Source organism: Pieris napi, chromosome 5 (assembly GCF_905475465.1).
Source record: "Pieris napi chromosome 5, ilPieNapi1.2, whole genome shotgun sequence".
Taxonomy (NCBI): Eukaryota; Metazoa; Arthropoda; class Insecta; order Lepidoptera; family Pieridae; genus Pieris; species Pieris napi.
In genome coordinates, this window is record NC_062238.1 from 3,524,965 (window position 1) to 3,669,143 (window position 144,179).

Below are 144,179 nucleotides of genomic sequence, written 5' to 3' on the forward strand. Positions count from 1 at the left end.
TTCCCTTGAATAGTGTACTACTATGTAATATAACAAAACCTTAGCCACAGCAACGCTTGGCCGAGTCTGCTAGTATAGATATATAATAAGCATTTTTTGTACCAAAGAATACGATTATATAAGATATGCAAAGTTTTTCAAGTACTAGTGTAAGTAAAAGTAGAAAAGTTACATTTAAATTATGCACGACACTGTAATTATAATTCATAGCCATGTTAAACAACCATTAAAGAAAATTATCGCTGACCAAGCTTCTTTCGTTTATAAAAACTAATTATTTTCTAAGAAACAAGTACTAAGCTTAACTATGAATTAATCGTAAATAATTTTTACATTTAGTGCAAATAAAAACGCAAATTTTACGTGCAATTAACAGGTCATAAATGAAAAAATGAGTAATTTTCTCGTATTAAATAAATAACACATTAGGAATGTTAAAATATAATAAACGCACCGGTTACTTCATTAAAATTAATTTAATTGCCCTATTTTAAAAGCTGTTACGAGTTTTATATCATTTCTTTATCGTTTCAAGTTTGGCGCTCGCGCAGATTTATCGCTTTTAAGTTTGAATGGTACTATTATAGTTGAAGTTTATTAATTTGAAATTTTTACATAGAAGTATCTTATTTTTATAAATCAATCTGTTGATAGTAGGTTTTGTTATTGATTGGATCTGTTGTGGGTTATACACCCGCGTGGTTATAATGCCATATTAAACTCGGTTTTACTTATAAACATAGAAAACAACGTAAAATGTTTATGTTTTTTTAAGGTTCTTGTGAATATTGTCATGTATGTAATTTCAACAAATAACATTATTATTTTAATTACCTGTTTAAGTAAAGCTTATCCACACAACGAAAAAGCTTTAACTAAATATAATGCTTTGTAAAATACATAATATTCAAGAAATGTTACCACGGTACCTATTTCAAACCGGCCGTAAATGTCGTCAGAATAATATTTTACGAGTCAGAAGAGGCGGGGATCCCAAGTCTTATCTCACATGTGGAATGACATCCAAATTTATCGTCTTAAAAATACCACAATTAAAAAGAAACCATATTGGATCCGGCTGATAAAAGAACTAGATAAAATATCGAACTTACGTGTTTTGGGATTGGAAATAAACCAGTATAATGTTGCGTTCACTTAAACTGTATGCAAGTTACAATATTTTTATATTACGTTTACTTTATATCTATTATTGAATTCTTCTGAAATCTTATTATTAATGAAATTTCACTTCAATGGCGTTGCAATGAGGTCATAGGTATGACTCTAGGTTGGCGTGTTAGACTCGTGAGTATGTAGGTCAAAAACACGTTTAATTTCACCTACGAGAATTTGGAGTCAAGACAAAGCGCTAAGTTTACCTCGAGAAGTAGATAATAACTGGCTTTGTAGTAGATAAGTAGTAAGCATCACATGGAAGGTGAAGGGTTTTCAAAGCCCCTCTGAAGCTGAAAAGTTCGTATGCTAACATAGAAAAAAATATATTTTTATATAATTTTATTTTATAATCCAATACAGTGAAATAGCGATAGAACGATTATAACGGTCATACAATTTTTTGAAACTATTAGTACGATTTCTCTTTAGCCTGAAAATAGGCTTCTGTTCGGCGATTACCTTTTTTATGGGTGCAAAATATCTGTCCAGCGAGCATTCTCTTGAGGTCTAAGAACTGTTATATGTATTATTGAATTTAATTATATGACTGTTTAATGTTTTTATGCAACCAAAAGCTAAATAAATCAAGCTCCTAGCTTTTTACCTATTATTATTTTTTGAATCGAAAGTCACCGTTTCTATCTTATACGTTTGAGAGCAGATTCCAAAGGGGCTTAATTTATTTAATTTCAGTTTTAATTTTATTTTTTAAACGTACCTACGCCCTTGAAAACGCCCTACGGAAAAATGTTCGACAAAAATATCCTATAGATGTTAATATGTAGTTTTAAAATGGATGGTAGGGTTTTTTCTATATCTTCTACTATTAAAAGTTAATACTAGAAAACTCAAAAAGCTTTATGAAGAAGCCAAACCGATACGGCGATGAAATTTATATATAAGGCCGCCCGTTACAAGTAATATATTTTGTTAATTTTAAACAATTTTCCTGTTGTGGAATGAAGTGTGAACAAAAAAATAAAAAAACGTTTACGTAATATAATAATAATAATTTTATAATTTGAATCTTTAAAATTATGTTACTCCAATTAAATCCCTCTAGACATTCGGACTCAAAGCCAATGGCGATATTTAGATTATATTAGCACTATGAAACCTATATGAAAATTAAGAAAACGCCTGAAATAGATCAATTGAAATATAAAGTTACAAACTGCTACAAAGTTGAGTCTGTATTATAGGACATGCCAATGCACTTACGGCAATGTTATGACAAGATTTTCTTGAGTGCTAACAGATGTATGGGAGTTCGTCCGTTTCCAAGCTTTAACAAATATCTACAAGACATACTGTATACTTTTCGAGTTGCAGTGTTAAGAACAGACTATGTAGCGACTATTGTTATATGATATCCACACTAATGCTATGAAGAGGTAAGGTTTAATTGTTTGCATTAAATAGGCTTCAAAACTACTGATTCTTTGACTATTAGAACCCTACGTTATCGCTGATGCACCTACACTTTAGAATATTTTTAAATAAAGTTAGGGTCCTGTAATAATGAAAGTAAAAGTATCAAAACTAGCAACAAAGATTCCTTAATCGCGTACGCCGTGGAAACTATTGAGATCAAACAAAGTGATCTATACAGTTTTATATAAGACATCAATATCAATAGTCAAGGAGTTAAGAAGAGCGTTTAAACTAATGACAAACAGATTTCCTGGGATGTTTAATTCTTAAATTAAAGTATTACTACCACAAAAAGCTATTGATTGTATCACTGTTATGATTCTTGCAAACAAATAATCATGAGTAAAACTTTTATATGAATTACTCTTTGTTTCAAATTCAAACTCAAAATATCTTTATTCATGTAGTTTACATTAGGTAATCTTTAATACGACAGCGGTGGGCATATTTAAATGAAGTTATAATTGAATATGAAAATTAAAAATTCTTTTAAACACAAAATTACTTGGTTCTCTTTCTTTGCTATAAACGATAAAACAATGTGAAGCTTAAGCGGATCAGTTGCAATAATTGAAGAGCCAATTATCTCCACAATATTAATTAATTGCCTTTTCTATGAATGATAAATTTAGAAACTAGATTGATTGCAGTAACATTGTTTGCTGTTCTTAATTATAAATTACACATGGAGTAGTGACATCATTTATAGTGACCTAACTAGTGATTAAATATACCAAAGTCTAGTTCTAGTAAGAAGTAAGATCAAGATAGGCAACTTTCAACCAACAAATTCGACTTGAAAAAAACCAATTCCTTAAAGGACAGCAACGCACTTGCAATACCTCTAGCATTGAGTGTGCATGGGCACCTGTATCACTCAACTTCCAATAGGAAACCTCCAACCAAACAATTCGACTTAAGGTCCTTAAGAAAGGTGCGTACACATTCTTTAAACGCTGGCAACGTTTTGGAAGTATTCATAAGCGGAGGGGAGGTATCACTTCACATCAGGTGAGCCTCCTGCCTGTTTGCCATCTGTTCTATAAAATACTTAGGCTACCCTATAACATATGAGTAAGCGAGTAAAAGGTAAAATATATATTTCACTTGTTAAAGTATGTTTATAACAGTTCAGACTCAGAAGAACTATCGAAGAAACCTACTAGGCCAGTGCTATCGAATTTAGGAGTTACATTTAACAAAATAGTAGTAATGTTTGGTTCTACTGTCAAAACGGTGAGAAGTTCTGAACTGGCGTACATAGGTATTAAGTAATTCTGTCTTAGTTCAGCCCATAACAGAAGAGTTGGAAATTTTTTCTTACGTATGTGTGCATTTAGAGATATACAAAGTTAAGTAAGTACTGAGGTAAACGTGCTCAAACCTGCCATGATCCTTTTCACTATAAACAAACTAAATTTAAATAAAACATCTACACTCCGTTGTGTTTCAAATTGGACTAACAGAGCCAGCCTGTGGGTTTCGACCAGTTATATGGGTGCAATAAACCAAACCGCATCTATTCTTACAGCTGACGATGACGTCAAATTGAAATACCATTTATGGCCCTAATTTGGGCCGTCGACCGAATTCATGCCATAAAAGCGTTAAAATTTAATTGAGGATGTTATTGGACTTTGAATTAAACAAACATAGGAATGTTGGAATCTATGGGTTCGCTTAAGAACAATGAACACAAGTCATGGGATAACCGATACAACTGAGACAAGGTCAAACGAAGGCTTTGTTTTTAGGTTTATTGACTGACTAGACTCTAAGCAGCTTATAACAATTAAGGACGACTCATTTGATTGCTTAGTTAATAGTTTATTTCCTAAGTCAACGCCGTAATAGCAATAGTGTATGGACAAAAGCAGCGTGTCCTAGTCATCAGTAGAACGAACGAACAGCCCGTAAATTTGGAGTGCGATGATATCCATGATATGCAAGATCTTTGTTTTGTGTCATGTTTTTTCAAACGTGTTTGTATGTAGGTACACGCGTTAGAAGTTATACTTCTTTGGCGTAACAAGATAAAAATCTTGTTAAAAATTGTATCTTTCCCCTTATTCTACGTTTGTAGAAGAAACGACACTAACATTAGAAAAAACTAAAATGTTGACTATAGCTAACTTCAGGGTGTCGGATTTTCGTGGCGGTGTGCGCGCGGATCGTAACAATTTACTCTCATCATTTTTTCCTAACGCGGCAAAAGAAGTATAACTTCAAAAATATTTTTTTTAATAAAATTTTTGATTGATTTTTTACTTTGCCAAAATCTAATGGATTGTTGTAGGTATAATGTGAGGAATTCGAAACAATATATTTGCAGCCCATACCTGATTGATATAGAGCTCGTTAAACATAGTGTTCAAACACAAATGTTTAATATGACAGTAACACCTCGGCGTAACTGCGAAGTGTAACAAAAACGCCGCCGCTCAAAAATAACAGCAATCATCAAATATTTAATTGTAAATATCGGTCCTTAAATCTCATGCACACTAAATATTGTGACTTGGATACGTTAAGTTGGTCCAAAATGATGTAACGAAGTGTGCAAACACACTATGTGTACAAAACTTATTAACAGATCTTCACTACGAGAAAGTCCAGAACCAAAAGGGCCCATAATCCAAAACCACTTTCAACGTAATATAAACCCTATGAGTGTGAAAAAGATGTGCTTTTGTGATGTTTAGAGTTTTAAAACTGCATTTGAGCGATCGGTTCAGCGTTTATTGCACCCAAGAGCAATTCATCCGGAGTTAACGTTTGACTAATTTGTGAAGTATCATAAACTGAGGCCAATGTCAGTCATCAGCTGTTTCGATCATTATTTAAAATGAAATTAATTTAAATAACGATCGAAGCGTTGTTTGATAAATAATTAAAATATTTTTAGATTTAGTAAGGAAATATTTTTACTTAATTTGTTTATAAAGTTATTATGAAAGTAAAACGGTTAAGAGGCTAAAATAATGAATTACACTGCTATAACTTACGTTTAAAAAAATCAGTGGCATTACAACCTTTTTAGTTCTGGACCTCAGATTTCTATATCTGTTTCATGATCATTTATCAATCTAATAGGCAAGTAGGTTATCAGCCTCCTGCGCCTGACATAAGTCGTCGTCTTTTTGGGTCTAACGCAAGCCGGTTTCCTCACGAACGTTCAAGCGAATGGACTCTCTTTCTCTGAGCGCGTTAAATGCGCCAGTCCATTGGTCGATTCGAACCTATGACCTCCGGGATAAGAGTCAGACGCTAAAGCCATTAGGCCAACACTGCTCTAATTTGCACAGATTACATTTATTCTTTTTTAAAATTGTTAAATACTCTGACATTTTGTTGCAAATATGTTTCCCAATAGAGAGTTTGTAATGCATAAGTTCGTTTTGTATTATAAATATACTTACATGATTATGTCGAACAACCGCTATAAGCTTATAGGATTTGTGTAAACAACGTCTAGACAAAACTTGCGTGCACAAACTCACAAATCGAAATAACAACTGGCCTCAAACATTAAAAACACCTTGAACTTCGTTTTCACTTTTCGCGTTCGTTTTATTGTTTCGTACTATTATGCAAATCGTACAGTAGCAAGGGTTTCCTAAAACTTGTAAAAGTGAAACTGACGTATTGTTATCGCTTGTCACGCTCACAATGTTCAGATAAATATTTACGCATGCAAAAGAATTTTTTCTAATGCTACCGGATTGATTGTTTATGCAACCCTTTAGACATTGTTTAGAAAGGATTGCATCGGATGTGTCGAATTGGGTGTGAAAACAAATACGCCGCCTTGGCCTTGTGTATCGTAGGCGTAGGATTAGTTTTTGCGTAATTTGTTAAAAATGAATGACGTGTTGCGGAATAAGTATCCTAGTGCTTAAGTATTTAGGTAAGTAAATAGAGATACCCTTGCCGAATTAACTTGCGAAAAAGATACAGAAGAGGAAAGGACGGATTTTAAAAAAGAAGAATTGCCCGTCAGTTGTTCTAATTTTGAAAGCTTTTTCCGGTAGGTAGTCTTTTTCATTAAAAATATGGAGTATCAACTCAGTAACATAGAATATGCCAAACACAGTGTATAATGTACGCTACCAACTAAACAAGTAGGCGGTCAAAGTGTAAGATCACAGTGAGTGTCTAAGGCTAATAATGCTGTCGTGAGTCGATCTTATGAATAAAATATGATATAAGATATATATAGAGTATATTTATAATATAATAAAATATACTGTTCCCGAATAACTGTATTTGTCTTCGATGGCTGTCTCTCAGGCCTGTTAGCCCCCTATATCATATAAAAAAACACACACACATATATCGAGTCTGTAGGTGAATATTTACAACACAACCACACACGACTCTACAAAGCCTTGCTTCAAAACTCGCAAGACATTGCGGCGGTATATTTAAACTAAGAAAATAATTTTAATTTGAAGTCACATAAAAACAACGTTATTATGAATAAGTTCCAGAGTTAGAATATATTCAGATATAGTAGCCGGTCAAGTATTAAAGTTTACGACAGGGATGCGAGACGTCATAAAACTTGAAATAAATCTTATCGGGGTCCGAAGAAAAACAATCCACTTCGTATGGAATTACTTGAGATAGCATTTGATTGTTACTATTTAGTTTACATATTTTATTATGAGAGTTTTAGATTGCCTATTTAATATTACAATTAAATTGCATAGTTTGATGCTTATAATTTTGTAGTCTACTCTATAATGCTAAATATTGTCTATTTAGAAGGTTAGTGACCTGTTACCACAGAGGTTCTATAATCCTCTTAAAGGCCAACCTCTTACAAAGGTCAATTATACCCCTATTATGTAAACTTGTAAAATGTAATATTGGTCAATAAATATAATTTTATTTGAGATATTTCTTCATTGTAACGCGTAAAGTGATCTTTAGGAATAATCATATGGTAAGCTTATGAAAGCTTATAAACTGCTATGAAATGTATATTTCGATTATGTATTTGCGAGAATGTAAGTGTGTGCTCCTGCAGACAGACAGTGAGAATGTCATTTCAGATCGCATTTTTTTCTAAAATTATGGTTATCATTCTCAGTGCAATAATAGTACACCTAATGTTTTCTATATACCTATAATATATTGGCTAAACGGACTTGAAAGGTTGTGCTGAGGTGCAATATCAGTTGTAAGCCGTCAGCAATTAGCGGCGCACTTTGCAAACAATGCCGGTTCAGACTATGTAGCGTTTGCAACGAAAGTTACTTTCATAATCCTTACATATTATAACTTGAAACCCTGCAACCGCATATCCGTCAGTATCAACGCGATACCAAAAACCATTGAACGATTTTACATGTTCGATAGATTTAAATGTATAAGGCATTATGGTTTCGGATTAGATTGGAATATGTAGATGGCAGACAAAAACTGCCAAAATATACTAAATTTTCGCGGCTGAAATTGCGACCAGAAGCTAGTAAGATATTATTTTGACGTTTTTTGAGTATTTTTACTGTGGTTTATGATGATATATCTAAGTTTGATAAAAAAAATAATAAAACCGCGATCTGCATTTGTTTAATATGTCAATGAATATAAGGAAATTATTTTTTAAGAATATAATACATATTTACCAAAAGCCAAGCCAAATCTTTATACGCCTATACGGCTAACCAATATTATTCAAAGTATTATAACGAGCTGTAGACGCGAGATCGTAGGCCACGGAAACACTTATTTGACTACACAAATGGATAAAGAAACATACATACAAAAGTATTACAGATGTTATTCACATATAGAAATAATAGTGCACAAGCGCTAATTAAAGATTTAAGTTGGCAGATAGTACCGGTGACCCCAGAGCTGGTGCTTTCCTCGCTCAACGAATAAGTATCGCAATACAGCGAGGAAATGCTGCCAGCATTAAAGGTACGGTTAATTTTTCTATTTATGAATTTTTAATTATTATTAGGTTGTAGGTAAAGAAAATTTTAAATACTGTATTTGTAAGGTATAAAATATAAGTTTAAAAAAATATTGATTTAAATATATTTTGTGTATGGGAAACTCGTTTTATTTTAATCCTTTTCTATATTGAAAAATGGCCCATAGGATATAAATAATAGACCGTGATTTGTATTTATCAATTTTTTATTATTATTATTGTGTAGGTCAAGAATATTGTTAATACTGTATATTTGCGTGTTGGGTATAAATCGAGTGCAATTGAAATTGTAGTAGGTACATATAATATCAACACGTTTTATTATGAAAACATTCACTAAGGGACGATTTAAAATATCAGAGCATAATAAACGTAAGTCATTGTATGGAAACTATAATGAATGAAGAAGGATTTTTTGTCGGTAAATCTTTTTGTCTGATGATACGACTTTGTTGGAGCGGGAACAGAGTCAATATTCTTAAGAATGTGGCACGCGTAGACATTCTAACATACGATATATGTTTGTATGTCTAGGCCACAACGGGTTTATCGAATTTTGCATAACCGTTAGTGTTTACATTGAATCCGTGGTATTTCCTTAACTCACTGTATATTTAAAATCTATCAAATAAAATCCGGAAATCTTATTTGTAAATGTTCTTCATTATAATAGTAAATCTGTCCTGTGTTTAACTTTTGTTTTTTTAATTCTAAATAATATTTTGTAAAATAATTAATTAATGAAAATATATGTATAAAGAACCTACAAGTCATAAGAAATATAATAATTTAAAAAATCAAATACCAAACTTCTTAGGTAGGGTTTGGTACATTTTTATTTATGGGCAAACAGGCAGGAGGCATGGCACTCGGCAAGTGTTACTGCCGCCAATAGACTATTACATTGCCAGAGGGCTCGCAAGTGCGTTGCCGGCCTTTTAAGAACTCTTACGCTCTTTTCTTGAAAAACCCTAAGTCGAATTGGTACGGAAATACATCGGTGGGCAGCTGGTTCCATATAATGATGGTGCGCGGTAAAATCTGTCTAAAAAACGTTCAATTTCGTATTCTGCCTCGATGTCCGATGATGAAACTACTTACCTGTATTGTACATGTATCCTCTAGAAATGCACTCTCATAAGTTTTTAATTACTAATATACAATTATGTTTATGATGTCCTAAAAAATTTATGGCCACCAGTAGGACATCTAGGAAAATTCACACAGAGGCCCAGTCTCCTTCGGAAAAATAACCTTACTAATGACCAAGAGACTTTGCTTCCTTATTAAATTATAAGTTGTAAATGTTAAGTTCAATTTTATACCTTTTATGGTAGACTGACGATGCATTGTTGATTTACTAAGTGCATTTTCTAGTTTTGAGTTACAAATTGATGGCTCTTAATTTTTTTGTCTATAATGATAATTGCATCCGCTTTTATAATTGGTGTAAAAAGTTTTAATATAGACCCAGTAATTCTAAATGTACTGAGGAGTTTTTGTTCTTTAGTTGAACTATTGGTTCGAATTAAAATATTGAATTGCCTAATTAGTATTTTTATTAAAGAAGGCTGTCGCTGTGAGGAAAAGTACTGCACAAACGGGTACTATAGTTATTTCTCTTCAAGAATATCATTGATACTCTCCGTACAAAATAACATATTTTTGTGCGGACTACAATAGAATAGCATAGGGTGGATTTCATTAGGTATTTTAATATCTATGTTTTCTTTGGCTAATTCCCCGACTATATTCTCACCGGAGGTATTAATCAACTTATCTGCATATAGATAGTTATAACTGCATAACTCATTAGCAAAAGTTGTATGATTAAGTACAAACAGTACTCACGGTTAACAACTTTTTGTATTATATTTACAGCAAATTTTAATAAGGTGTCTTCTAAGCTTTTGTTTTACATTATTTATTTGCAGTTTGTCTCTATTATTTTCATTCCTATTCCCATTCTGTCATAGGACAGATACAACACACCACCTACAAACCACCAATCCTACGATACTGTCAGTCATATAATTCCGTCATCAGCTGTATTGTTACAAGGTTCTATAGGTATTAAGATCGTATTTGAAATTATTACTGAAATACAGATGCATTATGCATTTCTGAAAACACAGCCTTTTACGCAAAACGCTTAGACCAAGATTCAATACTAATAATAGTACCTAAGAAAAATTCAATACTTTTTTGGGAAGTCATACATAGCGCTACGCATCTATTTCATATTCCCTTACTCCTTATTATACGCAGAAGTTTCAAATACTTTGCAAACTACAGCTACAGGTAATAATTCTCACTTGACAGTTGGGTTAACACCAAATAGAGGTCATATAATTGTTCTCTAGTCGGTGGGCGCTTCATCATTACATAAAAGCAAGCCATTAAATGATAATAAACACCTAAATTGTTGTTGGAAAAAAGATAATGATTTTTATAAACCTTCATTATTTCAGCTTTGTGGATCTACTTGATAAGTTTTGTTTGTTTTTGCTTTAGGACTAAAGTGTTTTATTAAAATCTAGATAAAGCATATTTGAGATTTGCTAGCTTTTTTTGTTCTCGTAATTTATTTAAAAGTATAAAAAAAATAATGCAATACCTATATTTAAGAATGAAAACGCCAATTGAAATAAATATTTAAAAAAATGGCGGGTCATGTTGATTTTAGATTAACTCTACGGCACGTTTACCATCTATGCACTCTTAAGCTAACTGTTTTTGAATTTTGACACTTTTGACAGTTTTTGAATTTAGAATTGGAAGAATTAACAGATAAGTAAATGAATATTTGATTTTCGAAGTATTTTAATTATATTCACGTATGTGTTTCCGAATTACTGGCTGCTATGTTTTTTTTATGTTTATAGGCCTATAGAACAGGGAGTCACAGTCGGCTTGTCGGCTTTCTACAGAGTATGTTATCTGATTAAGATTATAATAATTTGACCACGATGGGTAAGTTTTACAGCTAACGGCGCAAGTGCTGCTAATTATTGTCGGCATAGATACTGTGAGCGGGACTTGGTTTATTGCTGATATCTTTCATATCATAGATACAGTGTTTGAGAAAACGTTATTTATGCTGCAAAGTTATGGTAGTAATATCTGAAGATATATTTTTTTAAGAATAGCTTATTTTGTAGACATAAAATTCGATGTTTAAAAATATTATGCTTAGTGCTAAGCATCTACCAGAACCATAAATAATAATAATAAACAAGCATTTATAATACAGAAGTATGAGACAATTGTATCGAACAACTCTGAACTCTGACGTCGAGCTTTGAAGCTATATATATATACTAGCTGACCTGGCAAACGTCGTTTTGCCATGTATATCATTTATAATAAAAAATAGGGGTTGATCGTAGAGGGGTGAAAGTTAGGGATTGTATGTATTTTTTAATGCTGTATCATAAAAAAATAAAAACAGAAAAAAATATCTAAAAATAAAAAAAAATATATTTAGGGGTGGACTACCCTTAACATTTAGGGGGATGAAAAATAGATGTTGTCCGATTCTCAGACATACCCAATAAGCACACAAAATTTCATGAGAATCGGTCGAGCCGTTTCGGAGGAGTATGGCAACGAAAACTGTGACACGAGAATTTTATATATTAGATATAAACTATTGTGCTATATGGAGGTAGTTTTAAAATGTACCAACTTATGCTACCAACGAATACACGTATTTCCTGTATTTGAATAATGAATATTACATTAGTGCTCAAAAGTAAATAGTACTTAAATATTTTAAAGTATCGAAATCGTTGCGTTTGTCATTTTGGTGGGTGAATTTTCGTTTAAAGAATAATATAGATTCAGAAGAGTTCAGTCACGCCATGCAAGATATGTACGTTCTTATAAACAAGCACTCGACACATGGGGTATCTAACAGCGAGTCGAATTTGAGATGAGGGATGAGTTTCATCGGCGCGCGCTTGCTAGTTTGAATTTCGAACGCGGTCGTACAGTGTGCTCGTAGCTCCGCCCGCCAGCCGCATAACGCCGAACGAACCCGCTCCGAACGGCCGCACCACCTCGCGCGTAGTGTAATTAATTTACAACCAGTAAAAGTGATGATAGTTAATCGACTATAAATCTGTGCAGTGTTGTGTTCGCGTGTCGCAGGTAAGTGATAATTGATAAATGGTGTTTGAGAAACAAATATGGAAACAATGGCGGCATCTTTGGGCGCCGTGTTTGTGTTAAATCGCTGGTGCGTTATTTGTGTATATGTTGTTTCCTAAATACCAATTGGATTGTTAGCTTTAACTACCAAATAATACTAGCCTTTAAATTTATACTATCAAGTTCAAGTATTATTAGGTTATTAAATATTTTAGGTTTTGAATCAAACTCTCATTTTCTACCTAAGCAATAAAACGCGCGTAAACACAAATATATTTGTGGAGCTACCCGATTAAAAAGAATAAGAATATCTCTAACTCTTTTTCAATTACAAAATTTAATTAAGAACCTTTAAACTGATATCAAATTTCTAAGCTATCTATCTATCTAGTATATCTAAATAGTACCTAATTATATTTTTTCTTTGAATTTATGACGATTACATACTTAGTTTTATATACCTAACGGTTACATTTATAAATAAAGAGTTTATCGACCTTATGTTTATTATTATGGAACATAAGATAAATGTATCAATTATTACTAGTGTTGCCCAAAATCGGTCTTGGTCTTGCAGTCTTGTCTTGTTCTTGCGTTTTTGCAAGACCAAGACCAATACCAAGACCGCCTTATTATAGCAAGACCAATACCAAGACTGAACCCCGCAAGACTTGAGCAAGACAATACTTAAGCCTGCAAGACTCTTGCGTCTTGCAGTTAAGACAAACTGAGATTTGGGCGTTAATAAGTAGGTATTTGGTTTCAATCCCGATTTTGAGAAACGTTCCCCAGTATCAAAACCGTAGGTATCACATATCATAACACTAAACTAAGGGCTGCAGTTGTATTTGCAGTTGGCAACGTGCCGCTCGTCTGAAGGCACCCTGAAACGTATTGTATTGATTAGGTAGGTAAGTACTTATTATATTTCAACAATTTATTAAGTAGGTAGCGTGTTAATACTCACAAATCTGTTCCCACCATCCCATGTGATAAAATTTACCTAGAATAACTTTCTAGCAAAGTTCATACCTTGTAGGTATCTACCTATAATAATATGTTAATGCTTGTTTATGTCTAATGTGCAGATCTAACGTTAGTACTCGTAGGTTGGTATGTGCTTAAAATTATAGCTAACAAAATTATATAAACATCATGTAGGTGTGAAACTTATGTTTCAAAGTTTATATTATTCTTCTATTTAGCAAAATTTAAAAGTAACAGCGAGTCGAGTAGGTCTAGTAACAGTTTCTACGGCAGCCAATATTATGGTACAGACGCCAGCACATCAAGCTACTACAATCTATCAAATTTCTTCAACAGATTTTCAAGTTTATCGCTAAAGAATTAAGGTTCAAAGTTGATTGGGGAAATGTGACGTTCTGCGAATAAACTGTTGGTCGGTCGGTGTATTATATACCTACTTATTTGATAATTTACCGACAAAGACGCCGCGGTTTGCAACAAGTGTATCACAGCATTTGACACTGTTTGAGCGCCGCATTCGCCGACAAAGAGTACGGACAGAGGCACACAAATTTTTACCTATTTTGGTAGGGTTGGTACAGGAGTATAAAATTAAATGACCTTGAACATGTCCCAGCAGTAGGTAGGTATACATTGAATGCTCTGAGTTTCTTTTATTTAAATACATTCTCACACTGGCTTGAATTCGAACACTACAGCGTTAAAAGCTGTCGGTCGAGATGATAATTAATAACTAAGTAGGTATTGCAAATATTGAATTGCGAATATTTTGATTTCGAAATAATCATTGTTAATATCGGTAAATGATAGATAGTGAGTGATACCTAGGTACTAAAATGTGAGCAGCAAGATTGAAAAGTGTATATGCCATGTCAGTGCTTTCAATAAGTTTATTTTAAAAAAGCTCTCTAGTAAGATTTAGAGTTTACCATTCAATTACACACAACAAATTATTGAAAAACAAAAATTATGAAAAAGATATTTAGACTGAGTACTTAGGAAATAAGTAGAAAAAATATTCTATCGTGGATACCTAGTTATTAAAAAGTGAATAAACGTTGTGTTTTGTCACCGTCGCTTTCATGTCAAAGGTCGCCGCCACTGTCCATGTTCTAAAGAATAAAATAAGTTACCGGGTGCTCAGAACGGACGCAAATAGATTATGTTGTCCTCGCAAGGAAGAATGTAGTCGTAAGGATAGGTAGATTTTATAACAATTGTTGTAAGTAATAAAAATATACCTAGTTTATATTATTATTACCTATTATACCTTTTTAAAGGACATTGCACTGCAAAATTGGAAGTGGGTGATTTTAACAAACTTGAAACGTGGAAAAGCTCCAAATATGAGCGACGTCATATTGCTTTACGCATTTTGTTTTAAAATCACACACTTCCAAAAATCGAGATTTGCAGTGTCGGTTTATCAACTTCTATCGTAACTACTCTAGTAGCGACTATTGTCTTCAGCGATGATTTACTAAATAAATAAAAATAATCGTCGTGTAGGTACGACGATTATTTTTCTAAGGAATACAATTTTGTTGTAGTAGGTACCTACATCGTTTCTTACTTACACATACTTTAACGACAGTACCTACGTAGCAAAGCGCGCCAGTCACGAGTACGACAAATTGCCTACAAAATGTACCTACGCACACTGTAATGAAATCTGCTAATCTCAACACACTGCCTGTAGCCTGGCTGCTATTATTGGTTGATGAACATTGTACATTGGTGAATGCTCCAGGATAGCCCGCAAACCCCCACAAATAGCAATAGGCTAATAGGTATTTGCAAGTCTCGCGAGACTTGCGAGACTCTTGCAGCAAGATCAAGACCAAGACCAAGACTGAGAGCGCAATACCAATACCAAGACCAAGACCAGGTGTATTGACGCAAGACAATACCAAGACTGGCCTAAGTCTCGTCTTGGTCTTGCATTTGGGCAACACTAATTATTACACGTCATTAAATTTGAATTTGTAGGCATCCTTACTCATCGGCAAAGAAGACAGAGGGTGTAGGCCGAGAGAAAAAGCCGGCGTAAAAAACTCTCGGTACTCTTTTAAAACTTAAACTCTTACCTATTCACAATACATTGATATGCAGAGTAATATCTACAAAACGTTATTAGAATTGACCCCCAGAGTCGCTTTACGACTTCAATGTTGCGTAAGATTTCTCATCTACAACTTGGGTGTCTTTATGTCGAGATATATAAAACATCATAAACTATCGCTTTTAAGAAGCAAATTTAAATTTTGAACCTTATGTCCAGTGCCCTAAGGTCGTGTGATTGCGGAATGAATAGGTTCGATGCACGTGGGTTAAACTACGTTATATGACTTTATGGTTGATATTATTCATTTAGCGAATCGTGATAGACGGATATAAATGATTTATGATTGTTGTTTGTATTGATTATTTAGTACCTTGTTTGTATGCATGTTTGAATCATGGCCTAGTTGGAGTAAAAGTATGAACAGCACTAGTTCTAAGCGGCGGCGAAGGTATCTACGGCCTTTTCTTTAGACTCTTTGTACATAATGAAAGACTACTATAATAGCTATAGCCAAGTTCATTTATTTCAATAACGATTCTTATTATGAGACGCGAAATAGCTTATATTAAAATTAACTAAGCATTTTTATTTCAAAGATTTTTTTTGTTTTGTTGATTGTCATTTTTTTATTCATATAAGAACCTTAAGTACTAGATAATCTTATTGATTGAGAAACCTAATAGTGGAGTGTGGACTCAGTTTCCGCAATTAGATGCCAATTTGGTCCGTTGTGCGTTCGTGAGACACATAGTATAATTTCAAATTGTTTAGACAACTAAAACCTCAACGTCATTATTATTATAGAGGCAAAAATATAAGAATACAGTTACTTGATGCAACTAACTGAAGTATTTCTGCACCAATTCGACTTAGGGTCATTCAAGAAAAGAGCGTAGGTACCATTTATTAAAAGGCCGTAACTCACTTGCAAGCCAAGGCAATTTGAGTGTCCATGGGCGGCGGTATCACTTAACATCAGATGAGCCTCCTGCCCGTTTGCCTCCTGAAACGTTTGTTACGTTACAAACGACAACAAACAAAACAAAAAAAAACTAAAGAAAATCATCAAAACTTTTTAACACATGGCTTGATAAGATTAAGAGACTAGGATTTAAATAATATTAACATAATTTTTAAATATAATAATCGAATTCAGTTAAATAATTGTTTGACATAATTTATTCTTTAATAACGTTTATTAAGAGCAATATTTCATTGCTAAGTAAGTTGTGAAACATGTAATTAATAGGTTAGTTGACAGTACATATTTTTCATAATCCCTCTCTTCAGTCGGTAGCTCATGTGGTCAGCAAGGAATCGTCTGAAGACAATCTATGTCTTATTTCTGTCCAGCGCCTCTCTTATGATAGTAGGTACGCTAGTTTTGAGGATGATCAGTATTTCATTTGATTGGTCCACCTTTTTGGTTCTGTGTCAACGATCAGTTTCTCCAAGTTCTCATTTGTATGGCCTAAATATGAGTTTTTTTTTATAGATATATACGTATACTATCAAGCGTAAAGTGTGCCAGGCTAATTTGGTTTTCTGTAAAAATATTCCTTAAAACACATATAGTATACATAAAAGAGAACAAGGCTAGTCTAGAACATACATACAATATATGTATATAGGGTACAGTAATAGCAGACAGAGGGCCAAGTTAATTTCCCGCTTAGTTAAGTTTATGGCGCGCCGCTGATTGGATATTGATTAGAACCACCGTTTCACCAGTAAATGGTGATTTTTGTAAAATAACATCGTACAAATACAAATTTACACTCACTACGAGATTGTAATTACCGATGTAAGCTTTACGAGTCCCCTTGATTAAATAAAACATGGCATTAAATCGTTTTTAAATGGAATTTGTAATGGTTTTACGTGGTAACTAGTTTTGTTGCGTTTTATTGAGGTTTTTACTTTCGTATCTTTTGTTAAAGGACATATTTGATCTAGAAAAGATTCATAAAGCCGGAAATACACTACGAAATAAGTGGCATGAAATTAATTTCGTGACATTAGTTTTACCAACAGTTTCACGTGTAATTTAATATTTTCGTAATGCATGCAATAATTTCATGAATGCAAATGACACCACTACCACTACGGGATGCCTAATACCACTAAATTCTTATGATAAAGACTTAAAACTACTTCCTGTTGCTAAAAAACGCACACAAACGTTATAGCTCTCAGGATCTTCATCTGCTAATTCAGAGACTAACTTCATTGCACTCAAATGCTTTCTTGTTAACATCCTCGAATCCACCAACGTCTTTTTTCTTAATAGTCTTTTTTTAAGATAATTGATAAGCATCTCTTTAGCTACATTTAATATAGAAAAATATAGCTTTGATGCTGATGGGGCCATGGTTACTGCAATACTGTGGATTTCACAACACTAATTATTTTACGGAATTACTTTCGCATATATCGAAACTACTGACATACCACTAATACCTACCTAAATTTCATAATGTAATTCCGGCTTAAAGGAACTGGAATTGCGTCATTTCGGACTACTTTTGACGCCTTCACAACTGGTAAACTATTTACACATGACACATAAACAATTAAAAGTTGTGTCCATAGTAGCTCTTAAGTGAAACCTTGGTTAAAACGCTATTGTTTAAAATTATTCCAAAAAAATAGGGAAGTAATGATGATTATCTTTTTTTCTTTTTCATTTATTAGTACTTATATTAATAAATAATTATCTTAATATATATTTAAATAGTCACGTTGTTTGTCCACTATGGACTCCTAAACTACTGAATTACCGATTTCAATCAAATTTGCACACCGATTGCAGTTCGATCTAACTTAAAAGATTGCAGGATAGCTTACATCTTAATCTATGCCCGCAATATTATATAATTGCAAAATATTTGTTTATTATTTTATAGTCATAATTCTATCAGATGGTGCTGTGTTGAAAGTACCAATGTTTCACAAAAGCTACAATTTAATGGTATAACCACCAAAAAAGCATGGTGGTCTCCAAGACTGATGATCTCCTACCATTTCCCTTGAATAGTTTACTACTATGTAATATAACAAAAACCATAGCCTCAGCAACGCTTGGCCAGTCTGTTAGTTACATATAAATATACTAACCGTTTTTTTATATAGTAGTTTTTCTAAAGTGAGTAAGTTGCACTGTTTCTATGTATCTATGCGTATCACTGCTGCATGGATGAACTATTAAGTTTAATTTTAAATATGTCTTTCGGTCCTTTAGTTTTTCATGCAAATATACATCGTTACTTTTCTAAGATATATATATATTATATTCATAAGACATTCATATTTATTTTAGAAGTAAATTCAATAACAACAAAATAGCCTAATAAAATCTTTTTTGTGTAACTCAAAATAATTGTTTGCGCTAAATATGTATCAGTCAAAGAAGGATGACAATTGTCAATTTTGACACATCAACCGGAAATGGTTCCGGCGTAATGGTGCATACGTAGTTGGATTTCGAACCGCTGTCACACATGCACACATTTAACCGATTTTTTACTAATTACGGATCCAGTGCTTGGAGTAGGATACACCACCGTTTATTGAAAGTGCTAGTCTTAGTCGGATCGATTTTTGGATTCCTTTTTTCCGGGATATAACTTCCGGTTACTCACACAAATATAAATTCACTAAAAAACCATGTAAACCATTAATTTGTATGGAGATTTGGCTATTCAATAATTACTATTAAAAAATTACAATGAAAGGTTATTTGTATAGTGTATACTTGAGATATCGATAAAAAAATTAACAGCGCGTATATACGGATTATGTTAGCATAATTTTCTAATTTATAACTTATTAATTATTGAATCCTAATTCTCATCAGCAATCAATATTTATGTTGATGATAACTATTTTTTGAGATTTCCCCTTAAACTCATCGATTACAGCAAGGAAGTGCGGTCATATAATTACTGTTGCGTTTATGCCTTTACCTATGATTACAGTCTAGACTTGAGTTAAAATGACTATGCAAATTACCTAGTATGGTCTATAATAATATAGTACAAGAAGTTATTTTAATGTAATTTAATATTTTATTGTTTATAATTAACCTTTGTTGAATGTCAGGATAAATGTAAAGATAAATAATATTTAGTTTAATATCTATTACGTAATAATTTAGTTTAAAATATAACGAATTAATCAACTGGTTTACACCGGTCAGGCCCCTTTACCAATTCAGTACAACGTGATTTCAAATTCATTCCAAGTTATTCTATATTACCGAATTAGCTATCAAAAGAACGGCTTCGGGTATTAACTTAAAGAAAATATAGCATACAAAAAAAACGATATGGGAAAATCAAGGTGCATTTAAATCGAATATCCATAGGTACCGCTGAAAATATTGCACCATGAGCACAACATACACGTCACACATCGCGTACGGCGCACTTTCACACCATCAAACAACACACCCGAATTAGGTATTACTTAGTAAAATTTATTTAATATTTTTGATTGATTTTTTCCTTCTTAAGTTTCGTAAATGTCTCAACTTTTTTTTGTATAAATGCTACATCGTTCTATAAAGATTAATAGGTGTTTTGTATTGAATTTAAATTAATAATGATATAGGTCAAAGGTCTAGTTATATTTTAATTTTTAATATTTCTCTTAACCTTAATTAAAAAAAATATATTAATAATGGAAAAAATACTAGGTATATTTAAACTAAACATTAACGAGATAAAATTAAACATACATATACGGTACTTACGAAGAGAGAATTATAAATTAAATTAATTACAACATACTTATGTCATTTTGTTTTATAATTATAACCTTAATTTTGTAACATTTTAATTTGGCAAATAACGATGTCCTTATAATTTCCATATCACTATGCCTACGATCTCCCACTTAATACCAAATAATTGAATTCCTTGACGCCATTGAACTACCTATCAAAATATTTTTTGTCAAACAAAAGGGACCGTTCCATACAACGTATTGAGAATCCATGCATAATTTAGTAGGATTATCTTGACACCCCAAACCAATGAAGTAGCTTCGATTCAAAGATGGCAGAACAGAAGGCGGAGTAGGCGGAGCTTAAGCACGGCCCTTTACAAATGGCGCCGAAATCAACCAATGCCAATACAGATAATACAATCTTGGAACTGTCAAGTTTGTGAATAATTTATGTTTTCAATTTTTTATGAATGAAATTTTTAGAATAGCTTTTTAGTTTTATGAATGAGTTTTTTTCGGTTTAGTGGATGTGTGGTAAGCTAATTATCAATAATTTATATTTTACATAGTACAAGTAACAAGCTAAGTATTTAGCAAGCGTAACAAATTACTAAAACATCCATTCGCATGCTGTTTTCATATCTATAAATAATGATTTCGTATTTTCACAACATTACATAATTACTTAGTGCATAATAAAATTGTATAATTGGGTATCAAATGAATTGTATAGATATTTGCAGCATCATTTAATTGACAATATGATAACAATTTAATGAACCCAAAAAAAATATAAAAAAACCACTGTCTTTAGTTAGTCGCAATTAGTGCCGTGCCATCTACCATAACTTTTAATTAATTATAATTTACTTCAATAGTGTAGTTAAAAATCTTCTGCATCTTATTGTGGTCATGTAGTTTTTTCATAGATGTCAGTGTTACGAACACCTACAAAATCCTTAGAAGTACAGATAAGATATAATAGATGGCGCTATTTTGCCATGCTAAGTTTTCATTCTTATACACAAGATGGCGCTTTACACAAAAATAATTTGGTTATATTTACTAATCTGCTGCATACTAATAATGAATAATGAAATATTAAATAATAGGGACATAGTTTATAATGATTTACTTTAATGTGAAAGTATACGGTTATTGTACTTTAATCAATATATTTTTGAGTTTAAACCCTGAAGCTACTAAAGTAAACCCTAGCGATAAAGTCAATTGAATATTTTGATTGATAGGAACCTAACTATTAAACCTTACTCATAAATGTACTTAATGTAAAATTTGCCATTGTGAATTGAAACGAGAATGTGAAATACTAGAGATAGATAGACTATTGGAGGAGCTCTTTTGTCAACGTCTACACCTAAGCCTGTAGGTATATTTTTGATTATGAAATTCTCCAATCAAATCGCAATTATTATTTTCAATCGAAGTAAATCTATCTGTATATTAAGCAAATTTTAACTTCGATAATATGAAATTGGGAAATAATGTGTTCCTCTCTTAATTTACTATTAAAGTATACATTCATGTTTGTGTATCCAATCATGAATTAAAATTTAATCTTTCGCTATATCTTTTTTGAATTATAACTTGTAGTTTTGAGTTGTTACCAGGACTGAAAAATTATATTTACTTAATTATAGGTTTAATATAGGCTATTATTTAAAATGCAGAAGGAATGCTCTGCTAATACTACCACCCTCGGCATGTTATCATTTTTTTGATAATATGTCGAGTTTAATTTCATGCCATGTCTACCTATTAGGAACGAACTTACCTATAAAGAAATCGCGGTTACATTTTTAAATAATTTCAAAAATGGAGATAGAGAAATAGAAGGCTAATTTTTGTTCTTATTTTTAAATATAATTTATTTGTCTTAACACTAATTCAGATCGAGTTATTTTTTTTTTGACACATATTTATGTGTTTTATCAAACCAAATTAATGATATGCCACAGATTTTTATACTTCTTTGCATTAAATGTAAACGTTTGTTCTGAAGGTATTAAAAGTAGTATTTCAGTTGTATTTACTAATCAGAATGGATCTTTGTAATCGAAAGGTAATAAATTATTATTAAGAGTACAACTTATTTGCTAACGTCATTGATAAGCAGTGAGCAGGCGTATCGGTAACCATCGATGTCTTCAAGCAATGCTAGCGGGGAAAGCAAAATACTACAGGGAAAATTAGGAAAGGCGTAAATAAGTTAACAAAATTATATAATTATTATTTTACTAAAATTAACTCTTAATGTGCATAAACAATTTTTTTTAATATTTTTTTTTAATTTTAAATAATAATACATAATTCAACGGCGCTTCAACTTTTGTATTGCTTTGTCTAAGGAATTTGCATCGATTTCAATTTATATTCTTACTAGCTGACCCGGCAAAGGTTGTTTTGGTATATTATTTTTAGGAAACACTTAGTTCAATAAAAATAACTATCTGCTACAATAAAAATAGGGGTTAATAAGGGTTGAAAATTAAGAGTTGTATGTAATTTGTATCTATGTTGTATCATACAAAAAAAAAAAATTTTTATCTTCAAAATAAAAATAAAAATTTAGGCGTGGACCATCCTTAACATTCAGGGGTTTGAAAGATAGATAGTAGCCGATCCTCAGACTTACTCAATATGCATAAAAAATTTCTTTAGAATCGTTCGAGCCGTATCGGAGGATTATGGGAACGAACATTGTGACACGAGAATTTTATATATTAGATACTATTATCTCATCCTATGATGTCGATGTTTGGGGCATGCTACCATGCGATGTTTAAATTTCGAACAAAAATAAGTCGTTGTTCAACTGCTGTTAAAAAGTGTCGTCCATTGTCGTAGGTACCTACTCAGAGCGTCGAGATTCCCACAAGGGAAACCGGTCAATATGTTTTTATTATTTAATATTCATATCCATCTCTAACAAAAATAACTAAACGCAAAACCCAATTATTTCGATAAGAATTCATAATCTAATCTTAGTCCTCGCAAGATATGAAACGCGTAAAAGCTTTAGCCACTCAACTGTATAACTACGTACGCATACCTAACCAAGATAGGAGCAAACAATAGATGTAGGCACAAATGGATACTTTTACTCTAAAATCACACTTATGTGTTTGGAATACAGAATATTTTAGCTTAAATAATTTTCCCCCTTACGGTCAGGGAGAATGGGGTGGCAACATTTATTGATCGTCAGCCATTTTAGATTCGCGCATGCTCGTCGCAAACTTAATTTCCTTTTAAGGTAATTGCAGAGATGGCGCTGCTAATTTTATTTTAATTACATTGGGTCCCTTTGTAGGGAACTGTAATTATTTTATACTTACGTAAGTGAATGCGCAATTCTGTTGGAATTTCTATTACCACTAGTTCTCAAGAATTTACGTCGGTTAGTGTATACATTATATGTTATAAAGATACCTATATGAACTAAAAATCCAAATCTAATTACCATAATGTAGCAATAGTAGGATAAAAAATCTGTGGATTTTATATATATTAATATCAAAATACATTGTGTTTTGTTACACTCAGAAAAGAACACATATTTTATTTAATATAAAAATATTATTTGTACATAGTACTTTGAGTGACTACGAAATCAAAACTTAAAATTATTGGATTACATATTGGGTCTACACGTTGTAATTAATATAATTATGCATTAGGATATTTATTTAACATCCACTGTCACCATGTTGAAGGTAATGCTTCTATTATACAATATCAATGGGGGACTGCAGGTGTTTTTAATTGTGGTTATGGCATGGGAGTTTAACCTTAGATAAAAATACCTAAGTTTTCTTTATTATCTACAAGCGGTTTTATACGAGTATTAGGATCTTATTCTGGGTATTAAAATAAATTTAAATCCTTTTTGAAAAACAAAAACTTTCTTATATACTTATATATCTAGCTTATATATATCTTATATTTTAACTTCCATCTATATCATTGGTACACCTATAATAAAAATTAAACTAAGGTATATAATAGTTTTAAATCCGGTAGACCGTAGACTGAGGCTGCATTAGTGGGATAGAGTTGTCAAGGACCTCGAAACAGTAGGGGTTCGAAGTTGGACGCAAGAAGCACTAAATAGATTCCGATGGCGAAATATACTGGAGCTAAGGCCCACAACGGGCTGTATAGCTATTGATGATGATATATGATATAATAGTTTGAAAACCTATCTTTTTTTAAAGATTTTCTATGCTATGTAAAACAATATGAACTATACTTGAAATTGATTACTTCGAATGCTTGGGAAGAGCATCTAAGATTTAAAAATCTCAAGTCACAATCAAGGATAATGAAAACGTTTCAACTGATTGAGATTAGATTAAAAATACATCACCTAAGTGTACATTCCTGTATTTCGACATATATTTAAAATTTAATTTCCATTAAAACAATATTAATCCAATCATACCTTTCTTAACTGCGAATAAAATAAGGCTGCAGACGTCAATTAAACCTTTAATAATTTATGCACGCCGTAAAAATGATAATAATATTGTTAGTCGAATTTTTTAAAATACCTACACAAGATACTTTTAAGAATACACTTGAAAGTTTTTATTGATATCACATTTTATCGATTATTTACGGTGAACATTTTGTATAACTGCATTTTCAGGTTTGTAAATGCTGTTTTTGTATGCATTTTACGAGCTGCAATCAAATACGTGTAAGTTTTATATTATGCCATGTAAAATAACGTAGATTTGAGTAGGAAGTCTGATTATAATAAATAAAATTGGCAATTTTGTATGTCAACATTTAACACACACCAAACACATCAAACACACTATCACAATTAAAATATGTACTAAATATATTCAATAAATACACAATTTGCCAAATAAAAAGTACCTTATATTAAAGCGGATTTGTAGGTACTATATAGTCCAGACTACGGATGAAACGTATCTCCAGTAAAATAAATTTAGATGAAACTCTGGTATAGCGTTATGATTGCGACCGACGGCAAATAGCCGTCGGTATCGTTGTGTGAAGATAACAAAACCAAAGAAGAAAATAAATTTGAACCTGAATCATTATTTATGTACCGCTTTTGCATTATCAGTGAAAAAAACAACGTATTTTTATATAATCTGCTAGAATTTACAATTGCGAGATTTTTGACCATATCTTTTAATTATTAAATAAAATAAATACAGCCATCATTCTCTGATCTTACAAAATAATAATAAATAATTAGACACAACTATTTTTCTTTTTTAGCAACCAGTTTTATTGTCCGCCTGCCTGCCTCTAGCCCATTCTGCTCTATCCTAGGCTAGCCTGCAATGCTTCATTTGACTGTTTCAAAGGACTTAATTTTTTACAAATCTTTGCCTTATCTTAGTTGAATTTTACTAATATTTTATTGAATCATATTCATCAAAATGTTTTCGATACAAATTATTTTTGAAAGCTTAAAGAGAAAATCTGTTGGTACACAGCCGGGGATTGAACCTAACACCTCAGGGATGAGTCGCACGCTGAAGCCACTAGGGTGTTGGCCTAGTAGTTCATTACTACTATTCTTTAAACCAACTAATTTATTTTCTTCCTATTTTCCTTAAACAAAAAACCTTGTTTAACAAAACATAGAACTCTATATAAAAACCCTTATATACCTTTGAGATCGTCGTTCCCATCACGTGCTCTCGGTAATAAAAGCGATGCCTCAGGAGAAAATGCTTTTCCGTAACTTTCTTTTTGCTTTTATACACTTTTCTTTTACGTCCCCGTCGGGAAAACGTGACGGTTATTTCTAAGAAAATTCCTTATATGTCTCTGGTATTTTGACCTTAATTTGGATTTATGAGGGTCTATATATGAAATTTTTGGATTAAAAGATTTTCATTATTCTGTGTATTTTTATGTTGTTTATAATTTAAAAGTTATATAATAAGTTCAGGATTTGGAGCCTTATATGAAAAAAGTCGGGATTTTATACGTTTTGGTAAACTAATTTTAATATAAAAAGGACACAAGTAAAAAAAATTAAAGGTAATCAAATATTCCTCATTGGTTGTCGAAGCAGAATATAAAATTCCATATAATATATATACCTATCCGTATCACCATGGGCGGCGGTATTACTTATGATCAGATGAACGTCTTGTCCGATGAATCTATTTAGGTTCAACTAAAAATTTCATTTTTATTTAAATCTCAAATATTTAAAATGAATTATGCAAGATTACAATAGTAAGATTTTCAATGGTTAAACTTTAGTAGAAAAAAATATATCATAAGATTGAAATGCGATCTTTTTTGAAGCTTTCAACACACAGTTATTTTTTTTAGTATAAAGTGTACGTTTTCATAAATACTTGCATACATTATATACATCTCGATAAAATCAACATAGCTTGGTAGGGTTTAGAAGGATTACTAATATATTCGCAAACACCGAATACAATTTAGTCGCAAGCGGTAATTAAAACAGGCTTCGACATAGCATTAAGCGTGAGATTAGGGGGCCTTGTATAATTCAAATGTAACCCTTTTATGATCAAGTCGGCGGTGGGTCGGGCCCGATGCAATAATTAAAACCTCTCAGAGTGACATTTATGCTGATGTGAGGACCCTGGCTTAATGATGGGGCGGGCTCTTTGACCGAATCCACGGGATCCCTTAATTATCATTTCCCAACCAGGCATTACCAAGATCTGTATTGAACACTAAATTTAAGACGACAGCCCATTTAGTTTATTATGTTAAGAATTTGTAATTTAAATATAAACCTAGGCATTTTCTTTATCAAATTCTTTAACTTAGGATCACCTAGGCTTTCTCTCTCTAATTAACTTAAGTCTATGAAAAATCAAATTATAAAACTTTAATAATGCAATATTTTTTAATTTATATTTAATAAATTTGTCATAACTAAATGAACTTTAAGTGTATTTGATTTCTTCATAGTATCCCTCAAATTGGTATACAGGTTTTTTAGGATCTACATGAGACATTTGAGACCTTGAGTCTACTATCTATTACCAAATGCATTTTTGAAATGTTCACATCTTAATGCATGTTACACAAGTGAATTCTGAGGATTTAATCTTCCATGCTATCTCTGTAGCTTCTCACCACGAGCATAGTAAAGATTCCATCTGAAACAAATAACTGTATCAAAATAAAAGATTAAGCCGGTCAAAATTTAACAGAGGTCTACAGGTTTTGTGATAAAACTCGTAAGGATTAAGTAAGAGTAATCGAATGTTAACACCAAATGAAAGTTTCAAAGAGATTTGTGTCGTCTCTTTCTGTCAATCTGTGTTTGAACTGTAATGAAAAGAGACAGGTAGTTTAGTTAAAACAGTGCATTTAAATTGTTTTTCTTTAATGAAATATGGTGAGACTTTATTAAATTCGATTCATTTATGTTTTTTTAATATACATAGGCTGCACTAAAAGTATCGGGAATGGAATACTTTTACCACTGTTCCTATCATATGTCATTAAATCTTTTTAATTGAAAACTCCTTTTTTTTAAACCGAATACCATTTTTTTTTTTAAAAAGATTCTCGGTCTTTTCACAAAGTTTTGTCAAACTTTTTTAGTCGTTGAGAAAATGGAATTAACTCGAGAAAATTCAAGAGCGATGATTTATTATGACTTTCGAAGTGGTTTATCACAAAAACAATGTGTTGACCGGATTATTTCTGCATTTGGTGATGAAGCCCCATCCAAAACCACAATTTTGGAGACCCCAACTTCCGAATGGAATGGTTGCTTCAATGATTGGTTCCATCGTATGAAAAATGTGTCAAATTTTGCGGAGAATACTTCGAAAAGCAATAAATACATTTTTAAATAGTAATGTTGTGTCACTTCCTTGATTTCCGAAATTTTCAGTGCCGCCCTCGCAATAGGGGGGCAAACGAGCCTGCGGGACGCCCAAAAAGGGCAGTCATCAAAGCCTATAGACACCTGTTTTTAGTGGGTGCGTTGCCGGCCTTTGAGGGAAGTGTACACTCGAATTTTGAACAGTTGGAGGTCGTATCTCTGAGGGAAGATCGCACCGGGAGGCGATTCCACAGTTCGCTAGTTCGCAAAAGAAAATGCCTTGTGAAACGGACTGTGGAAGATTTCCAGCCATCAAGGTGATGTTTTTTGGTGTTATTTGAAGGACGCAATATTAATTAAAAACATTCAAAGAGACAAGATTAAAAGTTATATATTTTTTACGATGTTCCAGACATAATGTCGCACAAGACTTTAAAAAGGTAATATTTTTATAAATTTAAAATACCTACATGGTATATTCAGAAACCATGCGATTACATGGTGAGGCTCAATACAATTGTTATTGAGATTATACTCCACAGCGCCCATTATACCCATAGCTGTAGACACTATGATAAAAATAGCTGTGGTGGACAGAAATACAGTTGCCGTAATCCTTTTTCTCTGAAATTTTTTTATAAATGTATTAACAAAAATGAAAGAAATTTTTAAATATATCACATGTTAAATCTATATACACAACTACTTTATACTACAATGCTGCAATAATTTAATTTCGCTTTATATATTAACGCTCTAAAAGGGTTTTTTTAATATTTTATATTAATATATTTAACCTACATACATGGCAACATATTCCAATGAGAAACATAATGCTGGCACCAAAAATCATCAATCCCGACACCGCCCATGTAAATTTGAAGAATTTCATATATAATTTTTCGCCAGAGCAAGGCACTAGCAAATCAATCATATTTAGGGCAGATAACTGAAAAATACTTTATAATTAAGTTTACAGAATATACGAATATCATTAGAATAATTCAAATTAAAAAATCTAATACAACTTTTCAACATTCAGGCGCACACGTTTTATACATTTTATTTATATTATTAACATTCGCTCGAACGGTGAAGGAAAACATAGTGAAGAAATCGGCTTGTATTAGATCCAAACAGTCGACGGCGTGTCACAGGAGGCTGACTTACTTAAGTCAGCCTCCTGTGACACGCGATATATATACTACACATGCATCCTAGTAAAGAAAATTATAACAAATTCCATCCAATCGAATATAAAATTACATAAAAAAACAAATACAAACCACTTGAGGAAAAAAAATAAACTTCAACTTATAACACCGCGGACTAATTACGGAAAAACAACAATATTATTCGAAGGAGCACAGTTGTTCAACAACTTACCAGAAGAATTGAAACTGTGCGAAAATATGAATGTTTTCAAAGGAGGTCTAAAAGATTATTTGCAATCAGTAATGTTTCCAACGCCCTAGAGAGACTAATATTATATAATTTTAGAATTAAGTACCTACTGTATCTCATTGTAAGCGAACTAAAAGTTCTTAGGAGTAATAAAGTTCTTTAAACCTAAGTATTAGATTAACAAATTATCATAAAACAGATACAGAAATCTGATACCCAGACCCAAAGAGGTTGCAGAGACGCTGATTTTTTTAATGTTAATAATTGTGAATTTTTTTCTTTAATACTTATACTCAGTAAGTTTATGTATTGTGTATATTTACAATAATAATACCTACTCTAGTTTTAAGTACTAAGAAATCAACGTTTATCAATTTCAAAAATTAAATGTGATACTTCTATTCTAAGCATGGTAAATAATACTTTTTAATAGTTTATATACTGTTATTTTATCAAGCCACCAAAAAGAATGTTATCAGTTACTAGCTGATCCGGCAGACGTCGTTTTGCCATATATATCGTTTATAATAAAAAATCGGGGATGTTCGTAGAGGGGTGAAAATTAGGCGTTGCATGTATTTTTTAATGTTGTATCATAAAAAAATAAAAACAGAAAAAAATATCTAAAAATAAAAATATATATATTTAGAGGTGGACTACCCCTAACATTTAGGGGGATGAAAAATAGATGTTGGCCGATTCTCATAGATACCGGATAAGCACAAAAAATTTCATCAAAATCGGTCAAGCCGTTTCGGAGGAGTATGGCAACGATAACTGTGACACGAGAATTTTATATATTAGATTAGTTCAGTCTAGTATGATAAATTTGGGATTAAATAAAATATAGTATGCTGATCTATGCTACCAAGCATATGTGGTAGATTTCGGAAGTTTCCACAAATTAATCGGAAAAGTAAATTTGACGTCTATGTTCTAATTAGGAAACATTCAACATAAGGAAAACTTTAAATTTCATCTATTATGGAGGTCACTTTCCCACGGATACCTGGATAATATTGATAGGAATTTGAGGTCGGTTTAATTCACCTGAACTTCTTTAAGGATATTTGTTAGAATATGTATTTTTGGAACGCAACCAATTTTAAGTATAAAATTAGGTCACGAGAGGACCTTTACTTCCTTCCATTCTTAATGCACAAAATTTCGTCCTTGTTAATCTCAGAATAAATAGTGTTAATTAAATATTCCTTTTATTACAACATCCACGTACATTCCAATATAGTATTAGTAAAGAAAACGCACTAAGGATTTGTGATATATATATCAAAAACTTACTACTCCACATACTGCGAATATAATTGAACCAGTTTTCAAAGAGAAACAGCAACATTTTTCAATACTCGGGAGAGATTCAAAAAGAGGCATTCTAACATCTAAAATCCAATACAAATATTAAACATTTTAAATCCACCAAAACAACGTTCTGCCAACAATACTGACAGAGCACACGATGTGTCAAAATAATTGATAGAATAATCAAATTATTAAAATCTTTAGTCTTTCTGTACCACCAGCACCAAAAAAAATGATAAAAACACCCTGTAGAGAAAGGCCAACTGCAGACCTGAAATATGATGGGTTCTATAATTTCCCAACATTTTGGTGCAAAGGACAATGCAAGCTATGCATCAAAGGCCAGAACTGCTTTTTCAATTTCCATGATGTAAATTTCCAAATAAATCTGATTTTGTATATATTTTTGTTTCATTGAAGTTCTATCTTTATCATTAACTAAATGGTACAAACTACTGATTATTAACGTAGTTTTTATATTCATTTTAATATAAGTAAATAATTATATAATCAAGTCATAGATAACTTGGCGATGTATCCCACAAAATACCTACATGTGATTTTTTTATACTACCCTCATGAATTTTTTTAAGTATTTTTTCTAGACACCTTGGGTCATTACGGTTAAGTGCTATGAATATTATTTTGATATTCAAAAAAAATTAAGTCTGCCATGTTATGGGTTAAAAAGTCCATACCGTTTTTTATTCGGTAATTAAAATTTATCTGTACATATATACCCCTACCATTCCTACCATATAATAAAAACAGAATCAACTTACAAAACCTACTTTAAACATACACAAATAACATTAAATTAGTAAAATTTCAAATCTTAATATATATAAATTACGTATCACCTTGTTGGTCCGCTATGGACTCCTAAACTGCTTAACCGATTTCAATCAAATTAGGACACCGTGTGCAGTTTGATCTAACTTAAAAGATAGGATTTATACCCACAGTATTATTTTATTACAAATTATCTGTGGTATACAACATACTTGATGGCGCTATGTGGAAAGTATCAACGTTTCACATAAGCTACAATTTAATGGCATAACCACCAACAAAAGCATGGTGGTCCCCATGACTGGTGTTCTCCTACCGTTTCCCTGGAATAGTTTACTACTATATAATATAACAACTTAGCCACAGCAACGCTTTGCCGAGTCTGCTAGTTTACTATGAAATATAATTGTAAGTATCCTTTTTTGTATTCTTTACGGACAGAGAAAATATCCGGATTACTTTTAATTTACGTCTTATAGACAATAAATGAGTTCTATCAAATATTTGACCAAAAGCTCAGTATCTATTACAATTAGGCATTATGTGTACGGGTACAATGTCTCGTTAAAATGAATAAAATTAATATTCGTGAAATATTTATTTCCTATTTATCCTTCGTAAGAGTTGACAATGACGATAAAGTAACCCCACACTGAAACAAATCGAAAATTTATATCAATAAGTATAAAACCAATTTTTTTATCCAAAGATATCTTTTTATTTAGTAAAATTATTGGGTATACTACAATAAAACACATTACTTAATCAATACATAAATACTCACTGAAAAAATAAAGTATCAAATGGAATATTTGTGAGTAGTACCAGCGACAATCAGTGTATTGTTCCTGTATTACCATAAGAACTGCGTACGGTACGGATATTAGTGACGTCACTATTGCACTTATTATTAATAAATCGGCATATATTTGTCGATAATTCTGAAATAAGCCAAATATACATTAAAATGTCGGGTTCATTATCAATAAACATGGAATTAAAATTTGTATATATTTATAAAAACATTGATGTACGAATTCTGTAAAACTATATAATTACATATGTGTACTTGTAAACTTAAGTACATCCTTCAAGAAAAGAGCGTACATATTATTAAAAGGCCGCAATATGAGTGTCCATGAGCGGCACTCTCATCACTTACCAGAGTTATATAAAAAAAAGACATAAAATATCTTACGGAATTATAAAGACGATAAGTGAAATACCATAAAAATGCCAAGTAGAAATGCAAAGCAATTTGCAATTATAAAAAGCTCGCACACGAATAATAGCCATCGTAGTATGTTTGTAGGAATTTTTACAAAGCTAGATGCTTCGAAGAGAGATCTACAATGCGGCAAACCTAGCAAGCCTGCTGTGTGAATGCTTGAAAGCTGAAAATCATATAATTAATTTGTGAATATTAAACTATACTAGTAAGTTGGTTCCGCTCTTAAAACGCTTTAGACTAAGAAATAAAAGTTTGTAAAACATTAAAATTCCCATCTATGATCTGGTGGTACTCCTCACAGTGTACGGACCATTACATGCTATCATATTTACGATAAGAAGTCATAGTAATTGTGCAAAAAACAGCATAATCGAGACATTATTATAAAATTACAATATTTGAATCAAACACTTACCATGCCTATAATAATAATAATAACACAGGCACATTTTAAATCTCTAGTGCAATAACTGAATCTATTTACTTTTGGAATAAATAATAATATTCCCATTTAATAGTGTATTTCGCCTCAGTATTTTGTTTTCATAGCTATTCCTATAGAGTATAACAAAGACTTGCGTATTTTGACAAGACTTTGACAAAATAAATGACACAGCATTTCCATAAATTACAGAAAACGAAAAGAAGATTAAGCTAGAAGTGTTTCTACGACATAGATATTGGTTATTATTATTATATACATTTATGAAAAAAAGTTAAAATTAAATTTTGTGAACTGTTACAATAGGTATACTGTCATAGTTGTTTTTTTTAGCTCAAATATAATATGTACTAATATTGAAAAATAAAATAATTAATATAATAAAGCAAGTTAATAATTTTTACATTTTTAAATACTTTGTATTGGAAAGAAAAACATTATTTTAGTACTATATTTATTATGAATAAACACAGATTCGTAAAATGACTCCACTTCAAACTCTCTGCATTGTGAGTGAGCTATTAGTATATCTTCTTCCAAGATCACGTCGGTTTCCGTCTGTAGGAATACACTACTATTAAAAAGTAGGACCACACTGAAAAGCAAAAAATATTATTGTAATTTACCGAATTTTCTAGGTTGTAGTACGTTTCTACTGTACTGGGAGCGCATAAATTTTCTAATTCGATCAAGTCGGGTCAATTTTCGAGGTGGTTTTGAATATGAATGTACTACTGCGAAGAAATGTAGCCAAATGCACCAAGCTGAAAGAATTATGAGCTTACTTACACATAGCTACAAGGCACTATTAACACAGATAAACAAATTTCTAACTTAACAAAACATGACATGACATTTATCTTCGGATTTTGGCAATAATAATAATATTCCATATAAAAAAGGGTGCTTGTACTTATGTACGCGCGTAAGTAGTTATACTTCTTTTGCATTATTAAAAAAAATTTTTGATTGCATGCAAATAATTAATTACAATTAAATAATCAAAGACTGGAAAAGGAGTCTTTATAGTCAATAAAATTCAGTTTACATGTGAAAAATTAAATAAATAAATAAATAATTATTATTATTCTCTTACATTAAGTGTAACATAAATTCTATTATTATTCGAATGTTGTTTTTAAATTATGTCCAATGCCGTAGCATCTTCTGTGGGCAACTTCATTCTGTTAATTTTGTGTAACGGTGCGCGCGCATCGTAAAATTACACTCTCATCAATTTTTCATAACGCGCCTAAAGAAGTATAACTTCAAAAATTTTAAAACAGGCTATGGGATTGATTAGACAATTACCGGACTTCATATAAAATCTATTCCTATTCTCATAAGACTTATTCGTAGACTAAATGTATCGTTGTGAAAGCTTTCATTAAAATATATATAGAGGTTTCTATTAGCTACTTTTAAAATCGTATTAATTAACCGGGTAACACATATAATCGGAGAAAATACATACTTAATAAATCAACAAGCGAAAAAACGAACTCAAACACGGGGAACGATCCTCCCATAAACACACAAGCTGAGACATATAGCAATCCATATATAAATGATAATATAACAGCAGGCAGTCCGAACATTATAAAATATTTTCCCGCTTGTTGTCCTAGTCCCTGCAATAAATTGTGATTTAAAAACATGTATAGGTATATATATACTTTAGTTAACAAGGCATTTTGTATATATAAGCTTATTCTTAAAATCAGATGAGTCCCTCAACGCACCCACTAAAATTGGGTGTCTATGGGATGCGTAGACTGCCCTTTTTGGTCGTCCCGCAAGCTCGATTGCCCCCCTCTTATTTAAAAAAAAAGTCTCCTGCCTGTTACATAAATAAAAAAGGGAAACTTCTGGATTGATGAGTAAAATACGAAATATATTAGGTTTATTACTTTACAAACGTATTTATATCTAAATAAAATAGTCTATTATACGACTTATTACATGATTCTTTATTTTTAATCAGAATACTTTTACATTTTAAAGTGTTTTGATTAATTTAAAAATACATTACAATTTGCAATTAAGATATAAGAACCCATTTCCTTAAATATTCCTTTTACTTCAATATAATAAAAATAATGGAATACTACAGTTCTCATTGAGAATATTACTAATTAAGCTAGCTTTACCATAAAACTTAGTCACTTATTTAGTCTAATTTACTGAGTACTAATTATAGTGTGTAGAATGAAAATAAAGTCTCCTCTAGTGGGTCATATAAATATTTGTCACGGTCGTGTATTACGATTACGATAGCTTAAAGTTTCAAATGACGTCTGATCTGATTGCTACTTATTCATAACTTCATATATAATCTAAGCTCTTACCCGAAACATTTTCACCAATAAATTGATACTGGACAATAGGAAGAGAGCATCTGCAACTAGTACCAGCCATCCCAAAAACCGTACAACACTGACGAATTGTGAATGGGCCTCTCCGTCTGCAGACCCCATTCGTAGTAACGAAGTTGGAGCAGCAGTTTCCGTTTTATTCCTGACAATACATGATGGTCCGAGTCCAGCATTTGCACCGAAGCCAAAACTAAGCTATGAGCAACAAGTATATTATTATAACTAAAAAAATATGTATATATTTTTAAAACTTATCTACACATCTATGCACCCATGACATTTTCTTTTTTATAATCTTTGTTAAGTTTATTTTTTCTGAACTTTAGGCAAGCTTATTTTAAGCATCTTTTCATCTACTCCAGAAATTATTTTTTTTACTTTCATATTATTTATATAGTTTATAATCAAGGGTAAAATCCGTTTAATAGCAATAGTTACTAAGCACATAGATAATGCCAAAATGCATAATATCTTCACCAGAATTTATTTGTTCCTACTTTTAATACTAAGCCGATAATGGTACTTTCAAAGGGTAATCATATTGGTAAATATATAACAAAAAAAATTGTATATATCCTAAAACTATATTTTTAAACTTACGATATTATTGAGATTTATATCCACAACGTCAGCGCGCGATGAGCTGGTTGTGACGATACAAGACACACGGATCACGTAGGCGTGTCGAATCACAGCCCATGACACCAGGGGACACGTTACCTGCAATGGTTATTTAGCAAAGCCTTTAAACATTAGTCTAATATATGTGATAAATATAAATTCTTGTTGGTGAGGTCAGCCAGTGGGCTGGCATGATACAGTGGTATCATATAAATGCAAACACTTTCAGTTAAGTTTAGTTTTATAGCATTACTGAATTAAGGTGTATATATATATATATATATATATAGCATTAGTAAATATATATTTTAAGATTAAAATATTTCTTTACATATTAAATTGTTAAATCCATAATTTAGCAACCGTGACCCGTAAACCTTAAAAAGCTATATACCTAAACCTCCTAAATCATTTTAGATATTGAAAACCGCAATTTCTCTAGAACTCAAATTAAAGCAACGTTCGTAAGAAACTTAAACGTTTAACGTTTGACCGTTTCTGACTACTATGAAGTCTTATTTTTCGGCTTAGCTGTTAGCTTAGCTTAGCTTATGACATTCACAAATTACGTGGCTATATATTGGTAATAGAATTTTCAAAATCGGTTAGTATATATAACCCCCTACAATCTCACAAACTCTAGGTCTTTATAATATTAGTATAGATGAATGGACTAAGAAGTAAACATTTTTTTAATCAACAAGAGGTCATCATCATTGATGGTTTGTATAAAAATAAATAATTCTATATCAAGTGCTTTTACATACGATCCCCAGTACTGCAATTATAGTGGCAGCTGTTTTTATATCGGTCACACAGCCACAACACGTGTCTACGTCTGGTATTTTTAAATTGCCAAACAAATTACGATTGGACATCATATAATTTGAAAATCATGGGTATCGAAAGAATAATTTTGATAACGTCAAAATTTAATGATATGACAGAACGTAAAGGATACAGATAACATTGGAAACATAGAATTCGTTTGACTTACAAATGTCAAACCAAGTCATGACAAATAAATTGTATTGGATCGTGAACACTTCTGACTTGTTGAAAAAGTCCTGCGTATTAATTAATTTTTCACATAAGTAGACATTTTCTTTGAAAACTCTTCGCATTACAAAGGGGGAAAATTATTTAAAAAAAAAAAAGCAAGCTGCATGTATTGAAGCTAATAGATATAAAAGTGTAGTTAAATTGGTCACTGCATGTAAAATAAATAATAGCAGAATCCTATTTTAGGCAAACTAATTTCGTAAAATTTTAGTATGAGGCTTTGTAAGCCCCGAAACTCGGGGATTTCAGCGTTATTGCTTCAGAGGAAGTTATAGGGGTTCGCCTGAGGGGGGTCCTCTTAACAAGATTACTTTGGAGATAAAATGGCTCACATAATAGCGCCCGGGTAAGCCAAGACGGGCGAAGATGCTTTGAAATTAATTTTAAACACAATATTATAATAAATTAAAAACAAATTTTATTTCGGTACAATAAATTCGATAAGATTATTACAGCTGTACCAGTTCGCTATAACTCATATCTTCTTAAGACAATGTAGTATTACCTGGAAATATATCTAAAATATAGATTATATAAAAATTAACAACTACTTGCTATAAGCATTAGGTATATAATACTTTGTCTACACGCTGTTATTATTATTTACTACAAGTATGTGTTTAATTAGTATCGGTACAGATATAAACTACAATATTAACAAACAACCCTTAGAATAACCCAAACTTAAGTATCGATCTCTTGAACCCCACTCGCTTGTTTCAAATTCAATTCGTAGAGTGGAAATAACAATAAAACTTGATCCAACCTGTATCTTTACTTCGCATCACCTGTGCCCAAACGTGAAATGAATATTTACATTCTACAAACAAAAGAACATCTACGTTGTAAGCTATGTGGTAGACAAAATATTTTTTGTGTAACGTTCCATAGACTCACGATAAAGCTGTCAAATAAGATCAAGATTATATTTAGCCGACATCTTTATTTGAAATTGGATTCCTGGAAACAACGCCCTTCGCCTGGCATCATTTTTCACGTAGACTTTACCTAGAAACGTCAAAATATTTCATAGGCGGCACAGAACTATGATATATCTCTATTTTTATAACCGCAAAGTTTTTGTTCCCGCCTACGGCCGTGATAAATCAGAAAACTCAATTTTATTAAGTTGTATTCTGTTTTTACGAGATCCTTGGGTTCTCATTACCGCGTGATGAAAAAACTTAGCCCCATGGCCGAGGATAATTGCGAAACTTTGCGCCCTAAATTTTCAGAAGACAGCTTTAATATTTTACGATTCGAGTGAGGAAAAAAGGAAAACGCAATTCACTGATAAGAACTTTTGTGAGATGCGGATAGTAAAAAGTCGAAAGACATCACGTAGCGAGCAGGTCTGGAAGTTTTATGTTGGCAATTCGGGGCGTGCACAAAAGAATTGCTAACGTGGCTAGATGGCATCGCGCCACCCCGGCAACCGAACGTCTTTGCTATTCAATGCTGAACATTACGACCGTTGCTTACACATAAAATATACTAGCGATATTTAGGCCACACGATGGAAGGTATAGAAAAAAAGCTATATACCTTCAGATCTCTGCAGAATAAAAATATATTTGTAGGCGAGATTATTTTAACTTAGTATGTCACTTTATCCACCTTTAACATATTTTCAACGCCGCAACAGAGCATAAAACATTTTTGCGACTTTTTTTTAAAGTAGGTACCTACCTACGTACTCATACATACCATACCATACATACCAATCCGAAGATGGTATAGTTTTGGGAAATTAACCAAGGACTTCTGATTTGTATACCATGGGCGTTAATGATAATTTTTTTCAGATTTAACTACGCTTTCTGTACTCAATCCCAATACAATTTTTACTAGGTACCTACTACAGATTGATATTTCAATCCATTTCTCATAAACTATTCTAAACTAAACATTTCAATAACCGATCGATAAATCGATCGATCGTTCCCATCGAGGCATTAAAGGCGTTCGTGATTCGATTCCATTCTTCAATTTTTAAATTATTGCTCCTTCAATTAATGAGAGAAGGCCCTTCGTCTCATCCTTGGAAAGAGGTTTATTTTTTTCCTCCCAAATAAGGGCAACGCGTAAAACAAAACCACGCGAGGGACGACCAATCCTTTTTTACAAGGATTTCAAAGCAGGGATTTTCATATTGAAATGCAAATTCTTGATTGAAAAAAATCTGGTTTGGAGATAAGTTTAGATTGTAGATCGGTTATAGAAAACGGCCGTAAAGCGCTGTATTAATCCGTCAGATGAGGAACACTGTTTGATAAATGATAAATTAGTGCACACTTAAATAAATCTACCAACTATATTTATTTTCCAATCTTTCAATACCTATAATTGGAGTGCAACAATTTATGCTTCAATATTTCTTTCAGACAGTCAGGTAATTTAGTTGTTCCCTGCAACATTGTCTTAATGAGAACGAATGATTATTTACGACTATGGGTCACGGGTTGCGTTAGTAATTTCAATACTTTCCTTCATTAAATTTGCCTAATGTAACATTCTATTTAACACTATTAACATAATTATATAATATAATTGTTAATTTAATCTTATTTAATACGTATTTAAATTTATCGCCAACGTTTAAGTATATTTCGTACATATAACAATTTAGATAAGATATAAAATATTTCAAAACTTGTATTTCTCCTTGTATATAAAAAATATTCAAAGGGCGGATGTCTACTTTGTTTTCCATTTTTACTATAACTTATTACAGAACTTTGAATTGTATGCCTTAAGGAATAACGATTATATTTCCTTCAATCGTTATCTCTATCTAAACGAGTTGAATGTTGGCTTCGAAAAAGCCCATAATGTACACACGATATGGCTCGGCCTGGCCGTTATTTCTATAGTTTATTGAAGCTTCTAGTTTCAAGAAAAAAATATGTGTAATAACTTAGAGATTCTCTCGGTAACGCCTTAAGCATCTGAAGAGTAATTGGATAGTGACGTTATGATAATCTTACATTAGATATAAAACACGATGTCGGATATTTTTATTAAAGTTTGAGTCGTAAACTTGATAGCTATGTCTAGTTTAAATCATGCAAGCCGTATTTATGAATACCGAGTTAATGGGAGTTAAAATGCTTAATTTATACTACTTACCTTAGGCCGATATTATTTGATATTTTGGCCATACAATTGTATATACGAGTACAATATTTAGCTGAATCAGCGTTATACCGAATTAGTTCAGATTATTGTTTAATTGGTCAGACCTAATCTTTTGTTACTAGTTGATTATAACTTTAACTGGGCTAGTTATGGTCAAGGACTTAACATTAAGGTATTGTAAATAAATCGTAACACTCCGCCAGTTAGTTTTGTAAAGATTATGAACATTTATTTTTAATATGTGTATGGTAGGGTAATTTAATTGCTAAGTTAATGTTTTAAAAAAATAAAAACACGGGTTTCGATTTATTTTTGAGATGTGTATCTTATCTGTGATTTGAATAGAGTATCGTAAACAGAAGACAATATTCCGAAGCATCACAATGTCAATTCCAAAAATAGGGACTTCCAAATTCTTGATAAGCATTCGATATTCGAAACCAATAAAACGGCATCTATTCGCAAATACATAAAACATCGGATTCTTGCGCACTCTACATAATACTAGAAGGGTTCCAAGTTTTATAGCGAAGAATTTGCATATAAAGTAACCATTGAAGAAAAGCGATCTCCGTTTTGCTATGCTTTTTCGTATTCATTGTTACGAAGGCCGACAGTTCGAGTTTATGGCTCATGATGTTAAAGCAAATAAATAATCGTATCAACAGTTTTTTAGCTTTTGATTTATTTGAGAAAGGATCAACAAAGGTTTATGTTTTGACATTCCTTATAGTTATTGTATATAAAGATACAGTTTTTATAAGTGTAGATTTGATCACGTTTATTCTCACGAAACTCAGCATCCCTAATTATTAATTAAAAGCTTTTTAAGGAATGAACATATGCAATTATTAATTAGAGCAAATGACAAAAATCAATGACTTTTCTTTCTTAATACTAGAAAATACGTAAAAATACCTTTTTCAAAAGCCTAATTCTTAACATATTTATGCCTATAAATTGTATTTAATTTAAAAATAGGCAAGTATTTTGAAAATCTGTATATAATACATAAACGTAAGGTCATACTAAGTAATTAGATGAAAGAGCAAAGCCTGAAATCTAGATATTAGAAATTCAGCATTAATATTTTAATTTATTCCATACATATATTTTATACTTTGAGTCACTACGGAATTCGTATTTCAAGATTAGACGTGAAATATGCTTATATAAAGCGACTAAAAAAAGTTGTGACCGCGGCGATTCCCAATAAAAATGATATTTAATTGAAGCCGATAAGGTGTCAAGTCAGCTAATAAACCCTCTACATTATTATCATGTATCTGTTTTGTGAGATAAATATTTTAATACGTATCTTGTATCAGTAAATGCTTTTTACATGTTTGGTAAACACTTATGGACTTTTTGTGTGGGACTAAGTGTGGGAGTGTACAGACTTAGCTTTTCTTTTGTTTTAGTACTTTGGAACGTGGGGTGTCATTAAAGTTCAGTCCTAATCTAATGACTTGTTATTAATGCATTAATAAATTGATCAATAAATGCTTACTCTCTCTCTTTTTCTTATATTTAGTACCTATATATCGGCTACCTATGTAGCGTCGATGTTTGAATGGCTTTGTGACGTTTTACGCTCAATATAATGGTTATAATTTATGTTATGTGTGTCATTGGTCTTGGTATATAAGTTTTAAATATGTTCAACGTACTGGTGGACTGAAAAACTGTGTCCAGTTTGTGTTTCCACTATTCTATTGTAAACTTCTTTGTTTCTTTCTGATTATGTATACAATAAATAAATTAACGCACAAGGGGAAAAATACAGTAACATAACTTCAATGTTTAAAGTGTTAGTTAAACATTTATAACGTATATAACATACATATTTTTATTTGACATAATTTATTTTTCCTTTTGGTGCCTCTCCATTACTGAAGGTAAGACGTCAGTGTCGTGAAGCGTGTCTTGTCCTGTGCAAGATGCAACAACTCTTTCCCAATCGCAATACCCGTCCACGTTACGAAGCCATGTTTTTTACCATCTACTAACACGCCGTTTACCCGGGATTTTACCCATTATAATTAATAGATGGAGGTGGTAGCAGTACGGCGCAAGACGTAGCTCACGTATTTGATATACGCGTGTATGAATTAAAAAACATATCATAGACGAAATTTCCCCACGCCGCGTTACTCTTTTGACTTTGTACAGAAAAAACTCATAATTTAATTTGCAAATATGCATTTTAAAGGCAAACGCACAATGTTGCCACTACATTTGAGCCGCTACGGAGATAAAACTCAAGTACAATAGCGTAAAGTGATAGTTATGGCTGTTTTTATAGGCAGTTAGATTTATTTTTACTGCACTGTTTGTTTTAATACTCTGCGATCAAGAGTTAGCGACAATTATTGCTCATTGATCATTCATTCATGTTCGCTACCTTATAAGTGATACTTTTAGGAGCGTAAAATAAGGCTACTTTGTTTGATTGAGTAGATATTGAGAACTATACCGATGGTTTTGAAAGATTTGTAGATTTTTTGAAGTTATACTTCTTTAGGCGCGTTATAAAAATTGATGAGAGTGAAATTTTACGATGCGCGCGCACCTGAGACACAAAGTTGTCAGTGTGATTATAGCGTGCGCGAGCGAGATGGGAATAAGACAATCTACAAGTAAAAAGAAATAGAATATCCGTGAAGTTAGCAGCTATGCCAAGAATTTTGAATGAGCATAATGACATTTACCTTTTAAACAAATAAAGGAGTTTTAATTATTTTTTCAAAGAAATTTAGCAATGCTTTTTCACAAAGACCTATTGATACTTAGGTTAAAAGGTTATGAAATATACCTAGTTATTAAATTGAATGAATAATATAATAAAATAATAAATAATAATTATTATTATTATAAATATTAATTAATAAGTGAATAATATACTAAATATTATTAAATTATTAACGTTAAATATTTATTATTAATTATTTATTATTTAATAGTCAAATAAGTATAACTTCTTACGCGCGTACATAAGTACACGCATCCTTTTTTTTTTATTTCGAAGTTTTTCTTTTGATTTGTTTTAAATAACATAACACCAGGACTTAGTCCGTTGCAAAACAAATACAATATTGTGTCGTTAAAATATGTATAGTGATTGTTAAACTCCTAATGATTATTTTGTATACAAAATTAATGTAACTTGAACAAAACTGAATAACAAATTAATTTTGACGTTATAATGGTTCAATAAAATTATGTTTTTGTGAGAGATTTGCATAACTATAAAAAAGAACAATTAGGAAAATATGATGTAATTAATTTGTTCATTAAAAGTACACTGGCACAGGGACCAAACTTTTTAAATTGGTTTTAATTTTCTTTTTATTATTATTATGTAGGTGCAGAATATTGTATATATTTGATTGATATGTTTAGGTTTAAATAAACGGATTTGATGGTTATGAAATATTTATAACAGATAAACACCTTTTTGTATATCCAAAAGTCACTAATCATAGTAAATAAATTGGTCGAACTGTCTATTTGCACAAATATATTGGGTCCTCAGTATCCAATCGTATTAAGTGTTATGTGATTCGCAAAAGGTGAAGCGCCAAGCCTAATCAGGAAAGACGTGGTAATAAAATTGGCCAGTGGTGTCTTAATCAAATTATCCAAACGACAATCGTGAGACGTGATCTCTTTCCCAACTATATAAATATATATATAAATCTTCTGTGCGTGTGTAATTAAACTCCTCCTAGGCGAGAAAAGATTTTTTGTTTGTCCGACGTGTGTATAGGGGCTTATATATATATAGCATGAACTTTTTTGGCGAGCCTAATGACAATCTACAAGAGAGATGCATCGCTTATTCATACCATGACTAATAAACCAAAATTTATGTTTCCAAGTGACCTCTGTGGTATCAGATTTGACCTCAGCGGTAAAAATTTGTATCTACCCCCTCGCGACGGTCAACCTAATTTTGCGAACTTCAAACTATGACAGAATAAACGATTCTAAAGAAGTTACGTTTTTTAACTTGTATCGAAGTGTCCAAACAATAATTTAGACCATATAAAATTCAATGTTTATATTAAAACACAAAATTATAGATTTTGTTGTATTTTATTACAAAATAACCAGTGGCGCTACAACCTATAACTTTTGGCTTCAGGTATCTGTTTTATGTTCATTTGTTTTAACAGACAAACTGTGAATGACGCACGCCGTCAATTTTTAGGTTTACCAAGTGATTATTAATTAATTACGATATTAGAGAACCGAAAAATTATTCGTTTACTGTGACATTCAGCTACAAAACCAATCTTATTAATAATAATAATAATAATAATAATAAGAATAATTTATTTTCTCCCATATAACATTCAACAAACAATAAGACAATAGTTGAAAAGGCATTGGGAGACTGGTTTCCAAACTAGGCAAGAACCTGTGATATGGATAACCAGGCTTCCATTCCACAGCAAAGTCATATTAAGTGGTTACAAAAAGTAGGTACATACTTTTTGTATTAAGAATTTTGTTTGTTGACGTACAATTAATTATTAGAGCAAATAACAAAAGTAATCGCTTGTTTTATTTCTTAATATTTTTACTAACTACTAAATTATCCGTCTTATGTAAGCGTAGAGTAGCTAAGGTTAAAAGGCCTACACAAACCTATACCGTGAACTTATAAAAAAAAATGTATTTAGTGATTTAGCCATGTATTATTAATCTCTGACACATGCAACAAAATTACAATTATTTCTGGGTAATAATAATTTTTATTTTACACAGTACCTATATCACCGGTAAAGAATTAATTCATATGTGATACGGCGGTTAATAAATATAGTCAGTGAAAATACATCTATTTCAATCAACATTCGTAAATCAATTGTTTATTATTGATTAATAGTTTAATAAAGCAGTTACAGACCTGTACGTTATCGCTGTCTTTTTACAGTTTATGAAGGATTTTAGTTTTTTCCATAAACTATGAAACAAAAGAATTTAAAAATTCAGCATGTGACTTCAGGGATGTACCTAATAAATCAGTTTTACAACATTCCCGTGTCATTTCAGTCGCCGAACGGCATAAAATGATAATTTTATTGCGTTCTCCTTCCGTCTTTCGGTTTACGACAATTGTGAAATGTATCGACAGTTTCGGTGTCACCTTAGAGGTGGACCTATCTTAAAATTGCCTTAACACCTACGTGTTAAAAGCTATAATGCTGAAGCATTCACATTCTCTTAGCTCATCGAAACATATGGTGCTTTTCCTCGCTTTCCCCTTAAATTATTTTGGGATGTTCTGAAACCCATCAATCTTTCAGGTGACTAATATAAATTTAATGTTGTATGTCATCTGAATGTGGGAGTTCGTTAAAGTTTAACGTGCATCTTATATTTATATATATAATTCTTCTGTGAGTGTGTATGTCACTGAACTTCTCTCAAACGACTGGACCGATTTTGATGATTTTTTGTGTGTGTTCAAGGGGATCTGGGAATGGTTTAGATTCACAAATCAGCCCGGCAGGTGGCGCTGCAGTCGGTACTTTCATACTTTAATATCCTAATAGCTTGAAATATCATGCAGGACAACGTCTGTGGGTTTAGATTACTATATTTTTAATAAGTAATTTATTAACTTGAAAAATCTTAATTAATTTTCACAACCGATACCGGACAATGCCGGCAGCGAATTATATCTTATTTCGACCAAACAATGCAAAGAGGTGATGAGAATTTGGAGAAACTGATCGTGGTTGGTAACACAAGGCAAAAGATCACGTGGCTGTTCATCAACCAGATGGACCGATCAAGTGAAAGACTTATCGTCCTCAAAAACTATACCCTGTTATATTAGAGGCGCTGGACAGAAACCGATGAAAACAAATTGTCCGCTCCAGATGTTTCCTTGTTGATGACGCTAAAACATGAGCTACCGACTGAAGAGAAAGAGTTGTAGGTTTATAACTAATATTTTAACATATCTACGCAATTTACTAGACATTTAGTTTGTAAGAATTTTCGTTTGAGAAGTGTTTTTTGTACACACAAAGACAAAAATAATTCAGGAAAGTAAATAATACAGATTAATGATTCACTTTTAAAGAAAAAACTTGTTCAACTTAGTCACCGTGACCACGCACGCTGTAATGCACGCGAAACGTCGGATAAATTTAAAATTATGTTAAATAGTTGTTAATTTATTATTATACATAACTTTAATCCGGTTAAAAAGTTTTTTCTTTAAATGTGTAAAGGTTATGTCAATCAAAGACAATACAATTATTCACTTATTTAAGTGCGCAGTGTTAATTTCGTTTCAGGTCCATTTTCTAAATATTTACTACAGAATTATCCGATACAATATCCTTAACAATTAATTTTTCTCAACTCTTATATGGTAGGAAATGAAGCTCAGACATTAACACAAGGGTTGTTTCACTACAATCGTCTTGTTTATAACCCCACTTCACTTTTACAGCTATAAACGGTTCCTATAAAAACTATTTCACTACCTCATCAGCGGGTTTACTTGTGAATCAGTGGAAAATAAATCGTTTTACAATGCCAATAAATAAATAAATAAAATTTAGATTAACGTCGTGATCGTCACTTGTTTTTAACCTAACGTAATAAAAAACTCCAAGGAGGTACTATTCGTCATTTATTTTTTATAAACGGGTTTGTTATCATTTGTTGCGTCATGTTGTAAAGAGAGAGAGTTATTACATAGAGTATGAGTGAGAGAGAGAGTTTGCACTATATCTCCTGTGTACGTGGCCAGTCCCAATAGATTCATCTTAAGAAATGTGCCGAGAGCGAAAAGCATTTGACATAATATGAAAGTTTTTTAACCTTGTGTGAATTTACAATTAACCTAATTGTGAATTACGGAAATTGCCTTATTATTTACGACTGAGCTTGGGGGATAAATATAAAATAAATAACGGTTTTTTTACTTAATAACTATGTAAAAATGTTTTTGATACGCTCAAGCATGTAATTTTTATTTTATTCCTTTTTGAAAATGTTCTTCGTTTTCAAAATCCCAATATTGCAGGCTTATATCTGAATTAAGTCATATAATTAAGACAAAAGAAGACAGCGTGTGTAATAAACGGACAATGATGGGGTCTTCTGCATTAATGTGAAGAGTCATTAGGTACGTGCCTCCATTGATGAGCTTTTCCAAGGGGCTGTTAATTTTGCAAGAGGGCGTTATTTTCTTCTTTCTTTTTAGGCGAGTTTTAATTTAGGGTTTGAGTGTGACCATTTTGTTCCTTAAACGTTTTGGATGCTTTATAAAATAAATAATTGTCAATAAGTTATTTTATATATATATTAAACTATAAAATGTAAATAAGTTAACATCTTTAAATGTTTTTATTTAAGTTGAACGTCGGTTATATGTGTACCTACTTTGTTATAACACATTATACTTACCTAAAATTATTTGCAGTGCTTTTATATAGAGAGTAGATTTTTAAAATTGATTATAAGGAAATACAAATATCATATATTTACGATTATTCATTCATTGGATTGACCGCGCGTGAATACTACATTGCCCACACCTAAAACTGTCTAGATCTAGTCTAAATTTCTACTATAATATATATTAATCTGTACTACTGTTGTTTCTACAAACGTTTGACTATTAAACCGATTATTCAACGTTAAATGTGGTGCTAACATAGTAGTTTCATACCAGTATAAAACCTGTCACACCGCTAAAAGCATCTGCACACACGCAAACATCTTACCGGTTATGTTCTATGTGTGCGTTGGTATAGATTAGCGCGGGTCGCCGCGCAAGCTAACGTCACAAAATGGCTGCCGTAAAAACAAGTGAAGTGTGCGTTACGTTCGGGCGGGGCGAAGAGGGGACGGGACCCCAGCCAATGGCAGCAGGCATCGCGTTCTCCCGCCAACTCTGCTCTTTCGTTTATGGACGTTGTTTTTCCTTGGCGCGCTTTTTCCCGATTTTTGCGGGAAACTGTTTTGTGTGCTTTGTAAGCTGCTACAATGTGGCTTTTAGTGTTTTTCTTTTTATGGTTTTATGAGACATCTTTGATGTTTGGTTATTTTTATATTTAGTTCATTATTTAAATTTAAAAAATCTTTTGCTTATGATCTATGTTTTAAAATCAATGACATTTCCCAACGTTTATTGGTATTTAAAAATTTAATACAATAGTAACATAAGATTTTAGATATGTATAAAATTTACCTAAACAGTTCAAACCTAGTGAGCTGTATAAAATATCTATGTATCTACCTAAATAGTAACTAACATACTAGATAATAATATTTTATATTACTCTAATACGTTAGACTAATTTATACGTTAAAATCCGCAGCTGCATCTCTGGTATTTCTAAGTAATTTATTTTTAAAATATCTATACACCGGCTTCAAAATGTTGTATCTATAATTATACCTCTACACATAAAACAAAACTTAATCCAACAAGATAATAAAAAGTAAAGTTATTTAGTACAAGACAAAACTCATCAGAAAAGTTGCACAGTAATAATTTATCCCAAGATGGAGGCATCTTAACGTCTTGTAATATCTTCTACTGACATATTTATTGTTTCCATGGGGCGGGGGATGTTTCTTTGAAGGGGAATATAGGAACAAATATTTTACAAGATGTTCATAGAAAAACATATATCTTGATCTCTGTTTTAATCTATTGATCTGATAAAAATATTGAGACATTTAAAATTTAGAAAAATACGCAGGAGGTTATTGTACATTTTTAAATTTCGAACATAAATTCGTGCAATCAAGATAATCTTTTGCCATATCTATACGTTTTTAAATTTTGAACGTTAGGACATAAATTCGTTCATAAATAGAACCTTAATAAAGACGTAAAAATAATGATGACTAACAAAGTGTTTGGTGTTCGATATTTCTGTCGAGGCGTACCTACTGTATGGTTAGGGCGTGTTTATACAGGCGTCTCTCAGCTGCAGAGTAAAATTAAAAACCGGACGAGTTGGACAGGGTTATCAAAATAATTTACGACCAATATTGGAACCGGACCTATCGTATACTAAAATTGTATTATATTCAACACCTATTGTGGGAATCGCTACTATGTTTATTATTATACTGCTTTCTTTAATATTAAACAGTTGATTTACGAAAGAAATTTTAAAGCATTTTTTACACTATGACTAAATTTACCACAATAAAACCCGTTGCAAAGCCTATAAAGCCAAAGTTTGAAATTTGTATTTGACATAACTATGTTATCTTTAATTTAAACCAAATTATGTCATGGCGTAGCTCGTAGCACATGACTTGGAATTATACGTACCTACACAAAAGACATTTAGATTTTTAAAATGTAGGTAGGAATACTTCAGCCGTTTTAGCTTTAGTAAATTTTGTAGTAAGAATGGCAGCCCTGAAAACCGAAACGACCGCCTTCGGCTCCAGGCTCGGGTCGTCGACCGACCGCTGACTGAAATATCGCAATATCTGGCTTGCCTTAATCCCGAGCGCGAGTTTGTGCCCGGCTTTAACCTTAATATTGTTAGATTTATGCCCGTCTACGCCTTATTAGGGTACGTTATTACTATTACGGTGTTTGTAATTTCATTTGAAAATGGTATATACCAAATATACGGATATTCCGCATTCCAAATTTGAATTAAACTATGCTACAAATTTAGAACAGGATTTTTAAATGATTGTTGTTGCTGACACTTCCTGTACAAGTGTTCTATTTTTAAACGCTATAAGCAGTTCGATGCTCTTTTAGGTTGGTAAGTCAGTGATCAACCCGTAAGATCTCCTTTAGGGATGCGTGGAAATAATAATGCTTTTCGTCTCAAAAGTACGTTCCATAGATCCAGTGCCAGCAATAATTTGAGTCATAACCGTCCCATTGTTGAGAAATATCGAATGAATACCGGAATACTCAGGAATTTTTCGTTATTAGTCACTTTAGCTTGTGACATGAATTAAGACATTTCGCAAACCACAAAATACGTTGGCTTATTCGTTATTTACATAGCTACTAGCCTATAAATAAATACCGGCTCACTCACACGTGCACAATATGACGTTGTTTTAAGTTTATTTTATTTTTATACACAGGCGTAGAGCGCGCGCGGCCTGTAATTTTGCGGTGCTCGTCGCGCTCAGGCGCACGCCGGACAAAGATGGCGACGCTATCAATATACTAAGTTCGAAATTCAAATGTGAAGGCTCTAAATAGAAGTTCCATTAGCTTCGTTATCGAAAGTGCTTGAGAACGTTTTCAAGAGCATGTTAATACCCTCCACGGTTATGACTCAGATATGGTTATGTGTTTTGTTTTATGGAGATGCACAATATTCATGTGAGTAATGATTAAAATATTTTTAGAGTATTTACTTTGAGGGATTTCCTCTATTTTTATACAGGTATACTTTGTATCGTTGTAAGTACTCGGTTTTTATGAGACAATATTCTTTAAATATAACTCTTAATTTATATTATTTTTTCAGACAGTTTTCTTTTCTTTAAAAGCATTCTCATATCTTAAATCTTGTTTAGTTTTTACTATTTCCTCCCTAACATATTCTTTAACTAAATCTTATGATCACATTGGTGTCTTTCTATAAAAAAAAAATATTAGAAAAGAAGCGCGCTTAAGTTAAAACTTCAAATGTGAACCATACCTAAACATATTTATTTAGTCCACAAATATTTGATATTAAATAATATACCTATGTTATGGTAGATACAATTGAAAATAACAATTTATTAACAAGTTAAGCACTTAAAATGTAACCATCAAACAAAACGTAGCCTTTTAAATAATATATATTTATCATGTAAAAAAATCTTTTATAAAAAAAATGCTAACATACAGTAGGCAGTCGTGACAATTAGTGATATCCTTGCTATAAATTGTTAAAATATAACCACGACTGAAATTCGTGAGCGCGGCACTAAACTGGATTCGTGTTACACGTTTGCATGAAACCAGCTATTTGGTGATCACTATGGTATCACATTACTATCTAACCTACAATACCTTTTTCATTAAAAAAATAAAAATTAAAACAGTGGCGCTATAACCTTTTTAGGTCTGGGCCTTATATTTCTGTATCTGTTTTATGATCATTTGTCAATCTAATAGGCGAGAAGGTAATCAGCCTCCTGATACACGCCGTCGACTTTTGGGTCTAAGGCAAGCCGGTTTCCTCACGATGTTTTCCTTCATCGTTCATGCGAATGTTAAATGCGCACATAGAAAGAAAGTCCATTGGTGCACAGCTGGGGATCAAACCTACGACCTCAAAGAGGAGAGTCTTTTTCTGAAGCCTCTAGGCCAAGACTGTTTTTACAGCCTTAGAAAAACAATTTACAGCCTTTCAACTAAAGTACTCTTTCGTCTCTTTCTGTTCATTGCATTTACACTGTGATAAAAATACACAAATGAGCACTACTGAAAAGAGTTCATTTAGCTGGTTTTTATGAACAGGGTAAATATAGAGCACTATTTTCTTGAAGGACCCTAAGTCGAAATGGTTCGGAAATACATCGGTGGGCAGCTGTTTCCACATAGTAGTGGTGCGTGGCAAAAACTGTTTTTTATGGGATTAAAGCGGGTAAAAGCCTTCTCCAAAGCATTTCACTTTTTGTAATTTTTTGCTATCTTTCCCCCTTCATTATTGCAATTTCTTCTGTCCATATGGCAAAAGGCAGGTCTCAGGATCTTGTGCCTTGTGGATTTTTTAAGATATACACTTGCTTTCGATGTCTCTACCTATTCTTGCTCTACCTTCTCCATCTCTTCGTTCTGTGACGTGATATTTTTCGCACATACCTTTGCCACATGAGTTACGGTCAATTCTTACACCATGCCATGTGCCGACGCATACTTGATTTTTTATCGCAAGCCCGTTATCGTGCCCGATCATAAATCTGTTTTCGAATCGTGAGTCGCCATTGTTGGAACGAGGTTGCAAAATCACCCCACACGAAAAACACCGCTATGTTATCAGCTTAAAGCGTAATTTACGATGTCCGATAATTGTTTACTACGTGGATTCGAAGGGTTTATTGTCGCATTGTACCTATGCGACGTAAATACTAGGCTAGGTTCTTAAAATGCCAAACTTATTTACAGCGGGGGCGTTGGAGCCGTACTGCACGTAGATAATGACTTGAAATACCGTCCTATGGGGGTTTGAAAGAATTATGTCTTGGAAATTTTATTACTATTTGAGTAGGCGTGTAGCGTAGTAGGTAGGTTCTATTATAAGATGTTTAAGAGAATGGTTAAGTTTGATTTCAACACGTATGAAACTTAAAAATGTGCTACGTTAATATACATGCCTAGCTGAGATAAATGCGTTTTAGTAATGACCACCAAAAATGTATGTAGGTCCTTACTCGACAAGCTCTAACATCACACAACAAAAATACTAATTTAATAATTAATAATAATAATTTATTTAATGTAAGAATATGGTACAAAAACGTTAAGGTGGTACAATCGTGAGTTCGCATATTCTGCGCGCAAATTGGTCTTAAGGAATTTTACATTATTAGTCAAAGTCAATTCTTATATTATCTGGATCGTACATATATCTTATAAAATTTATATCAACTACAGTGGCTCACGCAAATAATCATTTATTGAATAGTACATATTATAAGTCCATGGTATATTTCCAAGTAAGTTAATAAAAGAAAAATTAAGTCCTTGCAATTCTTGATAGAGAATGTATTAATTATAGGGTTTTATTGGCACAGTCAATAGTCATTTATAGCTCTCTCAGTGAGGTTCAATTACGTTGGATTAATTCATCAAATGAGGCCGTTCCGTGAATATTGCTCATACCAGAGTAAATTTACTTTATATGATTGGATATGTTCGGGATTTTGTTGTTAGTACTATCTACCTTCTTCATTAAATTAAATCAGCATAATTGCACCGTTTTATTAAGGTATCTGTCTCTTTTCATCACAGCATAAATGCAATTTGACAAAAAGGAACAAAGAATTACTTTAAGGAGTGTAATTGTAATTAGACTTTAGCTCTTAATAAGTTTTAATAATCATCACATTTTCCTCTATATTTCATCTTCACTATATTAGATAAATGTTATAATTTTTTTTTAATTTTTAGTTAGCTTTAATTCAAAATCAAAATGCATAATATTAATTCATTTGATTAAAGGTCAAACTAGATGATGTAGTATATAATAAACCATTTTACATGATAATGTGACTCTAACCTTTAAAGTCCCTATTAATTATTTATGTACATATTCTTGCCTAAATACATTATATGTGACAACTCAAGGAAGTACCTAAATCATGTATCTCTATTGGTTTTAAATGCGAGAATGTGTGTGAACGGATATAAATTTAATATAAGTACCCAATGATTTAGTAAATTAAGTCATAAAAAATTTAAATGTGAAATTCAAGCGCCAATGTTGATTTCACATGAATATAGTGTAGTAATACAGTGTACATAATTAACTCGGATATATTATATTTTGTTTGCTACCTACCAGGCTTAAATGGATTGATATAGCTGCAAATTTTATTTAACTTTAGGCTCCTGTCAGGTATGAAATGTTTTTAGTAATTTGGTGACATGTAGGTATTCTTGCGTTAACCTTAATATAATCTTGTATATAATATTCTCTTTAAATAAGCCTATTATCTTTAAAATTTATGTTGTGTTCGTTAATGAAGTGAAATGAATAAAATATAAATTACTAAGCTACTGGAGGTTTAATTTAAGAAGCTTTTTAAATATAGCAAGGGGCAATCGGAGATATTAAGTGATATCTCCGCCCTTGGATACACATTACCCTAAGGCGCAGAAGTGCCTTAAAACAATTATTTGAAAAAATCCTAGAAAAGCACATTTACATTAAGGTAGCCACATCGTTAATCTTATAGTTTCAGAGGAAATTTTATGATAGTATAATAAAAAATGAGCCCGCACCCGAAAAGTTTGATTTATTAGATCTAGCAATTAGAGCTAGCCTGCGGGTCTCTGCGGGAGTGATTTATGATTCAGTGATCATGCCACGTGATCTATTTTATGAAGTCCGTGTGGTTTTGACGCCATCTTGGAGTTATTGCGGTTGTATGACGTTTAAAACTCTAGACGACTCTATTCAAAAGATCTTTAAATATTATGGAGTTTGACTTTAAATTTTTATATCTTAATATAATTTATAATAAAGTACCTATACTGCGCTGGTACTGTGTACTGTGTATCTACATCTGTCCATGTGTGATCTTAGCTCAAATATTCAGTTTAAGTAGGTACATCAGAGGGATGGTATTGAAAAACTCTTTCGGGTACAAAACACCTTAACACTTGGATACAGTAACGTTGCAAAAGATACTATAATCAGCTTAGATAGACATGGTGCAACTTCATACAATGAATTTTTAATATAAAAAAATTAGCGATCAAAAAGATAAGTAAATAATGTAAAGTTATATTCTTTTCATCCGTTGTACGCCCTTGATTTAAAAACTGACAGTAAATACAGCATAATCTTTTGCGTTTATAAGTGAATACTTTTTAAATGCAATAGGCATAAAAACGAATCCATCTAAATCTCTTGAAAAATAACACATTCATTTATTTATCAAATCAACTAAATCAAACCAAGACTGTGTATTTTTACTTTACGAAACGATACAAGCAGTGCGTTACAGTCAAATTTATTTTTATATTATTACGTAAATATAATGTTGTAAAGAAAAGCTATAAAGGTGACACTTACATGTAGATCAGCTTTACATGGGGCTGATATGCTGTCGACGCTTCGATAAACAAATCCTCGCTACAACCCCTCTATCGTGACTGTAAACCTTAAATATGAAACGACACGAACACATTGAATACAAATGTACCGATTTACTATATTTACGATACGTAAAACATGATATTCCATAACGCAATACACCCATTCCAAATCGCTGTTGCCACAAAACTATCCAAATTTAAAATTCGAAAGTACCACAAAAGCCAAAATATTGAACCGAAAATGCAAATCATATCGAGAACAATTCGTGATAATCGTTTATTGTCTATGGAACGAGATTCTTTCGTCCCTTTAACACAATGCCGGCAATTTGCCTAATGCGTATCGATAATTTATGAAAAGGTTACGCAAGGCTATTGTTAAGATACTTTCGGTTTCAGCGTACTGATTTGCATAAGGACAAAGCCCTTACAATCCTTTTCGTTTCACTTTTAAAACTCAATTGTTGACATTTTTAGTCGAGTAATAAATAAATCAAGAACTTTATTCGGTCGGACGCATGTGGCTTACATTGTTGTATATGACTAACAGGTTACATTGTATCGTACATAATGTACTCGTTGTCCCAGGGGGACAATATGTGTTCATATATTTTCTTACCAAATTGACATTTATTATTTTCTTCGTGCGGGATCAGAATCATGAATGTAAGGTATGTTTAATAAAAGCATTTTTAATCACTCATGATAGGAAACCGTAGTTGTTGTTAACTTCTTTAATTAGTTGCTTAAACTAGTAGGAGCCTATATTCCTCCAATAGTTCTAGCAGCCATTTCTTTATATTGCAATCCTTTTTTGATTTTTTTTATGGATCAGAGGGCCTCGTACCCAACGAGGCTCACTCGATGTTAAGTGATACCACCGCCGACTCGCACAAATTGTGGCCTTTTAAGAACGCTCTTTTCTTAAGTAACCTAAGTCGGATTGATTGGGACATTCGGTGTTTATTAAATAGTGAATATTTCCGTAACATACAGTGTACGTCTCCTGTAGAACTAAAGCTTGTAGGTTTCATATTCGATGCCTTACAGGCAACTGAACAAAATCGCTTGAGGTACTTCTTCCCTGTAGTTCTTTTTATTTAGATTTTTACATCCTAACCTACTTACGGAACTACCGTCACTTACTATGTATTCTGTAGAATAAAAGCTTGTAGGTTTTATATTCGGCGTTCAAGAAACTAAGCATAGTCACTTGAGGTAATTCTCTCTCTATTTCCTTTAATTTTGATTTTTACATCCTAACCTATTTACAGAAGTACTGTCACATGCTGTATGTCGTGTATAACTAAAGCTTGTAGGTTTTATAGTCGTCGTTTAGGTAACTGAGGAAAATCACTTAAGGTACTTCTCCCCAGTATTTCCTATTGATTTTTACCCACCAAACCTCATATCAATTTCACTTACAACACGTTTTCTTATCTATTTTATTAACCGGTCATTGATGGTAAAATGCCAATAACACACATCATTATGGCGTATAATATAATTTTACAACTTTAGGGCAATAAATAAATTGACTGCCGTTTGTACATTTTATTACGATTTAAAAGTCGATGAATGTTTGAAACGAATAATTGATTTATGTTGGTTATTAATGTTAATTTGATGCCGTGTTAAGTAACGCTAATTTTCCCGTTTGTGATTTAAACAATGTTACCATAAAATCTTTTATTAACGACTTAATTAATTTGAGAGATTCGAATATTAAATATTTGTAACTTAAATAATTAAAAAAATAATAATATGTATATTTTAGATAGCACTTTCAATATTCTATAATTGTTTGATATAAATAGTTACATAGGAATGTTTCCATATAATCTAGAATAAATGCTACAACCTTCTACGATCCGCTCGAGTGAGCTTTGAAACATCCTAGAGTTTATTCCAGGATAAAGGTAAATACACATTAAAATCGATATAGTCGATAACGGTACGTTCGCGATCCGATATGTGCATTCGTAAGTTGTCCGTGAATCCAAATTGTATAGAATATTTCACCACACCGAAATCGGACCGAGAACGAACTGTGAACGGTATTTTGGTGATCCAGCATCCTAACATTCACTCACAAAAATAAGGGAGGATTCTTAACACTTCTAGTTGGTTGTGGTTTATGTGAGAATACACCCAGTCCATTCAGGTATATAATGTGTGAAATGAATTAAATCATAAACCCATTTCATTAAATTAACACCTTTATAAAGTTTACGGCTAGTAATTTCAATATCATTCACAAACATATAAAAATGATATACGCTCGTAATCAACCCATAATGTACCTAGCAATTCATCACTCATATGTTAATGATCGGTGTTTTCTACAAATGTTTAAGTCAAACACGTGTTAATATCCAATAAAATGGTTTAGTGGTACATAAAAAGTTTGGATTTATAACGAACTTACTGTAGTCCCGTGTCGGTGATTATTATCAAGTTTCATTGAGTTACACTTTTGTTTTTGCTATTACTTCCGACGGGTAATGCTGTACTAATATTTTTACTGCTCGTTTAAAATACATCAATTTTACGCTATGCAATATAGTTTTGTACGCGGCAAATCAAAGTAAGTATTTGTTTATTTTGTTTTTCTTAGATTTAACTAGATCATATTTTCCAAAAACACAGCAAACCTCTATATGTATATTATATTAAATAATTATATAATATATAATTATATATATGTATATTAAATAATTTTTAATTATATCCAACACACGAATATATCTATAGTATTTACAAGATTCAAATTTCAAAAGTTTGGTCCCTGTAGCAGTGTACCTTTAATTCTGGCAGCATTCCCTTGCTGTATTGTGATACTTATTCGTTGAGCGAGAAAATCACCAGCTCTGGTGATCCTAAGCAGTATTAGGATATATAATTCTCTGTAACCTATTATATTTATCTACTTTAGCTTATGTTTTCAGGCAGCTTAGAAATTTGCACCTAAATATCATTATTCGGTAAGCCTAATTCTTTAAATATATTAAGAACTTTTTACACTCTCTGCAACTATCTCAACTTTTGCCAGTATAATATGTTCTTTAAATACCTCACGATCGATAAATAGATATTTTTTATCGCAACGTTCGTATCATATAACGAATGGAAGGTTCTGAAGTACCAAAAAAAAAAGTTTATAAAATTTAAACCATTTTTCTGTAATAATTCAAACTTATACATATATTTCACCGCATTTCGTGGTATTTATCTGTACTAAAATAATATTTCTTGAGCATTTACACACACACGTATACATATATATAATCTCATATTGCTTAATATTATCTACTTGTAATCCATGATTAAAACAAGTTCGATGTTCACCGCCCACGAGATAGGGGACAACTCATGGCGTGGGAGCGGTATCTGGACCGGGTTGGTCTGGTCGGGCAGAGTCGTAAACATACAGAATTAGTACTCCATTTAACCGGGGAAAAAACTAATTTAAATTTAGACGCGTTGAATGCGAGCGAGTTTAGTTATGAGAACAGAATACTTCAATTAACAAGGATCGAAATAACACGATATCTTACGGCTTTCATTTCTAATGTGCAATAAATCTAAAGTCAATTTAAAATTATTTATTTTAGAATAGAAAAAATGTATATATATTTATATATTCCAATAAAACATCCATATACATAAGGCGTCCATATTATTTAAAAAAGCTTATTCATGTGTTTTTTGTGAGAGAATACTTTAATAATGGCTTCAGAATTAATCAAAATAATTTCGAAACTCTTCTTCCCATGTCCATCACTTTTATACATTGAATTGAATTATAACTTTCCCCATAAACCTATCAAACCAGAATTAAAACGTAGATAGGGGTAAGGGCCTGAATTTTATTGGTATTTTATAAAATTATGGGAATCATATTACTGCGGGTCATATTTGTTAGTACGAATTTTGAGGTTGATTCTTTTGCATTACATTTTCTATGAAAAAAGCCTATGGGTTATAGTAGCAGCAATTACAACGACTATCGTGAATGTAGTAGTAGAATACGTTACTTTGTAGTAGTACCTATTGTTTCAGCGTAGGATACTGAAAGACCGCTTTTAATAGCTTGTTTTTCTCTATATAGACTAAATGTTTCTAGTAATAATTCCTAGAACCAACTATAAGTATAGAACGTTAAAAAATAGAACAATCTCAGCCATGCGTAAATCATGAATAATGTATGGCGCTTAAATTTACTACGAGTTACAGACCATTTCTTCGGGACTATGAGTTGGCCAAAATTATATTATACAAAGGATCCAAGGGACAGCTTTTTATTATTTATGTAATATTTTGCAATTTTTTTAATCAGAAGGGTGGATCCCCTCACTAAAGGGTGGGCCGGGGATTGAATTTATTGTCCTATGTAGATAAACATATCAATTTGTTAGTGTTTTGTTAGCGGCATAAATATGTAACAATTGGTGGACTAACATGGCGTCAGTTTAGATGACGACTTTAAACGATATAGTACTGTTGCGGCACTGTGATTAAAATAATTGGAAGTGATTGCTTTAACGATAAAATATATGATCGTAAGTGATATTTGTTTGAATATTTAGTAGAAATATTTATGAACTGCAAGGCAAAGCTATGAAGCATTTTTACGAACGTTTTATTTTCTAATTTGATCGAAATCAAACAGAAATTATAGCATACTTTTATAAAGCTATTAAATAATTTATATCAGTAAATTTTTCTGCAACAGGTAACAAACTATTAAAATTGATTTCGCAATTTTTAATAATTATTAATTTACTTACGTTTTGAACAATCTGTTATAAAAGAGGTTAATTTTCATCTATTAGGATGTAATTTATAATTTGCGGAAAAAAAACGTTTAATAAATAATATATTAAGAATACGTAAAGTAACTTTTTATTATCTAAACCTTAAGTGACCTTAAATACCTAAGTTTTATTACCTTGGATGGACTGCGAAAGGGTTCAAAAGAATGCAGGCTTGGCTTTGACAACATGGAATTCTAAATTATTTGTACGATATTCCATCGCATAAAAATCTCTGCGCAGTGCTGGCCTAGTTGGCTTCAGCGTGCGACTCTCATCCCTGAAGTCGTAGATTGTGCACCAATGGATTTTATTTCTATGTGCGCAATTTAACATTTGCTCGAACCGCGAAGGAAAACATCGTGAGGAAACTGGCTTGCCTTAGACTCATAAAGTCGACGGCGTGTGTCAGGCACAGGAGACTGTTCACCTACTTGCATATTAGATTGAGGGTTGGGTTTTAAATGTCGTCGCACGAATTTGATGATATTGATTATGCAAGAGTCTCGGGGAACCTTCACACTTACACTTAGAACACCTTCAAGTAATTTTTGCTGCCGGAAACGCGTCTAAGTATTTATAATGTATTGAAATTTGTAAACAATCCGCCATTTTCTACTTTTCTATTGGTTATAAAAGATGTGACGTTCATTTAAAAAAAGCGTGTTTTTAATTAATCGATTGTTAATTATAACTTAGTATCATAACATTAACTCAGTATCATCAAATTCGTGCGACGAAATTCGAAACTGTTAGGCTTAGATTGATTTGGAGGTCCAGACCTAAAAAAGTTGTAGTGCCACTGATTTTATTAGAATCTCTTCGGAGTCACTTTTTCAGTAAACCATGTAGCACCAGATCGATTTTATCCATGAATCGATTAAAAAGCGAGCGAATAAAATCGATTCTCCCTCAAATTGAATAGTCGTAAAATGCAGACGCAGTTTTAATGTTCGTATTGTTTACATGGCGGCGTCACGAGAGTAAACGCTTGTCGATAATTGATGATTTGATTTACAACATCACTAAACAACCGGTGTTTAGGCTAGGCTTGGACCTTTGAATGAACAGATTGTATCTTACGCTATTCTTGTATTGAGGTTACATTTCCTCATTCGTGCACTGTGGCATCGTGGAGAATGTAGCAATGTAGGTAACTGACGGTTTTTGACGACAACTATATATAATATATACTATATAAGCAGTTTATATTTGAAAATTGGGTTTAAGCAAACATTTAAATCAAGCTATACTAGAATGTAAAACAAAAGACAAACGATAGTGCTTTTCGTTTGTGTGTGATTGGTCATTGGTAATTTAACCAGAGACACGTTTTCGTTTAACCAATTAAAATTAAACGAAACACTCTATAGTTTCCGTTTTAGATTCTTATCTTCCCTTTGTTAGGTTAGGTTAAGGTTTAGTTATTTAGAACAAAATCGTAGAATTTGCAAAAAACAATGCTACGTCACCGTTTGATTGCGCTTGATGTTTACGTCGTTCCATTTTTAAATTACGAAAATATTTGAAAACACTTAAATATACATTCATCTGGATAAATATAAAATTAAAATGCCAGTATAACTAATAGGCTATGTAATAACACCAATAACATTTTACGCTTTACTTTTCACAAATACAAATATTAAAATTGTTATCGGTCAAACAATGAAATATTAAGAAATACGCCGCAAAGTCATTAAAAAGGCATAATCAGGTGATTTAAAGGTCATTGACCGGGTAGTACTCCCATAAACCTGCAAGCACTATAAATTTTATTCGATAAACAATGAAACAATCGCTGCTATAATGGTTCTATATGTCACTTTTGTGTTACCTTAACAAGAAATATTGCTTCTTCCGTACTTTAATTGAATTCTCAGGTTTTTTTATTCAATTTTTAAAGATTTATCGATTTATTATAGAACTTTATCGGCCTTATTTGAGGGTGGTTTTCTTTATCTGTAAAGTAACCATAGTAACTATCCGTTACGCTTAATATTAGAGCTAAAATTGTTTGAAGTGCATTTATCAGGCTTTTATACCAACAAAAGCAACTTATTTTTCCTGAAATTATTTAAACATTAATAAATTGATTAAAACATTTCTTTCGTAGCTGTTCATAGATTCAAAATACGAACTAATTATTTTCGCAAAAGGCGAAAACGTTCGAAATTTAAAATCCCAGAATCTCAACAAATTTATCGTAAAGAAATGAATATAGGAACGTGTATCCTCTCATTCAGCAATAAATTTTTATTGCTCACTTCATAGTATTATTTGACAGTGTCGATGCGTTAAATTGCGATTAATAGATGATTAGGCATTCAGTATCGCGTTTATAGCGGTACAGTAATAAATTTCGTTTATTGCGTATCAATCACAAGTACCTATTGACATCTAGGGTTATCAGATCGAAAAACTAAATGTATAAGAAAGTGACAGTGTTCAGAGGAGTTTTTGGATTAATACCTGCAATTGATTTTCATCATCGGACGTCGGGGCATAATACGAAATTCCACCCGTATCACCTCGACGTCCGCACATCATAACTAAACGTTTTTTGAAATCAGTTTCTGCCGCGCACCTTCACTATTAGGAACCAGCTTCCCACTTAAGTATTAACGAAATACATCGAGAAAAGGCATTGAGAATGTCCATAAGCGGCAGTACCAACATCAGGTGAGCCTCCTGCCCATTTGCCCAGGTTACATAAAAAAAAGTCTAAAAGTTAGGTTATTAAATTTTTTTAAATAATACTTATGTATTACAATATGAAAGCGCAAATCTAAATATCATTATGTTTTGTCTCGTTTATTTCTTTACAATGTAGCACAAGAGTGACAAGGACAAAGCATGAAATGGTTAGCTTATGGACTTTAAAATCGATTTACAGTTGCGCTACAGAACAAACTAGTGTCTTAAATGTTTGTTTAGTTAGACTTTTAATAATCACAAAATATGTGATAGCCCTACGAAATACTCTACACGGACTTGACCTTAGAGAATATGCTGTAAATTACATTTTATTATCTAGTTGTAGGTCAGTTACGATATGTATAGAAATATGAACTAATAAATCACTATATTATTATGTACTTACCTATTTGCAAAGAACGCAACATTTTATATAATTTATTTTTATCTCCAGCATATTTTCCAATCACAAAACGATTAGGTACATACAACAATTATCTTATATTTAATAATGCTTTATTTATATGTGAATACATACACTTTTCTCGGAATCGTACAACATGGTCTGCTATAGTCTGTCCATACATATTTGCTCCCCTCACACTTTGAAATCAATTTTCCTTTAGCTTTTATAATTTATCAATCGATTTCTTTCTCCCTTCGTGTTTGTTGACTTATAGTCACATTAAATTATGCATTTTTCTTTCTTAAGTAAAATGTATCCGTGTGACAAGCTTTTGTACCTATATAAATAAATAAATATCTTCAATAATAATAACTACTGTATGATATAAGCAATTGCTGTGTCAGAATTTTTGATGTTTAGATTAAGTTTAGTTGGCATTAAAGTTGAATTAAAACTTCGCTTTATGGACTAAAATGGGAGCGGGCTAATTTTGTATAAACTAAAACTCTGATACATTGTAAATCAAATCATCCTTTATTTGCGTCAACTGTTTATCACTCAACAATATTTATCGTAGTCTATCTTAAGGCTCATACCAAGCGTTCCTTCACATAAAATACAATAAAAAATAAATCAGTGGCGCTACTATCTTATTAGGCCTCATATCTGTTTCATGATCATTTGTCAATCTTTTAGGCAAGTAGGTGGTCAGCCTCTAGTGCCTGACACACGCCGTCGACTTTTTGGGTCTCAACCAAGCCGGTTTCTTCGGCTTCGAATGTTAAATGCGCACATAGAAAGAAAGTCCCTTGGTGCACGCCGGGGATCGCACGCTGAAGCCACAATCAAGCACTGCTCTACGTTCGTTCCATTCACATACCTATATTGAACTCCTGAGTATTTAAATATTTATAAGTTTAAATAATTTAATGCATAATAAATTCGCCGCCTTTAATATTTTCTTAAGTTACCATAAAGCGGAGCTGTCTGAGGTCTTACAGACTGTAAAATGTGCACTTAGTAAAGATTATCTTGCAATGTGGTTGTAAATAATCCGAGTTAGTGCGCTTCAGTTAATTTATGTGTGGTATCCAGTGACTATCTTCGTTATGTACTTGCGATTATGTACATGGAATGTTACTTATAAAGTGATATTAATAATGAAGTTTAAAATCGATTAGGCTAACTAAAATACTATTAAAATGTCATAAAAAACCAGTAGGTACCTTGGTTTGGTCTATATATGTTTCGTGATTTTTTTTTTCAATAGCCGTCGACTTTTTGATTCTGAAGCATGCCGTTTTCCTCACGATGATTTTCATAAGAAAACCCCGCTAGTGCACGACCTATTTTCGAACACACGACCTCAAGGTTTAGAGCACGCTCAAGCCACTGCAAAGTGGCATAAAACCTGATTTTAAATAATATATAATATGTCACCTACATAGTCTAAAACATATTTCATCTGGAAGTCCTTATATAGGAAACATTATTAATTGTTCCTCTTTTGACATGTCACATACATACTAGGGGTTATATAACACATTTAAATCTCTATGAAACTCCATTCAAATTTTCATAATTTTTGCTTGAACACTGATTTCACGTTTTCGTTTCAAGGTGTCCATATATTAAATAACATTTTCTGTTACAGGTGATGCCAAGATGGTTTAAGCGGAAAAGCAAAACTACGCTAGAACGTGTTTTATTGGGTAAATATATATTCTTAAATAATATTTTGAATCACAGTAGAACCAAATACTCTATAGTTCATATGAAAAGGTTTTATTTAAAATAATCTTTAATAATTACTTATATTATATAGAAAACATATCCAGACTGCTAGTATTACAACAACGTATCTTTAACGTACCTAAGCTTTGATACATTTTAGTTTCGAACGCCATGTGTTATCTGTATGAATAATTTATTCCTCTTCAATAGCTTGTACAAAAAAAGAAATAATCCCTGTCCAATACCAAAAGAGACGAAACAATGCTATCTATTTCTCTCGTTCGATAACATCGTACCAGAGAGTGAAAGAGACAAGGGATAAACAAATATGGCGTCGAGAACAAGATGTGTATGGATACACACATCAAAAAGCTAAGTTTAGTTTACGCGTGTGTGCGTTCAATTTGGCCAGTATAGGCTATAGGCGAGTTTTATCATTCTCTCTTGGATTTTCAAGAAAGTATCACATCTTAGGAATTTTAAAAATATGAAGAAAAAAAAATTGGTCGGTAATTTTTTTACCGCATAGAAGTTTTTAACTCAAAAAATAATATTGTAACTTTATAAACTTTAAAAAGTAAATGGGTAGATATAGATATATTATAATGTTCTTTATTATAATTTATCTACAATACTATAAAAATATTACTTTGTGTAAATTATATAAAAGAATATTACACACAGTGTTTCTTTGTATTATTGTGTTTATAGTTGATATTTTGAATTTTTTTCATATTAATTTATCCATCTCCCAAACAACAATATTTGTCTTGGTAGTTAAATTAAAATTGTATAGATGGCGCTGTTACAAACTCTAAATTAACAGATTAAATTCTCTATCGAATTTAAAAACTAGATTTTTACCTGAAAATATTTCCCCAAATTGTATGTTACAATTAAGAAATTATTGAACTCTTGTTCATATTATAAGATCAAGACTTTGCCATTTTATTAAAATTCCTACTATAGTATTCACTGCTGTTAACCCTACTATATACTGTATGAACACTGCTGTTTGTCTCTTGGGTTCATGTTGGAAGCTCAAGGGCCCGAGCTTTAGAGGTTCAGACATTTCATGCTAGATGGCGCTTACACATCTTAATTATTTCACGGATTTTAATTTATATTTTTAGTCATAGGTGATACTATACATAAAATGTCAATTTAATGGATAAATTTGCATAAGTGTGTATTAATGCACATACTTTTTTTATATGTCTGTTAATTTCTTTATGGCCTCTGGCAATTAACTAAAACTATGAATGTTTCGTTCCATAACATAAAGATACGTTCGTACCTACTAAGTATTTTCAAATTGTAGGGATATTTTATTTAGGCCAAATCAGTTGGGATTCCTCATTTTAAAATAAATTAATTCAATGTATTTTTTTAATACGTTTAAAGGTTCCAGTCCATTGATTCTGTACTATTTCAAATACTTAAGAATCAGAATAAAACGTTTTAATGTTTAAGGAAAGTTTAAAAATGTTTTGCTTTGTTATTAAAACAACAAAGCCCAAACACAAGAGAAAAATATGCAAATATTGGGCCTACACACAAATTCCTATTAAAATTCAAATTAGTTTTTTTTCAACGGTTCAAAGAGAAAGTTGCATTTAGAAAGATCACATTGTCAGTACAATCCTAGATTTTAAACTGTTGCGTTGTGTTAAAAATGTGTCTAGTTAGTGAAAATGTATATTTTAAATTCAATAACATAAACATAATGCGGATACGAGTGCTGTGTTGGCGCTGGTTCAAACACTTTTCCACGCGACGTAAAACCAGATGGCGATCTGTGGAAAATGGTATGAAAATACATTTTTAATTATGAAACACACCAACAACACACAACCATCTTATCAGTACCTACTTTGTCATATTTTTTTACAGAGATATTTATACGAGTACTTAGATTTTGTTTAATACTTACTCTATAAAATACCTGTTTGATAAAAGATTTAAAATTAATAAACGCTGATGTTTCAAAATTTATGAAAGTTATTTTTAATACAGTTAATTATTATGTCTTTAACACCCGAAACAGAGGATTGACCTAAAGTTAAATAGGTAACAACGTTCACATGATTTTGGTTAGGTACTTGTTTATCTTTTAAAGTAAGGAAGTAAAACATTTAAAGAAATAAGTTCAAAGTCATCTTTATCCATCTTAATGGATTGTTGAGTTACACAGCGTCATGTGTGGTCTTTAAGACAACCTTATTAAAATACTGTCGGATAAAAGTTAATGATTTGACGTGACTATATCTTTCTCTATCTATAAAAGGATATACTGTTTACGTTGTAGGAAGAATTGGTTTCTTTGTAACTTCTTTATTATGCTTTGAGTATTATACCTACATATTAAATTTCCTAAGAAGATTATTTATATATATATATATAAAACTTCTTTAAATAATATATTTTAGTTATTGTTTTTTTATGTTATTAATTAACACATACCCAACAGTTATATTAGAACATAAAAATTAAGGTCTAGTATGAGTAATAAAGTTAAGTATTTTTTACAAAACCAAGGTCAATGTAGTCACGTCGGAGGTTTCGGGTATCTAACTGGAAATAGTCCAAACGAGCTTACGTTTGCAATATACCTACTACGCAAGTGTAGATGATTGCAAAGCTCTAAGGAAACGTTTTTGAACTGGCTATTTATGTATTACTAATCTTACAGCTAAGAAAGATATTTAAAAAAAAACACAGACAATATACAATTCCAAAACAGATTACATAGATAAACAATATATATGAAACAGAAAACATAAGTGCACATAAAAAATAAAAGAAAACTGAAATGTAACATTAATCAAACGACAATAAATACTTAATACTTCAGAGAAAAAACTAAGTTGTTAGTGCTAAACAAAGTCAAAGACCTCCCGCCTCTTTAAATATTTCCTCACATCCTCTTTGGTGAGTTGGAAAATATGAACATCATTATAATTAGGGTCATAGTTAGATCAAACGAATTGGCGAATTATGCAGGTAATTCAATGGTAGTTATTTGCATTTTGTTGGCGACCAGATTACTGTGGCATACCTAGATATTCTAAAATACTACGGACCACTGTTTTGAAAAGAATTAGTGTAGGTACGTTCACGTTTGTAAAGGATGAAGAGGACCTTAATATAAACTTAGCATTTTATTAGCTTTGTTGGCAATTGTTTGCGTGTGTTGAATGAGATTTCATTTTTAATCAAAAATGAAAGCTTTTGCAACTATTATAGAAACTATTCACCTCTGGTAAAGATATAATATATTAAATAATGTGAAAGCTATGTGGAACCTAGACTTGGTACTCATTTAATCATAAATATACTTTTTTAATGGTTAAAAAGATAATTTCTTAAGTCACGCTTTATAAGTTTAATTTCACCCATCATTAATCGCTACTTCAGTAATAATTGTGTTAAACTATGTTAATGCATCGACGCGGGAGTTCCATTCCAATGAAATATGTGTCCGTAACGAAAGGATTTACGGCTTACGCTAATAAGACCACACTATCCCCTTCACTTTCTTATAAGGATCGTCCTTTGTTAGACGTCGACTCATACAGTTTTAGATCCAAATATGTCACACAAAGTCAAGTATTTAATATATAAATATAAGCCATAATATTACAGTCGGAATCAGTGGCGTAACTACATCATTTGGGGCCCGTGGCAAATTCTTTTGATGGGGCCCTATCAGTAAAAATCGTCACGTTGTACCAGTTGAATTTTATTAAACTTCGAGATTTTCAGCGTGCTCAATTATACGTTGTATATGTCCCACTAATGGTCATAGGCCTCCTCTCTTAGGCGAGAGGGAATGATCTGTAGTCCCACGCTAGCCCAATGCGTATTGGAGACTTTACATTCATCCATAGAACATAATATCTCTTGGAGACCCAAGTAGGCACTTGGGTCGAGGGCCCGTGGCGTTTTGCCAGCCCTTCCACCCTATTGTTATGCCACTGGTCGGAATAGAAAAAGGATAAAATGAATATTAGACGAAGAAAGTATGTTCAGGAATAATTAAATGTGTTGGGAGCAACTACAGAAGTTTCACAATTATTATAAATTGTTAGCAAAACTCTTTATCAATATATGATAATTATGTACGAACAACTCAAAGCGCCTAGCCTATACTAATTATACTAGCTTACAGATCACTTTATTAACAAAAAAAACTTATTATTTCATGTAATTTGACATTTGAAATCAAAATAAATAGATGTTGTGGTTAAATTTAGAGATAAAAAATCTGCTTATTCTACATCCACAACTCATTTCCCTTTTTCTACATTTGTAAATGTAATCAATTTAATAAGACGTTCAGATTTTATGAGTTTCCTCACAAGAGGGGCGTAAGTAACACATCGGAAGCGGGGAAATCCACGCAATAACAATAACTCATACAGTTCACGAACCCCCCGCTAGATGGAGCACTGCGGACATAAGTAATCCATTTATTCTCGGGGCGAGCTTTATGTAGCAAACTCTAAGCGATGCTCTCATATTGTTTTATATTACTCATAGTTAAATACCTATGCGTGCCGGGCGCTACGCGTTTAGGATAATGGAGCTCTTACCGCAAGCATTTACTCTTTTATTTTTACACTACAGTACTTATCGGTAGATTTATTTGTTACATACTTAAAATATCTGTTTATTGACTTTACATTCTCAATATGTGTGTTATGTCTTTAAAACTGAGGCTAATTGTAAAAGATTACGAATGGAAACAATTGATACTTATTGATTAATAAATTAAAATTTATTACTACGATTATTTAATATACCTAGTACTGTCGTGTGTAATTAGCGAGTACTTCTGCGAGTATTTTTTTATTGTAATTCCTTACTAATTAAGAAATAATCTTATTGAATATAGGACTTCGATACGACCAAATATCGATTTGATTAAATTTGATTAAGCCAATATAGCAAACAAATTGCGAATTATATTTTACGATTAAACTGTACCTTCATAAAAGTAAATGATTCTGTATCATGAAACGAGAAGCGAGATATCTTAAGAATTCCGAAGTCATTAGTCGACGAAGCGTGGATCGTGGAATCTTGGAAAGTTTCGTTGCGGACTTCTGCGGATGAACGTTTTAATTGAATCGCTTGGATATTTTGTTTTTGCAAGGCATATTTACTATATATACTAACATATATACCATGCAAATTTTTAATTTTATCTTAAGTATTTTTTTTAATATGAATGCCTTGGTTGACATTGTTTAACATAGTTATTTTGTTTTAATAAAATAGATAAGTATAGTTTAATATTCCCTATAACCCAAACCGTTTTAATAGTACTTAGGTAATATTAAAACACTATGTGAAAGAACTGTCATTTTATATAAACACTATATGCTAACAAATTATAAATATTAATTCTTTATTTTCGCCAGTTTAGAAAACCTGAAATTAATATTCGTTTTCCAAACAAAGACTCACCTTGGTTAAACCCAGAATTTTAAATTAAAAAGTTTTAATTACGCCCACGATTTTGATCAAATTAATCCCTCGCCAGGTTTAATTTAACCTTAATCTAACGTAGGTAGATCCTGATAGAAAGTTCTCGCAAATGTCGTTTAACCCTTCGTTCGCAGTTTTCGTCTGAAATGACTAACTTTTAGCGATAGTATCGGATAACAAAGAAAGTTTTTACGGGTTAAGTTCGGGTACTCGTAGATTTCGACGCGTGTTCTCTTTCCAATCTCCAACTGGTAGGTAGTAAACTGCAAATGTTGGTTAATAAGTAGAACTTAACTGATAATTAGGTTTTCCTACTTATTAGGTTTTAAAATTCGTTCCATTTATGAAATTAATGGAACGAATTCTCCAGTAGTAGTCTGGTATTGTGACAACTCAAATACATAGAAATAAAACCAAATGCTCGATCCGTAAATAAAAATAAGATTCGATTTTTAAATATATAACAAGTTTAAAGTAAGAAAGAACGATGTTTAATCTCTGGAAATCCATAGTTGCTCCCCTCACACTTTCAAATCGATTTTCGTTTAATTTGTATAATTTAATTGTTTTGTTTAATATTTTTTATTATCTCTTCGTGTATGTTATGCTTGCTTGTCACATTAAAAAAAGTTTGTGTACTTATGTACGCGCGTAAGAAGTTATACTTCTTTGGCATTATTAAAAATAGTTTTTGATAAATAAAGTTCAGTTAACATTTGTTACAGTTACAATAAATATGTATTATTATTCTCTTACATTAAGTGTAACATAAATTATATTATTATTCGAATGTTGCTTTTAAATTATGTCCAATGCCGTGGCATCTTCCGTGGGCAACTTCATTCTGTTAATTTTGTGTCACGGTGCGCGCGCATCGTAAAATTTCACTCTCATCAATTTTTCATAACGCGCCTAAAGAAGTATAACTTCAAAAAATATTTTATTTTTCTTGTACCAATGTATCAGTGTGCCGAGCGTTGGAAAGTTTTTATAAATAAATAAATATAAACGTGAATCCCATTCAAAGCTTCCACCGAAGCATATTACCGATATCTCAAACCTTTACCTGCTCACTTCGAATTATGAATCTAAATATAAAATATGAGATATCGAATCCGATTCGGATATTACTACATTGTGAAATTTAACACAGCCTCTCTGAATTTAGATTGGAATATTTTATAATAATGCCTTTGAGGGACGCCGCGCCCTCGTATTTTTACTTTTTATAATGTAATTTTCCTAAATCACCTCAAGCAATCCGCGGCCCTCTAACCTGTCTATTAAATCGCCGGAATAATGTCGGAAGGAAACAAAGAGAGGTTCCTTTATTTTGTTACTTATCTACTTAATTACCATTGTATTAATGACGGAAATAAAAGTGCAAATAGCGTTGATCTTTTTAAAAAAGGGTTGTACTGAAATTATTTTAACCTACAAGATTTCGAACTTAGTGATAGACGGAAATAATGTTATTTATTAGTAATCTTACAGCTAATATACATATTATAAAACAAAACACTTAACCATATACAAAGCCAAAACAGATTACATAGACAAATAATTTATATGAAACAGAAAACAGAGGTACCTAAGTAGGTACATTAATAGACAAAAAAAGGAAAAATAAAATTTTCATTAGCGCGTTACCAGAAAACAATCATATTTATATTGTAACTCTTTTCTTTTATTCTTTCTTTGTAACGTTGTCGTACACTTTTTACATATTATGAATAAAATACAATATTACAAAAAATCTCTGAGTGTAAGGCACTGATTTAATAAATTACATAACGTTCCCCTAGCTATTACTCTTACCAAATTAAGATTTTCCAACATCGAGCTGCGTAGGCGCACAAATAAATCATGAACGCGCGCTAAGGGTTCGTTCAACCCAAACATCTGCTCCCATATTTCAGAGAGCTCATTTATGCACTCGAGTTGTTATCTCATAATTAGTTATTAAAATACAATCTATATGTTCACACCTAGTACTATTAAATTCGTTCTTGATTTCGATTTAATATACCTATGCTCAGACTGATACATTACTAACTCTATATTTATGAATATTTGTTTATTAATGTGTTTACATCTGTATATGCCTATATGTAACCTTTTTGATTATAGCTCGAACATTTTATTAAAGTTTGAATACCTAGATACTAATTTCTAAGAACATTTGCTACTAACTATTTCTAAGTAATAAGGTAGGAGAATATTCCCTTTCTAATTTTTTAAAACAAATATTTATCGTAATTAGTTCAGGATTGAAGATCTAATTTAACGATTTAGCGTTAAATACCTACTTGAAGTGCATTATTTATTATCTGAACTCTTACTAAAAATAGTAGAAGTCGATCTTCGTTTGAAATTGAATTGAACAAGATACATTGTTTATATTTTAGTAAAAAACATGAATATTGTATAAAAGTTTTGAAACAAAAATAAATGTAATACTTTTAAAATATTTTATATCGAATGTAAAATATTAACACATATATTACCAAAAGGTAGGTAAACTACACAATTTTATAGCCTTTAAACGCGAAAAAATGTGTTCTTGAAAAAACGAGGTTACCCCTGATATCAACAATTTGAAATTAGAACATTGCATTTTAAAATTCTTGGTGGCGGTCCAAAAAAACTCCCTGCCTTTGATCTTATAATAATGGGGATTGATAATGCATAGGTATCCGCCATGCTCTGTGGAATGTTTCCTGATTGGCGCTTAAAGCAACATGGTTGCCGCAGTGTATTTATAAAAGCCGTGCCTTGAGCTTTTGGAACGATCCATTACTAATCAACGCTGCTTAGCGAATGTCAATTCTATTGGTAGGAAATAAAGTTTATATTTGTATAATCACAACAATTATTTTTATAATACATGGCCAATATTTTCACCTGCGTTTTATTTGCATAAACGATTTTAGGATTTAAATGTTTATGGTTAAATTGTAAAGGTTATTGCTATTAAGCTCCGTAATTCCACCTACACACCTGCCTGTATTATAAATGTTCATATAACTTTTTAGTCTTAATAAAATATGATGTGGATAGTATTTATCTTTTATTATTTACGGCTGGGATATTTACTGAAAATATTTTAACGGAAAAAATCTTATAAAAAAATATTGATAAACGAAAATAATTGTTACTTATATACTTCATTTATACATAACAAACTAATGCATATATATTTGGAACAACTATTCATAGCTAGAGATTTCGATTTTTCAGCCACTACGAATAAATACAATAATATTTTTCATACAATAATATAAGTGTCTTCAGCCTTATACTAGGTATTGAGGCTATTGATAATTTCAACTTTAAGCTACAATCTAATATTAACATAGGGCACCTTCTGTGTGAGGGCAGCCCGTTAGTACCTAGACGTGCTGGTCTTTAAAGATTTTCAAATGACTGCACAAACTTATCCTTTACATTATAACCTATATCGAGTAGTCCATAGTAGGTATACTAACACATTTATTATTATAGCTATATAACAAATAATGTATGGTATAGAAACGTATGAACTAATATTGTTTGCGATTCAAAGTCTCGCCTCGTATTTTCATCCGTCGGCAGACGATTTACGATCGGTTGGTCGCTCAGCGATGCGGCACATTCGCTCCCGAGGACAGCATAAACAATCTTATCTTCTCTTAAAATGTATATTTTGATAAAATATTGAGTCCGTGTAGGTTTAAAGGTTTTATTTATCACGTCGATGTAAAAGACTTTAAACTCCTAAAATTTTTGTACAAATAATCATATGAATAGTATGCCTTATTGATTTGGTATGTACTGCCTGATTCAATAACCTAAGAAAACTTAGGATTAAACTCTATAAATGAAAAGTTTACATAAATATTAACAAAGTATGTATTTGATTTATTTATTTACCAATAATTGAGAGACTTATTAACTTAGTTTAATTTAAACAGACACTGAAAAATTTATCTAAACATGTTCATACATTAATATATCATTGAATAAATAAATAGGTAGTAGATATAAATAACTCGTAGTACTTGTTTCCAAAATTTAATAAAACTTGTACAATTTGAAGAGAATTTCGCCCTGAGCTTAGTATAAGTTTTGTGGCAACTTTAATATTACGTTTAGCTCTGCAAAGTCTTTTGCTTACTACGCCATATAAACGCCCTTACACCATTGGAATAATACTCAAATGATGTCCTTATTGTAGGGAGAAAAGGTTTATATTTCAATAGAAGTTTTTCTGTAATAACTGATTTCGCTTCAGGAGTTGTCAGAAGTTCTTCAACTCGAGATAAGGATCGACTTGATGTAAGTTATATTCTTCTGCACAGCTTCAACGACAGTGTTCCATGGCTAGAAAATGATCTTTTGGAATATAAAGGCAATGTAAATATTCAATAAGGGGTGGTCATACAAACAAAATATTGCGAGTATTCCGTAAAAAAGAAGCCAAACAGTTAAAATTATGGCATAAAATTGTCACAGATATAATTTATTATTTTTAGCTTGAACATTTATGTTGGTAAATACAGTAACAATCTGTACACCCACAATTAGTAATATATGACATTTATATCACCTGCACCCACATTTTGGAACATGTTTTTGTATTGTTAATATTGTTTTTATCCACCCGCTTAAATGTAACAAAAAGTTTTTATTCATTAATCATTTGCACTGTTCTCCACCTTAATTTAAGGAGAGATAGAAAGCTTAGTTGCGGTTCGGACAAAGTTACGTCCTTACCCGGCTGTTTAATAAATACCCGGATGAAATGGTCGAGGGAACCGGGAAAATCGGGAAAATTAGGCGCCCGGAGTATCACAAACCCGGTAGTAAAACTTTGCACCGAAATGATTTTCTGTCACTAGAGAATTAAACTCTGGCTATTATAAAACGTTTAAACTAAATTGTGTCGCTAATTGAATACATGGGTTTGGTGGAATTTGCGAGTTTTTGAAATACTGTTTTTGTTGAAACTTTGTTATATATTGTCCAATATGGTTTTCTGAAGCTTGCATACATACTCCCTTATAAAAAGTAAACTAAACCCGTTTTAGTTCTCATCTGTCTCTTTTCCTCACAGCGTAAACAAAATTTGTCAGAAAGCGATGAAATATTACTTTAGTTAGTAATGCAATACTTACAAGAACAAACATGCTAGAATTATAGTATATTTCAACATAAAGTCTAATTTAACGAAACATGTTCTTAATTCGCCTTGCTCAAAATTTCTCTTAAAGAATCAAAAAATAACAATGCCCTAATTTCACTCCATTCATATTCATAGAGCTTTTCACCCTTTGTGCCTTATTACGTAACCATGCTATTGTTACCCCTCATTTGTATATCAACGCTTTGTCATTCAAAATTATTTCCTAACATGAAGGAAACAAAACGTGTTCATGGAAATGCTTTGATATGTTAATTTTGTTGTGTCATTGGTATTTCTTCGTTCTTTGCTTATTAATTATTGCGAATAACTTTATTTCTTTGAAGTCTCTATCAATTTATAGCTGATTATTTTTGACATCACATGATTATTTATAACTTTATTTTGTATTTTAAGTAATTAAATAAATCTTGTTATTCCGCATAATGCTTATTGTTTGACCTATCAAGCGACAAGCGTTTGATTTTTAAACCAAAGATCACCTGATCACATACATAAGTTGCGTATAATTAATCATTCTGGTTTCTGCTTCATGCCTATAGCTTTATATACAAGGTTATATATTAGAATATATTATTATAAGGTTAATAATGAGGACGGTCTTAAGTATCTCTTTACCATACAATGAACGTTTGCATTCCTTTGCATAATTAAGTAGAAGATGGACTCAATAATAGACTTGACACCCCTGCTTCTAAGGGGTCGAACAATATTTAAATTTTAGATCCGTCCCAGTTTGAATAAATCACACATAACGACACAAAATTGTATCTTATTACAGTAAGTATAAATTAGTAGGCGAACTACAGCTGACGAAAAAATAGAAAGAATAGTTGTGAAATATGTAATAATTCACGGTATTCAGAAATATATAATATAAAGCTCAAACCGTATAACAATATAGGATAAAGTTGAAATAAAACGTATTTTGTAGGAGCTTGTCGTCAAGGCTCGCAAACTTCATGAATCCCAATGTCCCGGAAAATATAACAAGGCGATTTATATTCGGGAGTGGTGTGGGCCTCTCGTTTTTCTATCAGAAATCTGGCCGATACGTGCGTGCCCTGTTAAATATATGTAGGTAAAAGGATATAGAAATTTGTGGAATAGGTAATTTCATAGGACAAAAAATAGGTTGAAAATCGGGCTTATTTTTGCCCAAATGTCGATTTTTATCTCAGTTATTATATCTTGTTATCATATTTGTAATAAAACATTAAAAATAAATGTTGTTAGTAAAGAAATATCATAGTGTAATCACGGAAAATACTTCCTGGTAAACGGCAGGCCGCGAATGACAAGCAAGGGGGTGGCAATATAATAATTTCTATTAGGAAGAAGCCGCCCCGAGACAAAAGGGATATGTTACTTTTATATGAGACGACCGCTGAATAACAAACTTAGGTTTTTTCTTTGTAAATATCTTAATATTAGTTACATTCAAGTCATATCACGTCCAATATTTCCGCTTTTAGCATTTCCATTTTGATTTATGTAAACAAGTTTTGAAGGGATGTTCATTGTTCGGCTAATACAGTAGCGTTGTAAATTCACTCCACCTTTTTATATTTCCTTACTTCAAAGTTAATTAGACTTTATAGAGCGTTCCTTCCCAATTCCGTTTTTACTCGTCTGACGCACGGAAAGACTTATTCATTGGGAGGTCGAGGTGGGTCGGGGGGGCTGACTTGGCCCGAAATAGCAAATAAATGAGACGAAAATGTAAATGTTGCGCTTCAGAGATGAAAAGCGCCGCTCGTTCTTGTTAAGCTCGTCGCAAATGTAGCAGAATTAGAAGCGTGGCTGAAATTCAGGCCAGATATAACCAGTTTAGTGAGACCTCACAACGAATGATTTAAGAATTCCTCTCACTTGGATGTACTAATATAGTAGGTATTTAAATTGAATCAACGAGGTGCTGTATTTTAAACTTTAATTCTATTTTTTTGACGCTCGTCAAATTCAATTCAAAGTCAAATTTTGTAAACGTAATTAGGGCGATAAGAAAGTGTTCCTTTATATACTACATAGTAAAAAACAAGTTAGCGTCAACTTATTTCAGGTATAGGAAAATGATTCAATTCGCATATATTAAGATATTTATTTACTATTAGAAAATGCTTATATATTTCATCCCCTTATGATGAAATCTTAATAAAGTTATCAAAACAAGTTGTTTTTATATAAGCCCACAAACCACTAGTGGACATATGTCGCGTTATATTGAAACAGCGGGCGGTCCCCTTATCTCATATTGCAATATGTGCAATAACCGATATAATGCAATTGCTTTTCATATTTACTTTAAACGAAATTTTGAAATCAATCAAGATAGTCAAGCAATTTATTTTACAACTATAAAAACTTTCGGGTGTATTTTAATTAAATTTGACTTGCAAATAAATGTAACTATAGTAATAGATGATTTTACCGAACCTATGTCTGTGAGGTACAATTCGAATACAATTTCTGATATGAATAACAAGGTAACAAGCAAAAGGCAACTTAACTCATTATGTATATCTCATATGTATTTCTATAATAAATAAATAAATAAATTATTGTGACTATTATCTTCTACATTTTGTATCGTATTAGTGAATGATAAATGGGGTTAAATTTAGAAAATAATAATTATTATTTCTATATTTAACTTATTTAAGATGCAAGTGTGTATTTTATTTATTACATTCATCTCTCAGTCTTCCCAAACCTGTCTCAAATATATCCAGTTCTGGCACAGAACTGAGGAAACGGTTAACCATCGAGATCATGAGCCAGTCATTAATACCTATATTAATTAGGTTAAGCGTTGCTACAGCTATTTTACAAAGAATCAATAATTTTATCAACTCAAATTGTCCATTTTCGTTGCGTAAGGAAGGCTACTAAATAAAACGAAAGTGCCACACCTTCAAAAGTAAATTGGATCAAATCGATGTAGTTCAAGGAGTCGATTGCGTTACTTCATTAATTGTTTATGAGGTTAATTAGCTGATTCGATTTTCACATACCATATTCATTGATCATTATTATTAATTCATGTTTAAATAAATCAGTGGCGCTACAACCTTTTTAGTTTTAAGTAGGTGATCAGCCTCTTGTGCCTTAACACACGTCGACATTTTGGGTAAGGCAAGCTGGTTTACTCACGGTGTTATCTATCACCGTTCGTTTATAGAGCGAATGTTAAATATGTGCGCATAGCAAGAAAATCTATTGGTTCACAGCCGGGGATTGAACCTACGACCTCAGGGATGAGAGTCGCTGAAGCTACTAGGCTGACACCGCTCAGTATATGTTAATACGCAATATTATATCCCTTTAGTGAAACGTTGCATCAGATACGTGCACTTTATAGCTCATTTTAAAGTTCCCAGCATAGAGATTTGCAGTGAACTCGGACATAAACTGGCAAAACAAAGAGATGCATTTATCTCCGCCTCCTAAATACTCCATAAAACGTGGTGCAGTCAACTCGCGTGACTAAAATTATGCGCATTAATGAGCACACCGGTCTAGTCATATAAATCTCATGTGATTTTTACATCTTTATAACTAAATTCTTGCTTTCGCTGAATTGATTTTAAAATGTATTTGGGGTGATTTCCATAGGCCACAAATAGGTTTCACCACCCATTAGAAATAATGTATATGAATAATTCAAAACTATATTTTACTAACACGAATGAATAGACACTAGAAGAAAAATCAAAAGTAATTTAAAACTTGACCATAACGAGGTAGCTTCTATACTTAGTAGTAGATACATTATTACATATATTCAACTTAGTAAACAAATTCTCACTTTATACTCATATGACTGTTATATTATAAGTGGATAATAATAACTACCTTAAAACTATTTCAAATATTATTATGTATTTGCAACTTGTGTCATTTCACTATGTACTGTCGTCTAGGGGTCGTTCAAGTTTTACGTAAGTACCTACTATACGGGGGGGGGGGGGGGGTCTTGGATTTTCTTATTTGGTCAACAGTAATTATTTACTTTTTTACACATATAACCCATACATTGTCTATGCTTGAAAACGAAGTGCATTTTCGAGGATTCCTACAAAAGATTAATACGTTTATGTAGTATTATTTTTGAGAACTTTGCTTACTTTTGCTGACAATAGAAGGGGGGGGGGCGTAGGTAATTGCAGTAAATCTGCTTACGTAATACTTGAAAGGCCCCCTATCTATCCATCTATTGGATAGATAAAATTATACTATAGGTACTTGTTAATATATATACTATCTGTATATACAAATGTATCTCATAAATAAACCCTACTCGGCTCTGTACTACTTATATAAGCCATATTTATTTACAAATCCCAGAAAGGACGCCATATAAACATTCTCAGGCTCTTAAACCCAACTCGGTTTATCTCAGTCAACAACCTGTAATTATTGTAACTGGGAAGGCTCGCTATCTCAAAGTACATCGTTGCATCTGTAATGCATATCCTTGATATTGCATTTCTAAGAAACTCAAGTGCAATGTACCGAAGTTTTTGCGAAGGTTTTTTAGAGCTGAGACGTGAGAATGATTATCTTAGATTACCTGTTTAATTTTAATTAGTTTTGTATGCATCGCAATTTGGATAGATATCCCTTAGAAGGAGATACAGAGAGGGATTTCTTAGACAGAGAAATTAGAGATTTTCCTTTCTTTCTAATCCTAGAGTTACTAGAACTAAAAGTCTTTTATACGTACCTAGGACTCGCTTATCTGCTCCTTTAAATGGTTCAGTGAATAGACTATCTCGCTCTTACAACTGAATTAGTAACAATGATGAAAATATTGATTTATTTTACAACAATCTTCCAACTTACCGCATCTTTGCTCAAGCTCTTAATAAGGTTTAAGTTTCTATTTAGTTTTAGTTATTTGGTTGCTTGTTTAATTTTTTCCCTGGCTAGCTTGCTTATGGACTAATATAATTGAAGTGTATGTGTGTAAAATTTGTGATGTCATATTTTCTTGTATAAAATTATGCATAGGTACACGTTGTTTTAGAACTTATAAATAAATAAATAAATACACTTCTTTTAAGTATTTATTGTCTATAGCATTAAATTATGAAACCGTCCAAATGAATGTCATGTTTTGTTATGTATAGACACAAATATAGCAATAGGAATATATTACTGGTATCATAACCAGACACTTACAAATGAAGGCAAACAAATTTGGATTATGGTAACTTTTGATTCAGGTATCAGGAATGCTTACGCTGTGTTTTGTTTTTAAAATAAAAGACGGCCTATGAAAATGATTTTATATACAAACATAAATTTACATCTCTCGTCATATAGGATAGGTATTGTAATGTCATAAGTACTAAATACACATATAGCAATAAAACTCCTATACACTTTGTACGTAATTAAATTATCAGAGAAATAACCATAATGAATACATTGAAAGCCCGTAAATGTTTTATAGCTGCGTAGAAAAAATCTCAAACACAAGAAATATTGGAAATTGGTTTCCATCCTATTCCTTAAGTGGAACAAACGATAAATATTTTGCGCCCTCAGGCATTTATTACAGAGATTTCAATTTATAAATATCTTCCTATAAACACATTAAGATAGATGTAATGGTATATATTTAAGACAAGCTACCAAAGTTTTCTCATAATAGTGGTTATTCTAATTTAATAGGTATGGTATAAAATATTTCATAGATATTTATATTTTTTTAATAAATTAAAAACAAGAACCTTTTTATTACATTTTTAATATGTTATTTACATTAAAAGCTTTGCTTTTGGTTGTAATGAATAAAAATATATTTCATTTCCGTCGGGAGTTTGCTGTTAAAAGATAAAAGAAGTCATTTGTCAGCTTCTTAAAAGTCTAAAATTAAACCAATTTAAAAGACACTTTATGTAAAATAATGCCACCAGGTGATCTCATATACTAAATATCTATAATAATGTCTTCTAAAAGTAATGGTTTTATGATTTATCATTGCCGATATTTAAAATATAAAGGAAGAATATGTCGAATAGTAAAAATGAGTTCTTTTCAGACCGAATTATACAAACCATTCTTAATTATACATATGTAAAAATATATAAGAGTATATATATTCCATCTTTGGCTAAATTTTTAGTAGGTATACCTAATTGCTATTTGTTATGATATAGGATTAAGAAACAAATGAACAAGTATAAAAAAAATATGGTTGAGGTGAATAAACTCAAGGCCTGTACTTTGTTTTAACAAAATTCTTCTATTATACTTATTTGGACTCTCTGAAATACAACCTCATTAAAATTAATACAAAGAAGTTTTTGTACTATTGACGAAGACGTAATTGGACTATGTTCAATTACTATGTAGTTCTGTCATAAATTTCCTTTTATTTCTCTTACAAAGTTGCTGACAAATCAACTTGTTTGTCGCAAGAGCTTACCCTTATTGATAAAACATCAGTTATTAAGAAATTTGTCTTTTTCTATTAACATGTGCTCATGCTGTAATGGAAGGAGCGCACTGGGTTCTAATTGAAATACCAATGTAGTTTAGTATTATTATTTACTATTATACTACGCCCCAAAAGGGCAGTCATCGCAGCCCATGGAGACCTATTTTTAAGGTGCGTTGCCGGCCTTTGAGGGAGGTGTATACGCTTTAAACAATTGGAGGTCGTATCTATCAGGGAAGACCCTCACCGGGAGTCGATTCCAAAGTTCACTAATACGTCTGATTTAGTCCTGTAACTGAAACTAGGTTTTCATTGTTAGTTCTTAATTATATTTTGATATAATATCCATTACAAAACCAATCTGATATATGCGACTATTAATCAGAATCTATTTAGTGATTAAAGAGGAAAAAAATTTCATACTAAAACCTATCCGCGTTCTATTAACATTCTCCCCTTTTTAAATACAAAATTTGTTTTTTAATTAAATAAGTATTTTCATACAGTTTTGTATCGTTACAGGCGTGTAGGCGGTAAGGCTCGGGCGCGGCTACTCGCGGTCGACCCTTACTAACAGGTGAGGAGGCGACGCCACATGAACATGATACTAAGGTTTGAATTTTTACTTTATTTTGTATTGCATTAGATTTATTTTTGCTTGATCGCCTTTCTGTACTTACCATTTTTTAGTTTAGAGATGCTTAAAATGTATGGAAATAGTATTATTTTAAATGACAAATGGGGTTTATAAGTAGGATTTAGCCTATGATTTCTATAAACCAACTTACAACATGTTTAATTTTATACCGATTATTATCTTAGCATAAATTTGGTAGGATCATAATATAACTTAATAATAAATTTATAATTATAACTTCTTATATATAAGTGGAAATTATAGCAATTATCAGGTCGGCGAGTGTCTCATTAAATTAATTTATTAATTTGTACTCGCGCAAAATATAATAATGTATCATTATAATCTGTTAAAATTAATATTTTCCTTATCGCAATGAAAGTCAGTTAACAAAACGTTATCGAAGTAGACTTACCCAATTTTGATTAGAAACATGCTAAGTTTCATTGTAGAATTGTTTATTTTCCCAAAACACGCCACACATTCGATTACATTTGCGGCCGGATTTTCGTTTCTCCCTCTGCCAAAACATACTTTTATAGCAAAACTTAACAAACATATTACTTTTTTCTGACACGAATATCCGTAGAATATAAAACGGACAGGTAAAGACATAAAATGCAGAAATACATGCAGGCGACGTGTTCGTCGTCAAATGTTTACATAAATTTATCTTTACTTTAAATACTTTAATATTTCGATTATAAACCTTATCCATAAGAGAATAACATAAAAATAAATATCATATTTTTATTAGTTCGACCGAGTAAAGCTTCCTTATAAGTTTATTGCTTATGAAAAATAAAGTGTAACGAAAAGAAATTAACGTTCTATACCTAACATAAGGAAATTATTGTATCACAAGTTGAATAAGTTACGGAAATTATGGTTTGAAAGGGTAACATAATACTGCTTATGTTTGCCGCCGAGGCATGTTAATTTTATGTTTTAATTTATCGCTCAGCAAATTATATACAAAAAGTCCCAACATTGTAGCGATTGTAACATCTATGGGGACAATATAATCTTGGGTTACAAATATTAATTAACCTTTACAAAGCTTGCGTATTACTCGTGTCTTAAATTTAAGCATTTAATTTCAATTTATTACCTATAATACATTTAGATATCTATAGGACTAAATTGAATTAAGATTCTTTACGTAACAAGCTGTGATCATCGCCATCTTAGATACCTATAAGAAAATTCGTTCATCGCACGCAATGCGTTGGTAAATCGAATTCTAAATCGTGTTATCGACGATCTATTCCGGCCGATTGAACAAATCACACGTCCTTGGCGATAGTATCGGTTTGTGAATCGAATACCGATTTTAAGACCACACTGCCACATGGCTTAGTATGAGTGTCGAGTGGTGAACGCCTAAAATGGTCGTAGTTCCGATGGGAATTTGTATAGATTTGATGGTCGTTGGCTTTTGCTATTAAAATTCATTACGTACTGCAATATTTGAATGCGTAAGCTGTAAATTATGAAAACGATGAGGTACGTTTGTGCGTAAGCGAATTGATAAATAAATACTTCCCTACAAGAAATATTTTTACAAATAACGTCACCGAATCACATAGAAGTGTTAGAAATATTTTAAATCGTTAAACTTTTTGCTCGACGTATTTAACTGAATAACTTAATATATAAAAAAATAAAACATAACCTTTACTCAAAGTTTAAATTACATACTTATAGGTATATTTTACGGTAATTATAATTTCGAGTCAAGTAGGATGGCGGCGTACCGGTACATAACTGACTAGCAAGGATTACGTACGTAATACATGAAAATACATATAGATTGTATTGAAAAAGAGATTCAAGGAGTCTTAGGATAAATATTCTACAGTATACGCAATATATAAATAAAAGAATAATAGGAAAGGTATTTTGTCAAGCTATACATAAACCTTGCTTGCCGCTTTAAATCTACGAATTATGATTTTATAATTGTTTAATCACGCGGCACCCTTTAGCCATGGAACATACCTGACATTGGGCTATTCCTATGTATCTTGCTTGAGAACATCAGCTAAAGTATTCAGTAGGCATTTATGAAAGACGTACCTCGTAATCGATGTTTATCGGACAATCGCCGGTGGACCGTCACCAAATCGCAGTTAGAATTGCAAATGAATCGGCCGTTTGCTTTTGTGTCGTAAACCCAGGGATATGATCCAGTCACTTTTCGCGCCATTAAACTCTCGGACCGAATCCCCTTGCTGTTATTATAAATATGTCTCGTTACGTAAACAGATCAATCATATGTATACAATATATTACGCTATAGACAATTACGAAAGGAAATATATTGGATGAATAATTGGAAAATATAAATAAATACATTATATACATAGTCTGGTTTAGTTATTCTCTTGTTTTTAAAGGTCTAATTGGTGTTGTATAACTTATTTCATTCGCCTTAGCAAAACTAAAGCCTGTAAGGGCCGTAACTTGGTTGGCTAGTGAGTAGGAGATTACCATGAAGTAGCGGGCGTCAGTAACTCGTAGAACTCCTTGTTACTTTTCAATGTTTGATTGCATTTTGTGTTAGTAAATTTCTTTATAATGTGCTATTTCGCCGTAGGTTAGTTAGTCAGCATTTGTTGAAATTATTGATTCAAGATTTATGTATTTCCAGAGTTGAATAGGTTATCCTCATCATCTTTTATTTTCTTCTTTATAGTCAAGTGAATGATTAGCCTGCTCTCACATATTTGTCAAGAATAATAACACCAAGTTGTTGTTATCCAGTTCACGAAACAATCTTTCCTTTTTTCAAATGCTTATCTCACCATTTAGTAAAGCCGGCGTATTTTAAACAACAAGTTATGTAGATAACGAATTCTGACAGTCTGAGATATGTGCATCCCAACTAGTCCTGTCACCACACCAATGAAAACGTTTCAGCCAGCGTCAGATGACCCATCTATAAACACCCTCTCCCTATGAAAGAGCGTACGCGAAAGTTCTAATTAAATTGGTAATGAAAAGTCGTGGGCCAAGCGGCTTTCGCTTTGGAATTGAGTCGTAAATGTCGCGGCGGGCTCTGTGCTATAGTTATAATACTATTTATCCATACAAAATAAAATAGAAAAAAGCCTTGTAGTGATTGAGTCGCTGAAGTTAATTATAGTATCGTACTGGTTTTGTAAGGGTAATTATAAAAGATTATCTAAATGAACATTATTTCAAATTAATCCAGCCATTGCTGTTTATCAAACTAAAATATTCGTTACAAAGAAGTATATATTTTCAGCGCAAGAGCACCAATGCATCATTCGATATTTGAAAACTTAACCGATAGCAGGATTTGTGAACTGATTAGAAAAAAATATATGCATTGTAAATATCAAGTTTTTGTACACAACGGCATTCCAGTGTTTATATTATGTGCTCACAAATGCGTGTACCTAAGATTAAAAATACAGCCAACAGAAATTTTTGACGCACGTGAAAATCTGTAAAAAATCAACAAGAGTAATTGTTACAAAACACAGAACAGAATTTACGATCGTTAACACGTCCAAGTCTTAGATCGTTAAATAAAAAACCCTGTAAACATTTTTTTCTAATATAAGTGGGTTGGTGCGATCCACGGGAAAAAAAGCCGTGGCAATCGGCGCAAATCACCTATTTTATGTAAACTTCGTGACTTTCCACCATATCGAATGACTTAGAAAGGATTTATAAGGTTAAGAATACGAGCAAACGCAGGGCTTTGTCAATTTGAGTGATGGGTGGAGCTCGGCCTCCGAAAATAGACTGACATGTGTTCTACTGGTACCGGTTGAGGCGAACTGCTTCTAACCGTATTTTCGATGATATAGTACTTTGTAGATTTAATTTAATACAATAGTTGGTTTACTGAGAAACACCTCATTTATACGTTTTAATGAGAAATAATTTTGTGTTATTCTATTTTAAGAACGCATTTCGGGCGTAATTTCTATCTGTATTAAGAGCTATTATTATAATGCCGATATTTTATCGTTTAACTAGAAAAAGCTCATAGGATCAATGAAAATCTTTTAAGATTTTCTTCTTAAGCTTTTGCTTGCTTGCGTGTTTTATTTGTCTGCTTTCATAATGTAGTGACTTAGTAGCTTTCATAGTGAATGTTTTTATCATAACATAATAGATCGATTAGGGCAAAAACTTTTTTATATATTTTAATTTTTTTATGAAACATTTTCAGGTTACAGTGCCCGTTCACGCAGACATCGCTTGCTAGTTTACGACAAGGTGAATATCTTATCTGGATATACATAGATGCTATATATATTTATTTTTAAAGAACACTTTTTATTATAAAAATAATTAGCACGTAATATAAGTTTTGAATTACCAAAACATTAAAGACATAAAGTCCATAACACTGATACAATCCCAGAACAAGTTTAATATATATATCTATCCTGTATTTAAGGCAGTGTACGAACGTAGATAGAAAGCGCTATTAACATGCATCGTACCATTGGCCCGAGTTTCCTAATGTAAATATTTATAGACGGGCGCGGCTCAGGCTATGTTTGTGTCTGTCACTCAACGACTCTGAACCCAGCATCACATTCAAGACAGCTTTCTCTTAAGACCAATCTTTATAATGTAATTACTATAGCTAATAATACTATAGTAATACACGTAGTATTTTATAAACCGTCAAGCATACTTGAGGCAAAGTGTTTTAAGTTTTACTTATTCGTATTTTTGTCCGATACTGTAAGACGAGTTAATGTTTCTTTAAGGCTATTTTACTCCGTACATTCCGTATTCTTATATAAAGTTTCTTTTTTCAATTCATTAAATTTGGAAGTTATTGAGAATTGCTGCGAGCTCGATAATTTGAAGCCAAACCGATCCAAGAGATAAGAATATCAATGGATTATATTGATCGTATTAAACAAAATTTTCTGACCAGTTTTTATATAAAGAAGATGTTTCAACTACATTTTTCTTATAAAATATTGTCGCTATTAAGTATTCGGTTTTCTCAAGAATAGTTCTGACGTAAGACTAATGGAAATTGGCTAACATAAACTTAACATTTTCTATAGAGAGACTTATTCTACTGCAATAATACTTTAATACTTATTAGTGGTTACCTAGTACACCTTGCGTTCTATTTCCATTTGAAAATATAACTTAATGCTGAATGAAATGACCTTTAATTTGCAGAATTGGAAATTAGAATGAGAAAAAGTAGAGCTACTATTCTATGTAATAATCCATACAAGAAAAAGATTATTTGAATCAACCGTTTCACTATTGTTAATATCCTAATTACTCTCACGTGTGAATTAATTCTTTGACCCAAGAGGACATATTTTATTTCGACAAGTCGGTCTTATTATAATAATGCGTTGAATAAATTCGCATACAATACTTATAGCATTACTTAGCGTGTTATGTGTTTTTTCTTTTGTTAACTTGACATATTTTATCGCTGTTTCTTGTGTAAACAGAACATGTATTTTCTATAGGTGTGAAATGTAAAGGGATTTATTGGTTGTAGTACATTCTTTTCTTCGGTTTGTTAAGGGTGTTCTTTGAGGGGTAATTTCAAAGCGAATAAGCGCATATTTTAAAACCACGTGGATAAAAATTGGATTTAAGGGTAAACGTACCTACTAGTGTAACAGTGAAAGTCCTAAGATAGTAAAAATTGTGAGTCAGAGACCGCGACCTTGCCATTGACATAGATTATAATTATAATTTTAATATGTCTAGTCTAGGATTGTTCGCGGTGAAATTAACAGACGATAAAATTAAGTTTATATTCACAATAAAACGTGAGTGAGTTGCCGTCATAAAGTCTCGCGTTTTTTATTGATGGTAACTCGGCGATGGTCGAGTGACGCTTGCAGTTTGGTTAAACGGCAGTTTATGGCTATTTTACCTCCATTAATCGCTTTACTACGCACCGTCCGCGCCCAGTAGCAACCAATGACAGAAAACATTAATGCTCATCATTAAAGTGATTGTAAATTATCTGAAGGCGTATTACGTTTTAATTAGATTAATAAAGTTCTCCTTTGGAATATGTATGTTGTAGTAACCAGCATTTCCAATGCACTTACATACCTATACGAAGTTGTTACAGAACTAATAATATTTCATTACAGTATAATTAAAAATAAATTAATTAGTACAGATTTTTAAAAAAAAAATTATCATGTTTAAAAAATTAAGAAACAGGATTCGGGAATGATAGATGCGGGCGGGCGTAGCGCGTGTAGGTGATTAGATCTGTGAGGTTCATCCTCCCGCCGCTAGATGTCTGACGCCACGTTCCTGTGTGCGTCTCGGCGCACACCGTTGCGCCCGGCGCCGCCACTCCGCGCTCGACCGCGCTGCCGATCGCGCGCTTCGCGTATATTACTTGCTGTTCACGCGGACACCTTACGATAAACTCGTGACTTAATTTTTTTCCAAACAAACTACTTGGCAACTAGTTTCCAATACGAAATTTTAAACCAAATAATAACTTTTGACCGTATTTCTCATAATTAAACATTATTAAAAACAATTATCAAGAGTAACAGTGTTATTGGACTTTATTTCTTAAAGGTTACCGCTCGTCATCGTCGACGAGTTATAGTTTTTCGCCTGCATCTAGAATTTGCGATATCGCCCGGACGCCTGGCTAAATCGGGATCCGCGTTTGACTTTCATGTGCTGCCTCTCCGTGGTCGCGTGTACGCGTGGTGCGATGTGCCCGCGACGCGCGTGAACTGCCTGCCCCCATTCCTGCTCCCCCGTGGCTTGTCCGGCCGCCACCCTGTACCCTGACAACCATGTCGGGGGCCTCGGCGCGCCCTGCGATGCGGCTGCCGCGTCGCCAGCGCCCGCCTCCGGGCACTCCGCCGGGCCGGCCTGGTGGACCATGATGAACGGCGTCGGCGGCACGCTCTACGAAGAGCCGCATCCCTCGCCCCCAGGAGGCTCACCTCCAGCCGCCCCCGCAGCAGCTCCGCCGTCTGCTTCCAGCGCCTCCCCGGCTTCGGTTGGCTCTAACCCGCCTCAGCCCTTGCACATACCGGCTAAGCGCTATGAGCCCGAGCCTGGTGTTATCAGGCACGCTCAGCAGTCATGGGGATATCCGCCAGATGCGGCTGCGTCTTTCGAGCACCAGTACCCGGCTGGGCCTACTTATTATAATTTACCAGTTGAGAGAGAACGCAAGTCCGCTTTACCCTTCTGGCCTGCGAGTGGAGGAGATTATAAACCCTACGCTGATGGCTGCCATCAAGGGTTTTCGCAGCCGTGCTGGAATTACCCTTACGGGACCCCACGGAGTGACCAGCCCCTTCCTTACGTCGGTGGAGAAGAACGTCGAGCTGCCGTCTCCGAGGCTTCCGGGTTCTCCCACGATGCCTACGGTCTGCGAAACTATGCACCTGATTCTGTATCGAGTGGACCCTATCCTCCGCCGAGCGGGTTACCAGGTCAGTTTCTAAATTTATCTCAGTAATGTTTTTTTAATCACACCACAACCGTACGTTCTTAATGTCCGGCTGTTCAGCGACATGTTTGTAATCTTTTTACAAACTTATCGCACTCTACAAACCTATATACATTTAAACATAAATTTTTGTAAACAAGTTTCCATACCTTTACCTACTGCTACTGAATATTATTATAATATATCGTGGTATAATTAGGTACTAAACATAAATCTTTTAATATATTTGCTTTCAATATGTTAAAATCAGTTTTTGTTGTCATATAAAATAATAACCAAATTATATTATTTTCTTATTTTTCCGTCTCTCGTAGTAATATATAGTTTTAATCTACTTACCACTAGATGGCGTTATAGCTCCGCACACAGGTTTGCCGCCGATGTGTGCGAGACGCCCACAGCTACATACGCCGCGTGGTATATGCGTCTGTGTGGGTGATATTATCACTGCAAAGCGATTGCACCGTAGCCATTCGTCGCATTCAATGCACTTGTATTTTTACGTATATATTGTAATGGCCGACGTTCGACACGACATTAAAAATTAATTAGGGCATTCGATAACTATTCATGATTGAGTATAATATGATGTAAAAAACAGACATATTTTAAACTTATATCCAATTTGGTGCTTGATTCCCCTACTACTTTTGTATCATTAGAAGTAAAGTACAAATCAAAACATTTTCCCACACAGCACCATAAATTTGATGAATGAACGAAACACGTGCTACAAATGTTTAAAAACGAACCGTAAGCACCGTTTTATAGGCAATGTAAAACGGCGCTATACTACCGACAATAAATTAAGTTTACGTAAAATAAAGCGCCAATAAAAATGTATAACTAATAAACACGGTACCTGGTCTTTAACAATCTTTGAGTAGATATCGATAAACGAAATATTGCCCCAATAAATTAATACGCCGATGATGTAATAAAATTACGATTAGGGTTTTTATTCATATTAAACGTTTCGTAATTTTGTTTTTAAGGAAACTTTTTTTACTTACCAAATTAATGCATTTACCTACGTAACCTCCGCTTTACACAGGGGTTTAGATTTACTTCAGGTAATCTGCTACTGAGAGAACCGGTCGCATAAAACGGTTCTGTACTAGGTATACACTCTAAAGCAATGCCCATTAAAACCACCTCCGGTGGTTCCACTACGACCTTCAAAGAAGCTCTCAGGGTCGCTTTCATATATTGAGACCTCCAGACGCCGTATAACATATGTGGACTAAGTACTTGGCTACGGCGAACTTACCATTTCTCTCTCTATTTACGTAAACTTTCTTTTTTGTATGTACCTAGCAGGAGGCAAATGGGCATGAAGCTCACCTAATATTAATTGCCCATGGACACTCATAGAACTTGCCAGAAGGCTCGCAAGTGCGTTGCCGACCTTTTAATCATCATGTTCGAAATCTTATAACTAGTTGATCAATGGCCGTAGTACAATTCCTGAATTATGGAAGATATGACATAATTTTGCGTAACATGTATAATATTATGGGCCATTAAATGGAAACAATTGTTGAAAAAGTTAAACGAGGTGTTCGCGTCACTTTATGATTGTTTGTTTATAGCCCACCTGAGTTGACATTGACTTTGATTTGTAAGGCTTTGTTAATAGTCTGATTACCTAACTGCTAGTATTTTCATTATAATTCTCCATATAAAAACATTATGGTATTACTATTATCAAACAATAAGTCCAATAATAATTAGAACAAGCGCCCTAATTAAGATATAAACTCTTCTTTAAAATCGCCAATTTTCAACGTAAATCGTTGAGTCATAAGAAAAATATACTGATGTGCGAATCTCGACTCTATGTGTCGGTGTTAAGGAAAAATATTGTCGTGTAAAGTTTTCAAAGATAGCTGACTCCGCGGTCGGGTAGGTAACTTTTATGGGCGAACGGAACCCGCGCTTTTATTACCGATGATCGCTACCTATCCTCTGTTAATTGACAACTCGACTTGTCATTATGTTCTCTTTAAACAATTGCGTTCATGGAAATATTGGATGCGCCAATGGTTGCAAAATTACATCCCACTTGACGTTAATTCATATGACCGCGTTTCGCTTGTAGCTGTGAAGGTCTATTCATATCTGAAGTAGCGAGATACAAGTAATATTGTTAATTATTTAAGCGCAAGACTGTAAAGCGGGATCTAGTACACACGAATTGTACATTCTGCAAATGCCAATGTGACGTAACCTAAACTAGGTTTTATATTTACGTGCTATTTAAAGCAACTTAATAAAATGTTGCTCATAAAATAAATGACGACGTTGCGGTAGGGCGAACTAGTATATGTTAGTATGACATAATGGTTTTATTTATTGACCGTAACTGCATCAAAAGTAGTGCTTCGGTGTGATTTCCAACCCGATTCAAAAGACAATATAATCTACGTCATCACAATAGAAAAATATTGCTACACATTGATTGTGTACTTAAAATAAAATGCCTTTATTAGATGTCGTTTACTAAGACTTTTTGAATTGATCGAGTAAACTAATGTAATTTAAATCTAATTTATGTACGCATACATAACGTATTGTGTCCAAGTCATAATTCATAAATGTTACAAGTAATATATTTTACCAGCTTCCTTTACGATATTAATTGCTTTGCATATTCAAAGTATGTTAAATATGATTGAAAACAACTAATATGTCAGAGCAAAATAAATAATTGGACGTAACTTGAGTGGGTCTTACGACAGTGAGCATTCATTTGTTAGACAATGCGGCATCTATTTCACAATGTTCACACAGTACCGGTTTGAATAATAGGAAATGGTGCAGTTGCTTGCAGCGATGCCGAGATCGATGCTCGCATACAAAGTTAGGTGTTAGTGATCTCATCAAAAACACCGCCTGCCCTAATCAATATATGAAGATGCACCTTCAATTGTTTATCATATCGTAGTTGCATAGAAATAGTCGCATTACGTACCAAATAAGTATAACGATAGATAAGTACGCATTAGGTCCCTGATATTGCTGCACTCGAATCTTTATCAAAATTGTTTAGCCGAGTCTCTTTATTAAGTTATAAAAATTCCGTATGAAAAACAACTTATGTCGACTCTTCATGAATACTACAACCAAGCAGCAGCTGTATTAATTTTGTTATGTTTTTGTACAGGCTCGCTGTCGATGTCCGTCGGTGTCGGCGTAGGCTGTGGCTCCTCAAATCCCTTGGACTGGACCGGTCAAGTGACCGTGCGGAAAAAACGCAAGCCATATTCCAAGTTCCAAACCCTTGAATTAGAAAAAGAGTTCCTTTTTAATGCATACGTGTCGAAGCAGAAGAGATGGGAGCTCGCCCGAAACCTGAACTTGACGGAGCGGCAGGTGAAAATATGGTTTCAGAACAGACGAATGAAGAACAAGAAGAATTCGCAGAGGCAAGCTGCGCAGGCGGCACAGAATAATAACAACAACTCGAATGCCAATAACCACAACCACCACGGGGGCCACCATCACCCGGCTCACCACGTGGCCTTGCACCACGCGGCTCCAGCCAAACACCATCAGTGACCCGCGCCCTTCTCTGGGACTTACCCCCTTCACCATGGTATAGCCAGCTAAATCCGCGGAAGGCCCAGTTGAGAAAGACTCAGTGTGTTGTGTTCGATGGTCGTACTTAAGGTTAGACGTCCAATGCTTGTTACCGAGTAGATTGCTGTACCGTGTTGTACGTAAACGGACGCTTTGCCGGCCGGGTGCCGGTGCGCCGCGAGTCCCAGAGAATCTCATAGTAAGATAATCATTGTGTTGTCGATTTGTGTATAGTATTAATTACGAAATGTTCTTGTAATTTTAACGATTTAAGTGTATGAGTAGTTACGATTCCTGATATTGTTAGAAGCTTAGATTAATGCAGATGTATTTGGAAATTATTTAAGTATCAATCGAACGATTTCTAGTTAGTTTTATTGAACGACATTTGTATGATATTTGTGAGACTGCTTTATTGTTGTATTCTTATCATTGTTCGGAAAGTGGTTGTCTGAATCAGTTACATTTATTTTCGTTACCAAATTGTTATATTGGGTTGCTTTTGTGGCAGTTATTGATATTTTTGTACTGCAATACGGAAGTAGAGTTATTTGTGAGAGAGCAGCCATTTAGTCAATTAAGTACCTTTTTATCGCAACGACTCTATTCCCTTATAAATTGTAAACGTATTCGAAAGCAAACACTTTGATCAAATATTTATTACTGTTTAATTTCTTCATTTTGTTATTTTAAATTATGGATTTCTGAAAAGCTTTAACTCGGTTCCAGTAGTTATACATTAAGTTACTGTTATTTGAAAATATTGACGTTGATGTTATAATCAATATTAGGTAAAATGGGCGAGTGCATTATATTGTCCTCTCGTGTACTGTTCGCTTAAGCCGATCTGCAATTTTTTGTTTTAGATATTTTATTATTTATTTATACTATGCAGTCCAATTTTATAATTATTGTATCTTGCTCTACATCGAATAAAATAGAATTTGTACAGTTATTAGAGATAGAAGTATCACCTATGGCAAAAGTCATACCAGTTAGATTGTCAATGTATTTAGCTTACATTTTCCTATTTTATCGTATATCTATTAAATGTTCTATCGTAAACTTTGTAGTTCGCTAAATCTTGTTCTAGACATAGGTGTTTTGTACAATATGGCGACCTCATCTAGGTGACCGAATTTCTGCGTACAAGGCATCTTTTAAATATTAAAAGCTACGACAATTATAACCACACCTTATATTTTTAAACAATGATAAATGAAGTAGGTATCTGAGTAGCGCCTGTTTCATGATCCCTACAAGGACATTAGGAACTAGGTGTGGTTATGATGTATAATCTTTGACGTGTCGATTTTGTAGTCTCTGATTAGGAGTATTGAAAAGCAATTTATGATTATATGGCAAACAGTGTTAACACAGTTAGGGATGTAGTTTTAATTCGTAACTTATATTTGAACAGATTTGGATATACCTTGTCGAAGTCAGTTGGTTATCTCATATGGCTAACACATTTGGTTAATATGTAGGTACCTAAAAATCTAGAAGTATAAATGAAATACCTTTTCGTAATCGCAGAAATAATTTTCTATAGATACATATTCTTTTTAGTGTTTTCAAGACAAGCAATAATACACATTTCTCTTGTATATTCGCAATTTTATTAAATTTCTCTAAATCTATAGAATAATAGGAAGTGGAAATTTTAAAATTTCTTTTTGCATAAATTCTTGCTTTTCATATACTCCTAATATATGTAAAATATCTCAGTAGTAGTTCAAGATTAACCGTTCTTGATAACATTGTACAGATAAATTAATTTAGTTATTTAATCACGCCCAAAAGTGTGAGATTTTGATAAGTAACGATGTATAATAATAAAAAAATGAATGTTCTCGACAGTATGACGAATTTAGAAAAGAATGTATGAAAGGAAAAAATTAAATATTTCGTCGTGTCCTTGCTTATTTTCTTTCAATTTCGTTCCAGTCTTCACTTTGGTCTTAGTATAATAGGGAGCCAACTTCTACTATTTGATTATTATTTTAAATAAAATCCAATTAATTGATGTCCTTTTTAAAGGATAATAAGAATATTTGTGCTAATGCTTTGCTTCTTCCGTGTAGACTGAGTTGTAAGGTGGTGGTGTCAGTCAAACTGTCTACATACTTAGTAGCCCGGGCCCAGCAGGAGGCGAAGAACCCACCAGACCAAGCTTAAGTTAATAAAGTTTAGGAAATGGGAGAGTAGACACACCCCTGCTGTATAGTTTGGCAGTGGTCGAGTGGCAAGTAGGCTATTAGGGGTCCTAAAAAACTGACTGATTTGTAGGTAGCAGCAGAAAGCTAAGTTTTTATTGAATTTTAATAACTATCTTGCTCAAACTATAGGTTCAGAAGTATATTTCATTGCTGCGTTTTTATTACAATAAGATAAGTATAGTATAAGTAATGCCTAAAACGAGTCCTTAGGAATTTAACAGCCATTACCTAAAAGACGAACCACACGTTAACGAGATAGAAATTAGGTTTTTTTTATGTTCATATATTTTAATTGAAACACAGCTTACAGGCACCAAAAAGCTACTGAGAGGTTCATCATTGGCAAAATAGCTACACCGCAGAACACATTTAAATTAACATATATATTAACAAAGCTAAAGCCTTAAATTAAAACAACATTTGATTAACAGATAAAAAATGATTAGCCTTTTATTTTTTTATTTCCCACACAATTATTATATTTCTATAGTAAAGAGCAGTGTTGGCGTAGCAACTTCAGCGTGTGACTCTCATCCCTGAGGTCGTAGGTTTGATCCTCGGCTCGACTTTCTTTCTATGTGCGCATTTAACATTCCCTCGAACGGTAAAGGAAAACATCGTGATTCGTGAGGAATCCGGCTTGCCTTAGACCCAAAAAGTCGACGGTGTGTATCAGGAGGCTGATCACCTTCTTGCCTACAAGACAAATAATCATGAAACAGATTCATAAATCTGAGGCCCAGACCAATAAAGGTTGTAGCGATTTATTTTTGCAGTAATCAGCTAAGCCAGAGTACAAACAAATAGGTCTACTTTTATAGAAACCTTATTAATTATAGTTATGTTTCGTTCGCGTGAGCAAAACCTCGCCGCTAAATTAGTGTGTGCGTGCGGTACCAACAGTTGTAACTTCCGCCTTAGATTCTTGCCTGGAAACTGCAGACGTAGTCTCTTCCTTCTCTTATAATCTATACAAGAACCTGACCTGAAAGAAGCTTAAATAGGTATACTGATACAGCAGCTCTCTTCTAATGTGTGGTGGGTTATGACCAGCTCATTGTGCCCAGAACAAATAGAGTCGAGTACATAAGCAGAGATAAATATAATAAGAGTAAGTAGCCAGTAGGGTGGAGTAGAAATACATGATTGCACTGATATTCTCCACGAATACGCCACAAGATTTTCGCAACAGGAATCCCTGGTCTCTGTAAACGTTTTTGCATAAGTATCTTATTTGTGTTGCGTAAATTCCACATTAAAATCTTCCAATTATAATTTCTTACTAACCAATAAATAGTAATATTAAAAAAAAACATGTTTTGAGTACTACCTGTGGTGGTAGTAAGTGGGTACCTACCACCACTACCACGTAGTACCAAGTCAGTAAATTAGTAAAACTAGGTAGGTATAGGTAATCCATATATAACCCATCAGTATTATAGCAAAGAGACACTAACACCCGTCGTTACTTAAAGGCTAAGTTTTACTTACCTATATTTTCTAAAGAATAATAAGCAAAAAAGGGGTTTCATTTAAAATAAGTCACTAGATACTAATTTTACTTGACTTATCGGGCGTCAAATTTACTAGGTAAGTTGTACAGATCTTATTATAAGTTGATCAACAATCCAAATTAGAGATAATTTCATAGTTGACTAAAGCTTACAGTAGATCTTCTTTAATCAAACTTCACTCAAACTTCTATTCTGAGACATGTTTGTATGTCGAACAAACCCAGTATCACAGGTTTTTTGATAATTGAGCCACGGACGTGTTGTTATAAAAATCTAGCGCCCTGTCCCGGCTTCGTACAGCTGTACATGTATTAATGATTTATGACCATTTTTTTCACAATTGTGATAAACAAACATGAGTAGAAGTACATTTAAAACATTGTACTGACTTATCGACTTAAAGCCCTAGGTCCCCTAAGTGGGGCAGAGACAATCCAGCGTAGAATCGTAGATCGGACATGGACAGTTCTCTTAATTTCACTCCACGACATTCCAGCTTCCTTCGCCTCTTTAATGATGCTTCGTTGTTAGGTCTGTTTCGGGTGGCTACGTTACCTTTTGGCTTAAGGATTCCAGTCGAGGGCTTGCTTGGCAAAGTGTCTTGGATCCCAATGGCCCATCCATTTCCACTTTCAGCGTTGTATAGACCTGTTAATTGACACCTTATTGCATAGTTTTTAAAGCTTATAGAGTTTCTCAAAACATTGTTTTACTGATTTTAGCTAAATAGATAAGTTCAACTCAATTAGTATTAGCGCCATCTGTTTTTGAATAGAACTTTAATGAACAAATGTAATTTTCAATGGACAATATAAAACTTTACGCAATTAGTAAAACATTAATATTGTTTAAATACGTATAAGTGTCAAATTATTAAATTAATTTTAGTTTTTTTTAATAACAAATGTCACTAATTCAAGAACACAATTGGCTTCGACGATTCGGGATTGCACGCCATCTATGGGAACGTACATTGTACGTTCGTGAACATATATTCCTGTTTTATCTGTATATACGATTAAAAATATATAAGACTAACATACATATATATCTGACATTTACAACACTAACTGTTTTATAAGGTTAAGTTTAGTACTTCTTCCAAAATATAAGGCTTATAAGGTAACATAATTTTAATTAAAAACGTCTCCAATACCAGAATACATATGAACGGAATGTCTTATAAATATTTAATCTTTAGACAGTTTCAGGACCTGTCTTAAGATTAAAAATACTTTTTCTTTACAATTTTTTTCGTTGTCACGTCTAGTTGTTTGTGGGGCAGAGCCGGATAGCGGATAAGGCTGAAGTTATACAACGTGCTAACCATCGAAGGAGCTACAAAGGGCTTCGCTGCTGCCCCGAACAAGTGTCATCTTCATTGTCATGATTGTCAAAAATAGGGAATAAGGAATAAACTGTTTAAATTGTTACACTGACATTGTGTTGAAGTTTTTCTTACATGTAACATCATCTTGATGGTTGGAGGTCTTCCACAGTCCGTTTCACAAGGCATTCATTTTCTCCTACGAACTAGCGAACTGTGGAATCGACTCCCAGTGGGGGGTCTTCCCTCAGAGATACGACCTCCAAATGTTTAAAAATTGAGTGTACTCCCCCTTCAAAATGGGTGTCTATGGGCTGCGAAGACTGCCCTTTTTGGTCGTCCCGCAAGCTCGTTTGCCCCATTATAAATTATTAAAAAAAAATGTCAGAAGTAGCAATCAACGTACAAATGATCTTTTATTTACTTACTATTGATAGGTATAACAAGATTCAATGTCAATCTATAAAAAATACCTTGCCAGAGCTACTCTCTGCAGGTTTACTTCTCCCAAGCATATACATGAAACATTGCCAGGGCGACTCTCTGGACGTTATATGCATAAATAATTACTCACAATGAGCCTTGCCAGGGCGACTCTCCAGAGGGTTTATATGAAGGGTACACACTTTTACGTACATATTTTCAAGTTACGTGGGCCTTGTAGTGTATTCTACAATGTAGAATTTACAAACGGTAATGTTATTTCTTATAATGTAGGATTGCTTTGTTAAAATGTTTTGCTTTGTTCGGAAACAATAAACTATTCCGTATTACTATTTCCGTAGGAACTTCAGAACGGGTAATAGAAGCTGAAAATCGGGAAATGATTGGATGACTATGTCTAGTTATAGATATTATACACATATTATAACGTTACATTACAGACAGTAAGTGACTACAATACCTATACGAAAGAGTGGCGGAGAGAATATTGCCAGTTCTTCTCTTCCGTTCTACGCACTTGATTTGAGAACTGGCAGTGAATGTAAAATTAGAATCATGTTCTTTTTTGACGTTCATAAGTGTACATTGTGTTACCTACCTATATGAATAAATGATTTTGACTTGACTTGACTAGTTAAGGATTCAGTTCAAGATTTCTGTGATACGCCGCAGTTTTTAGATTCTGTATTATCCTTTTGTAGTGATTATAAAGTGAGTTATATATGTAGTGAGTGAACTAACTTACTTGTGTGTATTAAACAAATAAAGAGCCGTAATGTTTTATTGCCATTTTTAGTGTAGGGAAGTATGATAACATCGTTGAGTTGTATCATGTAACGTCATAGCCAAACTGATCTGTGACCAACATTTGCTGATTGAAATTCACTAAGATTTAAAAAAATAGATAAATTATTAACCCTAGAAAGATAATGTGCGCCTCAGAGGCGCCCGCGAAATATATATTTCGCTGCCATTTTGTTACCGACGCGCATACAAGTTTGTGTTTCCGGGCCAATTCAGTCCTTGGTCATCACTTCCGAGAGACTACTGCTTCTGTTCGGTAAGTACCACAGTTTTGCTGTTAGAGCGATGCGTTGCGCTCGGGAGGCGCATGTTTATCTTTTGTGTAACTTTCGCCACTTTCATAGTGATTTTGTTTTTATAATTTTTTACCAATGTACGGTAAGTTTAAAGGTAGGTTTTTTTTATTGGTGAATACTTATTGTAATTAATTGTTTTTAGGAGCGTTTTAGCATAATGGCGAGCAGAAGAGTGTTGGATGAAAGAGAAATTGTTTCTTTATTGAATGAAGAAGATGAAGGCGCAGATGTCGGCAGTGACAGTGAGATCGAGGACCATGTAATTGAAGACAATGTGCAAAGCGATACTGATGATGAGTACGTAGATGAAGCTATGATTTATGAACATTCGAATGATCCTTCATCGCAGAATGTCACTGAAAATACTGGACATGACCAACGCCGCCTAATGACGTGATCAGGGGCAAGAATAGGCATGTTTTGGCTACTGCTAAAGGACAAAATAACAGAAGAACGTCTGCGATCAATATAGTTCATTCCAATAGAGGGCCTAGTCGCATGTCTCGAAATATTTTTGAACCACTTACATACTTTGAGATATTAACAACTGACGAGATTATGCAAGAGAAAGTATTGAGAATATCCTCCCACAAACTAACCGAGAGATGTCTGAAGAAGCTGACGAGGAACCTCCAGCTAAAATTCGACGGTACTGTAGCTTATATACAAAAAAAAGAAGAGAATGTCCAAGATGAGTTGCACAATATGTAAAAAGACAGTGTGCGAAGAACATAAAAAAGATGGTTGCAACAATTGTCTTTAGCCGTTGATTTTTCCAGTATTTTTTTAAAATTGAGACTGATTATATAATAATTCATTAATTAATAAGAAAAAACACTATAAAAATTACCTATTTTTAAAAATTTCTACCTAAGTACAGAAGACTTCTAATTTTTGTTAAGGGTTTATAAATACCTACAAATTTTCATATTTTGAATAAAAATTTATGATAATACTTATGTATTTTATTTACTTATTAATAATTCAACAATTTACAGTAGTGAATGAAATAAAAATAATTGACATTCATTAAAAAAATCTGCTATTAAAATAGTGCGCCTCGCAGGCGCATGTTTATCTTTTCAGTACAAAAAAATAACGTTATCTTTCTAGGGTTAAGGAAATTAATATATTATACGTATTAATTATAATAATAAAATATGACAGCCTTAAATCTCGTCTTAGATGCTACTGACTGTTTCAACCGACAAATTTATATAAACCTTAATATTAATGATCAAAACTAATTCAATTTCACGGTAAGTTCACTTTCATACATACTACAATGTATGTCTTGCGTCTTACTGGTTTGAAAATACGCCGCCTCCACATCAATTAGCATATAAATGATCCAGACAGAAACAACTTTATACATATTGAACACACTTTGACCAGAACAGAATAGTGTGTGTCATGTTGTTAGTCTAGCAAAACTGGTTTTAAGGAAACTTTAAACTCTGCTATTGGTCAACTTACGCCGTAGATATTGATAATTATTATCATAAAATATTGACGATATTTTGCACTTATGTACTGATATCTTAAGCCTATATTAGGCAACAAAGTTGCATCGTATGTTTTACTTTATTGTATCTGTAGGGTTGTTTTATTCACTACACACTATTGAAACGATATAAACGAAAAAGGGCTAAGCGATGGTTGCGGTAAATACATTATTATGTACCTACCTACCTACCTAGACCTATCTTCTTATGGGCAGGAGGGTCACCTGATGTGAAGTGACCCTGAAGTACTGCCCATGGACGTTCTCAATGCCAGAGGGCTCGCGAGTGCGTTGTCGGTCAGCGCAGATTTGCCTTCCCAGAATACGAAGGGCAGACTGTGCGTCTGCCACCGAATACTGAATGTTCCGATGGTGGACATCCAGAGGGAAATTCTCTACAGCAAAAGCTGGTGATATCCCCATGGGATAGTCTATATCTTTATTTTATTACCTTATTTTCAGACTAAACTCACTGCAGGGACAGCAAGACGAATATTTACCGTAACACAATGAATTTTGCGATCGAAGCTTCAATCAAAGCAAGATGACGTCACCGCGCCCCGTCTTTCTTTGATATTCTAACAAAGATATAGTCAATTACCCACTTATATTTCATACAATGATGAATTTTACAAGCAAATATTTCTAGGTATATATTGTAGGTACATCCGGCTGAATGGATAAGACCTCCATAGTCTTGGATTTAATTGTTTTGGGCTGGTTGGCACAGAATAAGCATATTGTCTATACCATGACTCATTTGGAGTTACTGACCTTGTCTGGCGCTAACGAATTAAGATAATAGACTAAAGCGAATGCATATGAGTTATTTATTTGGTGTTTTTAATGTACTGTGAGCAGGCTTGGCCTTCTGGTTTCAGTGTTCGACTTCCCTGAGATCGTGGGTTCCATCCCCGGCTTTGCACCAACGGACTTTCTTTCTATGTGCGCATTTAACATTCGCTCTAAGGAAACATCGTGAGGAAACCGGCTCAGGCACAGGAGGCTGATCACCTACTTGCCAATTAGATTGAAACAGATACAGACATCTTAATTTTAGACTTAAAAAGGTTGTAGCGCTACTGATTTATTTAGTTTTATTTTTAGTGTACTATATATATTAAAAACAGTCAGCCTAGTTCTGCGAAGGTTTATCAGATAATCTAATAAGGTGTTTCGGGACACCTCAGCCACTCAACGTAATTGAGTGCGCCCCCGGTGCTATTAGGCAAATCGAATCTCGCACTCCCTCAAATATTTCTGGGGAACGCTTTTGCCTCGCCAAGATTTTCCTTTTAGGAATAAATATCGCTGGCAAATAAAGATTTGCCGTATATGGCTTAATATGATTAATGTACCGAATAGGAGTAGGTAGAGTATTTTATTTTAACAAGTAGATATCTCTTATTCTTTAATGCTATTGATGAAAATATTATACCTAGACAGAAATACCTAATAGGTATTGCGCTTTTACTATTTATTTTGACAAAACTTTGTTTAATTTCTGATCTTACCAAACAGTGATAGTTTTTGTTTTATTGTGTGACCATTTATTTTCCTGGAACAACAAGTAACGCTTCTAAATCTGTCTTCCCACTATTGTACATATAAAATATTGGCTTAGTTTGATGGGAGGTGGTTCAACATATTTTCTAGTCATTAACCATATATAGAATATATATTCTACTGTTTTGTATATATTTTATATGTAAAAACCAACACTAAGGTTGAAATGGTTGATTCGCTCTTTTTAAATACCAAGCTATCGACGAAAGTTTGGGTGTGTTTGGTAGTGAACAATAAAAGTATTCGTAAAATCCCCTAGCCCCCTGCCCCTGCGTCCGGGGAGCGTGCCACCGTTTGATGGTCTACTCTCCAATGCTGGCGGAGAGCTTATAACGCAAGATGTACGGCTGCGCTCGGGCGACGCCTATATTTCCTAAACATCTTTCGGCTTATTCCGCCGCGTGGGGTGACCTTGTAAGTACGTATTCCTTTTTTGAAATTGTTGAAGTATACGTTTAAAAAATGAACATAGACAATTTTATATTTTCTTAAACTCTATAAACAAAAACTCTTCTTACAAATACCTCTTATGACTTACGAACTAACAACTAGTTACTAAATAGCCCTTAAGTAGTATACGGATATCCAGACAGATAGCCCCTTATGTAGGTAGGGTTTGTTTGAAGAACTTTCACTAAACAAAATACTTTTCCTTTATGTATATATGGACTTTATAAAACAATTGTTTTCACTGGTTATATAATATTTTTTCATCGTTTGAAAGGTTTTATTGTACGCATCTCACCCTTATATCAACACCTTCCTAGATCGAACCAGACGTCACTACAAGGTCGCCCCAAAATATGCAACACCGGTACGTTACGAAGCGGATACCAATTCTATCAACAACCTATAAACCACATCTCTCTTTGTCTCGCGTCTTAATATTGACGTGTGTCGAGCGAGATAGAAATCGCGGAGTTTAATGGGCCGTTACGTGAGAAAAAATCAGTTCGCATTCGCGTAGATACGCAAGTGATTGTGACAGGATGGATCGTAGTTTACTTGTGACAGTGACGTCTTCACTTGTTGATACTCTGTAAGTACATTTATACATAGACCGGTTTTGAATACGAACATTCGTAAAAGCGCAATTAGATGATGTTTTTAAGGTGTCAAGTAGCAATAGTATATTTGAGAGAATTAAGTTCACTTTTAAAACTGGAACACTTTATTTTTCATTGATCAGTTACAGTTAAAAAAATCCAAAATGAGTTTCTATTTTCAAAAAATTTAGTATAAACCTGAAATATCTATTGAATATTTGTCTTTATCACTCATCTTTTTGTAAATAGAGACAAAAAGAAAATATTTTCTTATTGCTAATACAACATAAATAACGCTGTATTTTTGTTGTAAGCATTACCATATCATACTTCTTTTGTTTACCATAAGTATTGTGACGTCAATAGATAACATAATCTTAACACGTTCACTGCGCCATCATTTTTAAAGAACTTTCAGCTGGTGCGTTGGAGACCTAAAAGATCTCGTAACAAGCCTATCCCCTGGTGCGTTTGAGACCTAATCAGTCTCCTAAAAATACACTTTTGAAAATAATTTATATCTTCCAAAAAACAATGACATATATTTTGAATTTTTTGTGGGTGAAAGATAGCTAATTGCTTTATATTTTGCTAGGTTCGCACGCAGTTACGACATTTGAATAAACTACAAATACCAAAAAAAAATTAGATATCGATTGTATCTCGTACCGCACCCGAAGATAGTTCAATATGTGTAGTAAGTAGTGATGGGAATAAAATAATATCTCAGTTATCGATTCTAAAAGTTTTATTAATTATGCAAAGTGTTTTTCATTAAAACATGGTAAGCACATTGATTGCTTGTACATTACGCGCAAATGGTAACAATTCGTTTAGTTTTTTTAGAAGCGTCAGTGCTGTTAAACTGCGTGTGCTCCAACGAAAAAGGTTTATCGTTAAATATTTCATAATCAGAATCACTGTCATTATTAGTCAATGGGGGGCAAATTTGAACATTTTCCAAAATAAATATTTTACTGGACGATGCAGCAGTATAATCCGGCGTTGATTTTTTGTTAGAAACCTCAGCAATAAAATAGGTTTTTTACACTTTTTTATCATACAAAAATAATCAACACGCTGGTATATACGCGAGTGTTATTTCCAAAACGTGCCCGCGACTTCCCGAATGTCGATTCTAGGACAACACTAAAAATCCCATCCTCCATCTCTTGCGTCTACGAGGCGTACGATTTCACGAGTACCGACATATCTCCTAACGCAAGGAATTAAAATAATTACAAAACTGTGCGTTAGGGACCTAATCCATCTCTAATTTATTTTTTAATGTCCTTGAATTCAGCTTTAAGTAGGAAGCAAATATGTATATTTGTCCTGTTCATCCTTAAAGAACTTTACAAGTTAGACCCTCCCGCAAGGAGTGAAAAAACACGATTATGTTCAACGCACAATACAAAAGTCCTGCAAGAGATCTGATAGATCTCGTAACGCAGCGAACGTGTTAAATCGACTGAAAATACGTCGGAAATTCTTGGTTATACTAAGCTTTCAATATTAGGGTTAACGATCAACTGGTTTCTACTCAGTTCTACGTATAGACTTGGTGGATTAGATTGGTACATGTGCACTATAAGATTAAACCTATATACCTACCTACGAGTAATAGCAGATAGTACCTATATATTATTATTAACTACTGTTGAATACTATGTTATCGGTAAAGACTTCAAATATAACAAACGATAAATATCATAGGATATGTAAAATTAAATATAAGTAATGTTATTTAAAATATATTTGGTATTCATCAAAAAAATGTTTTATTACTTTTGGAGATTTTATATTCACAAATAAGGCCGCAACAGTAGACAATATTTTAAATTAAACAGTATATAAAGATTACAAATACATACTATAAATGACGTTCATATTATGGCAAAGTATAATTAAATATGAATCATAAAAAATATATAAAAATATATACTAAATCCCATGTGTCATAGAATATTGGAGCACATTAACATATTCAGGCTATCCTTTAGATTATTAGTATGCAGTTGCATACTATATCTAAAGCACTTAACAATGACAGTTTCCCCTTCTTCCCAAGCAATTATTTTTATTAGGAAACTCAATAGCTGCAAAGAATGTGATTAACGTATTATGTATTAATAAATACCATACCTACTTACCTTCCTATAAAGAAAAGTGCAATTCGTCAATAAAAAAGCTAAAAATATTTATATTAGGTTTATTTATAACAAAATTAATATGCCTATTAAAACAACGAAAATGTTAAAAGTAAATAAAATATATGTAATTCTTAATAGATTGTTTTTTATCTTAATTTCTAAACTAAGCTATTATTTAAAATAACCGTTATTAGATACTTACATGTGTCTTTACTAAGAATTCTCAGAACTACGATGTAGCCTAACTTATGTTAAAATTAACATAAATTAACGTAAATTAAATAATTTACGTCTAACTTAATTTACTAATAAAGATATTTAACATAAGATAGTGTCCAATAACACTACTTACGATAAACACAAATAAAAATGGGAACACCAGAACAGAGTGTCTTCCCTACACTCTGTTCTTGTGTTCTATTTTTCACTCACTGTTTAGCACTTAATACTAACGTGCATTAAAGAGCCTTATATAATAAAGAGAAAAAAAAGTATTTTGGTACTGACTGTACCAATTTCAATTTTGTTTTACCACTACAATGCTACATTATACATATTCCCAAAATACAAAGGCCAGGCCGCTAGGAACTTGTATAACCTGTTTTAGACCGCAACATATACCATATATAAACCTAAGACGTCATTCTAATATCTCTAGTCTAATAAGGAGAATCTCTAACAGTTTTTGTTCTTATAACTCATTTGTTTAATTTTTGAATAAATTAGTACACTCGATTTAAATGACAATGTGAAAGATATCTCAACAGATCTTTGTGAAATTCGAAAAGGGTTTTGTGTAATTGTCACAGAACTTTCTATCTAATTTGCATAATAACAAAGCTGTGATGGCAAAAAGTACAAAAAAATCTATAAAGGCTTTCAGCATTTTACTTAATAATATTTAAAATGTTAATTTGTCAATGCCTAATGTAGTTTCTACAGTTTCTGGCGTATTAAGAAATAAACGTTTATCGTATAAAAAATTTAATTAAAAAATCACGGACTATATATAATATGTGATAATAATGATGAGCGTGAAATAGTCCGTGATTTTAAACACTTAAATTAAATAAATTAATTAGAACTGAAATCATACATGCAAAACAGTACTAGTAGATTTCATGAATGTAATAGGTTTGTTTCAGGGACTAGTCTCACTTATAATCCCTACAATACATGATAATAATATTCAACGAGTTTAGGCAAAAAGTATAATTGTTCATACATTACCTTATATGTTAAGGAAAATACTCAGAAAAACACGCAAAAGCTTCCATGGCCACGTATTAAGGCGTTTTTTAATAAAGTCGTCGAGCCATTTACTATAATATTCAAACTACACTGGTTTCGTAGAAGTAAAATCGTCTGACAATGCATCGTAATCCTAAAGCTTGTCGATAAATATGCTAATTTCGAGTTTCGAAAGTCACACGGTATTGTTTTCGTCCTCCCATTTTCATGCAAATAGACTAACTTTGGGCTCTCGTTGCGGAACAAATACGTATTTTAAGTTTGTTCGTAATACCAGTGGCATGTTTTGTGCGTATATTTGATATTTTGTTTTAATATTTTTAGTTACATTTTTAGTTACACATCCTGTGTTGTTATAGGCGTGTTGTGTGTGAAATATTGTGCGATTAAATTGCACTATGATAGAAGACAAAGATGTTAAGGTAAGGTATATTGCTTATTAAAAACAAATCATGAATAAATGCTAGTGTATAGTGATACTACGGGATAATGAAGTAAACAATCGGATACTTATTACATAGCTTTGTATGGTTTGATTGTTTGAGCATTTTTATATAACAGTTTGATGAACTGTAGACAGAACAGACATAAAGGAAAAGTCTTGCTTATCTTTAATAAGTTCTAAGTAGAATTGTTTTACTTTTAATTTCTAAGCTAAACTATTATTTATACTACCTTTCTATTTAGAAAGCGTTATGTAATACTATGCTCTAAGACCTATTTTCAATTTTTATACTGAATAAATACATACAATACACTGACGGTACTTTAGGTACTACTTACATATAAATATCACCCACCAAAGACACCATAATATATTAATGATTGCTAGATATGCTGCAACTTGTAAAAGTATTATTTATATTATAATTTTTACGCAATTTAGCTTTTCTTTATTTATTTATTAGTAATCTTACAGCTAACATTCATATTATAAAGCAAAACACTTAGACAATATATAAAGCCAAAACAGATTACATAGATAAACAATATATATGAAACAGAAAACATAAGTACATTAATAAACAAAAATATATAAAAAAAACACTTAAATGTAACATTAAACAAACTATAAACGATTAGAAAAAACTAAAGTGTTCCCGCCTCTACCAATATTTCCTCACATTCTCTTTAGTGAGATGGAAAATATCAATAATATCCTCATAATTAGTGTCATAGCTAAACCTAGATAAATCCCCGAAACATTGGCAAATTTTGAATTTGAAAGCTCAAATCGTTGCCTGTACCTATAAGTTATTATTAACTTTAGGTATATAAAACTTTTGTCGCCATGTTTATAGCAGTTACATTCCATGATACATAAGATTTCAAGGTTTAGGGTACTTAAGGCACATTTCTAGATACATTTAAGATTACAGGTGTACTTTACATGGTTCGTAAAACTCGCATTTTATTAACTTCATACAAAGTTGCAGTCCGATTAAGTATGTAGATAAAAGCGTGGATGTTTTTGCATATTAATTGTTGTTAATCTGTTAATTAAGACGATTATATAGAGGATATAATTCGGAAATATTTCTCTGAAAATGTTTAAACGCGAACTTGTGTATTTTAAATGAAGATCTCTAAGTTTGTTAAATTTCCTGAGAAACGTCTGGTTAGTTACTGGTTCAGCTACTGAAAGCTCCTAATTGTTTGCTAATTAAAAAGACACAGAATGTTTAATTGTGTTAGCATTAAAAGCTAGATGACTAACTTGCAACACCAGGCCTCCATGTTTCTTCTTCGTACTTGAAAGCCTTCTTTCTTAACTCGTAATTCCTCTAAATAAGCCTATTTGGTACTTGATAACGTTTGACATAAACCTGCCTACGCTTTTCCCAACCAACAATCTCTCGGTAAGTCTGCCTAGTGGCGTAACTATACCATCTGGGACCCGTGGCAAATCTTTTGATCTGTAAAAATCGTCCCTACTCAGTTTAATTTTAATAAACAGCATACTCAATTACACGTTGTATATGTCCCACTAATGGCCATAGGCCTCCTCTCTTAGGCGAGAAGGAATGGTCTGTAGTCCCCACGCTAGCCTAATGCGTATTGGAGACTTCACATTCATCCATAGAACATAATATCTCTTGGGCAGGGGTCCTCTTGGGTCGGGGCATTTTGCCAGCCCTGCCACCCTATTGTTACGCCACTGAGTCTGCCTGTTTTATCTTTTGATTACTTTTCTAAAAACCTTCATTGTCTACTCTAATGCACCATCCGTATCACCTCCGCTTCGTTAGGGATTTTCTTTTGCGAACTAAGTCCCAGTAGGGGTCTTCCCTGGGAGATACGCACGCAAAGAAAGTATACTCTTCCCTCAAAGGCACTCACTAAAATGGGTGTCCATGAGCTACGATGACTGCATTTTGTCGGCGTCCCGTGAGCTCGTTTGTCGCCCGCCCTATTCTATAAAAAAACATAAAACCATATTCAACAAATCTTGGTTAAAAATATAATAAATTTTATAGACAAAGTATTTACCGAGTGTCATCTGACAATAATTACTTTGAATATCAACTGGAATATAAAATCAATATCTTTGCAAGTATGTTGCAAATAGCAGTCTTATACCTAGTGAATTTCTTTCCTTGTTTTGTCGCCTTATATATCGCACTTTAATACATTTAAGTACAGAGATAGTCAAATGCCCACACAGTATCCCTTTTATGTCAAACGAATTAATATAAAGCGTAAAATTTATTATCTTGATCTTACAATGTTGCTTGGAATTTGCTGTTTGCGCTGTGGGTGTGACAATAACGAACCGTTTACCTTGTTTTTTAATACTTTTAGTTAAATGTTAACTGAGAATATTGTAAGTTTTAAAAATATTACTATTTAGAGATTGGTTTTCCAATAAACTTTGCTTGGCATAGGCTTTATAGGTGGTTCATCTTACCAAAGTCAATTCGCCGGAAAACTAATTCATTTACATATTCATAAAATCCTTTTTACTTTTTCTCTAAAGAAACATTTTAGTGAAGAATATATGAACACTTCATTGAATATATTCATTGAAATAATTCAAAGAATTTGACCTATTTATACAATGATGACAAGTTCAAAACGCTCTTCAATTATTTTAATTATGAGTTATAGTTCTACCAAATGAAATCCTCTTAAGTACGTTTAGACATAAATCAATTAGTGAAGAAACAGTTTTGTAGATCTCTTACTAGCTATGCTGTTTTACTATCATAAAGTCATTCTCAAAAATCGATAGTCGGACACACAACAATCGATTCTAAACTCAAGATTAGGTCGAAACATTTTTGTGTACTTACCTATATTTGCCATGAAGATTTTTTTTCAAACCATTATTTGCTAATTATTTGTAAGAGTATAAAAATATTTTGAGATGAACTTCTTTTACCTACATATCCTAAATGTACCTACATATCTACATGTAGGTACCCATTTGATCCGCTCAGGAATCCAACTTTATTCATAATTGTTCTGTGGCCTAAAAAGAACTCAGAGTGCGCGGAGAATTTGCGCTTACCATGTATCTTATACAGTTATTGTGTGGAAAGGAAAACAATCCGGCAGTGCTCCAGCGCCTAGGCCTGTGCGAGTGCCTGATGGTTACGATAGGAGGCGACATCGACCGCCGTTACTTTTCGTACCCTTAGCAACTATCCTCTCGAAAAGAACACACATGTGTGTATGAAAATAATTAAAAATGCATAGCAGACGTGTTAAGTGTCTGAGTGAACTGTCTGGTCTGCTCCATGTTAGTTCCGATACTGTAAAAAATAGTTAGTCTTTTTGTAGATATTGCGTGATTTTTTTAAAATCTAATATTTATTGACTGTTTAATGTTGTGTTTGTTTCTTATATGTGTGTGTAATGTTTTATATCTGATGTAAATGTAAATATTGCATTGGAGTAAACTGTATTGGTAGCTTATTATGTTAGTATCCATTCATTTGGTTGTCAAAAATCTGGTCTCAGTAAATACATAACTTTATATAAGACAAAATTCTCGCCTCTTTACGAGGAATATTAATAAAACAGACGGAGAAATTCATCTGCCCTTTACCCTTTGGGGAATTCACACAATATCAACAAAGTGTCAATAAGATGCAAATATCTAGTTAAATTGCACTGCGCATGCGCCAATCATAAAATTGTTACTACCTCCATGCCCCCTTTGTTTTCGCAAATTGCTGGGAAACCTTAAGACCTTTTAAGACTACCTTTTGTCTCTGGGTTAGGTTAGAATTTAATGTTATTTGGTTAAAGTAATTATAGGATTCATTTCTTAATACCACTCAGTGTTTCAGGATGTAAAAATTTCTAGAAAATAATATTAAAAGTAAATACTATATTGTACCCTTTCATTTTGTTATGCTTAGGCTAATTACTGTCAGTTAATAAAATCCTTTTATATATTCTAAAGACTAAATTATATTTCGTGGCTGTGTTGTAAATACATGCATATACCTACGTATATACTAACAAGAAATACATTATGTAATATGTATAGAAGGATAGCAACATTATTTAAACGTAGGACGATTTTTTTATTATTATAAATTATTGCTCCAATATTAAAAACATCTAATGCTCTGTTATACATATTAAACTCATTTTAGTCTGTACAAAATCAAATCCTAAAATTATGAAGCTCACGCCCACAGGAAATTCTAGAGCTTTCAAATCACGCTAAAGTTCGTCCATGTAGGCGGTGATATTCATCTAATACGAATACCAATCTTACACCTACGTAGATTGTTGAATAGTCTGTGCGGTGTATTGTTGTTTCAAAGTATTAATTCTGATCACAGCATAAATAGATACCAATAACGATATGGGGATTTTATGAATGACTTAAATATTAAGGTAGTTTAATTTCAGTTTTGCTGTCGATCGTGGATATTTCAGTGTTCATAGATAGGTTTTATTACTGAAAAAAATTATAACTGGCACATATGAAAAAAAAATCTAAAATAAGGCTGAATTATTAATTAAATTAACCAGTGTAAACTCTTTATATCGAATTTCAAGAGACCACATTTTTATTCGTTATAGAGGGCATTCGTTATAGGAAGGGAGGACTTAATGTATGGGTATTTAGTTCAAACAAATAAATTTAACTCTGTTTTACGTTATAGACAGTTTTTCGTTATAACAAATGACGTTATAAAGATTTTACACTGTATTAAATTTTGAATAAGATTTTATTTTGAAATCAAGAGCAAAGTAGGACAGTTTTTAATACAAGATACACAGGTGGATATTATATTCAGACTAGACGCCATCAATGTGATTCGACTGTAAATTACGCCTGGTTGCACAGAAACGTAGACTACAATGGCGATAGGTAGTCTGGGGATTTCATCTTAATGTGCCTAGAATATAAACAATTTGTCTGCGTACATACCTTGTTTTATTAGGTATATACATTTAGTCAAAGTCGCACTAGCATAGTATGTACCAGTCAAGATAACAATCAAAATTATGGTAAAAAATAAAAATACCTGCCCGATTCTATTTATGAATTAAATTTGAAAATTATACGTATTGAATGCAGGGGCAATCCAACTTCTTGATACAGGAACAAGACGCCTAAAGGGAACTAAACCTTTTGAGTTACTAAAATGTTTGTGATTATAAGTGCAAGTGTGATATCTCGGACTCACGAACATAGTGGCAAATCAATATAGAACACTAATCTTAATTATTAGTAAATAAGTTTTAGCTAACCAAAATTAAGTCAACATAATAATATTACTTATTAGCGATAATTTTTGTAATTCATGTAAAATCGCTCTTCTCCCTTTCGTGAACTTAATTATAAGAACAAAAATACGTATTCAGTTGCGTAATATTAAAGTACACAGTAGTTAACATATTCAAATATAAAATCAAATTCATAAATCATGTAATAATACAAAAATATTATATCTAATTAAAGGCATTTTCAAGAGTTCAATCCGTTGAACATGGGATGCATTGGATAGTTAGCTCGCATAAACATCTCTCGCCTTCAAGCACTTGCACCGCCTATATTAAATATTTTCTCACCTTGAACAACCCTAAACATACACGCAGCCCTCCGACACCGCGTCAATTAAACCTCGCGTCGTCCAATTGTTGATCATTAGTGAGTAATCCGTCTCATATTCAATCAATACCCAAAACTTTACCCACACACCTCCTCCCGCCGCGCCCCTCGACGTGCGACATTTAATGACACCCGTGCATTTCAACCCCCACACCAATCTGCTCCTTAACCTTACCACCTAAGGTCCACTATCCCCTAAACACGCCCACCGCGTTATATAGCACCGAGGATCTATAAAAGTTACGTCTGTAATCTAACATAAAACTCGGGCCGTTTAGATGCGAACGCGGCCACGGACGACACATCTCGGATCGCTCCGTACTTTTACCGAAATATGGCGGTGTTTTTGTGTAAAACTATGTGTTTTTTAAGGGAAACTACGGTTTTCCAATTTCCGCGCGGACGAGATCGCGCGCCGTCGTCGGTCACGCGACTTTCGAGATTCCACGCCCGCGCCGAGCACTGTAAGTTTAATTTGAATATTTTACATAAGAATGACATTGAATCTCATTAAAAACCCGATACGATATCTAGTGACATTATCGGTTCTTATTTCAAATGTGCATGTACGGGATCGTTCCCGTGGTATTTAAACATCGGAGCTAGTAACGATACTACCACTATTCGTATAGGATATAATGCATGCAAGTTGTCAAAGTTAGTTCAAGTACCTACCTACTCGCATCTATTCTATTAAGGATTTTGCTCACACTAGTATGATGATTCCCTGTTGCATCTAAGTTAGTTTTAGTTATGAAACATATAGGTATTTCAGTACCACGTGGGGTTAAGTAGGTAAAATATAGCATTAGATTGAGATATTTTTTTGGTCTAATACAAGTTTAGTTTGAATATACAAAATATTATTTGTTTATAGACTTTTGTGATTATGATTTATGTACCTATATGTATATGAGCACTTGTTAACTATACCAAATATATGGCCAAAATTGATATTACCAAAATTTTGTATGAATGAAGTTTTTTTCTGATTATTAAGTAGATTGGAATTGAATAGAACCTATCTAAATGAGAGTTAAACGTCACTGTTCCTGACGTCATCGGGACTGCCTAGTAGTTACTTTTTTTTGGTTTAGTTTTTGTAACTATCTTTTTTTTAATCTACAACAATAATTCAAATGTAGGTAATCGAAAAATCCTCCGTTATGCCTGCAGAATTATAAATAAGATCTAATTTCATCAATCTTCAAAATAACATATTTTTTTCTCTGTTATTTACTATTTTATTTGAATTGTTCATTTATTATATCTGTACAAAAATATATCAGTGTTATTATTATATTTCTAAGAAGGTTTAAGTTGGAACCTCTAGCGCCATCTTTTAAAATGCATCGACAATATTAAATAGTACGTAATCTTCCATCCTTTTTTTACTCGTCGTGAATAATATATTTGTTCTTTTCTCATCTTCCCTCACATGTCCAGATGTGCGTTATCTGAATTCAACTCTTAAACGGATGTATTAGAGCTGCAGTTGCAATGCAGCAATAGCATGCCAGGCCCGGAATATCTGATCAAGTGAAATGCACTAGAAATATACTTGTCTCTTTCACCCATCATACGGTATCTCTGTTTGATACATGTAAGATATGGTATAGATATCTCATTCTAAGGCAGATAAAGATACGTTTGTTAGTTTTTATTCTTTATTCAATATATTTGAAAGTTTATAGTACCACCATCATGAAAAAGGTGGAGCACGAAGTTAAATGAACATTCTGATTTTAGGAGTATGGGGTGCGTTGGTATAAAAAATACTATAGTTCTTTACTATAAAAATATATTTTAATGTTAAGAACTTATCCTGATTTATGTGATTTCAACTATTTTGTGTAAAACAGATGGTTTAATGTTATGTTATGTATGAAGAAATAATGGTAATATTATCGCGGGTCTATAAACTTCTCAGTAACAACAAGTGATAATTAATTTAATTAAATGCTAATAGTATGATGTGTCTTAGTGTAGGTAGGTACTTAGTAATAAGTAATGTGTCCAAAATTTTGTTGATCCATATGATGAAGCAAGAAAACCTTCAGGGGTTTTGTTATTATCTATATTATCAATGGACTCTCAATGTAAAACATGTAAAAATCTTGATAGGATTGAAAAAATATCTAATGTTGGTGAGTCAGATCTATATTGATTAAACAAAGCTTTAATCTCTGACCGTAATTTACAAAACAAATAACCATTATTATGATTATTATTATATACACAGTTTATGATTAAGGACATAATATATGGTTGAAACACATACAATATATATGTGTATCTGTCCACGAGGACGTCGAAAAGAATAACAAGTTATTTACCAATGATTATATGTTGTTCACGATCAAATTTGGGCACAACGTAGTATAGCAAGACATTGAGATAATAACTAATAATTAATAATCTTTAACAACCAGTTTTGTGGTCACCTTGTATTCTAAATAGCATACATAACATTAGACCATTCTGTTCTATCAGGATGGCTCATACTCTTCGGGCAGACCATCCTTCCATCTTTTTACTTGAGTACTCAGGGGAAAACGGATAGTAATAATCTATGGTAGATAAAATTCTGGAAAATAGGCTACATCTATTTACCCAATGAAATGCTTGAGCAAGCGCGTTATAACGTTTACAAGGCGCTTTTGGCAACCGCTAATGTACCTACTATTTAAAGAATGGGAATTCAAACTAAGAACACTGCTTTTAGAGTACAAGATCCATAGTATAGAAATCAGAAAACAATAAGTCTGTGCATAATATTAGTAATAATAAAAAAAAATGCTACTGAAAATTGCGCATGAGTTGTTTAAATACAAACTGGGTGAAAGTCTTGTTAGAAAATATTGTTTCAATATTTTTGTACCTACTGCTTTTTAATATTAATTTCTTTATTATATTTGAACATTAATCAGATTTTCACAAAGTCAATAAATTTAATGTTACTATGTATGATTTAACGGTCTATTTATAAAAGATAGAACGGTCACTCTTAAAGCTTTTTCGGAAAGTAAGAGAGTATAAGACTTATTGAACACTATTGGAAATACTGGAATGACAGAGTTGCTTAAATAGATTAGTTTACAATAAATAAGTAAATAAAGTAAAAGTCAAATTTACGTACGAAGACTGATACTTTATCGTTAATCATATCATATTTTAAAATAAGCTTTTCCTAGTTAAAATTATGATAGTATTATTGTAAATATATAATGATTGCATTTATCTATTCCATGATACGTTACTTATAAGTTTATAGATGGCCAATATAAATCCTAGTAACTGTAGCATAGAAGTGCACATTTAATGTAGAAGATAGTTAGCATATTTTTATCTAGATAGATCTTCTTGACAGGTAGGTACCTATTTCACGCAAAAGAGAGCTTTTACTTTTGTATACGCTTACTGTCTTATATTCTTGGTTTCCTTTTATTTATTCCTATAGAATATATAAAGAAGACACCCATATATTAACATACATTATAGACTTTCTTTTATACCATTTAAACACCTTTTTATTAAATAAAGCATATGTATTTTATGTATATCCATAGATTGAATTTACGTTTAAAATCAACAATCTTATTAACGTAAATTTATTGTGTAAAAACTTTAACTAATACAATTATTCAAATTTAATTTGATACATGCTATTAAGAACACAAAAAAATGCAATAATTTAAATCTTAGCCAAGAAGTAGTTAGTTGTTAGTTTAATAGACTTACTAAAAATTTAGAAATCAGGGTTATTTGACTGCCTTAGACCTTAAAACTTTACTAATAAAAGGCAGATTTTAGGTTTTATTTTTTTTATTTATATCTTGTTTATAGCCGCTAGACCAGACCTGGTAAGGCTTTTAAAAAGTTGCATATTTTAAAATTTGTCAAACGAAATTCTTTTGACGTCTAAGACCGGTCGGTTTCTTTAAGATCTTAATTACGCTCATAGAAAAAAATCTATTCGTGACCAGATGGGTGTTAACAGAGAACCACAGCGTTGTGAGCGTCTAACTATCAAGTCCATACTTGTATTGCAATTTAAAAAAATCTAATGTCATATTCATTTACATTACTTTTATAACTCAGCCATGAAGGCGACTATTCGTAATAATAACAGGAACTTGTACTTGTAACCTTGGACGTTGTATTATTTAATTTATTCCTATGTACACTATAGATATGTTAAACCTCCTTCAGACTGAATCACGTGATTGGTTAAACTAAAAAAAATCCTTCTATGTGCAAATCAAACTGTTATCATTGAATCGTCGTCAAAAGTTTAATAAGGTTTTCTTATGTAGAGGCTATAATATATTTACAAATATAATATATATTACATACAAAGCAATCAAGCTAATTCTATGACAATTAATCAATTTCATTCTCACTCTCACTACGATCGTGACATCACGGTAGTGACTCAAAATGTGTCAGAAACAAGAGAGTAACCAATCAACGTGACCGTTATTTTTTTAATCGAAATAATATCCTATCAATTGGAAGGCTACAATAAATATATACTTCCACTGATATATATATATATGATATATACCTATAATTATGATCGAAGCATTGAACATGGAACGTTCTAAATCTCTGGAAGACACAGTTCTTTTGTTTCATTGGTACCGATTATTATAGATTAGCTTTATCTAGCAGCACAATGATTGTTTTACTCAGTAGTGAATCTAGGACATACGGCTTATGCCGTTGACGATACTATCATGTGGTGTTATATAAATTGACGAAATAATAGGAAAGCCCATAAATTCATATCTAAATATAATTGAGGAAAGTATCAGATACTTATCTGCTGTTGTGTTATTCTGCAAATAAAGAAGGCTTAACAAGCCTGGATTTCTTCGGATCTGAGTCCGGTGAATCAATATTTAATTTTGGTTGATCAGTTACAATTCATTCTACGAAGTACGAAAAAGTTTTTGCAGACTGTTAAAATACGGAAAGTCGCATATCGTTGACATGTTCTGCGTCGTCATCGATACGACTTGATGCAGTTTATAATGATATTAATGATAGGTAAAATTCAAGCCAAGACGGGCTGGTATAAAGAAGAAGAAATCGTGGTTGCAGAACGCATGGGAGTGGACCGGCATCACATCCGTCGACGAACTGGTTATACTAGCGCAAGATACCCGGAAATTTAAGTTGTTAACAGCAAACCTATCATAATAAAGCGGCACGTGGTGAGGTGGTGAAGGTGAAGAAGAAGATCAATTACAGTACTCGCAAGTGTACCAGTTACAGAAATGTATTTGTCTTACCCCCCCCCCCCCCATATAAGATATGGGACAAAATAATAATACAAAATTAATCATACGAAAATTATATTTTCCCGTTACTAGCTACGCACAACGGACCTATTGAGAGTTTAAGTGTCGTCTCCGATATTTGTCCGATCATTGTCTTCCAATACTCATTTTAGGGTTCTACTGCTTTACTAATACTATCCTTCCGAGGTTAGATGTAAACCAATGTATTTTTTATTCAATCCATCCAGCTTATGTGCTGATGGTAAAAATCTCAAGAAACGGTCTGTGAAAACAAATTAAGGTATTTGACAGATATACAAGTTGATTGACCTAGGGGCAAATTTAAGAAACAGAATTTTGAAGCCACGATTGAGAGGTGAAATGCCTTATATTTATCTATAATACTTTCGATTACATCTATTTTTATAATTTTACATTTACTCTTAAATAGTTTGTCCAGTAAGGGCAGGTCTTGTAGGTACTTATTATAAAATAAGAAAAATATTCTAATTGGGTAGTTGCGTCAATTATTACTAATACCACTAAACCTTTGACAATAACCTACATTAGAGAAGGTTTTTTTCAATGACATTTTTCTTTTGTATTACCAATAGTAAAATTTTATTTATTTATTTAATAACACTTCGTTGCGTGCACACAAATATAATACATTGACATAATTAAATGAAAAGGAGGAACTCTTCCAGGCAACCATTGTGAGAAAAATAAAATTAGTTAAGGTGAGCAAGAAGTGCAAAAATACATATAGTTATTTAGACAAAACTAATGGAACACAACAAAGCAATTTAAAAATATGTAAACAGTATGAAAATGTAAATAGTATTATGATCATGACAATATTGAAAAGAAGGACTCCCAAAAAAGAAAAAAGGGCTCATGAATCACGATAATTTTAGATCAATTTTAACATCAGTTAGTACAGAAGTTAAGGATACGATGATTAGGATACGAATTTGGCTTACCCTCTAAGATTTACCTAATCAGCTTATATGTACTCGTAAAGTGTAAAAATCTAATCATACAAAGGTACTATGTATTTTATTACATACTGCATGCAATTCCGACTTATTTATTTTATTATCTTGTACTAATTAGCTCTTCTATCTAGAAAACTTTCAGCTGTAAATACACTTATACTGGAAATATTATATTCATTTTGATTAAATGTAATCTTATATAGGTATACCAATGGCGCTACAACCTTTTAGTTCTGACCCTCAGATTTCTGTATCTGTTTCGCGATGAATTTTTATAGGTGATTAACCTTCTGTGCCTGACACACACCGATGTCCGATGTTTTCCTTCACCGTACTAGCGATGCACACATAGACAGAAAGTCCGTTTGTGCTCAGCCTGGGATGAGAGTTGTACGTAGAAACCACTAGGCCATTACTGCTCTGTAATCTTAATATTCGGTTGACCAGAAAATATCTCCTCTAGCTGAAAATGTATTTTTTTGCCAAAATACAACACTAGCTAGTGTTTAGTACTAAAATATTGCAATCGCTAACAATTCCATTGCTTCTCAAATGCAGCCAAATGTTTGAATGATTAACCGAAAATATGTATAGATACTCTATTAAGGTTTGACTATGGCAATGCCTTCACTATTTTCTTTCGTTAATTGATTTTAGTTGTACTGGCTGTAGTTGACACAATCATAATTACAAAGTTAATCTCTTTTATATGCAGTTGGGACTACAAAAAAATATTGGAATTTACACTCACTTTACATACCATTTAGTACCACTAAAATCCGTTACTGAAATCGCAGATGGCAGCATCGCCCACCATACTGAGAGAAAAGCATTAATTCTTCTGATTATTTTATTTTAACTGAATTTTTCTACAATACCAATATTTTTAATATTAATATATGGCAAGCTTAATCCTTCCGTTTATATTATTTATATTTATATTAATATAAGCGCCATCCATCGTGGAATAGCTGAACTAACTACGTAATACACGCACACATAAACAAGTTATCCCCTCTCGTCATACCCTGTTTTCTTCAGCATACATAGATGTACTGTTAATTTTAAACTGGTTTGTGATCGCCACGGGCTACGCTATCCTACAAGGCATGTTTGATCAGCTTCAGAATGTTTTATTAGCATAAGTCAGCTTAAGGGTTGTTTTTAAAATGATTTTCGTCATATCTAAGCAGAATGAAGTTAACCAGCTACATAAAACATTTAATATTTTATTATTCAGTTGATACCGAACATTATTTTTATTATACATTTAATATTATTCAAAGCTGTTTCCCAAAGGGGTGAAATACAACTAACCCCCACTTGCTATGATTATGACATAAATCCTATCACCCGCTTTGGAAATATTTAGCTTTAATTAATAAATAATAAATTTAAAAAATTCTACATAACAATACAATACACAAGCTTGCCTTTAATTAAACAATTAATACTTTGCAATATACGTATACCTACTTTTGCTTGTATTATCATTGTTTTTAATGAATTTATTATAATCGATCCAAAGAAAAAGAAAGACACCCTGTTTGTATAATGCAGATAAACTAAACACAAAAAAAAGAAATAGAGTATTTTCCCGAGAATCTCTTTATTTTAAATACATAATATCTATTTAAAGATGAAATTTCGGTCAAAATCTCCTTTTAAATGCCGGTGCGACAGCCAAGTTTTCATCAAAAATAAAAAAGGTTATTTAATTTTCTTTTGAATGCTCTCCGTAAACTACTTAAATACTGATTATACAATAAACGGGGTTATTTAAAAAAGGATATCTTTTTTCTCCAACAGATAACTTGGATTTCAAAACAGTTTATGTCTATATAAAAATAATTTCAAATTTGATTACTAGTGTTTACAACAGAAACTTATTTCAATGGAAATTTTAAAAAACTTACTTTACGGGTTACTAGTGACCCAGCCGCATTTGATCTTATTGCTCCAAAAAACTGTACATTTTTTTGCGATCGGTTCTAAAGAATGACCGCTATTTTTGTAACTGCGGTTATGCAAAAACTAGAGCAAAAAGGTATTGTAAAATAAAAGGGGTTGTTAAAACGTCAATAGATCGTTTATAGGGTAATATAATTTTACAATGACATTGAATAAACTAATGTTTTAAAATAGTGTGGCAAGAAATTCCAGTTTAGTTTTGATTTTTAGCTCAAAGAGATAAGTCGATTGTACGTCGTAATTAATTGATGAGTGGTTTATTATGTGAATAGTGAATTAGTGCCAGTAGCCATTTTGATGATAACAGGTACGTTTTTGAATTTTATATGTTATATCATTTCTTGTTTCGTTGGGAAATACATGTGTTTATATTTTTTAATATAATTAAGTAAAGCTGTGTTATTATGAATTTAATAAACTTATGGAATGGCAACAAAGGTACATACTTGTAACAATATATTACAATGATATAAACTAATTCCATTAGTAATTTTTTTTGCTTAGTTAAAGTAAATTTTCGTATCTAAAAGAATTTCTGAGATTATGGTCTTTTTTCGCGAATTCAACCTTGCTTGTTCGGTTCTTTTAAAATATTAAACATAGTTATATTATCGGTTTAGATTTCTGTTACGGAAACTGTAGGCAAGTAATATAACATACATTAAAAAATAAATTTGATCTTTGATCGGTAATACTATAACTTAATAATAAAGTATCGGATGTTTAAGATGTGTCAAATGTGTAGGCGTAGCTAATGAACACCAGAAGGTATTTACTGATGCCAAAAGAATTCTGTAATTGGCCTACAACTTTACATTTCTATTTCTAAATAGGGAAACGTCAATACTTTATCAGTTAATAAGTAAATTGTTTCAACTTATAGTAAAACATTTATATAGGAAGCGGCTTAAATTTAATAAAACAAAAGACATTGAAATAGTTTCTTCATCAAAGGTACGTTATTGCCGAATTTCGAGCACAAGGATTGTAGCTTCTTTGTTTATGGCTGTTGATTTAAATACCATTCTTTTATCGCATATATATGTGTGCAAAATATGTGAAATCATTATTTAATTTCGCGTAAAATTCCACATCCATAAGAATGGAAGAGATGGAAATCTACAACTGTCCATACAATGTTATTAGCAATAAGATTAAATAATTCGAAATTTAAAATTCATGATTGATCGAATACAATCACACCTATTGACTAGAACATTTACAAAACAAGTGTAGGCTCAGTCTTTAGTTACCCTGACAGATAAAAATATGTCAAAATTATCCATATCTATTTTACTAACTAATTAGTAGATAACAATTACAATTAATTATTTCAGTTGCGTTTAAACAAATTCAATGTTTTATAGACATTTTCCGGTTTAAACAATTTAGATTTTTGGACAAACTAGCCATTTTTAAAATATAGGGAATATCTAGTTTCATGATAAATTTTCATGTTTCGTAATCCTCGAAGTACATTTGTGGGTAAGTGCTAACGCCCATTCATTTACCTGTACAAGGCAAGCATGAAACTAATTTTGGCATTGAATATTAATGAGATTCGTGTGAGGTTTGCACCATTTGCTGAATACAAAATACTTTACGTTTGTGATTGGGATGACGTGATATTACGTGTAAAAGAAAAAAATCATCCATTCATCAAGAAGCATGACAACTGTATAGATCATTTATAATATATATATGTATATAGATTTAGAAATCTGGCATAAAATAGTTTTATATTGATGTTATTGTTACCTACTATAACTGCCACTTTTCCTCCTTCAGAGGATTTTCTTAAACATTTTCATAGTTTAATTATGAAATGTAAGTTTTATGTAGAAATTAATTTGTCATGTACCGTTAACAAATGAAAGAGACTAGCTGCCCACAACACAGGGTATCCTAGTGTGGATAGTGCGCTTTCTTTTTAACTAAACATCCTTTTTTTTTATGTAGGTAGCTATCATAAAGGTTTTTCATTATTAGGACAGACTTGAAACCTAACTCTATATTTAATATATTTAACCAAGAAAGTATTTCATAATAGTATTGCCGGACAATTATCACAACGAAACACTAGTTTCCGTGTTCTATTTAAAATTATTGGATACATTTAAATCAAATCAAGATACTAAAAGCGTAGTCTCTAAACTATTTTATATAACATAAATTTTATAAAAATTGGGTAATAATGGGTAAAAATATGGGCAATTTCTCAATATGTCAAATAGATGTATACCAGTCAGGGGCCTATAACCATGGATTGTTTAAGAAATTACAATGTCGTGTAATTACGTAAGTTCAACATTTGCATACACAATGTATAGGCTTTTGCCATTTCAGGGCGGGTCCAACCACGCAACATCGCGTGCCGTCGGCTACTTACAAAGCTCACTTGCTCACATCAACGTAAAGTTTTCATCTAAAAAAACGCTAATTATACGCCACAGCCATGGAAATGTATTGAATGTAATGTTAATTGACTTGGAACGCTGTTATTGTTCTAAGTTTTCACGATTAAATGGAAAAGTTTTTAATTTTCAATGAGTAAGAACACGTTAGTTTTTTTTTCACGCTATTTAAGTTTATTCGTACCTATATGTTTTTACATTTATATACCTAATGTATATACAATTAGATTTCTTGATTATGCAGTATGAGAATCATTTGAAAACCTTAAAATATGTTCATTCAATTGTTTTTCGTGAGTTCTTTTCGTTGTTGGTATCATCACGAATTTGTTTGAAATATTTTTAATAGGACAAACTAATGTTTCAGTCGGGTATGTTTCCGAAATTTCTATTAAATCTTTGCCTTCATTCTTATATAATGCATACGTAGGTATTATTTTTTAGCCCCGTGAAGGCGACAGTATTTAATAAATATCAGCTAGCGCTTAGAACACTTCAAATGTTTAAGTATATCATTTGACGCCATCAACGTGTCAAGGAACGTTAATGATAACTAGTTTTGACATTTACAACGTGCCACGAAATATAAGATTTCTAATATTTCAAAATCAGTTTAATTTAAAACAAACTTAAAATTCTTAAAATATAAAGACCCTCCCGAGATCCAAACCACTCAAAGGGAATTACTACACTCAAGTGAAGAATTTAAATGGCTTAAGTCTGAGTTGAAGTCAGGATGAGCGAAGGTGACCTTTTCATATTTTATCTAAAGTGCGTTTAATCGTCGACCCACGAACAAGGGCTTCGTATCTCGATTCCTTACCAAATTATCTTGATACTTTCCTTCTTTTAAAAACTCCCAAAAGAAAATGATTATACCGGTCTTTATTCACTGGACATGACTTAATATTCGTGACAAAGGATGGAATTTATCTCTAAAAATTCATATAGTCGTTTTTGTCTTTAACTTTCAGTTCTCGATATTGTATAGAAAGGTAAATCTTATCGAGTTGATAAAACGTAAACTAATTTACAAACAAATTACCTTCCCTTGAGTCACTTAATTAAAATCTCCCGCTTTGGTAATGAACAAAATAGATTACATTTACCTATCGCATTAACGGCAAACAACTTTGTATTAAAACTTGTTTGCTTTTCATGAATTTATCCTTCATTGTAAATATCTTATCTCAACGAAAATAAACAGAAAGCGGGCCGAACACAAGTTTATATGTCGATCTAAATTCAAGGCTCTTTTTATATAAACATTCTCATTTGCATTGACCCGGAAAGCCTATCCCGGTTTATTTAAAAAATCCACATTACGAGAAGGTAGTGTTTGTAAATTTTCCCTTTGACCTACTTGATACTCCGCATAACCAATATAGGAAGACATGCTTCGCGTCCCTCTTTTTTCGAAACTTGTATGACGCGAAGGGGTTTGTGGAATGTTTTCGGGGGTCTAATAAGGCTGGGGAGATAGTACTGCGGATCGATAGAACTCTGGCAGGTCGCCCAGCTTCGTTCCCGCGTTATTGTTATTGCAAACCGACTGTAGGCACCTCAATCCTCGCGTGGTATTGGCCCTGAGCCCAGTAATGCCCAAGATACGTGCCCGAATTGGGAATTTGTCGATCGGAAAGCTGACGGGTTTATACCTTATCTTGTCTTCGAACCCGCATATCACAGGACCCGTAAAAGAGAATGAGTTCATAATCATAATGCCTAAACGTATCTGTTGGTGTTATAATATTGACGCCTTTTCGGGCTCAGATTTTTATAATTCGAAAACATTAAATTTTATTTCATATTGCCAATATAAATTGGGAATCGTTAACAACCTGTTACTAAACATGGAATCGCATTAATTTGGTGAATTTAATATAATTTAAGCACTTGAAGGTAAATGGAATATTCGAATCCTGTGGTTTTGTGTATAAAACCTAATTTTCTGATATCCGTAATGCAGTACAAAAGTATATATTTTATGACAACACTTACATTAATAAAGCTTTAAGCATGATACAATAATTAGGGTAGACCGAGGCGAATCGGATCACAGGGCGAATCGGATCAAAATAAGAAATGTGTTGATAATTCAAATATCACATTCACATAGAACGCACTTAACCGGCGTTTTGTGTCTCTCCATTTACTGAGCACCTCCCGACATAAGCAGTATTTCGATTGGGCTTGTGGATCAGTGGCAATGCCGCTCGTCGGCCACTCAGTTTTTTGTGTGTGTCGCAATTTGGCGCTCATCTAAGGTTACGTACTTACGATTTCTTTGTGTCATATGACGGATTTGTCTTAAAATTTAACTACATTGGTTTATATTGTTAAGCAAGGTGTTAATATTGGAGAACCAATTCGCTTTTAAGTATAATCTTAGAGGTTAACGTCTAAAATATTTATTTCAAAAGTCTTAACTACGGGGCTAATCGGATCATATCCTTAGGGGCGAATTGGATGATACTTTTAAACTGATTTATTACATGTTTGAGGTTGTTGATTCATATTTATTTCATGACCACCGGAGAATGGTGTCAAGAAAAAATGAAAGAGGCTGTAAATTAAGTCCAGAACAAAGAGTTGAGCTGCTAAGAGTTTTTCAGTACCGTTCACGAGCTAACAGAAAAAAGGACCATAATATATATGTGAATTATGTGCCAATCATTAAAATTGATCTTATTATTATATATTGTTACTGATTCCAAAGTTATTTAACACTACACCTTAAAATTTTGTTATATTTTGTGCACGATCCGATTCACCCCGAATGTTGGGGCGAATCGGATATTTTCCTTTTTTTAGTTTTTAATAGCTAATTAAGAGATTATATGTATGATTTAAGTTTTCAAATATTTATTTCATAGGTAATTGTTACTTCTTACGGTTTTATCAATAAAAATAGCATTATATAGCACTTTAGTATGATTTACTCAACCTCAAAGAAAAAGTGATCCGATTCGCCTCGGTCTACTATATTTAAGATATATTTTATATAGACGCTTATTTCATTTCTTGGACTATTAAAAAAATAAAATAAATCAGTTGCGCTACACCCTTTTAAGGTTTGGGCCTCAGATTTCTGTATCTGTTTCATGATAATTTGGTGATCAGTCTCCTGTGCCTGACACACGCTGTCGACTTTTTGGATCTAAGGCAAGCCGGTTTCCTCGTGATCATTCTTTCAACGTTTTATTGGTGCACAGCAGAATCGCACGCTGAAGCCACTAGGCCAACACTGCTCGCTCTTGAATTATTACCATGTTCAAAATGTTCGGTACATTTGGTATATGTAACATCAGAAATCCATTCTATAAAATCAACTACAACCTTATTATCATATCTATAAGTACGTTAACATTCAGTCTACAAATTTATCGCTTTACATTTTGATAGGAACATTTGAATTCTGTTTATTCTTCAATGTCTTGCTTTTGTTTAAAATATTTTTGTTTTGTTACACCCACGCATAATTTAGAAACGTCAGGGTGGTATGTTGTGTGGTACGTACCTATGTGAAATTTAATATTAAATTTTAGTTATAATGAAACATACAAAAATACTTTTACAATTAGCACAAATACACTTAAAAAGCTCGTACTAACCTATTTTAAAAGTAAGTTTTGATAAAAAGTTCTTATACGCACTTTGTACCAAATTAAGGTTTAGCTTTTGAAAGACTAAAGAATTAAAATAAGAAAAAAGTCCTAAGCAGCCTCAAGCATTGCTAGATTTGATAATTTAAATTTATAGGTATATACTTGAACTTTAAAGTAAACAAATTTGGTTACGCATATTATTGAAGTTTATTTATACTAATTATTTGAATTACTTATTAAGCTACCTACTTATTACTAGGTAAAAACTACTGATTCATAGTTATATGATATTAAACAATTTTTATCTTAGAATGGAAAATGCGTTTTCATCTAATTTTCCTCGACCGTTTCCAATCAATAGATACTTTGTTGCAGAGTCAGACATTACGTCGCAAAATGAAATAGAAGCTAATACTGTTACTGACTGTGTTATTTTTTTGAAAATAGAATGTCTGTAGTATACTTTAAATTTACCTATAAGAAAAATATATTCTGAACTATAATTCCAGTAGATATACCAATAATAATTAAAACGCGTTTTACCAACTAAAGCCCGTGTCGGTGTTAAATGATATTAATTAGAAACTATATTTAAAAAATCGGTTGTCTGTAAAGTCGGTTTACTGACGATAGTTGAACGTGACAACGTCATAAGAAAATATTGATGGAATGGTTGCATTTTTCAAAAGAAAATTTTAATTTTATTTATTTGATAGATATTTTGTATGGATATACAGAAGGAGGTAAATGGAAATCACAATTGAATTGATTAAGTTACATTTATTTAAACGCATAAATACAATCATGTAAATTTTAAATGGAACGCCTCAGAGCGAGGTAACGCCGCATGAGTCATGTTTTTTCGTGCGTGCAGCCTCCTCCATCGAATTATAAGACGTTGTCACGTCAAAATATCCAATAATTGAATATATTTTAAGGAATACGCTGGAAAATTTTCCAGGCGTGTTCATAGGAAAACAATAACTTTTTAACAATTGTATCGACTTCAATTTGCGGCCCTGCAATAAAGTGGTGTGCATCTGGCGCCTCACTCAATTGTAATTTTATCGTTACGATGACATTCTATCGCTTTTCAATTAGTTTTTATATCTTTAACAGTGCCTCTAGGAATGTTAAATAACGGTAGATACTGAAAAGTAGAATCCTTTTTTTTCTTCATATAAACTAGGGGACAGACAGCAAGCTTATCTATTGGATGATATTTGAAACAGACTCGCAAAGACGCATTTTTTTTAAATAATGCCTTTGTTAAGTACCTACCCGAGATTGTTTTTTGATTCGATTTTCAAAACGCATAGTATCATAATTTTTCGTTGACGCCATTATTTATTTTATAGAACTAAATTATTGTATATCTACTGCATTTTCTCACAGTTATTCAACGTTGAAAACACAATCATTATAATGGAGAGTGTCCGGAGACTGTTCAGTATTCACCCTATCGGACTGAATAATCGATATTACATTTAAAAACGCATCTTACTAATTAGTATTTGATAGCCATATATTGCTTAATTAGTTTTAAAAAATAAGATTTAATTTGTGCAAGAGTTCTATATAAGCGAGCTCCAAATGTTACCGTCTGTGTCTATGTAAATATGCTTAACCGTTTCAATTAGTTTAGACAACTAATATTTTTACGGCTTTAGTTTTATCTATGTTGTTGTTCTAATAAGAGAATTAATACATAAATCTAAAGGTAACATTTTTAATTATTTGTAGTAACATTTAATTCGTCTTTACATTGATTTATGGAATACCTACTAAGGTTAAATAGAAAACATCGATTGATCACTGAGGAAGTCAGTTTTCTTCTTAAGAAATATTACTGATTATTTTTCCGACCCAAATATCGGCCAATAGAATTGCACCATTCGACGTCACGTGGTACAACCTACATGGTATTATACTGATAATTTTTTGTGAAAATTTTCTCTGGTCGTTGCTTCAAGAAAAGTATTAAGTAGTTGTTTTATTCATTATGAAATTCTTATTTGTTAACTGTACATTTCGTCTCATGGTGCAATTCTATTGGCCGACATTTGGGTCGGAAAAATAATCCCCCGAATACTAATTATAAGTGAATATATGTTAACAAATATTTATTTTATAATTATAAAATGAAATGTTTGTTTTATAATTATAAAAGTCTACAATATAATTTTATTTTTGTTAATTTAGTTATGCACTTTTTAACCTTAGTTTTTATTTTATTGTTTTCCTTTCTTGTCTAGAAGAGAGTGCTTATTAGCGGTAAGGCCACAGTATGACTCCTTATTAATGTATGTTATCGGATTCTATATGTACTATCAATGCAACAAAGTGTTAATAAATATATAAAATAAATGGGCAGTAATACTGCTAATTTCTTTAAAACGACCCTGAGTTTTTAACTTAAGGGATTAAGGATAAATTATAATACATAGTGAAATCTACACCAAATATAAAATACACAGAACTATTGATATTCAGTTATTTTAAAGCATGTTCCGTGTTTCAAAGAAACATTGCATTTAACATTCTAACTATTAATACTACAATAGAATCATCCAATCTTTATAACGCATGTAGAAAATTAATGTGTTTAAATTTATTACATTATAATTTTTTACTGCTGTACCGCGCATACAAAACGCTTGTTTGTTACCTGTCACAATTAAAATTTTAATTAGCTACTTATGTCTTCATTGTCAAATGGGCGTGTATTGTTTATAGACGAAATGAGCAATTTAAAATCATATGTCAATACGGAAGTTAAATTGATTTGCATGCTATGAAGATACATGAAAAAAGTATGAGTAACGAAAGGGTCACTAACTGGCATATCCGTTTACATACTAAGTATATAGTAATTGTATTTGGTATATATGAAAGCAGTCTTGTCCTTGAGGCCTAAGCGTGAGACTCTGATCTAAGGTCGCAGGCTCGATCCCTGGCTGTGTAAATTAACCTTTCTATGTGCGCATTAAAACTCTCTCGTAGTAAGGAAAACGTGAAGAAACCGACACACCTTAGTAGACCCAAAAAGCTGATCACCTTCTCGCCTATTAGAAAAACAAATGAACACGAAACATACAGAAATTTGTGGCCAATACCAAGTTATGTAGGTTTCTGTAATTATAAAATACCTATCTTTAATTATAACGGAAGTGAATAATTAAAATAAGTTTCAGTAAAAAATATATATACTTATATAAAAAACACAATATATAATAATTACTACAATACCTTCTAGACAAACACTAAATATTTCTTGTTTTCTATTTAATAACATTTATATTGTTACAGGTACGGATCGAGCAGGTTGGCCGTTGTCTATTACCAATTAAATGTGCTCCAAAGATGAGAGGTAATATCGATTACTTACCGTAATTCTGAATCATTAATATGTCGAACAAAAAAGTGTATTCATCGCACCTGTCGCGATCATAACTTTTCCCCAAAAACGACTTTACAATGAAGCCTGAAGTCATATTTTCTCACTATTTCTTTATTATTCCTTTTGGCGGCGAGCTCAAAGGATAATACTGACAGTTCGATTAATCGATAGCTTAATAAACCCGAAAATCATTTGTAACAAAATTCTCGGTTCATTAATATAGCTATAAATAAAAATAATATTTTTAGTACCACGTAAGAGAAAGCTGAAAAGAACTTATTTAGTTCAACGAATGGCGTGTGTTTCAGTAATAACCTTGTATTCCGAGAAAATAAAGTGAAAATACAGTGTGCTAGGAATATTATTTCATTCCATTCTCTGAAATTGTCTAAAAGGTAAAAGTATGGTGAAGTAAAGCGTAGGATGCAAGCGAATTTTCTCTGAAAGTTTCTCCGCAAATGATCCAATTCCATTTCGGTAAGAGACTAATAATACTTTTTTCGTCTTTTTACTTCTTGCTTCTACCCTTTACTGTTATTCACATAAAGCGAGATGCATGGAGCTGTTTTAATAGGCGATAAAATATTTAAACTAAATAAAACTTGATTAAATTCCAAAGATAGATATTATGTAAAATGTATACCTACCCATTGTATTTTACTTTGAATAACAAAACTACGGATAAGATTTACGGACTATTTTAATTATTTAATTAGATTTTATACCAACTACCAACGAGGAAGTATTCCTCTGAAAAAGCTCTAAACTCTTTTTATAAATAAAAAATTATATACATTATTGTATAATAATATGTAGACTCCATTCTATCTCTGTTCTCGCCAAGATATTGCGGAGCGTCCGGGCAGTCCGTCAATTATTTAGATTGGTCGCAAGCTGCGTCTGTACCTACTATATTCACTAACTTCGCGGTAAAGATTATACTATACAAGATACCTACTTACTTGTAGGTATATATTAACTTACTAAGAAATATCACAAATAATATTGTCGCACAAACTAGTGCTACTTAGTTTGTATGTGATTATTTAATTTATTAAATTACAAATTTACATAATCTTTTTATTACGATAGAGCCATCAACCTAAGTACATATTACTAACACACAAATCTACGACTTAAATCTCGTGTTTGACTGAAATCTATGTGTTTTCTAATTATTCTTTTTACAAAACTTTATACCTCATATAAGGGATTCCGAATCTCCGTGCGTAGATAATGCAGTAGCTTACGTAAAAGTTCCACGTATCAAAATGTTCCGAGATACGTGAGCTTAATTAATAAACTTAAACGGAAAGGTATTTATGAAATTCTTGGGCAATTGTTGACCTTTAATAAGACGTTATTTATTTAAAAGTATTAAATGTTAATAAATACTTTTTTCCCTTACAAATGAATATAAAAACACCATAGTAAAAAACGCTTAATAAAGATGTTTTTCTTGTCTAAGCTCATTACTTTTGTCCTTATATCAATTCTCTATAAAAATATTCAATTCATCAATTTAATTACATATAAACTTTATGGGTATACATTGAGATCGAGAAAGAATGGAACGCTACCAAAAGCTATGTGTGCTCGCAAACAAAACAAAATCATCAAATATATGTTGACGTGTTATGAGCGTTACTATCTAATAGATAGTAACGCTCAATAGATAGTATCTATATATAGATGTCGTATAGGTCTTCGCCCCACACTAATGTCTTATGGCTTATACCATACTACAACGTACGAAGCAATAGTTGTAAGTCAGCACGCGTTTGCTCAGCGTATATCATTGGCTGTCGACGCCTTTCCGTTGCCTTATTTGATATCACGTGAATCTCAAATAAAACGAGATAGGAAAAATGTATTTTCCTAAATCAATTCCGTGTATTGTCTTTTTTAATAAAAAGGAACTTTCCTTATCTTCACTACATATTTGATGTTTTCGCCCTTATTCACTTGAATATGTCCGGAGAATTTTGCTAGCGTCCCTCGGGATTGGTGTTTCAACAGCGCCATAATCCAGCCGTAAACCGCTTTCTCACGTCAATAACAGTCTTATGAATCATTTAAACGAACTATATTATAAATTCACTTGTTCAAGTAGGTATAGGTCTCAAGTGTCGCGACATAATTTATGTATTTTACGAGTGGAAGGGCCAAAGGTTTGTAATATTAACGTTTTTACTCGTCTATTGAATCTGTTGGATCATATGACTAGTTTTTGAATAATTTAACATATTTCTCCAATTCGAAAACCATTTAAGTTTGGCATAAATTATTGGTTACTTAATTGCGGTGTTAAAAAGATAATGCAACCTTTATAAAACATTTTCCTTTAATATAAAAGCAAATGGTGAATACTCTCGGGATGTCGTTTCTTAAAATTCATAAGTATCATTTGCGGAGTGAACGGGACACATTTGCATCTAAAATGTTGTTCAACTTGATTATGCAAAAATAACGTTCCTCCCAAACGAGTGCACTTAATTTGCGGTTATTTACAATATTCTTTACCTAATGATATTTGTGACCATGTGAGTTTCGTAGACAATTAAATTATGTTCCGGCACAGATAATAAATCTGGATCAAGCTCCAATAGACTACGACATCCTTATTTATCTTCACATTAAGTAAGGTATTTTAAAAACACACTACTACAGTGTTTCCCAGACTAATAGTTAATTACATACGGTACCCTAAAGAACTTTGCTGACATCGCGGCACGTGTATGGTCAACGTGCCGGCTTCAAGGAATTACTCTGCTGACACAGTGTTTACCGCGATTTAACATTTTAATTAAATAAAATATGTTTGCCACTCCGATTATATCTAGCATCGATAACGGATGTCATTTTGTAATTTAATTATAAGTTTAAATATAATAAATACCTAGCTAACTATTGGTTTTTTTTGGGAGTCCGGGCTGACGAAATCGTAATTGGCGCAGTCGGTAGGATACTTTCGGGGCTACTACGATCGTTATAAAGAAGATTTCCGGGGTCTAGATTCGACACCGCGCGCGGTCGTTCTAGCTGTCGCTCTTAAGCGTTCACCGAAATATCAAAGAACATTTGGAAGCAGCCGGGGCGTACTCAAACTTCAGTACAACGCAAAGAAAACCAGGGAAGTCGACGAGTTATGTGAGTACATTGAATTATTTTTCCATCAGTGTTGCTTTCTCCTCGTCACAATTTTCCGTCCTATGAAAAATAGTCCTGTGTCCTCCAGGCATAAAATTCGTAGGGATAGCTTAGTAGACTTGAATCGTCAATTAGGTGTAGACTCGAATCGTCAATTAGGTATAGACTCGAATCGTCAATTAAGTGAAGGCTCGAATTGCCCTTCAGTAGATTTAAATAATTTTCCTGAGAGCTCGAATTGCCCTCAAAGTTTAGACAGTAGGTTGAATTTAAGTTTTAGTAATATAAAATATAAAATGGATCCTGATACAGTATATAAGGCTCTCCGCCCAGTTCCTGAATTTGACGGTAACCCACATATTCTCCCTAGATTTATTAGAATATGTGATCAGATCGTAATTCAATGCGTGAAGGACGAGTTAGGATATGAATTATCGAATTTATGTGTTATAAATGGCATTTTAAATAAAATTACTGGTTCCGCAGCTCGTACAATAAATTCAAATGGTATTCCTGAAAATTGGATAGGAATTAGAAATACTTTAATTAATAATTTTTCTGACCAAAGGGATGAGACCGCACTATACAATGACTTAGCATTAGCGACACAGTGTAATGAGACTCCACAGGAATTTTATGACAAATGCCAAAACCTTTTTAGCACTATAATGTCTTATGTATCGTTGCACGAGACATTAGAGACAACTATAGAAGCTAAGAGAATTTTATATCGGAAATTAACTTTACAAGCGTTTGTAAGAGGTTTAAAAGATCCTCTCGGGTCCCGAATAAGGTGTATGAGACCTGAAACTATTGAGAAGGCTTTGGAATTTGTCCAGGATGAACTTAATGTTATGTACTTGCAGCAGCGAAATAATTTAGCAACAGATCTGAAGAAACCATTATTACCATTAACACCACACAACTCACACCAACAATTTATACAGCCTAAATTTCCTCCTATGAATAATAATTTTAATTCTCCTAAATTTTTACCCGGACCTAGTTGGCATAAACCTAATTTTAATTTTAATCCCCAATTTAATAGTCATCAGCGCATGCCTATGCAACCAACGCGTACTCAGCAAATGTTCCGAGCACCATTGCCTAATAATAACAGTGGTTTTAGAATACCTAACAGGAACCCTCCACAGAATAATTCTGGCCCTAAGCCTATGAGTGGAGTGAGTCATTTTGTGACAAAACCTTTACCACCTAGAATTACCGGTCATGATTGGCAAAAATTCGGCAATCCTCCTCCATCTAATTACTTTAAGTTTAGAGAAGTTAATTTTAATGAATTTAATGATTATAATGATTATGAATACGACAATGATTATGTTGACTATAATTATTGTAATACTGACTATGACTATAATGACTATTATGGACAATACTCTTATTGTGACTCAGATAATTATCAGTACTATGAACAACAAGATTTAGCACCAATAGAGGATACTCGCTATAATAATAACATGCCTAGTACTAGTAAGGACATTGAACCAAGACATTCTAAAGGTAGGAAAAGTCAGGATTTTCAACAGAGCCATCGAAAATCCCCACCAGAATAGAATTAAATATACAATCAAAAAAAGAATTACCTTATATCAAAATTAACAATCCACCTTTAAAACTTCTTATTGATACAGGAGCAAACCAATCATTCATAAGCCCTGAAGCAGTAGATAAATTTTTCAGTAATATTCCGAAAATGTACGATCCTTTTGAAGTTACTAATTCTAGATTAACAAGCGTTCATGAACACTCAATATCAATTCCTAGTTTTCCTGAATTTAATGAGACTAAAAATATAAAATTATTTATCTATAAATTTCATAATTATTTTGATGGTTTGATAGGATTAGATTTATTAGAAAACTGTAGAATCGATTTTAAAGACGATATACTAATCACTGACAATGCAAAAATCCCTCTATTGCGTTATAAATGTAAAAAATACACAGAACAAATAATACCAGCGAAATCATCTCGTTTAGTTGGTATACCGATACATCATGACGATGGTGACGTGTTTATACCAGAACAAATAATAAGTAATTGCATTATTCACGAATGCATTACTAATGTGACTGATTGGACTGGTATAGTAGAAGTTGAAAATATGACAGACGAAGACATTGTATTTCCAATAGACAGACCTTTACAACTTGACTTATTTAACTTTGAAAGTTCTTATACTGAACTAGACTCAGACAGGGTAAACCAAGTTTTAGACAGACTTAGAACTGATCATTTAAATAGCGAAGAACGAGTTAATTTAGAAACCCTTTGTAAGCGCTACGCTGACATATTTTACATTGAAGGCGAACCATTAACCTTCACTAATAAAATCAAACATAGTATTAGAACTCATGATGAAAACCCAGTCTATACCAAAAGTTACAGATATCCTTTTGTACATCGTCAGGAAGTTAGGGAACAGATAAGTAAAATGCTCGAACAAGGTATAATACGACCTTCTGACTCTGCTTGGAGCTCACCCATTTGGGTAGTCCCAAAGAAAGCTGATGCATCTGGTAGACAAAAATGGCGACTTGTAGTGGACTTTAGGAAGTTAAACGACAAGACTATTGACGATAAATACCCTATTCCAAACGTCACTGACGTTTTAGACAAATTAGGTAGGTGTCAGTATTTTACGACTCTTGACCTTGCATCTGGCTTTTACCAAGTCGAGATGAATCCTGAAGACATACCGAAGACAGCATTTAACGTAGAACACGGTCACTTTGAATTTCTACGCATGCCAATGGGACTCAAAAATTCACCTTCGACATTTCAACGTGTAATGGATAACATCCTTAAGGGTTTACAAAATGAGATATGTCTAGTGTACCTTGATGACATCATAGTTTTTAGTACATCTTTGCAGGAGCATATAATTAATTTAGAAAAAGTATTTAACAGACTGAGAGAGTCCAATTTTAAGATCCAGATGGACAAATCTGAATTTTTAAAACTTGAAACTGCTTACCTTGGTCATATAATTAGTAATGAAGGTATTAAACCGAACCCCGATAAAATTAGAGCCATAGAAAATTATCCTTTACCTAAAACAACAAAGGAAATTAAACAATTTTTAGGACTATTAGGTTATTATAGGAAGTTCATACCTGACTTTGCAAGACTAACGAAACCGATGACTAAATGTCTTAAAAAGACTAACAAAATAACTTTAGACTCTGACTATATCAAATGTTTTGAGAAATGCAAAACCTTACTTACTAACGATCCTATTTTACAATATCCCGACTTTAACAAAGAGTTCATTCTGACAACAGACGCCTCCAACGTAGCTTTAGGGGCAGTACTTTCACAAGGCACAGTAGGCTCTGACAAACCGATCTGTTATGCTTCTAGAACATTGAGTGACAGTGAATTGAATTACAGTACTATCGAAAAAGAACTTTTGGCAATAGTTTGGGCAACTAAGTATTTTAGACCCTATTTGTTTGGTAGGAAATTCAAAATTATTACAGACCATAAACCACTCCAGTGGATTATGAATTTGAAGGAACCGAACTCGAGACTGACGCGATGGCGACTTAAATTGAGTGAGTTTGACTATACAGTGATTTACAAAAAAGGAAAATATAATACCAACGCTGACGCTTTATCCCGTGTACAAATTAATAACGAGGAAATAGAGTCACTTCTTAAAGAATGTGGTATAGATGTTTCAGTAAGACCTGAACCACCAGGATCTACTACTGTAACAGCACACACCTCCGCTGAAAATCCTATCCTTGAAATACCTATCACAGATGAACCACTTAACAAATTCCATAGACAGGTTTGTTTGACTATAGTAGGTGACATTAAAAGAAGACCGAATGTTACTAAACCATTTGATACCCATACGCGTACGCATATACAAGTCTCAGAGTCTTCATTAGAACAAGATGTTATAAATGCAATAAAAGAATTTGTCAATCCTAAAATAAAGACTGCTATTAAAATAACTCCACCATTAGGTATGTATTCGATAATCCCAATCTTACAAAATAACTTTAAATGTAACTCTATGCATCTGGTTTTAGTAAAAACCGAGTTAGAAGATGTTAAGGAGTATTTACGGCAGCAAGAAATAATTAAACACTATCATGAAGGTAAAACTAACCATAGAGGTATCAATGAATGTTATTTAGCCTTATCACGTCGTTATTACTGGCCTAAAATGAGGGAAGAAATTACTAAATACATAAATGAATGTACAATTTGCGGACAAACTAAATATGATAGAAATCCAATTAGACCACAGTTTAACATAGTACCACCTGCAACAAAGCCTTTTGAGATAGTTCATATGGACCTATTCACAGCGCAAGCTGAAAAATATCTTACCTTTGTAGATTCTTTTTCAAAATACGGCCAAGCATATCACTTACGAGATGGTACAGCTATAAGTATCATTCAAGGTCTATTACATTTCAGTACTCATCATGGACTACCTTTGACTATTGTGACAGATAACGGGACTGAGTTCACTAATCAACTTTTCGCAGAATTTGTTAGACTTCATAAAATTAATCATCATAGAACACTAGCTCATTCGCCTAATGACAACGGAATTATTGAAAGATTCCATTCTTCCTTACTAGAACACCTTCGTATCCTTTGCCTGAAAAATAAAGATGAACCCACGATAAATCAAATACCTTATGCAATCCTAGCTTATAACAGTTCAGTACATAGTTTCACCAAATGTAGACCACACGATATCATTAGAGGTCATTTTGATCCTAGAGACCCTTTAGATCTTAATTTAGCTGAACACCTTATGCAACAATATATTATAACTCATAGAGACCAAATGAAGACAGTATATGAAATGATTAGCGAAGCTACAACTATTGACCGTACGAATTTAATGACTAATAGAAATAAAAATCGTGAGCCAGAAACTGAATATGTACCCGATCAGCAGGTTTTTATTAAGAACCCCTTAGCAAGTAGACAAAAGTTAGCACCACGATACACTCACGACACAGTTCTTGCAGATCTACCCATACACATTTACACTTCAAAGAAAAAGGGACCTGTTGCTAAATCTCGCTTGAAACGTGTACCAAAGTCATCAAAAATGTTACAGGTACCGACTAATACTGAAAATGACAATGACGAAGGCAGCAGAGTTAAAACTTGACTTAATTTTTAGCTATTATTACTGAAAATACAGATGATTTATATTTAGAGCTAATCAGAATAGAGAATATTTTAGGATTTATACGTGCAGCGAGCACGCATCATAGTATGATAAGCCTATGCTTATCTATATAACTTAGAATATAATATGATAGGTAGATTAAGAGAAATATATAGTAATAATGAAATCTTAGATATTGATTTGAGAGAATATTATAATCTTATAAAACCAGGTAGTTATTTCATAGGTAAGAGAATTGTTATAATTTTTAAAATTCCTGTAATATCTAAAGATAGTTACGACTTATTTAGGCTTGCCATTGTTCCTAATAAATTCCAACAGACCTTTATACCTATACATCCTTTCATAGCAACCAATGGGAAATATTTCATGTATTTGCAAAACCGAATGCCCGAAAGTCGGCGAATACCTTCTCTGTGACAAAAGCACAAATTATTACCAGCCTCAAGAACACGCAGATTGTATCCAGAGTATTATCATTCATCAATCTTTAGATAAATCATGTATCCCCACTGAAGTCTCCATTACAAGACAAGCTATGGAACAACTGGATGATAGACACTATACTATTGTCTTCCCAAAGCCTACGAATGTCGAACTTCAATGTGAACGGCAGGAATATGTATCCTTATCTGGCAGCTACTTAGCAACAATTCCCCATGAATGTTCATTACGAACAGATACCTTTAAGATAACCAATAGCGAAGATGAAGTCAAGGGACAGCCGCTGAAGATCACCGAGATACGAAGTAATTTCACTGAAGTTCAAAATAACGAGATTCCACATATAACTCTAAATTCTTTAAATCTCGATAACTTACATCATCTGGAAAACAGAATTATGCTACAGAATCCCATACGTCTTGCCCACTTTGATTCTTCACTGTACCATACAACGTTGCCCCTCTATGCACTTGTATCTGGTATAGTTATAATTTTCCTTGCCTATATTCTTCGACGATACCTGCGAAAGAACCCTACTACACCAGAAGAAGAACCAAGAAGCAACCCTATGTATGCTGTTCCTGATTCTGAAAAACCTGGAGTACCAGCAACATTTTCCCTCAAAGTGCTCAAATAGTTGCTGTTCTGAGGGTGGAGGAATTACATACGGTACCCTAAAGAACTTTGCTGACATCGCGGCACGTGTATGGTCAACGTGCCGGCTTCAAGGAATTACTCTGCTGACACAGTGTTTACCGCGATTTAACATTTTAATTAAATAAAATATGTTTGCCACTCCGATTATATCTAGCATCGATAACGGATGTCATTTTGTAATTTAATTATAAGTTTAAATATAATAAATACCTAGCTAACTATTGGTTTTTTTTGGGAGTCCGGGCTGACGAAATCGTAATTAGTTTCTATGCAGTGTTGGTCTAGTGGCTTCAGCGTGCGACTCTCATCCCTGAGGTTGTAGGTTCGAGCAATTAACATTCGCTCGTACGGTGAAGGAAAACATTGTGAGGAAACCGGCTGGCCTTATATACAAAGTCGTCGGCGTGTGTCAGGCACAGGAGGCTGATCACCTACTTGCCTATTAGATTGACAAATTATCATAAAACAGATACAGAAATCTGAGGCCCAGACCTAAAAAGGTAGCACTACTAATTTTCTTGTATAGTTTCTATAACAATGAACGAAGACAATAATTTATTCAATATATTGACTTCTATATAAGTTTGACCTCTCCATAAAATATGGAAATAGATAGAAAATAAAGAGATCAAAACTTTTTGTTATGGGTACGGTTCTTACATCAGTAACTTACATCATAAGCGTCAATATAAAAAGTTTTGGGTTGTATCAACGATAGAATTATTCAAATGGACTCGCATACTAATCCCCTTAGGCGTGTAGGTATATATGTCGGATCAAATAGTACCTATTAAATTTGAATAAACTCATTGACATTCTTAACTTTTTGGTTGGTTGGTTAATATTTTTATAACGAGTCCCAAAATACCAAGCTTTCCAAATTAATAAACAGAATTCGTTAAAAATATTTTCATGGTGAGCTGGTGGTTCATCTGCTGTTAAGTGTACTCCATGTACATTCAAAATGTTAAAACGCTTGTGAATGCGTTGCATGCCCTTAGGAATCAAACACCTTTCGAAATGCTATAACGATAGTGTCTCAAAATGTATGTAGAAATATATGAGACCTAGGTCTAGGATTAATTACGTTCTTTAAAATATTATAAAACTCAAAAACGTTGAAGTTCCTAAATAGTTTTAAAATAACATTTGTTTAAACTTAATCAAATATAGCCTTGGATATGAAAAATCAATTTGTTCCGACAATTCGCAGTGTGTGAATTTCTCAGTTCATATTGCGTATTTTAGTGTTAACCGTCTCTTCCAAATATCATGGCACCTTTACGACAATTACTTTAAGGAGAGTCCGACCAACCTGTACGGCCGTACTAAAACTCGAGTGCAGTGCATTTTTAAAAAGGAAACGCCCCGTCCGGGCTTTTCATTATTTTAAATTTAGTGTAGTGCAGCGTACCGAGTTTTGGCGACATGTGAGGTAAGTTGACAGATGCTACCTTTATTTTTAATAGCTTGAAATTATTGTAAATTGTCACTGTCAGGTTTATTACGCCGTTGCCACTGCCAGTTTAATTGTATTAATGTACCATTTAAGTAACGCTGATAACGTAGTTTTGCTGTTTTTACTCTTTTTTTATTTGGCTACAAAATTAGGATGCAACAAAAAAATTAACGTACATATCAAACTATATAAAACGACACGAGCGAAATCAAGAACTATTAGTAACAATAAAAATAAAACTACAAAAATTCAAAGTATAAAAAGAATTAAACTGTTTAAATCAAGAATTGAAGTATCAGTAGGTATATACTGTACTAATTATTCTACTCTTAGCCTAATCTAACAAAATACTATAATAACAATATATACTATTCATACGTTATGCTATAAGTATAATCGCTTTAGAATGTCATTTAAAACTAAGTTTTTGGACAGATTTCTTTAGATAAATAATAAAACTTTACTCTCTACGTGTGTTTTTATTATAAAAGCCAAAAATACTACATAAAATAGCAACGATTATTTAAATATAATGGTTCTCGTATAAAATTAAGGTAATTTTAAACAAATTATTGTCCTTGAATTCATTACGTTTAATTGTTACGCTATAAAGTGTGACAAAATATTCAAAACGGAGGCGAGGGAGCAATAGCCTCATTAGTTCCCATCGTCGCTTTTACGAAACTCGTTCCGTAGATAATTTTCGTCCTTGGTCCAGCAATACCTCAGCATAACGGGTACCCTGCGGAACATAACCTTATATTAAGCTCCCAGAACCTCCGTATTTATACAATTATTCCCTGAAGTGAACCTCTCGCAGCCTACAATTACCAACCATTGAGTTACTTCGCTTGGGGGAAATAAAATAAAAATGACGGAAAATAAAATATCGAGATTCGTTCCAATTATTGGCGAGGGTTTTATGCCTACAGGTGCAAACATGATTCCATCTTTTACAGTGTGTAGTGTGTGTAACGTGAAAGAATGCGTTGGACTGAAATAACAGCTGCATGTCCGCCGGCAAAATGCAATCAACTGTCTGATATATACATTCTCTGTACTAATTATACAACAATGTTGCCAGCCAAACGATATTATTTGTAGGATCTTCGAAATTTAAATTTATGAGGTCGATACAGCTATAAAATTAAACAAAACACGCTCAATATTTCAGAAATTCAGTGGGATTTGCCGCTTGTACGTCACAAGTTTTTCCTCGTAAGCTTATGAAAATGTTAAATTTATTTTAGCCCGCGAGCACGGTATTAAAGCCTTAATCCTTTCGGGACCAACTTAATATCGTAAAGATGGAACAAGCTAACTTGTACGTCAACTCAAATATCATCTCGAGAACAGATTAAAGAGGTATTAAATTGTTGAACTACGTCTTGAGTTAACCTTGCCATCAATTGTCGTATTTCGTACCT

General features: G+C 32.5%; 2 protein-coding genes and 2 long non-coding RNA genes across 7 annotated transcripts; 1 reads left to right on the top strand and 3 right to left on the bottom strand.

The window, feature by feature from the left end:
* Positions 1-12,596: 12,596 nt before the first annotated feature.
* LOC125049611 (homeobox protein abdominal-B-like) lies at positions 12,597-95,889 on the top strand. Of its 3 annotated transcripts, none has more exons than XM_047648999.1 (6): positions 12,597-12,709; positions 65,074-65,131; positions 82,799-82,888; positions 87,124-87,170; positions 89,771-90,373; positions 93,557-95,889. In XM_047648999.1, the coding sequence occupies exons 3-6, from the start codon at positions 82,872-82,874 to the stop codon at positions 93,949-93,951; spliced, it is 1,062 nt and encodes a 353-aa protein (XP_047504955.1). In that variant the 5' UTR covers positions 12,597-12,709; positions 65,074-65,131; positions 82,799-82,871; the 3' UTR covers positions 93,952-95,889. The 3 variants fall into 3 exon arrangements, with proteins under 3 accessions (XP_047504955.1, XP_047504954.1, XP_047504956.1); XM_047648998.1 differs by lacking the exon at positions 12,597-12,709 and adding an exon at positions 50,840-51,065; XM_047649000.1 differs by lacking the exon at positions 12,597-12,709 and adding an exon at positions 50,841-51,065 and having other exon boundaries at positions 82,799-82,853.
* LOC125049613 lies at positions 27,394-31,505 on the bottom strand. Its single transcript, XR_007117035.1, has 4 exons — positions 31,033-31,505; positions 29,135-29,278; positions 28,800-28,953; positions 27,394-27,652 (listed from the first exon to the last, which is right to left on the bottom strand). It is a non-coding gene; the product is annotated as an uncharacterized LOC125049613 (long non-coding RNA).
* LOC125049614 lies at positions 32,426-33,613 on the bottom strand. Its single transcript, XR_007117036.1, has 4 exons — positions 33,489-33,613; positions 33,069-33,236; positions 32,627-32,783; positions 32,426-32,494 (listed from the first exon to the last, which is right to left on the bottom strand). It is a non-coding gene; the product is annotated as an uncharacterized LOC125049614 (long non-coding RNA).
* LOC125049612 lies at positions 33,992-37,404 on the bottom strand. 2 transcript variants are annotated; one of them, XM_047649002.1, is made up of 5 exons: positions 37,279-37,404; positions 36,491-36,610; positions 35,864-36,085; positions 34,990-35,146; positions 33,992-34,110 (listed from the first exon to the last, which is right to left on the bottom strand). In XM_047649002.1, the coding sequence occupies exons 1-5, from the start codon at positions 37,390-37,392 to the stop codon at positions 34,058-34,060; spliced, it is 666 nt and encodes a 221-aa protein (XP_047504958.1). In that variant the 5' UTR covers positions 37,393-37,404; the 3' UTR covers positions 33,992-34,057. The 2 variants fall into 2 exon arrangements, with proteins under 2 accessions (XP_047504958.1, XP_047504957.1); XM_047649001.1 differs by lacking the exon at positions 33,992-34,110 and adding an exon at positions 34,117-34,279.
* Positions 95,890-144,179: the final 48,290 nt, after the last annotated feature.

Bases quoted from the DNA above. Each gene is read 5' to 3' on its own strand.
- LOC125049612 (XM_047649001.1), bottom strand. From the start codon at position 37,392: ATGATGTCCAATCGTAATTTGTTTGGCAATTTAAAAATACCAGACGTA. The intron at 35,147-35,863 runs GTAAGAGCTTAG...AATTTATTGCAG, and splicing joins TATTGGTGAAAATGTTTCGG to GGACTAGGACAACAAGCGGG. The intron at 34,280-34,989 runs GTATGTATTTTC...TAATTCTTTCAG, and splicing joins TTCGCTTGTTGATTTATTAA to CTTGGTGCATTTGGCTACAT.
- LOC125049611 (XM_047648999.1), top strand. The intron at 87,171-89,770 runs GTGAATATCTTA...CCGCGTCGCCAG, and splicing joins GCTTGCTAGTTTACGACAAG to CGCCCGCCTCCGGGCACTCC. The intron at 90,374-93,556 runs GTCAGTTTCTAA...GTTTTTGTACAG, and splicing joins TCCGCCGAGCGGGTTACCAG to GCTCGCTGTCGATGTCCGTC.